This window comes from Pinus tabuliformis, chromosome 5_1 (genome assembly GCF_031772625.1).
Source record: "Pinus tabuliformis cultivar Carrire ecotype Pingquan chromosome 5_1, CPIR1, whole genome shotgun sequence".
NCBI lineage: Eukaryota > Viridiplantae > Streptophyta > Pinopsida > Pinales > Pinaceae > Pinus > Pinus tabuliformis.
Window position 1 is genome coordinate 84,807,543 of NC_142305.1, and position 144,179 is coordinate 84,951,721.

The 144,179-nt window shown below is 39.9% G+C and overlaps 1 pseudogene; it reads left to right on the top strand.

The window, feature by feature from the left end:
- The first annotated feature begins 21,495 nt into the window (after window positions 1-21,495).
- On the top strand, window positions 21,496-80,569 carry LOC149163566 (GTP-binding nuclear protein Ran1B-like; annotated as a pseudogene).
- Window positions 80,570-144,179: the final 63,610 nt, after the last annotated feature.

Genomic DNA, 144,179 nt, shown 5'->3' on the forward strand with positions numbered 1-144,179 from the left:
AGGGAAATCGCTATCGGATATCGGGAAAAGGCAAAGCACATCGTGTATAAGGCATCCCCCATTCCTCTGATGCAATAAAAGGTATCACTATCGGCAATCGGCTGTGGTAATCAATGCATTAACTGTGACACCTTCAAATCCCCCGATGCGATAAGGCGTATCGCAGTCGACGATCGACGATTTCGCAATAGCGTAAGTAAAGTGACCCGAGCCCTACCCCGATTGTGATGCATTAAATCAAGGTGCGTGTTTCTAAGCATATTAAAGATTGGCATGCATTATATCACCTTTGGTGATTGAACGATATTTTGGACTATTATTAAAACCCTCCCTTTCACGTCGCCAATCATCAAATGTGATTAGCCCCCAAAAATCTAAGCCACACTTGAATCAATTATTCACCATATAGACATTATGATGGATATTTAAAAGCTCCCTTACCATGATTGACAGGTGAAGTAGCCAATTAATGAGGCAGTTATGCCGAGATTTTCCACTTAGATTCTATCTGCAGCAATTTCACTATGATCTTTGTTTACTTGCTAATAGATATAACTCTTTCATATTGGCTCATGTTATCTATTTCTTTGTATCATGCTGGTTTCCTTCCTTGTGCAGAATTCCGTCAAAGTATCAAGTTTTAAACAAATGGGAAAGAAACCTAAGAGATCCGCTGCGGCAGCGGCCCCTACAGTAATAGTCCAGCCCACCAGTGACCCAGGACCCAGCAAAAAGGGCCTAATTTCAGACACTACATGTCTCGGCCTTGGAAATACAAGCTGGCAAAGCATCTATAATTTAATTGAGGTAGAAGAACTGAAGGAAGTGTCGGAAGAAGCTATTGCAGGCTCAACTAATAAATCAGACACCTCCCTGAAAGATTTGGCCGACTCATTTTTACACAGGATAGCAGCTCGGGAGAAAATTCTTCCTTAAACTAATGTGGTCAGATGGGTGGTCAAACAAATTCCTGTTTCTAATAGGACGTTTTTCACAGTTGATGGAAGAGTTTTTGGTTCATTTCAGCCTGATGACTTGAGGAAAATGTATCATTTGCCCGAACTTAAAAAGAAATACAACAAAGACTTTTTGGAGAAATTCGCAGTGGAGAATGAGACAGAATCAGCACCGATTAGACAATGGAGATAGAATCCCGCAAAGCACAAAGATGAATCATCGAGTAAGTACTCCGTGGATTCCTTGGCATCTCCCTACTGTTACGCTAGGGCAATGATGTGTAGGATATGGGGAATGCATGATTCAACAAAATTTACTATCGAAATGGTTCCTTTAATGGAAGTGACTGTTAGTAGTTATGTCATGGATTGGGCGAATATATTGTCTGATAAATTAGCCTCTACAATTCTTGATTTTAGATTCAATTCACGCAAAACCACCAGGACTATTCCCCCCTTCTATTATAGTGCTTATGTTATGGATATGCTTTGATTTAATTCTGAGTACCCGATACTTGGGTGGAGGTGGACACCACAGGACCCTAAGCCAATCCACATCTATCATCAGATGTTATGGAAGGCACATTATAAATACCACTTGTATCAAATCTGTAATGGTTTCATGTTGCCTATCTATTATGCCATTTTTGATAAGCCTGCCCCAAGGATTTCCAAGGAGGCAGAAGTTGACTTGACTGCTGTGGGGAATTGGTTCAGAGAAGATAAATTCACATATATAAGGGTGTTTGGTAGTGCCAAAAGACCCCATGTCCTCCCATTGTATGTACTTGATAAACTGTTGGTGCGAGAATTAGCTTACCAAATCACAACCGCTAGAACATCCAAAACTCTGAGGACTTCTAAAAAGCAGCTATGGCCCATATTCCCTTTAAGATGCGGTGTTTATACCATACTTGATTGGAAACCTGCTAAGAAGGAGCCAGAAAAATAAATATGCTCAGTCTTGCGACCATTCCTAACAAGCAATTCGATCCCCGGAAGGTTGCCTATAATGTGCTTGAATAGGCCAAACTTACTAAGTTTGACCATGAAAAAGATGAATTTGACGATCTATTTTCTTCGGTAGAATCATTATCTCAGGTTAAAACATTAGCCAGGATGAAATATAATGATGAAGGACTGGTAGAATTCAATAGGCTCGGGGAACAGAGGTTGAAAACTCTGCCTTTGGACTTATTGAATACTACACCAACAACTAAGTCAAGCGAGCCTGAACAGAAGAGTATTGACGAGCCTCCTGCTACAGAGAAAATTCTCGAAAAGGGAAAAGAGCTAGGGAAAGGAAAAGAGAAGGAAATAGAGCAGGAGAAAGAAAAGAATCGGGCAGTGAAGTTATTGATTTATAGACTCAAATTGATCCCAAACTCCTCAAAGAGTGGCAACAATTTGACTCTATTATAAACAATCCCGAGACTTCACAAGGATTCAGCACACCCCAAGTGACAGTCAGTCAAGAAACAACCACGACTACGGTTCCAAGTGAAGGGACTAGTGGCCTACCGAGTAGCAAAGATGCGGAAATAATTCCCAAAGATCCATCTGATCAGATTTTTTTGCAGATAGAAGACATACCACCATTATATGTCTTTTACAGTCCTAAACACAGGGTTGTGGTGAAAAGACAGGGGAAAAGGAGGATACTTGATCAATCTTCCCTTTTGCTAGATCCAACAGAGATGGCTAATGTGGTGTGGAAGGAGGAATTGAACCCTTTCGATGACCTTACGAAACTCTCCCAGTATGTCGGACCATATTCGACAGCCACCATGGTTAAAGCCTCGGAAGTGAGAAGTCTCCTTAAGGAAAAAGATCAAATGATTGGTTCGTTGCAGTCGCAGGTGTCTGAAGCACAGCGAAAAATAGAACAATTGGAACAACAACTATCAACACAGTGACAGACAAACAACCCATTAAATGAGCAATTGCTCAAAGAAAATAGAGGATAGATTCGAGTGCAGTGCAGAAACAAAAGGAATTGTCCGAAGCATTGTCCAGATTAAAGGCGATGAATGAACAAATGAGCAAGACTAAGGATGAGAAAATCGCTCAACTGCCACAAGAAGTAGAAAAGTTCAGGAGCCTTCCTCAAGTAGCAGAGTTCAGGATAGAAGCTCTACAAATCAATAAGCCATTGATTACACAACTAAAACTGCTATGTCGTAACATTTCTATAGCTAAACCTCTTTGTGAGATTACTACATCAATAGTTGATAAATCATTTGAAGCTAGGCAGAATTTAGAACAGGCCGATGAGACCTTAACTAGTTTTCTTGCTTGGCAAGACTCCAGTGAAGGATAGGCTTCAGATCTGCCCAAAATTCTAGAGTCACACAAAGGCATCCTGTTCCTAGAATGGCAGTCGCAACTAATGAAGGCAGAAAGAGAAACCTCAAGATGTTGGTTATCTACTAGCAATTTAATTGAATTTGTCAAAGAAACTCTTTATCTGTCTAATATGATTTCACAGTGTAATCCAGGTAAATTGACATCGGCCAAATCCTTGGAACAAACATGCAAGCAAGAATTGGAAAAGAATGGAAGACTAATCGCTGGCGTCCAAAGTTTAACCTGGGATGCCTTTTGGTTTTTCTTAATCAAGCCATACGATCAGAGGGCCACACTCAAATGTTTAACTGATGCTATCAGTTGCATGATCCCCAAGATCCAAGATGCCACATATTCAGCTCAACTGAATTCTCGCCTAAGTCGCCCTCTAGAGTTGCAACCGATGCTATATATCTGCCAGCTCAAGCTGAAGGGAGATCATCCGAAACAATGAATCATGCTGCCAACTGAGGACAAGCTGATTTTTAGGAGATATTCATAGCATAGTTGTACCAATTAAATAGCACTTTTATTTTGTAATTAGTTAGCTTAATTAGTATTTATAGGCCCTTTCATGCATTTGGAAAGGGTCCTCAGGTTTTGTATAAACTCAAATCAGTAAGTCACACTATTGTGCTTCTGCTCTATTTTTATGAAGACTGGGCCAGTATTCTGAATTTTGATGAAGAAAGCTTTGATGACATGTGCACTATTGCCTTCTGTGGAAGTGTTTCTAAGTTAAAAGAAGGAATTTGAATGCGGTTGATATCGGGAGTGATTCAAATAACATATGGTACTATTATCTATGCTCTTGCGTCATTTTTTATGTGAATCTGCATTCGTTTAAATTTTGCTATCATTGAATACATGTATTGTTGGGTTGTGTTATATTCTTTCCACATAGTTAATAGGGGGTTTGAAGGGCACCCGTAACCCCACTTTATGGGGTCCGAGGCAGCGCCCCGGAAAATTTTGGCTTTGGACCATATGTTAGGTTGGGCGGACCCACCTATGGTTTTGTGCATGATTTTCGCACATGTTTTTATGACGCGATGGTTTTCGGTCCATGGTATTGGACGCGATGGTTTTCGGTCCATGGTATTGGATGCTTCGGCATGTATAAATATGTATTGTAACATTGAAAGGAACATAATGAAAAATCAAGCTGGTAGTCCCAGTTTTGGGATCTAGGGAAAAATCTCTGTGCATATGTGTTTTATGGGTTATGCTCTCTCATTGTTTATTTTCTTTATTTAAGAATTCGTATGCAGGTAATTTCTGTATAGGGTTAAAACCTACATTTGGTATCAGAGCTATTTTGGCTTCAAGGGGACGCCTTTGTTGCTGAGGGGTTTCGCTCGGGCCTGTGGTAGACCCTGTTCAGTGGGAGATCTGCGAGATCAATTCTGGTGGTGAAAGAAGATGGCGAGCAGTGGAATGATAGAGATTGAGAAGTTCAATGGTCAGAATTTTGAGTTGTGGAAACTCAAGATGGAGGATCTGTTGGTGGATAAAGATCAGTGGATCACGGTAGATCCGGGTACTAAACCATCGGGAGTGACCGATGAAGAATGGAAGAAGTTGGATCGGAAGGCAAAGAGCATAATATGATTGTGTGTCTCGGATTCAGTATTGCTGAATGTATCAGGGGAAGCTACGGCAAAGGCTTTGTGGGTCAAGTTAGGGACTTTGTACCAATCTAAGTCTCTGGTGAATAAACTGTTCCTGTGGAAAAAGCTGTATAACCTGAGGATGAAAGATGGATACTCGGTGACAGAGCATCTGAATGTGTTTAATACTGTGGTAAGTCAGTTATTATCTGTTGATATTAAAATTTCAGATGAAGATAAGTGCATTAGTCTGTTGTGTTCTCTACCAGATTCGTGGGATAGTCTGGTTATTGCAATAGGTAGCAATGCAACTGCTTTGTAGTTTGATGAAATATTCTCAGCCTTGCTGATGGAGGAGATGAGATGGAAAAATATGGACAACCAGAATGGTGATGCCTTGTCTGTACGAGGACGGTCCCAGAACAGAAACAAAAATAAGTCATCGAGTGGGAGATCTAAATCTAGAGGGAGATCTAAATCTCCAGGAAAACCTACAAAGGTGGTGTGCTGGAAATGCGGAAAGGAAGGGAACTTCAGAAGGGATTGTAAATCTAAAGCTCCTGATAAAGGAAAGGGATCTGATGATGCTCCTTCTGCAGAGGTGAAAACCACCTCAAATGAAGGTGGGGATGTGTACTTGGCTTCTTCAAGTACACATGTAGATCATGAGGCATGGTTGATTGACTCAGGTGCATCCTTTCACTTCACTCCCCATAGAGAGTGGTTCTGCGAGTATGAGAAATACGATGGTGGTGATGTCTTCTTAGGAGATGATAGGAAGGCTAGAATCATTGGTCGGGGAAAAGCAAAGTTGAAGTTGCAAGGTGGAAGGGTTAGAACACTTCCGGGTGTTCTACATATTCCTGCATTGACCAGAAATCTAATTTCTGTAAGCAAGTTGGATGATGCAGGTGTAAAGACGGTGTTCGAGAAAGATACCTGCAAGATGGTTCGAGGAGCACTGATATTAATGCGGGGAGTTCGAATTGGAACTCTGTACAAGCTGCAAGGTAGCACTGTTTTTGATGGGTGCAATAGTTCTATGGTTCCTGAAAATGGAGTAGAGAATCTAGTGGTCTCTGGAGAGAAGACCATGTTGTGGCATCAAAGGCTTGGAAATATTGGAGAGAAGGGCCTTCGAATACTTCATGGTAAAGGTATGGTAGAAGGTATGAATAATAGCTCTCTGGATTTTGATTTCTATGAAAATTGTGTATATGGGAAGCAGAATCGGGTGAGTTTCCCCTCTAGTGGTAAGAGGACGAAACAGATATTAGAGCTTGTGCACAGTGATGTGTTTGGACCTGTGAAGGTTCCATCACTGGGTAAGTCTTTGTACTATGTATCATTCATAGATGACTTCTCAAGGAATACATGGATATATTTTCTTAAGAAGAAATCTGAAGTCTTTGACAGGTTTAAAGAATTTAAGGCTCTGGTGGAAAATCAGACAGAGAAGAAGATAAAGGTGCTGAGGACAGATAATGGCGGAGAATGTTGCAGCAAGGAATTTGAAGAATTTTGTAAGAAGTGTGGTATAGCACGGCAGAAGACTACTCCATATACACCTCAGCAAAATGGAGTCGCAGAAAGAATTAACAAGACGTTGATGGAAAGGGCAAGAAGCATGCTCACTGGTGCCGGGTTACGAGAGGAATTCTGGGCAGAGGCGGTGGATACTGCATGTTACCTGATCAACAGATCACCTTCATTAGCGTTGGAGGATAAGACTCCACAAGAAGTATGGACTGGTAAGAAACCCTCTCTTTCACATCTAAGGGTATTTAGATGTGATGCATATGTACATGTTCCAAAGGAGAAACAAACCAAGTTGGATAGTAAATCTGAAAAGTGCATCTTTATTGGGTATAAGGATGGCTTAAAGGGTTATAAGCTTTGGAACCCAGTCACACGAAAGGTTGTGTACAGCCTAGATGTGTTGTTCAGAGAGGTAAAAGATGTTATTCAACATGAAGTCCAACTAAAGGAACCTGAGAAGATAGAGTTTGAGCCAAAGGAGGAAGAATCAGAAGATGAAGAGCCACAAATGTCGGCTGTGAGAAGATCAGTTCGAGAAAGAAGGTAGCCAGAAAGGTATAGTCCATTTGCTTTCAGTTCAAATTTTTCTTTGTCTGTTACTGATAATGATCCCAGAATTGTGAAGGAAGTAGTGGATTCAGAGGATGGAAAACTCTGGAAAGAGGCCATGGTCGATGAAATGGCATCTTTGCACAAAAATGAGGCTTGGTATCTGGTGGAGTTGCCGGCTGGAAGGAAACCCATTGGTAGCAAATGGGTGTTCAAGAAGAAGACAAATGCATAAGGAAAGGTGGAGAAATACAAAGCTCGGTTGGTAGCAAAAGGTTATTCCCAGGTGCCAAGAATTGATTTTGGTGATATTTTTTCTCCTGTTGCCAAGGTAACTTCTATTAGATTACTTTTATCTGTTGTTGCTTCTTTTGATTTTGAGGTAGAACAGATGGATGTGAAGAAAACATTTCTTCACGGGGATTTGGAAGAGGAAATCTACATGAAGCAACCTGAAGGCTTTGCGGTGAAGGGTAAGAAAGAACTAGTATGCAAGTTAAAGAAGTCTCTATATGGGTTAAAACAGTCACCAAGGATGTGGTATCAGAAATTTGATACATTTATACGGGGACTTGGCTTCACCAGAAGCAAAGCAGATCATTGTGTGTATTTTAAATTAATTGGTTACCGTATTATTTATCTGGTCTTGTATGTGGATGATATGTTGCTGGTTGGAAATGACAAAGAAATTTTCCAGGATTTGAAGACCCAATTGTCCTCCAAATTCGACATGAAATATCTTGGTGCTGCAAACTATATTTTGGGCATGGAAATTAAAATAGATCGGTCAAAGAGGAAGCTCTGGTTAAACCAGAGGAAGTATGTCAAGACAATACTCCAGAGGTTTAATATGCAGGATAGTAAACCGGTGAAGGTTCCTATTCCTGTAGGTGTGAGGTTATCTGCTGAACAGTGTCCGAAGACACAAGAAGAGGAAGAGGACATGTCCTGTGTTCCATATTCAAGTGCAGTGGGTAGCCTGATGTATGCAATAGTCTGTACTAGACCAGACATTGCACATGCAGTGGGAGTATTGAGTAGGTTTATGTCAAAACCTGGGAAGGAGCACTGGACAGCAGTGAAGCGGGTTTTCAGGTATTTGCGTGGCACTAGTGATTATGGTTTGTGCTACCAAGGAAGACCAGGATTGGACAAAGTGTTGGATATTCATGGCTTTGTTGATGCAGACTGGGCTGGAGATCTGGATCAGAGAAGATCTACAAGTGGGTATGTGTTTAACCTATTTGGAGGTGCAGTCAGTTGGATGAGTAAGAAACAATCTGTAGTGGCACTATCAACTATAGAGGCAGAATACATGGCAGCCACTCATGCAAGCAAGGAAGCAGTTTGGTTGCAGAGATTGTGTTCAAGTATGGGGTTAGTACATGGAGCTATAAGAATAGACTGTGACAACCAAAGTGAAATTTTCTTGGCAAAGAACCCTGCTTATCATTCAAAGACAAAGCACATGGATGTTCAATATCACTTTGTGAGGGATATGATAGAAGACAAAAAGGTGTTGCTGGTAAAGGTGGACACTTTGAAGAATACTACAGATGCATTGACAAAATCTATGAGCTCTGAGAAGTTCTCTTGGTGTAGAGAAGCAATGGGAATCTCAGGGCTGAAAAAATGACTAAGCTCTCCTGTGGCCCCCTGTGGAAAGAAAACAACAAGGGGAGATTTTTCGGTTGTGTTATGTTCTTTCCATGTAGTTAATAGGGGGTTTGAAGGGCACCCGTAACCCCACTTTATGGGGTCCGGGGCAGCGCCCTGGAAAATTTTGGTTTTGGACTATATGTTAGGTTGGGCGGACCCACCTATGGTTTTGTGCATGATTTTCGCACATGTTTTTTGGACGCGATGGTTTTCGGTCCATGGTATTGGATGCTTCGGCATGTATAAATATGTATTGTAACATTGAAAGGAACATAATGAAAAATCAAGCTGGTAGTCCCGGTCTTGGGATTCAGGGAAAAATCTCTGTGCATATGTGTTTGATGGGTTATGCTCTCGCATTGTTTATTTTCTTTGTTTAAGAATTTTTATGCAGGTAATTTCTGTACAGGGTTAAAACCTACATGTAGAGGATGTGCTCTGAGCAAGTATGCCAAAGCAGCATTTCCTAGATGTAAAAATAGGGCCAAGAGTGTACTATGATAGATACACTCAAATATTTGCGGACCTATGTCCACTAAAGCTCTTAGTGGTGCCGAATACTTCGTCAACTTCATTGATGACCACTCAAGGAAAGCTTGGATATATTTTCTGAAAACCAAGGATGAGGTTTTTTATTGATTCAAAGAGTTCAAATCTCTGGTGGAGAATCTGATAGGGGAGAAAATAAAAGTTTTGTGCTCAGATAATGGTGGAGAATATGTTAATAAGAGCTTCACTAATTTTTGCGCTAAGGAGGGCATAAGAAGAGTGTGGAAAACTACTTACAATCCAGAGCAGAATGGAGTAGCAGAAAGGAAGAACAAGACTATCATGGAAGCAACTAGGGCCATGATATATGATCAGGATATGCCAAAATTCTTGTGGGTAGAAGCATGCAACACAAAATTCTATGTCCATAATAGAACTGCTCATAGAGCATTGGGAAATATTACTTCAGAGAAAGTCTTCACAAGAAAGACTCCTGAAGTCAGCCATTTTAGGATATTTGTGAGTTTAGCATATTTTCGTATACCCGAGGAGAAAAGGAAGAAGTTAGATCAAACTGTAGAGAAAGGATATCTAGTGGGATATAGCGAGAATGCTGAGGCATAAAAAATCTAACTTCCAGGGAGTAGGAGGGTAGTAGTTCGACGAGATGTGAAATTCATAGAAGATAGTGCCTTCAGAAAATCTCAAGAAATGCCTTTTGGGGAGTAGTCAAAATATGAGTCGTTGGTCAAACCACTTCAACCAGCTGAAGCCAAGAATTCTTCCTCAAAACAGGAAGAATCACATGAAGATGAGGTGCTAATAGAAGCACCTGCTACTAGACGAGGAACTAGTAGGGAACCTCGATAGATTCTGTGGGATACATAAGATTTCATTGGTGCACCAAGAAACAATAAAAGGGAGCCAAAACAACTAGATAGATTTCAGGCATTAGTAGCTCAAGATGGGGATCCTTCTAGTTTTTAGGAGGTTTCTCAACATCAAGTTTGGTTGGATGTGATGGTAGTGGAATAAAACTTTATAATGGTGAATGATGTCTGGGAAGTAGTGCCTAGGCCTGAAGACAGATTAGGTAGGTTCGAGATGGATCTACAAGTATAAATACATTGTAGACGATAGTGTGGAAAAATAGAAATCCAGGTTTGTGGCTTAGGGGTATGCTCAGAAGGAAGGAATTGTTTACGAAGAAGCCTTCAGCCCAATAGCCAGGTATACATCTATTAGAACTGTGATACCTCTTGCAACTCGGATGGGATGGGAGATTCATTAAATGGATGTCAAAACGAAGTTCTTGGACGAGGTAATAGAAGAGGAAGTATAAATTGAACAACTAGAAGGCTTTGAGACACATTGGAAGAAGTATCATGTATTCATATTGAAGAAAGCCTTGTATGGGCTCAAACAATCACCTAGAGCGTGGTATGGTCAAATTGATGGCTACTTGCAGAAAATGGGGTTCATCAAGAGAGATCATGATCCCAATCTCGACTATCTAGTTGTAGAATTTGACCCTCTAATACTAGTATTATATGTGGATGATATCTTTCTGATAAGTTCATCCACGCTCATCGAGGAATGGAAGAAGAATCTAGCCACAGAATTTGACATGAAGGATTTTGGATAGATGCATTATTTCCTAGGGTTGAAAGTTTTGCAGCAGAAGGATAAAATCTTTCTTGGACAAGGGATATATGCTACAGAGGTCCTGAAGATATTCAGGATTCAGGACTATAGGTCGATGGCTACTCCAATGATCACCAATTGGAAGAAAATTGATGCATCATAGGACAAATATGTTGATCCCACCTTATACAAGAAATGCATAGGGTCCCAGATGTATCTGGTCGATACTAGGCTGGACATTTGTTACATTGTCAACACCCTCAGCCAGTTCATGGTGGAACCAAAGAGAGATCATTGGGCAGTAGCCAAACATGTTCTCAAAAATTTAAAGGGAATAGACGATTATGGATTCTTGTACACCAGAAGTAAGGATAGCAGATTGAGTGGGTTTACATTATAAAGGAATTTTATCGTAGTCAATTCTCTGCGACCAAATTTCATCTTGGAATTCAAGAGTTACTGCATTTGAGAGAGCACTTGATATATCCATTTTGACACAAATTCAAGAATATGTGATGTATTTTCCCTTTTGGGTCGCCTCCAATAGCTTTAGAAAGTAACCTAGCAAATTGTCGATAAATTCTAGATTTTGCAATAGCCAGTAATCTAAAGGAAAAGAATATAATGTTCTCAACTAAGCCTTCAAGCTATATTTTGCATTTGTCAATTAAAATAAGATCAATTTTCATATACCATAAACGATAAAGGATGGGGTCATTGCTCAATTAAATTGCTTGGTTAGTTTTTTTTGTTACAAAAGGTAGAATTAATGTGTAAATTAATATATTTATAAATATATTTTTTAATATTAATATTAAAATTCTCTATTTATATAGAGAGATTTTTAACCTATAAATAAGATTTCTAACAATCCCATAGCTTATTAATACCACATGCCCAAAAAATAATGACTCATTTCATATCACACTTTTATTTATTGAAGTTATAGTTTAATTAGGCCGATAGGCCTTCCTTTGAGTGAGCTTTTCGTCTACATTTTGTTTCTATGCTTGACAGGTGGCATGCACTTTCAACTACCATATGGCTGACATCTGTCCTGCAATTCATTTCTGTTTCTCCTCTTCTTGTTTTCTTCCACGGCCATTTCTATTCCTCCTGTTTCTGCTTTCTACTTTCCGTGGGCACTCTGCACTCTTCGCATGCAACTTTTTTTTTCCTCATATCGTCTAGGCCTCACCTTCGGTGGTCTCGTCCTCTAATTGGGTGTCTGATGTGCTCTTAATCTTGTTAAATGGTATGCCACAGATGTCCATGGTTCATCGTGCTTGTTTTTAAACCCTTTATTTGTTGGGTTGGATTCTAATAACATTGGTATGTTTATTTTGTGCTTATTTGTTTGGATTTCTCTTATATTTAGGCTCTACCCAGTCAACATGCTCGTTGCCCTAGCTTTAAGCTCATTATTTTTGGCGATGGAGGAACTGGTTTGCTATAAATAGGGTTTATGTTCAGCTTTGTCTGTTTTCTTTTTAAATCGGTTAGATTGACTGTAATATATTTTTTGAATCAGGGAAGACAACCTTCGTGAAGCGTCATCTTACCGGGGATTTTAAGAAGAAATACGAGCGTGAGTACAATATGAGTTTTTTTTATAATTACAAAGCTTCTGTATGTGCTGTCTTCTACAATAAATGGTATTTTGTTTGGAGGTTTTTTCCATTTTTTTGTTCTTGGACACATTTGAATCCCCATCACAATTTATATTGATGTGGTTGGCTTTTAGATTTGATATAAACAGTGTCACTGGGTCACCCCATGGATCGGTGTTGTAAAGGTTTTCAGTCATGTCCCTCTTCATTTCAGGGTTTACTGGGTTGTGTTTTCCAATTTGCGGCCCAACAAAAAATTACAAATATCAGATCCTATTTTTAGTGGTTCTGCAGTTTGATCTACAGTGTCAGGCCAGGGTAACTCCAGAATGAGCAGAAGAAAACTGATCTGTTATTTCATTAGAGAACTATTGTTTATATACAAAAAGGAGACGGAACAGTTCATCTTCTTGATGACTGTTCACGTTCCAGTTTACCCAACCGCCTTCGGATTAGGTGTGAACATTCCCCCCCTTAATCTGAAGGGATGTTGGTGAGTCCAAGCATCGTTCTGAATCTTTCAAGCTTTTCTCTTCCAAGCGCTTTGGTGAAGATGTCTGCAATTTGCTCATTTTGTGGAACAATGACGAAGATGGATTTTTTTGGCCTCAACATGATGTCGGATCAGATGATATTTAGTATTGATGTGCTTAGTACGATCATGGAACTTTGGGTTCTTGGCCAACTTTATTGCAGAGGTGTTATCAATCATGAGTGGAGTTGATTGTACTTGTTTTACTTGCAAATCTTCAAGAATTTTCCTGAGCCACACAATTTCTTTCGTTGCTTCAACTTCTGCCACGTATTCTGCTTCTGTTGTGGAATCTGCTGGAACTGATTGTTTGCGTGATCTCCAGGAGACAGCTCCTGATCCAAGACTCATAGCATATCCTGAAGTAGATACCCCAGTTTCTTTGTCTCCATCGAAGTCTGAATCAGAGTATCCAATCAAGTTGAAGTCGTCCACCTGTGTATACTTGATTCCAAGGTTTTGAGTTCCCTTCAAGTACCTTAGAACTCTTTTTGCAGTAGACCAATGTCCCTCACAAGGCTTTTACATAAACCTGGAGAGGATTCCAACAACAAATGAAATGTCTGGTCTGGTAGTAGTGAGGTAGATGAGACTTCCTACAAGCTGTCTATACTTTGTTGCATCCTCAAATTCCTTTTCTTCAATAGATGTGATCTTCAAGTTTTGTTCCATTGGAGTAGAAAGAGGATTGCACTCTGTCATGCCAAATCTGTTTAACAAGTCTCCAATGTATTTCTTTTGAGAAAGAAATATGGATTTTGAATGTTGGGTTACTTCAATGCCAAGATAGTAATGAACATAGCCCAAATCAGTCATTTCAAAACTTTTTCCTAATTCTTTCTTTATGGATGCAATATAGCTTTCATTGTTCCCTGTCATTAAAAGATCATATACATATACCACAAGATATACAACTGTTTTGCCAACTTTCTTGACAAATAAAGTTGCATCATCAAGATCAAAATGTTTGAAGTTGAGTTTCAGAAGATGCTCAGTTAGTTTTTCATACCAGGCTCGTGGTGCTTGTTTGAGGCCATACAAGGACTTCACAAGTTTGCATACTTTATGTTCATGTCCTTTCACAGCAAATCTTTCAGGCTGGGACATAAAAATATTTTCTTTTAGATCTCCATTCAAGAATGCAGTTTTTACATCCATTTGATGGACTTTCCAACCGTTCTGAGCAGCTAGTGCAAAGAGTGTCCGGATGGTGGCCCATTTTGTTGTGGGGGCAAAAGTTTCCTCATAATCGACCCCTTCCTTCTGTGCAAAACCTTTTGCCACAAGCCTAGCTTTGTGCTTGTCAAGTGAGCCATCAGCTTTGTACTTGTTCTTGTAGATCCACTTGCAGCCAATTGGTTTGGTTCCAAATGGAGGATCAACCAGCTTCCAAGTGCCATTCTTTATGAGGGCATCATACTCCTTCTGCATCGATTCTTTCCATTCATCATGAGAAGCAGCTTCTTTGAAGGAAGTTGGTTCAAAATCTGTAGACAAGTTCAATTCACAATCATAAGTAACATCTATATCAACAGGTGAATTAGAGTCATCTACATCACCTCCATCTTGTCGGTTTGTATTTCTGGTTCCTGTTTTTCCAATTTCATCAGGATGAACACTTTCAAGTGTCTTTGTCAGCCACTTTGGGGGACCTTTCTGAGATGGTCCAGGCTGCTCTGTTGATTGAGTTGGGATTGAATCAAGATTGAGTCTCCCAATTCTATTAATTACATCACTTAAAGGATCATCCGGTGTTGGAGTTTCATGCAAGGGAGATTGTTCTTCAGAAGAAGATTCCACATGTTGATCGAGTATAGGAATCCCCCCTTCAATATGTGGAATCTGATTATCAAACTCTTGAAATGATTTTATTTTTGTGAATCTATCCAAGCGATCAAGTTGCCGCTCAACAACACTGTCAAATTTGGATGATTCAAGAAAAATGACATCTCTAGATACAACAAACTTTTTATTTACTTCATCATAGAGACGGTATGCTTTAGAGGTGTTTGAATATCCCAGGAAGATACACTTACGACTTCTAGCACCAAGTTTGTTTGTATGTACCATTGGTATTAAAGCATAACAGGTGGAACCAAAAATCCTGAGATGTTTTACCGAAGGAACATGTCCATACCACAATTCATAAGGAGTCTTGTTTCTTATAGCACTAGATGGACATCTATTCTTTATATATGCATCACATAGAACAGCATCAGCCCAAAACATTATCTTTACATTTTTGAAGAAAAGCATGGATCGTACCATATTATTGTCATAGTTGCGATCAGTGTAATTTTGACAATGAATAAAATAGCCAGAATTGGTGAAGTATTATAGTTCTTAAAAACTCTAATACATTCCTCTGATCATGATACAATAAGAATAAGCAAAGCTTCTCTTGTTGACATTAGAACCTGTTTGCATAATGTACAAGATAATATTGAGTTTTTGCAGCTGGAGACAAAGCTACAGCAGGAAGAATTACAGGAGTGGAGTCATTGTTCTGAACCTGTTTATGTTCAAAACAATGAAACAGACTCCCATAAAAAGCGAGACAATATTGTTGAATTTCATTCAGATCCAGTGCCCAATAAAGTAGTAGTTGTACATGGAAATGAAAAAACTCAGTCTGCACTTCCCAAGCCCATCATCAGACCTTGGGAACAGCTTGTCCACAATAAGCACAGAACTGGTCTTGAATATGACAAGGACTTGTCCTTTCATATTCCTGACTACTCAAAGCCCATTTAGTTTCAGAGTGTTGGATTCATTCATGACAATTCACTTGCTCCTCATGACAGTTCACCTCTAGCTGTTCTAGATTCTACTCCTCTTCCACAACAACAACAACAGATAATGAAATGCCAACACTGTGACCGAGTTGGCCATTTGAAAGATCACTGTTTTGATCTTCATCCATGTAAGCGCTGTCATAAAACCACCCATTCTTCACACAGATGCTTCAAACGTCCTGCAAGAACAAAGATTCATCTTAGATGGATCGCTTCTTGGCAATGGGCATCAACAGCCAAGAAGATATTCCAATCACATCTCAGAACTTGTTCTAGAGTATTGAACAGTCTTTCAGTTGAGTTTTCTCCATCATCTCACCTTGTATCTAACCGGGGGGAAATGATGGTCATCTACAAGCTTCAAAGTCACATCAAGCGAGCCTGAGCCACAACTTGCCACACCAATTTCAGAGTTGTAGCCAGAGACAAAGATGCCCCTGAGCATGCCTTCAGTTGGTAATCTGGGACACTTCCTCTAGCAGAAGACTTCAGCTTCTTACCAGTTTCGGAACAATTCCAGGAACAAAATTGGGGACACTTCCTCTAGCAGAATACTTCAGCTTCTTGCCAGTTTTGGAAGAGTTCCAGGAATTGCATTAAGCATTCCAGAGTTGTTGGTCATCCTTAAACCATCACAGGTTGAGACTTCTCTTTTTAGGTTGAAGTTCTCCCTTTTATGCGAGGTGAGACCTCCCTTTCATGGTTGAAGGTTTCCCTCTTCAAAACAACATGAGAACTTCCTCTAGCAGAAGACTTCAGCTTCTTGCCAGTTTTGGAAGAGTTCCGGGAACTGCACTAAGCGTTCCAGTGTTAATGGTCATCCTTAAACCACCGCCCTTTATACCAACATTTTAGAGAGCACATTCAGCCTAGTGCTGCCATGCATTTTTGCACATTTTGTATTATAGCTCTCTCCTTGGACTCATACATAACCCTTCGAATTAAGGGGGGAAATGTTGGACACCTAATCCTCAATAGGCAAAGTAGTCCAAGAGACCTTGGGATGTGAAACCCAACGGTCACAACATGTACTATAAATGTAAATCATCTGTTAATAAAAATTGTACTCTCATGTTTTATCCTTCATATTCATTTGTTGCCCATGTGTGTTTAACAAGAATGTCTCAACATGGCACAGAGATCTTTGCAGGTATCTCTTTTGCAGAGGGGTTGGATCTCTAAGTAGAAATGAAGGTTCCTTAATTATGTGGTGGCACAACTACCTGAACCGATTAGCTAAATATCTTTGTGAATTTGAGGGTGTGTGAGAACATTCTTATTGTTCTTTGTGGAAACAAGGTTGATGTGAAGGATAGGCAAGTGAAAGATAAGAAAGTTACTTTTCATAGAAAGAAGAATCTTCAATACTATGAGATATCTGCAAAAAGTAACTACAACTTTGAGAAGCCATTCCTGTACTTGGCAGGGAAGCTCTTAGGGTGAGCCTTTAATCTAGTTTCTGATGCTCCCTAATGTTATATTAAAAAATTTGCATTGATTCTATAATGGGTTATTTTTATAGGGATCCAAACCTTCATTTTGTGGAGTCACCTACTCTTGCTCCTCCTGAGGTTCAGATAGACCTTGCAACCCAATAGCAGTAAGTAGAATGCTATTTTCTTATTATTTTTTGTTAACTTTTATGGAAATAATTTGTTCCATTTGTAAAATATTGAAACTTTGGCTTACAATCTTTTATGTTGTCAGGTACGAGGCAGAACTTGTAGCAGCTGTGGCCCAACCCCTTCCAGATGACGATGATGATGCTTTTGAATAGCTTTGTTAACATGCTTTTGCATATTTAGGGATTGGCGGATTCAATTAGTTTTGTATCATTGGAGTTTGCTCTTGAGTTCCGACATTTAATTCTGATTTGTATTTGGGGCTTAGAATAGTATTATCACATCTCTATATGTGATTTGGGTACTGTGCAAATGTTTTCATCGGTGGAGTTGGCTAAGCTATCTTAGTTCAACTCCATTACAGAGCTATTTTATATGCTAAGATAGTTTTTTTCCGTTAAATACTATTGCACATTTTGTACAAGAACTTTTTGTACTCTTCAAATATTTCAAGAATTCTCAAGTGCCTTTCGTTGTGTACTGTTGGGGGAGATGCTAGTTGCGATGATTGTTGCTTGTAATATATTATGGCTTGTTAAAACTTTCTCTGAAAATTCTAGCTATGTCTGGGGATTTATTAACTCTAAAATTGGTTTATATAGTTGATAATTGTGGCTATCAAGCCTACCTGTGTATTCTTGTGGGTATGTTGTCTATCGAACACATAAAGGTATCGCCATTTCATTAATTGGGCTCTCGATTGATTTCTGCATAAAGAATCACATTGTCTAAATCTTGAATGTAATAATAAGACATTGGAAACATTAACTGGTTTTTCTTCACTATGAAAGGTAATTTGTTGCAAGAAAATGTTTGTTGCACATTTTGACTTTTAGGTAAATCATAAACAGACTTGTTAATTAGGACTAAATTCTTTTTGGTAAATGAAAGCCAGGTTTTACATTTAAGTTGGTGCTAGAAGTTTTTTCAATGAAGAGGACTCGACTGAATTTTATTCTACATATTCTTTTCTTTTTGTAGATTGAGGAATGGGATTTACTTTTTTCGATCAGCTAGACCAAGTAGGAAAGTTTCATAAGTTTTAACATTGCATGCCAAGAAATAATAAATTATGGTCTTACAAATGGTTCAAGGTAAAATTGTTAACCAATTGTTGACTGCATTGTGACTGTTAACTTGTGGGCTTGCATAGCTTATTTTACTGATGCACAGCGCCAAGCACGTATTATTAAGGAACCCACAGCTGCAGCAATAGCTTATGGCTTGGACAATAAGGGTGGAGAGAAAAATATTGTTGTTTTTGATCTTGGCGGTGGCACCTTTGATGTCAGCGTTTTGACTATTGACAACGGAGTTTTTGAGGTTTTAGCTACAAATGGTGATAATATGTCTGATCTGTCTGAACTCTATCTAGCAGTTTCACATTACAAATTTGAATACGTGCACGGTGGTTATCATTGACTTTTTTGGTTGGCTTTTGAGCTTTGGAATACAGAGATGTACACTAAGTGAGGACTTTGACCAAAGGATAATGGAATATTTCATCAAATTGGTCAACAAAAAGCACAGAAAGGATATGAGTAAGGATAGCAGAAATGAAATAAGACATTCAATGTGTTCCTTGTAATATAGATATAAACAAAACATTTAAAGAAAAGTAATTGCACAATGATCAAGTCCCAAAAAAACAAGGTTCTCGACAAACCAATTAACTCTTCTAGAAAAACTCAACAATTCCAGTTTAATAAGGTTTTCGACAAACCAATTAACTCTTCTAGAAAACTTCAACAATTCCAATTTAATAATCCTATCGGCCTCTCTTTGTACCTTTTGGGACAATTGCTAGTAATAGATATTGATGAATTGGACATGGGATGAATTTTCTTCTTATTGCTCAATAATTTTTATGATATATTCTTTAATCGCTTGGATTTACCAACCACCATATTTTATCATTGCATGGTTTTCTTCTGCATTGCATACTGGATACTTGATTAATTTTTATGATATATTCTTTGACAACTAGGATTTACCAACCACCATCTTTATCATTGCATGGTTTTCTTCTGCATAGTAAAGAAAAATAACAAAGCTAGGCCATTGTTTTGAAATTCTTTTATCAATTTAAAAATATTAAAATTATAATCATTACAAACCTATTATAAAAATTATAATCCTTACAAATCCATTATAAAAGTACTAGGAATACTATTTATGAACATTGCATGGTTTTCTTCTGCATGGTAAAGAAAAATAACAAAGCTACGCATATTGTCATACCGAAATGCATATTGCCTGATATGTCTCTTTGGAATTCTAATAAACAATCCCAAATCCCAGCCTCCTTGGTAGGGATTTGGATCTGTGGCGAAATGATCTGTAGCAGCAGGCTGGACAACTATCTCGGGATAGCAGACATATGAAAATGCAAATGCTATGGAAGGCACAACGCGTTTGAGACACACCTACATTTATTCTGATCTTTTTTTTTCTCGGAGGGAAAATCAACATATGGCCGAGGCCAGCAGATATTTACAACATATGGCCGAAGCCAGCAGATTTTTTACAACATATGGCCGAAGCCAGCAAGATTTCAGAACCGAAGCCAGCAGGATTTCAGAATTTTTACGACATATGTCTCTTTGGAACTCTAATAAACAATCCCAAATCCCAGCCTCCTTGGTAGGGATTTGGATCTGTGGCAAAATGATCTGTAGCAGCAGGCTGGACAACTATCTCGGGATAGCAGACATATGAAAATGCAAATGCTATGGAAGGCACAACGCGTTTGAGACACACCTACATTTATTCTGATCTTTTTTTTTCTCAGAGGGAAAATCAACATATGGCCGAGGCCAGTAGATATTTACAACATATGGCCGAAGCCAGCAGATTTTTTATAACATATGGCCGAAGCCAGCAAGATTTCAGAACCGAAGCCACCAGGATTTCAGAATTTTTACAACATAGCCGTTACAAATCGTTCAAAGGCCGAAGCCAGCAGATAACCAAAGCACGAGTCCACATCCACGGCTGCAGGAACCAAAGCGCGGGGTCCACATCCACCGCTGCACGAATCGATCGCGACTGAGGGGAGCGAAAGCCATCCGCCCCACCCGACTTGTCATGCACGTCGCGTGCCTACATTTATTCTGATCTTGCCATACCGAAATGCATATTGCCTGATATGTCTCTTTGGAACGCTAATAAACAATCCCAAATCCCAGCCTCCTTGTTAGGGTTTTGGATCTGTGGCGAAATGATCTGTAGCAGCCGGCTGGACAACTATCTCGGGATAGCAGCCATATGAAAATGCAAATGCTATGGAAGATGTGGCACAATGCATTTGAGACACACCTCCTCACCAATTGAAAATCGATATGGCAAATCCGGCAACCAGAACTTATACTATTACCAACCTCTAACATAATCATTTTATATTTAAACTTCTTAAAAACCATTGATTTTAACTTGTCAACCTGGCAGGGTTAAATAAATTTAACTTAAATACAACCATACCCTTCAAATTTGTTTCCTGCTTACTATAATAAATAACCGCCTGGAGGAACGTATTGCCAGATAACTGGGAAGGATCTGGATCTGTGACGAAATCTACGGCGGCAGACTGGACAACTATCTCGGGATAATAGCCATCTGGAAATACAATGTGTGTGGTAGATGTGGCCGCAACGCATTTGAGAGACATTCTCGCCCAATTGAAAACCGATATGGCAAATTGGGCAACTTGAACTTCACCGATGTGCTCCTCTGAAATGCTTATTCTACGCAACCCCATTACGCTCAACTGCTCCTCCGTTAGTAACTGCAACTCGGTAATTCTGTCTCTGGTTGTGGGAGGCAACTGCTCCACAGTTACAGTTAAATTTGTGTGTCGCAACTGCTCCCCAGCAACTGTATCTATCTGCTCATTTGGCAACTGCTCCTCCGCAACTCTATCTGTGTCTCTAGTTTGTACGAGTTCAAGCCAAGTAGGCACATCGTCATTATTCGCATCTGTTAGATCGTTGTGAGTGACAGTATTATTATCAGTGGGAGGACGAGTTTCAGCTGTTGTGCTACTCCTCCTGCGCCCTTCTACCGATGTTGATCTACTGCTGCTCCCGCTGCGCCGCTCTCCTGATCTTCGTGTTTCGTTTTCCATTTCGAAGATAAAATAAAATGAATGGAGAGTCGTTTGGAGAGTCGTTTGTTAAGTGATGAGATGAGCGATGGAACACGTTATGCATTTTGGAAATGAATAGTTCTTTATTTATAGACTATGAGACTAGCCCCATCTGGCCGACGCCTTCTTCAGTGTACTCGATTACATTGATACTCCAAAGGGAAAGTTTCCCGCAAATCACTAGGTTAAGCAATTAACGCAACTAAAAGTAGCAGGAGCAGTTCAAGCTCGAGAATATCTGTGGAGAAGTTGCCTCACATAACCAGAGACACACCAGCAGATATAGGGTACCTGTGGAGCAGTTGCGAGATAGAACTGCAGTTGTGGAGGAGTTACCTAGCAGTTTGGCACCTCCGGAGGAGTGGCGAAGCATAGTCTCACTTGTGGGGCAATTGAGAGCAGTAAATATTCAGACCGACACTTGGACTAACGTATCAATGAGTAACAGCGGCTTGGGATTAACATTTCAGCAGAGCATATAAGTGATAATAAATTGAATTAATAATAAAATATAATAAAAATTGAATTTTTAATGTTAAATTATGGATAAGTAGAATAAATTTTTGGTAAAGACAAATGAATAAGCAATTAAATGCATAATACTATACCTGTGGTTCTTATAATAAATTGAAATGGAAAGAAAGAGAAAATAAACTATATTTAGTAAAAGATATACTCAATAATAATATTAAACATTGAGTATGAATATTACCACAAGGTATACTCAATAATAATATTAAACTTTGATTATGAATATTACCATAATTGGAGATCATGTTTCTAATAGAGTTCTTCGAAGACTTGTAGTCAGATCATTATTATGTATACATAAATCTTGAAAATGCAAGTTTATGTTAGAAAAGAGTGATATAATAATAATAATAATAATAATGGAAATATTTAATCAAACACTCAAAAAGAGAGCCAAAAGGTAGAGGGAAGAAAGTTTAATAATAATAAAATAATTTTTTCTCAAAAAAAACTCTCTTGAAAATATGAATCACACAAATAAAATGGTTAATAATGGGTTTAAATGGAATGAAAAGATTAATATAATATAATATAATTAATACCATTCTAGATCTATGTTAACTCTTGAACAACCAAGCTTTGAGAAGCATCAAATTTATTTAAGTTTACAAGTCAAAAGATTTGAGTCTCTTAGTACTTGGTAGATCCAAAGTTATAAAGATAGGTTTAGGTTGATTTAATTACTAATTATAATCAATTACATTTACAATTATAATTATTCATTTGTTGGTTTAAGTTCCCCTATAAACAAGCTATATTGCAAATGAATATTATGGGTCAATACCATAGGTGCTCATAAACCTAGAGCACCCAATAAATTTTTTGTTTTTATTATTTTAGTTTGAAATTATTTTTATTTTATTATTTTATTATTTTTATTTATATGATAGGATAGAACATGACATTATAACATCTCTTCCATACTGGGTTCACAGACAACTCTCTCTTTTCTTCAACTTTATTAATGGCTATAGATGATGTTTGTAACTCAAAAAATTTGATTATTTTGGTATTGAATAGATCTAAAACTAAAATGGCTCTAATTAAAAAGTGTAGATTTTAAACAACTAACTAATCTAGCTAAGGACTAAATCTAAAATTAAAATAGCTCTAATTAACTTGTGTATCTTTTAAACAACTAACTAATCGATATGGATTGCGTTTAACGGCCTGATATGTGACAAATCTTTCCATTACTACAACTAACTAATCTTGATATTGAGTAGATCTAAAACTAAAATGGCTCTAATTAACCAGTGTATCATTTAAACAGCTAACTAATCGATATGGATTGGGTTTAACGGCCTGATATGGAGTAAAGAAGGCATCGGCGAGAAGGGATTAGTGTTGTAACTACTGAAATTGTGACTCTAAATAAACAACTCATAGTTTTCAAATTTCAAAACGTGTGTCATCGCTGATCTCATGACGTAACGAAACACGAAGATCAGGAGAATATCTGTTGGAGGAGAATAACTAGAGACACACTAGCCGCTATGGAGCAGTTGCGAGATAGAGCTGCAGTTGCCTAGCAGTTTGGCACCTCCGGAGCAATGGAGAAACATAGTCTCGCTTGTGGAGCAGTTGAGAGACGAAGCCACGTTTTTAGAGCAGTTAATATTCAGAGCCACACTTGAGGAACGTATCAATGAAGAACAGCTGCTTGGCATTAACATTTCAGACGATAATAATAGTATCACTTCAAGTTGCCTAATCTGCAATATCGATTTTGAATTGGGGCAGGAGGACGCTTCTCAACTGCAGGGCGGCCATATCTACCATACCAGCTGCATTTCCACATGGCTGCGATCACAGAGTACTTGTCCAGTTTGCCGCCGCTGATTCCAAATGCCACAGTAGAAATTTGTTTGTACCTATTTAAGTTCTGATAACGGAGAAACGTATTATATTTATTAAAAAGTAGGTAGAGAATCTTTTCAGGTTTAAAAGATATAAATAATCTAATTTGACGTTATTACCTGTGTATTACCGTTTCTCTCTTACTTTAAGTTAGAAATATGATTTCAATTGTTATGGATTGAAAAGAGGATTCAGAAGATAATGCTGATTTCTTACAGTTTTGAAAACAATACTATTATGGAGCAAATATCATGAATAAATTTAGTATAGTTGTTTTATACTTCGTTGATCTCTCACAAGCTGTAAAAGAAACATTTCAAATGGATAAATATAATTTCAATAGCATACTTAGCAAATAGGTTTTCATCAAAAGAAATATTTTAAATCGATAAATATAGTTTTAATAGCACATTTAATAAATAGGTTTTCGCTCAATTGTTGATGGTAGTGAAAATGAAGTGTCACCAAATCGGAAGTCTTGCTAATGATAGTGGAAATGAAGTCTCATTGAATAGGAAGTCTTTTGGGTTCAGATCTTTTGCTATCCCTGAGGGTCTTGGTGAGAAGTTGGACATGATGAACACTTCACAAATAGGAGAACACATATACATGGACTAAGAAATATAAGAAACTCTTTCAATCTAGATAAGACCAAAATTGGTGTAATAAGCAATGATATTCTATAAAAATTGGTTACCAAAAAAAATTCCTACTAGCATAGTGGTAACCATAAAGAGTGAAAATATTAGATAGTTTTCACTTGGGATTTTGCAAAGATTTTCTAAGATCCCCTAGGCATTTCTAGCCTTACTTTTAAGAGTATTTTCCTCTTGGTTCCAATCCTTGTAAACCTGGTTGAAAAAGAGGTGAGTGATGTAAGATGTAGATATTTTTATGTTTTGAAGAAAAGAGGTGAGTGATGTAAGATGTTGATATTTTTATGTTTTGAAAAAAATAGGACATGGTAATTTTTCATAGAATAGACCCTAGTCATCAAGTTGATAGGAAACTAGCCGAGATCCATCTTAACCCCTAATCTATCAAACCCCAAGAGGGATCAAATCACTCGAGGTGCCAAAATATATTTTGTAGGTTTGCACCTCAAGAGATTTGACCCCTCTTCCTTATAGTGACATTTATATATTATATGTTTTTATTTATTTCTCATGATTATATAATTGAAAAAAAGGTCTTTATAAAATTATAAAATGATAACATACTTACATTATGTATAACATCTATTGCCTACATATATTGAGATTTCATATATGTGCAACCATGAAATTCCTTTTTCCCAGCAAAAAGGAGAATATATCTTAGTTCTATTAGTTCATTAAAGTTATGTGCACCTTATTCCTCTTCCTTTAGATGGCATTTATCATACATCGTCATTAAGAAATACCAAGCATGTGTCTTTTTGAATGGTGATTTCTAGGTGAGATTTTGGAAGCTTATGAGGGGCTCTGAGTGAAAATGTCCAATATGGCCATATGTTATATAGCATAATAAGTGATAGAGTGTTCAACATCTTCAAACAAAGAGTGATTCCCAATCATGGAAATGCCCCAAGTGATTATTGAAGGGAGGGATTTGTAATTTTTGATGTGATGGTTATCCAACTAGGATATCAAAGCCACTTCAAGTGAAGTTCCTTCTCAAGAGTAAGGAAGCCCTACTGAGTTTTGGGTTTTTATCCCATATAGCTATAAACAAGGTTTTGTTGGATAAAAGAAGAAACATAAATATTTTTTCCTTTGTTGGGTAGTTTAACTTCCAAATCTTTTCTTCCCACTCACAGGGATCAACATTGATTTCTTGAGTAAGGGCGCTACAGTAGAGTTTGGGGAGTTACCCACCAAAGGGTTTAAGGGACCAAATCAATTTATCCTTTTGATCTAAGAAGGTGACAAAGGAAATTTGATGTGATTTAATATATTTTAACTATTATCACTCCAGGAAACTCTCCGAGGTTGTAAAACAGAGATGCCTGGTAACATATAAATTTTAATATTGTTCTCTAAAATATTGGAATGAAAGATGGTTTGGATCAAGTCAGATAACCATTTCAACTCTATTCACACTCAAGGCATGCATGAACACCCCCAATAACACAAGGCTTTAGACTGCTAATGCTCAATAGTTTGTAGATTTAATGGATAGATGGAGAACACTGACTATGCCAGTAGGTTGCATACATGGACCTATACGAATGGCTAGCTACAGGAAGCAAATGAACTTACTGACTATACCGGCAGATGCGTATATAATTAAACATATAAATGGCTAGCCATAGGTAGCAAAGAAGCTTGCAAATCTAATATATCAAAGCAGAGATAAGATGACAGTTATCTGGCCTCGAACATACAGAAAACCTGAACAAACTGTTCAGGTGCAAGCATAGAACAGAAGAGAAATGGACATTAAACATGTAGCAGCAAAAGAAGCTTGTATTACTAAAGACTACAGATGAGAAGCTTGAGAAACAGGGGAGGAATAATCTCCAAAAGTTGAATGCTCGTTACATCTTGTTTTTAGCTATTTATAGCTTGCTTACAATGGTCCTCAGCCTTTTGAGGCTTCAGGTGTCTTAATCTATCCTTCTGTCTTGTTTAATTGATTGATTCCCTCAATAGGTAGGCATGGATCGGCGGTTTTCCTCTTCTGACAGAGAAATAACCATACTCAGATATTTTGGGTTGCCTGCTGTGATGCATAGGAGCTCCCTCGTGCCAAAGATGCCCCATTAAGTTCGTTAGGATGACTGCTGCACCGGCAGGGCCGTTAATGCTCCATGATTTTATTTGATTTGGGTTGAGGCGTGTAGTGGCCCTTCCCCTTCCCTTTCTGTGTTCTGTTTGCGGCCGCTGTCCCTCCGCCGAATCCTTCTTCTGGTATATAACATAACTGCACGGTTCCTTCAAGGATGGCTTGCCACTTGAACCTGCAATGGAGTGGCTGCCGTTCTTATGAAATCCCTGCACCGGTTCCTTGTTTTTTTAATATTTGAACAATATACATAAAACAACTGCAAAATCATGAAAAATGGCTCTGGCGGATTTGAAGAATATATATATTTTACTTTCGAATCCCATTGGATCTAAAACCCATCATAATCGGCATCTGCCCAGGGCTTCCCTTTATATTTTCTTTATACAAATAAAATACACCAAATACATTGAAAACGATATGGGCGCGGACTTTAAAAAATATGAAATGGAGTGTTGTGCATATATCGGGTCCAACCCATCGGACTGCACCATCATTTGTGTTAAAGCCCCACCCCTTTGAAAGTGCCGATGCGATATCGACGATCACCGCGGACCCAATATTTTATAAAATGGAGTGTTGAAGGGTCATCGGGTCCGGCCCATCGCATCGGCGCATAACATATGTGAAAGGCCCTGTACTCTTTGGCAGCCCCGATAGCGAAATGCCGACGTGATGCGAGCCGTTGATATGTGCACGCGATTAACGGCCCTGATCAAATCGCTAAACCGCAATCGCAATGCCACTGCCGATACCGCCGACCCGCCGATCGCCGATATTGCCGCAGACCCGATATTTTATAAAATGGAGTGTTGAAGGGCCATCGGGTCCGGCCCTGTTGTGGGGAAAAATGCCTATGCAGGACGATCCTATCCACCTAAGGTGTGACAGTTCCTTAGCAACAAACAGAGACAGCTATTCTAGTATTCTTCCTTTATGAATTAAGAATGAAGAGAGATAGATGGACTAACCGGTGTCTTCCGTTTGTCCCTCGATCCGATCTCTCTTCTCTTTGAGGGTTCCCAGCTACTTGCCTTCTCGCTTGCCCAGCTTCAAGAGGTTTCTGCAAGATCACAAGAAGAGAACACTACACAAGACATGGATTCATATTCATAACTAGTTCAGGATTAGAAATAAACTAAACATACTAATGCAATCATACATCAAAGATACATCAGTATATAGGAGAAACCAAGATAGCTTTATTGATGAATAACAAGGTTCAGGAAGAGATACAACCCAGAGGGCTCCAATCCAGCATCTCCTTCCCAGCAAATGGAATTCCTATCTTCACCCCCTTCAAAGCATTAAGCACCCAATGATTCCAATCTCAAACCAACAGCAATTCTTTGCAATAACAAAATTCCCGCCTCTAGATCTCATGGAGGGGAGATCCATATATAGATGTTTGGAGAGAGGATGAGTCAGCTTGAGATCTGACTAGTGTCCTCTCCCTCTGTCAGTCCTTGATTCCACTTGGAGGTTCTTGCTTCCACTTGGAGATTTGGAACCTCTTACTCATCACCAGTCGAATTCCCTGAGGCAAGTGTCATTGAGGAATATTTTGGAAGCTTCCTGGGCTTTGACACCTCGTGGAATGAACTTGCCACATGTCAACTCTCGCTCAGCGCAGGTAGCCAGTGTTGCCTTTGACATTCAGCGCAGGTATCCAGTGTTGGCTTTGACATTCAGCGCAAACAGCTAGTGGAGCCACTGAATTGATCCTGAATTGACTTGTTTTTGAGCAGTTTCTGGTGGAGAACTTCTGTGAATTGCTGTGGTTTTTTAGCCTTGTTCCTCTAGGGGTAGGAACAATATGTTTAGGGACTTTGGATCCCTTAGATTATGGACATTTCATGCTTAATGCTGTAAGGCACAAAAATGTCTATAACAGTTGCCCCCTAAAGTATGAGGCCGTTTATCGGGTGAAATGCTTTATCAGGGGGATCCGAAGTTCATCCAATGCTGGGAGGAGACCTGTAATAAGATACAATACAATACATTATTTTTCATACCGCTTTCATGATCTAGCTGAGGCGGGAATTCCCATGCTCAGCTTTATAAATTCATTTTTCTGTACATAGAACAGACAATCGTCTGATGGTAGACTGATAATTTTGATGAAATTATCATCCTTTGAGTAGGATGATTATCTGTTGCAATGATGTACATGTCAATGTCTTTATCTTTCCTGAATATATATATCGCAGCCCAGATGGATGAAACTAGATCCGGGGTCTTCAAACTCGTTCGATCTTCACTCTAAGTACAAGTCGATCCATGTGAGAATTGTTTTGAAGTCGAACATGGAAAGACGTCGCTTGATTACCGGTCAATGAGGTAAACCGTTAACAAGCGCGAGAGGAATCACCGATAATGATAATGACCCTCAAGGTACTGCAGTACAATTCACGTGGTGTGAATAAAGGACTTGGCGTCGAACACCATGCAAAATATTTCGGTCGAAGGTCATTGATGTATACCTGTCGCCGGAAGTGAGAAACTTGCCATTGAGGCATGCAAGCTTCAAAGTACTGAAGGGGTTGTTCCTAGATCAACTTCTCGGATAATGAGCTGATGTCAACAAGAAGCGATCCGTCAAAGGAGGGCCTTAATGAATCCCACATCAGTGACACGGAACGGAGCTAATGATTTTAATAGAGGTGAAAACGATCTGTGACATATGATTCAGGGTGGCGGTCATGAAAGGATGAAGGATAATGTACGACAGTGGATGGGACACGGTTGACTTTTCTGAACGACTTCTCTTGAACATGTGGCGACACTGATGCGATGGATCGGTAGCATTACCCCAAATATATATGGTATGGCGAGACCATGGATGTGACCGGTGAATGAAACAACCCAACCCGATTGTGGTACGGAGGAAAAGTGTCATGTTCAAGAGCGACTTGCTACCATCAAAGTTTTCTTGAGTTTCTCCCAATTTTTCCCCAGTCATTGCTGACCAGTACCTCTTTATTTTTGTCAAGCTTGAGGAGGATAACATATGCTTGTTCTATAACCTACCCTTCGGGCAAGCCCATCGCTATGTTTTAACGAGCCTAGCGATAGTGAAACTCGTTCTCGTCTAAAGACAAGTTTGTCGCTATTTAATGATTTTAACGAGTCTAACGACAAGGATAACTCGGTCCTTTTCATTTTTAGAGAGTTTGAAAAGGTACATAAAGTTAACTCCAAAAGTCCTTTTTCGATCTAATCCCTTAAGTCCGAAAAAGTATAAAACAATACAGAAGGGATGAGTTTTCTATAGTTTTAACGAGCCGAATAAAACAAGCGCTCGATCTTTTTGTGCAATAATCCCTCAGGTCCAAAAAGATTAAAATATAGAGGAGGGATAGCACTTCCTGTCCCTTTAACGAGCTGGAAGGCCAAGGACTCGGCAATCTTTTCATATTTTACGAGTCAGATGAAAAGAGCTTAAAGAAGACTCGTCTTTTGAGGAACGAGTGATGAAACAGGTTAGCAGCTGATTCCAGGTACAGGTTGGAATTTTCCAATCACGGCAGTGTCACAAGGATGGCTAGTGAAATCACTCTTCGCAGCTGTTCCTCAAAATGGGTAAACAAACATATGGAGGTGAACGATCGGCCAATGGAAAAGTGGAGGTGACGGTGCAAACACGACCAAGGCTTTAATGGCTGATGATATTACATTCACAGTGGTTATTTACCGGGATAGTTCATTTTTTAACGAGCTTAAACGCGGGTGGAAACATTTGCTCGATCTTATGTTTATTTTTTAACGAGCATGAACTATGCGCTAAAACTGCTCGGATCTTGTGTTTATTTTTTAACGAGCATGAACTGTGTGCTAAAACTGCTCGAATCTTGCGTTTATTTTTTAATGAGCATGAACTGTGTGCTAAAACGGCTCGATTACCCAGTCATATGATAAGAATGTCTCATTAAGATTCTATTTTTTATGGAGCTTCATCTTACAAAGCTATGCCCCGCATCCTTTCTTTATGCAAGTTAGGAAACGGCTAACCCAAAAAACAGATAAATAACCGCTCTTTGCTTGCACTCCAAAAGGTTTGCATGCCCCCAGGTATAAAGTACAATTTCAAGGTTACCCCTCAATTTGCAGATAAAACATTTGTTTTACAGGGAGAGGCCTACCTCTTTCAGGCTACCCAAAGATTGTTCTGTTATTCTTTCAACAAAACACTTCTTCGGCGATATCTATTGAAATAGACAAAGGTGAGTGACAACGAGCGCCAAACACATAACTTTGACAAAAGAATCTTATTCCAGAACAACCCCTCTTCCAACCACGGACGGGGTACAGACTAGTCATATTCTTCCGCGGAAACCTACCCTATACCCAAAGTTTTCCTGCCGAAGCAGACCAGGACGCATGCCCCCCAAGCTTCATTGCATTCAACTCGGTGGTTGGAATGAAGGTTTACCTTTGAGACTCGGAAAGGGGATTTGTTTCATTTTTTAATGAGGTTGACACAGTAAAAGAACTATCCTCATGACTCCTTGTTTCATTTTGTAACGAGGTTGACACGAGATTAGAACCGTCCTCGGAGCCCACTGTATTTATAGTATTTCTATTAGGGCGATGATCCACGCTGACAAAATGTTTAGGAATCTTCCGAATCCATTAGATATAGAAGATTTCATATTGTAGGTTTCCACTGTGGCCACTTCCGCCAGATTACTTGCAGGCGGTAGGGCAAAAGTACCCATTAAGGCAGGGTCTTTTAGGAGACCTACTCCAATATTTTGAAGCGAATGATTGCTTCCGTGGATCATTGGAATGCTTCCCGTAACTTGTGAACTGTCGGGGAGGAAAGTTTGTTGGTCGACGACTGTAATTCCTCCTTGAAAGGGAAATGCAATCTTCCTGAAGTAGGTCGACACAACTGCGGCCATGGCATATATCCAGGGCCTTCCCAGTAGGATGTTGTAATCGAGGTTTCCATCAATTACTTCAACATCAATTCCTACTGTTTTGCACCCTAGTTCAACTTACAAGTTACTTAAAATCCCGTATGGAGTGTATGATCGTCCATCAAATGCTTTTAACGTCGTTGACGATCTCGACAAGGGTGGTGAGCCTAAATTATTCCAGCAACTCATCGACATAATACACGTAGATGCCCCCTCATCGATAATTGTTCGATGAACAGTTTTGTTGAGGGCTTTCACTTGAATAAGGAAAGCTAGTTAAGCTGGTAACTGAGGGTCATATCCTTTATGATCAAAGGCCACAAGATTGGAGTCCATTGGGTCAATTTCACCTATTGCTGATAATAAAGCTTGCTCTTGGGAGAGGCAATTTTGCGGTACCTCAAGCGTCGACATAGCGGACGGCGATTGGGCCAGGTCCTCTATTATATTATAATTCTGTGCTATTTTTGCATGAGGATTAAATGTCGACTTGTACCCTACTCCCTTTGGCGACTTTATCATTTGTTCAGGAATGGTGGGTGGCACAACTTTGGTCAAAGTTGTTGTCGAACTACTAGGTTGATCTTTACCTTTGTCGTTCGACAGCTGCGGATTCCCGTAATCTTTGTTCCTTGTCGAAATCAAAGCATCATTTTGTTACTTGGAGATTGACAACATTAGCACTTGCGACGGGGAAGCATTTCCACTATCAACCAGATTTTGACCTGGATTCGGGAACGGATCAGTTAACACAGCTGAGGTTTGCGAACTTTTGAAGAACCTTTTAAGCTCAACTTTATATGGACAATTGGTTGTCCAATGATTCTCGTCACATATAAGACATGGACTTTTTGGTTTCCCTTTCCCAGGAGGGTTTGAAGAAGTTTTTTCAGGGGATGAATCACCCTGTTTCTTCTTCTTCCCTTTGTTTTGTTTCTTCTTGCTTCCTGGTTGATTGGTTTCTTTGCCTTTATCTGCTGATACGGCATTTACTTCCGAAGCAAGAATTTCTTCTTTTGCATTTTGATCTGAAGTCTTACGGGCTTTCTTAGACGAAGCCTTTGTCGATTTCGCGTTTGCCGTGCCAATCACACCATCGCCAGCATGAGAGTCACTATTTGATTTAGGAGGAGGAGGAATTGAGAATTCCGGTCTAGGGGCGTCAGGTATTTTGTCGTAGAGCGTGCTAGACTGAGTGTAGACTAAGTCTAGATATTGTGCACGAGCAATAACATGCTCCTCCGTTACGACTCCCCCCTTGGCCACATCTTCTGTTATGGCAGGAAGTAACGACTTGATAAACCATTCAGCTAATAGCTGATCGGGAATGTATGTTTTCACCATTCTACGACGACGGCGCCACTCATGTATATGATCGGATATATGAGTGGCCGTTGTCTGTTTGAAGTTGGTTAATATTTCCGTTCCCGTTTCATACCTTATCGGTAATTGAAAATGGGTTAAGAAAGTTGTGGCTAGGGAGCTGAAATTGTCGAAAGAGGCTCTAGGTAATTCAATATACCATCTTGCTGCTGGACCCGTTAACGTCCTCTGGAAAAGGCGAAGCCTTATCGAATCATCGTTTAGGGTGTTTGATGAGCACCACAGATGAAAAGTCATCACGTGATTCGATGGGTCTTCACCCGGATTTCCATTAAATTTAGGAATGTCCGATGGAAGTTTGTGGGGAATCGTTGGCCACCAAGGGGCATAAGCGATTGGATCGTTTGTTAACCGGTGTAAATCGGGTAACTCTAAAGTTGCCACGAATGGTAACTGTTGATTCAGGTTAGGTGAAGCATACCCAGGGTACGATGGAATTACCTGAGCAGTGGGCCTTTGCATACCAGCATAATGTAATTGATGTTGGTATGACTGATACGGTTGGTGGACTTGACCACTCTAAAGCGGTTGGTTTTGACCGTTTTGAATATACGGTTGTCCACTGTTCGCAAAGATCTACTGCTCAGAACCTTGGTACACTTGCTGGAATTGTGGTTGTTGGTATTGCACCAACCACGGTTGTGAAGCCATGTTCTGTTGTGCTATACTAACCGTTGGACCAAGGTGTGGGGTAATTGTACCCGTTTGGACCTGTGTCGCCCCACCAGTACGCGATTGTGGTTGAGTCACAGAGTCAAGGGGCTGTTGCATTATAACCTGAGAAATCTGAGGTTGACATACAATAGGCAAAGTTTGAACTTGCGACACTGTCAGAATAGACGGTGTGGTCGGGATGTTCGACATAGGTACACACTGTTGCATGGAATATACAACCCTTGGTTGTTGAGGTAGCATAGGTACCCAACCACTTGATGTAACTCCAGTATAACCTGAACACTGTTGTGAACTCCCGTATGGATATCCTCCCGGAGGGGGTAACGAAAGGGCATACTACCCCCCATACGGTAGCAATCCGGAACTCAAGGGGATAGATTGTCCTTGGGGACTGGATTGCCCAAATTGACCTCCAAATGGATCAATCTGGTGAGTTTCAACATAAGAGTTGCCGGATATTATTCCGGAGGAACAAACTGGAACAGACCACACTGTCGAAATAGTCCCTGGGTGGACTCCTTCTAGCGGTTGTGAGCTAGTTGGGACAGATGGTATGCCGGCAAACATTGTCGGAGTAACGGCAGGGGGTTCTACTGTTGCTGTGTCATTCGACACAGTCCTAGATGTTGACGGTTGTTCAGACATTTTGAGTCTATCCAAGAGATTGCCTAGCGATTCTACAGGAACTTCCACTTGTGGTAGACTAACTTCTGATGTCGAAGGAAATAGAGTGACCCCGACTCCAAAATGTGTTGGAGTACTTGCTTGCGGATCTTCTACAATTTCCTCTATTGCAATCAAACCAGGTGGAAGGGGAAGACCGTCAGGTCCGTAAAATATTTCTGGTGCCGAAGAAGGGGTTGAATCAACAGCGACAGATGTTTGTAAAACAAGACTCTCTGAACCGGTTACAGATGGAACTGGTTCAGTAACACAAGTGTTTGTTCTCAGACTAGGATCAGTATCACCGTCCCTCTGTGACTGTTGAACTTATTCTGTAGAGGTAGGGTTTCCAGAAATGTTTGGAGTAACCGGAATCTCACATGTTGTTGGAACACTTGTTCTAACTTTGATAGGAGATTTAGAACCGGTTAAACGAGTTCGCTTTGTCTGTACTGTTTTCGATTCCGGAGACAAATACGGTTGACTCGTAAGCCTCCGCAAACGACGGGGTTTCAATTGACTTTCTTCCACGATTGCAGATTACTCGATCAACCAAAATACAAAAGGGGAAAATGTGTTTCCGAATTAAATGAATTTTTTAGACGCTTTTAGACACAACTTGCTTTTTCACTTTTAAAGAGTCAAGAAAAAGCTAAAGATGACCCTAGTCTCCTTCGATGTTTTAACGAGCCCGAAGTGACAAATGCTCAGATGGACTTTTTCTGTTATAGAGTCTGAAAAAGGCCAAAAGGAACTGCTCTGGAGTTCGAGGCAGAGGGTGTGCCAAACTTTTCGCAAAACCGCAGAATACTTTTTAGGGTACGGGCGGTCGATCTTCCTGAATGCTGTGTTCAGTGCATTGCGATCAGTAGGGCGGCCGACACGGCTTCCTAAGGATAAATGTTTTATGCCTATAGGGGTCTCCCAATATATACGCTACGGTACGTGGGAGCACAATCCGTACTGGCGCTATCGTCCCTCAGGAGGAATCACCCACCATCCATGAGATCGACAGTCACCAGGCTTTATGACGCCGGAACACGTCTCTAGCCTAGACCTCTATGTTGTGCGTTATGTTGCAAAGCGTTGTTAAGTTCATTCAATTTATTTTAGGTTGATCTTTTTAGAAGTTTGCCTTTTGAGGTTCACCACGAGATGTATGATACAATTCCTAAATGCAGTCTAAAGATGATAAGCAAGCTTTATATCTTTTCAACTTTGAAAATCCTAGCTACTAAGGGAAAAGAAAGACACCATCTTTTCTCAAAGAGCAATCAGCACACTCTAATGCACTTTTCCTAAATCAAACATGCAAATTATCAAGATGCAAATGCACAATGCAGGTGTTTGTTTTCCGCTTTCTTAGTATTGATGCCTACAAAGAAAGCTTTTTGTACAACTTTGAATTCGCTTTTAAATGACAAATACAAACAAGTTTGCTTTTTCGAAATCAGAGAGGGTAGAAGAGATTACAACACTTAACGATTTCTGAAATGAATACTTGTTTCGACACTTAAAAGAGACAAACTCAAACCAATAAGCAAAAGTAAATGTATAATCAACTGCAAACAGCCAATGAACTCTCTCCTAAGATCACAATCAACAGATTTGAATCAAGGGCTACAGGATGACTATTTCACTCTTGCAAAGGAAAACTGTAAATGACGCCACAAACACATAAAAACACTCACAGTCTTTTTGTACAAAAGGAGGCGGAATTTAAGCAGAGAAAAGGAGTTATCAGACTGGTACCTATGCTGGTTACAGGCTGCAAAAATCAGAGATCTAAACAAGGCAAAACAGAGCAGAGAACCCTAGCTGCACAAGGCCAAACTGGTTCAGCGCAACCTCAACACAGGGGTTTTGACATTCAGCGCAGGTAGCCTTCACGGGACCCGCGTTGAAATGCAGAACCTCTTCACAGCTGTCGCCCTGAAGGAGAAACGAGAGTTTCTCACTGGGTTCTGGGTCACAGATTGCTATTTAATCTACTGTTTCATGCCAAATCAAAGCAACAAGCAAGGTACAATCAAAGGGATGCTTTGAGGGAGTACTAAGATTTATCACAAAGGATCATCAAATCATTTGTGAGTCCACTGTTCAGATCATAGACAAGTCCAGTGATTGGATCAAAGCAGCAACTGTCTACTTTGCATCTGGGAATAGCAAATGCAGTTCGATTGTTGCTGTCAAGTCTATGAAACAAACAATGATAGAGACACAAATAAAATGACTAAACAAATTTCCCCAGTGGAGTCACCAATTTGTTGTGGGGAAAAATGCCTATGCAGGACGATCCTATCCACCTAAGGTGTGACAGTGTGTCAGGCGGAAAGAGTCGATTGTGCGGACACAACCAACCTCCCTAGGAGCCTAAGACTCTCTAGTGACAAACAAGACAAACAAGAGCAATCCTTCTCTAAACATGCATTTACTATACGGGAAATCAAGTGTTTAGATCCTACCTGTAATCCAACGCTGTTGTAGCAGTCCAGCTCCGCTGATGCAGATGAGCTCCTCCTTCAATTTGAAACCTGCATACACTAACAATCAAACGATTAAATAGCACTTGATAATCTCATAGAATAAAACATATTTAACACATAGACCAAGGAGTACATGAAACAACTCATAAATAACAAGTTATTGAGAAGAATGGACTCATTTGCATTAATAGGTAACAAAAGGAACAAATACAACCTGAGCCTTGGTGTTGTGCAAGTCCCTCCCAGGGTCCATCAAGAGTTCTCCTTTACTTTGACAAAGCTCACCCACTTCCAAATAGAACAAGCAAAGATGGCAATCTCTCCTCACAAGCTTCTAAATGGGAGTCCTAATTCCTGCAGCATTTACCCTTAGAAATGTATAGCTTTCAACCCCTTCTCCTTCTGGCCCAATGCCTGTATTTATAGTGCTCAAGAGGAAGTTAATCAGGTCCACCATCAATGGGATAATCCCCTCTTTGGATGGGATAGCTCCCTTATTGATGGGATAAGTTCCTCTTTGGTAGGAGTGCATGAACCATCTGGAGGCGCTCAATACACGTCGAACAACCTTCTAGAATGCTCTAGAAATGACCACAAGTGACTTTTTAAAGATGAAACTTGCGCATTTTAACCTTTTCAGGGGGACGCACCTGCCCCTTTACATACAGAGCGTCCAAAGACGCAGCTTTTGTGAACATTGGGTGCATCCCCGTAGGTAAGGTTGAGAGAACCTGCGTCCCCAGAGATAAATACATTTAGAAAGACTTTCTCTCTTTTTGGAGTTTGACATGGAGAGCAGAGGCATAAGACTTGCCTAAGAGGGTAGCATGACTGTTGATAGAGCCATCTTAACTGTGAATAGTCATGGTGACATTTTTTAGTGTAACAGATTGCCCCCTAAAGTGCGAAGCCTGAAATAGATTAGGGTTTTATATTATCTAGGAAGGGTGAAGCGCTTTATCATTTCAAGGATTATCTCGTGGAGAGCCTGGTCAGAACCTGCAATTTTCAACACAAAATACATGTATAAGATTATATCATCACTGAGGTAGGCATTCCCATACTCAGATTAAAACTTTAACTAACAGACTAACTACTCTGATACAGGAATGATCTTGCAGTACATCATAATCATAGACTTTTGTAGACACAGTATGGGCGCAACCATCTGTTTATGATTAGTCTACTTAGATAATGAATACAAAACTCCTCGCAGCCTGGATGGTGGAAACTAGATCCAGGGTCTTCATTTCCACTTCTCGAATTGGTACGATTCTAGCCATGCGAATAAATGAGTTGATGTCGAACATGGTAGAAACCACTTGATTACCAGTCGATGATGTAAACTGTTAACAAGCATGAGAGAGACCACCAGTAATGTCAATGGTTCTCAAAGTACCCAGTACAATCCATGAGATGTGAATGAATGAGTTGATGTCGAACATTTCACAGAATCCTTTGATCGAAAGTCAATGATGTAAACTGACGTCAAAGGCGAGAAACCTGCCATTGATGCATGCAGACTTCAAGGTACTGACGATTTCTAAGTCATCTCTCTAGATAATGTGCTGATGTCGATAGAAAGCGACCTGTGGCAGGAAAGCCTGCAACACGAAATCATTGTTCAAGTTGAAGAAATTTTGCTGTAAGGACTGACTCAGGGATGGTCAAATGGATGACAAGTATTTTGCAGATGAAAGTTTTGCTTGCAGACCTCTTGAACACATAACGACACGACAGATGGCATGGTGATGAATAACTCAAAGTTAATCCCTGGAACCTGGCTGAAGACTTTCAAAGTGGTTTGATCAACTGTGAGGTAAAGGATTTCCCAACCCAGGTGAATGAAAAGTGTCATGTTCAAGAGTGGTAATAAAGTTTCTTCTGAGACAAAAGGTAACAAATAGGCTCATTCTTCTCTCTTTTCCCCCACCATTTCTGGCAAGTACCTCTTTATTTTTAACAAGCTTGAGGAGGATAACATATGCTTGATTATAAGCTCATCCTTCGGATGAGTCCAACCTAGTTTTGATTCGAACCCTAGGAAGTAGTGGTTCGTTCCTGTTTGTAATTGAACAGGTCCTTTACTGTGAAATGTTTAACGAGTCTAGTATAGGAGAAACTCGGCGTTTTTCAATTTTAGAGAGTCTGAAAAACTTAAGAAGACTCCAAGTTGAACTTTTTCGTAGATTTGTGTCCCTCAAGCCCGAAAAAGTATAAAATAATACCTGGGGGAACCGCTTGATCTTGCGACCAAGGAGTACTTTCATAATTAGTGTCACTGACCTGAAAAGTAAAAAGCGATCAAGGACACGTCGTTTTATTTCCGTATCGATTTTGAAACGACAAAAACCCGGCAATCTTTTCCTGATTCTACGGTCAGAAAAGAGCTATAAGGGGACCGTCTTTTAATTCCGTTTTAACGAGTGTAAAAGAAACGCTCGGCAATCTTTTCATTTTTTAGGAGTCAGAAAAGGGCTTAAAAGATGACTCTGATATTTTGGTTCGTGAAAAATGACAATTTTCCCTCTAAGTCCCTTTGTCCTGCACAAAAACAACACATTACTCATACCTGTTTAAGATAGGCAAAAATACATCGAAAAACATCCTTCCATGGTGAAAAATGAACAAATTCATCCAAAAAACCTATAAAAAGACTTTTTACCATGTCATTTTTACCATTTTACTGTTGAGGTTGAAAAAAGGGCTTTTGGCAAGAAACTTCCCGTGGTTGCTGCGGAAAATCCGACCGTCGGAATCGAACGCCGTCTCTTCCAGGTATTTTACAACATCCAACTCTTCAATTTCATCCGATTAAAATTGTATTTTAGGTTTTAGTTTTGTTTTTTGGGGGGGTTTAGGTTTCAAAATGCCCTCTGCGGTGGACGCAGGTGCCCTTCGGGTGACCTGCGTCCCCCGAATTTTTCCTATACAGGAAAATGGTCGGGGGACGCAGCCCACCTTCAGGCCAGCTGCGTCCGGACGCCCTGTGTTCTAAACGCGGGGTGCGTCCTCCGTGGAACGCGGAATTTGAAACCCCAATCCTCACAAACAACCATTCAAATTTCCCCAAATTAATTCTAATCATTGTTTCTTGGTGTGTAGGGCACTCACCATGTTGGATTGGAGAGAAAGAGAGCACGAGGACGTTGATTTAGCTGCAATTGAACATCAACCTTCCATTGATGCCCTAAAAGCATGCGGGCTATATAAATACTAGGCCATACCTGGCATGAGGGCTCAGGTGAGATTCTTAGAATGGCTGGTTGAGAGATGGAACGTTCCAGAGCAATGCTTTTACATAGGAGGGCACCAGCTCGAGATAGAGCCCTTTGATGTATACTTTCTCACTGGCTTGCCGAATAGAGGTGAGCAACTCAATCTAGCCGGGACTAGGCCGGGTGGCCAATCCCTTGTTAGTCTCCGGGAAGATTGGTGCACACCCAATGCACACCATTCGAAAGGCGTGGAAATCAAACACATCTCTCTGCGTGAACTCAAAGTTATAGCTTTCACGGTTACCAGAATTTGCGGCGCAGCCGCTTTACACATTGCTTCCGGGTCCCAAATGCGGATGGCAATTGACTGTTACCAAGGCACCATTTTCAACTGGTGTGATGCTGTGTCGGCTAATATGAAGAGCCAACTGACTAAGGCAAAGAACGAACGACTGAAAACTTTTGGATATGGGCCTTTAGTCGTGAGCTTTGCCTTAGAGAGAGTTCCAATGCTGATCCCTCAGCAACTCACTGTTGATATCTTGGGTCCTCGGGAGCCAAAGCTGGTACGATGGGTTGCGGTGATGGCCCGGCATCCTGACGAGGGCGCGGCAGTTGTTCGATTCTCTGATAGTTATTTTCACTGGTTAGAGGACCAGGTTTTTTCGATCCAGGACTTTCCGTATGCCGGAGTAGATTTTCGAGGTGATCCGGACATGGTTCTTCCACAGGGAGAACAATGGGATGACAGAGGTACTTTATTTTTCACAAGTTTTTAAATTATGTATTTTTTTTTTGTTTTTTATATATCGTCTCAAAACTGACAGTAAAAATTTTCAAAATGCAGATGTTGGTCCACAGCGCCCAGCCAACCTCCGGCCTTTTGAGAGGAGACATCCAGTGCACCGGTACAGGCCCCACAGGACGCGGCTGCAGAGGTACTAGCTGAGTTGGAGCATGATCTAGAGCGTCTGACGGCGGATATGCCTGAGACTACCATGGATGATATTCCTATCAGGCTTCAGCGCTATGTAGTCGCAGTCCCTGGACCGTTTAGGAGATTTTTGCGTAAGGTAGCCCGTGCAGTGGTGTCGTATAGGGAGCACCACCAGTGATTGGCTAGTCACTTTGTAGACACATGTGACATTTTTGACTTTTTGTACTTTATCATTTTTGCCGATCATAAGGTGTTTTTCAACCTATGATCGAAGACGATGTATATTTTTTGACACACTCCTATCTATATATATCACTATTACCGGCTTATCTTGTTTAACATATGTGATGAAATGTTTTTAAATTTACTTGCATGATTATCGTAAATGTCTGTCCAACATTCGAGAAGCAATTGCATCTGCTAATGTATTTAAAGACCTTGGAATATGCTGATATTCAATGTAATCAAATTCACGTTCCAAGAGACGCACTCTCAAAAACAACCTTAATAACACAGGATTTCTAATGGCATAAACTCTATTAAGCTGTAATACAACAAGTTCAGAATCTAACCTCACTATCAAACGTCGAATTCCAAATGAAATAGATTCGGATAATAATTCAACCACTGCACTGTATTCTGCAATGTTGTTCGTTGTTTGACCGAGGCTTACCCCATGCATAGAAACTAACTCGTCAGAGGGTGAATAGATAACCCAAGCTGCGGAAGAGATATTCCGTGTACTACGACAAGCACCATCAGCAAATCCAATGTATGTTTGGAGAGGCGTCGACATCTGCAATATCAAGAGTAAAACCAAGATAAGCCAGAATAACGACGAAAAACACACTCTCTAAGCTAAGCACACTGACTAACTAACAAACATACTAGCTAGAAAGAAAACCTAACCTAACTAAAAATTCTCCATACCCACCATTTAAGCATAATACCTCTTTAGGTAAAGTCCATTTCTGGGTTTACCCAAAGAGTCCCCATCAAAATCTACCAGCTCATAAGCCCCTTTTGCTAGCTTTCGCTTTACAATATAGGGTCCATGCCACATAGGAACGAATTTTCCAGCACCTAGCTTATCGTTAGCTTGATCATATAATAGCACTAGGTCTCCCTCCGAAAAACTTCGAGGGGTCACATTTCTATCATACTGAGCTTTCATTCGCTTCGCGTGAGTCTCGATTGCCAATGTAGCGTCACGTCGAGTCTCATCTAATTTAGCTAAGTACAATAAACGTTTCTCCTCTTCGGAAGTAGCTGGGAGTAATTCGACAGCCATTTGAAGTGATGGGATTTCGCATTCAATGGGTAACACAGCTTCCAAGCCATAAACTAGCTGGAAAGGAGTGAACCCTGTTGAAGTTTTCACTGAGGTTCGGTATGCCCATAGCGCCGAAAATAACATGTTGTGCCAATTCGACCGATGAATACCAATGGTTCGTCGGATCATGATAACCAGAACTTTGTTGATAGACTCAACCAAACCGTTGGCTTGCGGATAATAAGGAGTAGAGCTATCGTGGCGCAAACCAAGCTGGCTTGTAAGCTCAGTCATCATGATGTTTCGAAAATGGCTCCCATGGTCAGTAATGATTGCTTGTGGGACACCAAACCTAGTTATAATATGATTGAATACGAAAACTGCAGCTGTTTTGCCGCTTGCGTCGAATGTAGGCATCGCCTCGGCCCATTTAGTGAAATAATCAACCGCGAGGATGATATACGCATGCCCCCCGGCCGAGTGAGGGTTACAAGTAATAAAATCGATACCCCATTTGGCGAATGGACCAACGGCAATTATAGGGTGGAGAGGAGCAGGTGGTGCGCGCATCTTGCGATCAAACACTTGACAGTTGTGGCACTTCCGGACTGCAATGATACAATCTTTAAACATAGACGGCCAGAAATAGCCAGCGCGCAACACCTTCTGAGCTGTGGCATACCCAGACATATGACCGCCACATGCTCCAGAGTGACAATCATTCAAAACCTTCTCAGCCTCTTCGTGAGTTAAACAACGTCGAAAAACTAAGTCTGCCCCCCGGCGATAAAGTGTATCTCCAATAATTTTGTATTGCTGGGATTGAAACCGAATTTTTCGACGTTCCGCTTTGAAGCTTCAGGCCGAAAGGTTTGGGTTTGGAGATAGATGATTATATCCCCGTACCACGGATCTAAAGTACTGATAAGAAACAAAGATTCGTCCGCAATGGACTCCTCTGCCACAGTCTCTGTGTCAGCACACGGGAAATCACACATCAATTCCGCAAAAACTAAGGATTTCTTAGACTTGGACTTCTCGAACTCCAAGTCGAACTCTTGCAGGATAACGATCCATTTAGAGTACTTGCCCCCTAGCAGTTGTTTTGTCAAAATATAAATCATAGGGTTGCAATCCGAAATAACTGTAGTTTTACGGAGAAGAATGTAGTGACGAAAACGCTGGACAGCTTGAACGGCTGCCAGGGCCAATTTCTCCACATGCGAATATTTTAGCTCAGTGGGATTTAAGGTCCTACTAAGATAATATATCACATGTTCCGCTCCGAATTCATCTTCTTGAACTAACACCATTCCAATGGTGGAATGCGAAGCTGCGAGGTATAAGAAGTAGTCCTGGTTGTAGTTGGGAGGATGCAACAACGGTGCATGGGTCAACGCGTGTTTAAGTGCATCAAAAGATTGTTGGGCAATCTCGTCCCAAAAGAATTGAGCGTTCTGTTTCAACAACCGTGTAAAACCTTTAGTGACCTCGGCGTAGTTTGGGATGAATCGGCGTAAAAAGTTCGCTTTCCCTTGCAAACTTTGGAGTTGGCGCAAACTCGAAGGAGGAGGCAATTTGATGATAGCTTCGACCTTCGAGGGATCGACGCGAATGCCGGCTTTTGAAACAACAAATCCCAGCAATCGACCTGTTTCTATACAGAAAACACACTTGTGGGGATTCAACCGAATTCGATAATGCCTACACCTCATAAAGATTGCTCGTAGGTGGACAAGGTGATCAGCTCGATGTAAAGAATGAGCAGGCAAATCATCGAGGTACGGTTGCACAATGTGCTTGATGTCATGAAATGCGTAAGACATCGCCCGTTGAAAAGTGGCCCCGGCATTCTTAAGCCCAAAAGGTAATTTGCAATAAGCAAATGTCCCCCATGGACAAATGAATGCCGTTTTTGGTTGGTCGGCAGGTAGAATATTGATTTGATTATAGCCCGAAAAACCATCCATAAAGGAAAACATTTCACTTCCGGCACAATCATCAATAATTTGATCGATATAAGGCGTAGGATAGTTGTCTTTTGGACAAGCTCGATTTATATCCCTATAGTCGATACAGATTCTTATTGTTCCTTGTTTCTTGTTGACCGGAACAATATTCGATACCCAATCCGTTAACGGGATCGGATAAATGAAACCTGCTTTCAACAGCTTTTCGACTTCTGCTTTAATCGCAGCCGCTTTTCGAGGGTGAATCTGACGCAACCGTTGCCGGACGGGTTTAGCATCCGGGTAGGTTTTTATTTCATGAACAACAATGGCAGGATCGATTCCTGGCATTTCCTCGTAAGACCAGGCAAACACATCGCGGAATTCTTGGAATAGGGCCTTGTAAGTTTGGATTTCATCTTCTGTACATGCGGCACCTATATGAATGTTCTCCTCAATTCCGGGCTTCACTGAAATATCAATGGGAATAGTACGAGAAATATTCCCTAAATTCAACTCTGAATCAGAATGTTTCGTTGGATCCTGAGCGTCTTTGACATATTCAGCGGTAAAGATAGATGAAAAATCATTTTCAAATGCATCATCCTTAGGTAAAAACGAAGATCTGTGATGGAGATCCTCCCATGGTAGATCGTCTACACTTAGGATTTCGCGAAGTTGTTCGTCAGATGACACGACTTCGGGAAACGCTATCCGTTCTAAGGTTGAGGTGAAAAGTGATTCTTCACTGACCACATTCATTTGGTCGATTTCGGTTGAACGCGAGTCGGTAAAAGACATGACAGCTTCATAAGCAATTTCATATGGACTCAAAGGCATAGCATCACCGAATGAGTCTATCTCAGATTCAGATGGGACAATCCAAGGATCATCATAAATAATGTTTTCTGATGTAATCATATGAATTGTTGCAAATGAAGGTTCTACGCTGAGTGGAGGGAGAGGAAAAGTTCCCAGTAAACCGGAATCCTTAACTAAACCTACACCAACGTCCCTATAAGGGATTGTCGTCTTACCGACATGCTGGATACTCTCTGAAGAGGCTGGGTCGGATGAAAAGTATGTCAGCTGATCAATAGTCACGATCTTACCGTTATGTGGAAACTTAATTACTCTGAAGACCGATGAAACGACCGCCGTCATAGCATATGACCAACTTCGACCCAAAAGAAGGTTGTAGTCTAGAGGGGCATCAACCACTTCCACATCCAGACTAACGGTTTTACCTTCTACCCCTATAGGCAATTCCTGTAGAATACCAAACGGACGGAACCCACGGCCATCAAAGGCCTTAAGGATGGTGGGGGATTGGTTCAACGAAGGAGAACCAAGAGATCTCCAACATTGAATCGACATAATACACGTAGAAGCTCCCTCATCAATCACAGTCCGATGAATAGGCCTGTTTTTGACTATCACTGGAATTTGGAAAGCCATTTGATGGGGGAGACGTGGTGTACTATTTTCTAGATCGAAGATTATCAGGTTCGGGTCCTGAACATCAACAGCTCCGATAGCCGACAAAAGTAATTTTCGTTGTGCTGGGCATGATTGCAGCACTTCTAACGCCGACATTGCTGAGGGTGAAACAGCTAAGTCCTCAACAATGTTGTAATTCTGGGCTGCTCTCGCATGTGGATTGAAAGCAGACCTTCGAAGTACACCCTTGGCGGGCGGTTTAATTACTAAGTCCGGGTTAGGTTTTTCGATCTGTAGTGGATCGGAACCAGGAGCTGAGGTTGATGGGTTAGATGAGAAGATTCTGCTTCCTTACCATCAACAGGATTCTTACTACCATAATCTTGCGATCGAGTCGCAATCCTCACATGAGACATCATCAAAATGGGTTCTTCACTGGCATTCGAGGAAGAACCTATCATCTTATTCTCCTGCTCCGGAAATGGATTTTTTAACACAGCAGGAGTGGGAGAACCTTTGACTATTTTCACAACCTCGGCCCGATGAGGGCAATCTCTCGTAAAATGATCCTCTTCACAAATAAGACAAGGATATCGAGGTTTGCGTTTTTCGTCATTGGTTTCCGACTTTTCAGTTTTCTCCTTCGGAGCCTTGTCTGCTTTAGCCTTCTTCTTTCCTTTCTTCTTTCCACCGTTTTTTGATTTGGCCGTAGATGACTCTACAGCGTGAATATCGGCGGTAAGTTCAGGAGAAGACTCTCCTGTCGGGGAATCGGGCAAAGTGATAATAGGAGTAGTTGAAGCCTTGGAAGACTTCTTCTTGCTCTTTGTATTCACGATACCAATCATACCATCAGCGGCATGAGATCCCGAAGGAGCAGCAGCGATTTGATTCGACTTTGGAAGATCCGGAATCTTCTCGTGTAACGTACCCGACTGAGTATAAACTAAGTCAAGGTATTGCGCCTGAGCAATGACTTGCTCCTCAGTAACTACTCCGGCCTTAGCTACATCTTCAGTAATCTTCGGTAATAATGATTTAACAAACCATTCAGCTAAGATTTGGTCCGGGATAAAAACTTTCACTAGCCTTCTTCGACGTCTCCACTCATGAATGTGATCAGAAATATACGTGGACGTCGATTGTTTTAGTGAAGTTAATAACTCCGTGCCGTTATCGTATCTGACCGGCAACTGAAAGTGAGTTAAGAACGAGGTAGCTAACTGGCTAAAATTGTAAAAAGAGGCCCGTGGTAACTCAATGTACCACTTGGCCGCGAGACCAATGAGTGTACGCTGGAAAAGACGTAAGCGGATCGAATCATCCGAGATAGAATTTGAAGCACACCAGAGGTGGTAAGTCATCACGTGATTGGACGGATCCTCTCCAGACTTACCTTCGAACTTGGGTATATCGCTGGGCAACTTATTTGGCATTGGCGGCCAGAACTGAAGATATTGAATTGGATCGTTCGTTAGGCGCGTCAAGTCTGGTAAATCCAAAGTTGCGATAAACGGTAACTGCCGGTTAGGATCTCTAAAACTCTGGGTCACAATACCAGTCCCAGGAGGAGGATATCCAGGATAACTAGGAACAGGAGTCGCATTTGGGATATTATATCCTCCTGGAAAACCAGGATTAACCGGACCGTACTGGGGTTGTTGAGGTTGTTGATAAGTGTACCCAGGATACGGTTGATACTGGTAAACCGGTTGTTGGACAGCTTGCCCATGTTGGTACTGTCCCTGGTACGGAGGTTGAACAAATTGAGGTTGAGTAGTGACAACCGTACTTATACCAGGCTGACCTACAGGCATCTGGACCGTGGTTTGAATCGTAGATCCAGACAACGGTAAAGATGTCTGAGGCGTGGTTACAGGGACAGTAGAAACTGGAGCCGTCGATACTCCAGAAGTAAGTATGGTAGATGTGGCGGTAGTTGCAGCAGCCGTTTGAGATGGAGTACTAGGTGCAATTGGCGGCTGAGTAACTACCGAAGTTACAGAAGTTTGAACATTTGACTGGACAGGTTGCGGTTGCTGGGGTGGACCAGAAACTACGGGTTGTCCAGCTTGAGGTACCGACTGTATACTTGGCTGCAACACCTGTTGACCCTGTGATGGATCCCACACTAACATTCCAGGGTATTGACCCGTAACAGGTTGAGGATACTGAGATCCATAACCGGATTGAGGATAGGATTGATAATTGTAAGGTGCAGTTCCCATACCTTGACCATATGATTGACCTTGAGGTGGTTGATAACCTTGACCTGAGTATTGACCTTGAGGTTGATAACCTTGAGGTAAATACAGATACTGGGGTTGACCTTGACCTTGAGGTTGGTACCCTTGAGGTTGATACCCTTGGGGTTGCCATCCTTGAGGTTGCCATCCTTGAGGTTGATATTGATACTGAGGTTGACCCTGGGGTACATATTGAGGCTGGGGTTGACCTTGAGGTATGTATTGCACCATAGGCACGTACTGACCTTGAGGTTTCCCCCCAGACACAAATGATGTACCTTGAGGTTGCCCCCCAGGTGTTAACTGAGGCTGCCCCCCAGGCGGTAATTGGCCACCTTGAGGTTGGGAAACGGGAACTGAACCTGACATCATGTAAATGTCTCCTACACCCAATGGTATATTACCACTGTTTCCAACTAATAACCCATGATCAACGGGTTGAGGAGATGCCCCCGCAAAGGTACCAGAAAGAGATTGATACCCAGTGGGAACAGAAGGACCGCCGTGTAAGAAAGATTCAGGACTTTGAGTAAACACGGACGACTGACCAGACATATTTACAGGAGTATGAATACCTCCAGGTGGAAAAGGAGTACGAGGTGTAGAAAAACCTAGCCCAAAGTTGTCTAAATAATTGGTTAACGAAAGGTACCAAGTAGTACTTCTAGGAGGACTGTAAAAGATAGATTCACGCTCCCTTAGATCAATAGTAAGTTGATCTTCAAGGTTAGAGACGCCTATTTCTTCCTCTGGAGCAAGTTCTTCAATAGCAATCAAACCAGTAGGAAGATTTTCGGTGATAATTCTTTCTATTCTCGGTGAATCAGGAACACTAGAAGTCGGAGTAATAGGTTCGGATATTTATGGTTCTTCGCCTGTATCACTAGCAGACGAAAAACTACCAACAAGCTCAGAAACTGTAACAGCTTCGGGATTATAACCTGTCTCTAAGCCTTGGTAATCTGAATGGACTACCAAGGAAGATTCTCCTTCTTCAGGTGAACCTACTCTACTGCCACTAGGAGGAGTTACAAGGACCTTTAAACCTTCTAGATTACCTGGGTCGTCTCGAGGAGGCGATCCCCTAAGCCTACGGGATCTTCTCAACAATTCGGCCACAGAAACAACTTCAGGAGACTGGCCCCGAAGTCTACGGGACTGTCTCGGTAATTCCGCCACAGCTAAAAACTTTTAACTACTACACACGAAAACAAAATAAAAATTCAAATCAAACCACCTAAAGTCTCTAAAGAACCAAACAAATTTGAATCACACGCCTAAAGAATCTAGGGCGTCAAACCAAGCACAAACAGTAGCCTTCCAGACCGAAAGCGCTAGTTGGTGATGAAGCCCAACATCGCTGGATTCAGTACAGAAGTGGCGGGTGGAACAGTTACCCCGGCAACCTGCTTAATGAATAGACTGGACCAAGTTCCTCCACTTTAACCGTCTCGAGTGAAGTGAACCCCCCAGAAAATCCAAGTGAGTCTAGCCGACGTCTGCTCCAGGTACAGTGGGACCTTCCCTCCACCGTCACCTCGGTAGAATCCTAAAGATAATGGTCACTAAGGTTACCAACCACAACAAATGCACCTGGGGGAACAGTCTAAACTCCGACAGCACGCAAGGGCAGAGTAGCAAGCTCAATCCCCTTGCCGGCTCCTTGACAATAATCCAAGGTTTACCGACAAGTGACCCCTGGCTCCTCGACAATGGTTAATCCGAGGTTTACCGTTTGTAATACGTGCGTGTCTGGCGTCGTTCCCAACGAGGGGGGATTGATCCCCTCACTGGTTCGGACACGAGCTCGTGCTTCTCCTTTAAGAGGAGCTTTCCCAGAGTACAAGTGAGACAATTGGATTTATTCTATCACAAGATAAGCTACTTGTTTGGTTTTGTTGTCTTGGAGAGTTAATTACTCACCTACTCCAAGACACTAGCCTGATCTAAATTGGTGTTTCAGAGCCCTAGTAAATAAAAGTTACTACGTCGATTTTACTTTAAGCGTTAATTTTATGGTTTTTCTTAAAGACAAAAGGTAGCGGAAGTGAAACCAATGGTGTGTAGACTCGACTCAAACCACTACAAAGATGCACCTAAGATGATTTACGCTACTTTCCTTTTTCAATGAAATTCTTAACTAAGAGAGTTGAGAGAATGCAAATTTTATAGAAAACCACTTTCTTAGAAAAGACAATCAAAGAAACAATTCTCTTTATCTTTTCAAGCATACAAACATGACCACTCCTTACGTGCACGAAAAAACTCTTTTTCTTTCAAAACTTTTCAAAGCTACTTGAAACAAAACTTTTCAAAGGAGATGTTTTTGTATTTTCTCTTTTTAATTAAGCATATAAACCTATCTTAACAAAAAACAATCTCAAAAGCTATAAAATCTATGAAAACTGGACTCACAAGCAAATCAAAAGGGAAATTACTCTAAGCAAAACTAACAAGGCAAAAGCTCACAAAGATGATTCTAGGTTGTTTTACTTGACCAAAATCAAATCAAGGACCAGCTAATGCAGAATCAAAAGACTAGTCAAAACAAAACTCAAATCTTTTTGTTCTTTTTGTAAAATGGAATTCAAGACTTAAACAACAAGCACTTCGAAATTTGCCCAAAGAGACAACTCAATGGTAAGCTGCTCACACAGGTAGACTTTATGACAGGTCTGACTTCTTAGAATGCTGACAAAACCAGAGAGATCTAAGGCTTGACAACTTCTACCGCCAAAGTCACTACAAGACCTACTCAAAAATCAAACCCTAGGGCTTACACTTCGATGAAATCCACTAAAACACTCAATGCTATCGAAACAAGTTCAGGTGAAGATCTTTGACAAGGGACTAAAGAATCTGGGCAGTAAAAACTAAGAAAAAGCAAAATCTAAGAGCAAAAATGCAAAAAATGGAATTTTCTCAAATTTTAGCAGGGGACGCAGGCGACCCGTTAGAACAGGTGCGGGCCCGCTCTGTGCACACAGCGACAGTGCGTCCAGGGACGCACTGTGCAACACTCAGAGGGTGCGTCCTACTGAAAAACTCAAGAAAAACCAAAATGAAACTAATCCTAAGCTAACCCACCCAAAGACAAAGTCACAGAGCCAAAACCAGAAAAATAAACCAATTTTCTCAGAGCAAAGTTCACACAAAGGAAAAGACTTTTCACATCAATGGAGTCCCCAGCGGAGTCGCCAATTTGTCAGGCGGAAAGAGTCGATTGTGCGGACACAACCAACCTCCCTAGGAGCCTAAGACTCTCTAGTGACAAACAAGACAAACAAGATCAATCCTTCTCTAAACATGCATTTACTATACGGGAAATCAAGTGTTTAGATCCTACCTGTAATCCAACGCTATTGTAGCAGTCCAGCTCCGCTGATCCGGATGAGCTCCTCCTTCAATTTGAAACCTGCATACACTAACAATCAAACGATTAAATAGCACTTGATAATCTCATAGAATAAAACATATTTAACACATAGACCAAGGAGTACATGAAACAACTCATAAATAACAAGTTATTGAGAAGAATGGACTCATTTGCATTAATAGGTAACAAAAGGAACAAATACAACCTGAGCCTTGGTGTTGTGCAAGTCCCTCCCAGGGTCCATCAAGAGTTCTCCTTTACTTTGACAAAGCTCACCCACTTCCAAATAGAACAAGCAAAGATGGCAATCTCTCCTCACAAGCTTCTAAATGGGAGTCCTAATTCCTGCAGCATTTACCCTTAGAAATGTATAGCTTTCAACCCCTTCTCCTTCTGGCCCAATGCCTGTATTTATGGTGCTCAAGAGGAAGTTAATCAGGTCCACCATCAATGGGATAATCCCCTCTTTGGATGGGATAGCTCCCTTATTGATGGGATAAGTTCCTCTTTGGTAGGAGTGCATGAACCATCTGGAGGCGCTCAATACGTCGAACAACCTTCTAGAATGCTCTAGAAATGACCACAAGTGACTTTTTAAAGATGAAACTTGCGCATTTTAACCTCTTCAGGGGGACACACCTGCCCCTTTACATACAGAGCGTCCAAAGACGCAGATTTTGTGAACATTGGGTGCGTCCCCGCAGGTAAGGTTGAGAGAACCTGCGTCCCCAGAGATAAATACATTTAGAAAGACTTTCTCTCTTTTTGGAGTTTGACATGGAGAGCAGAGGCATAAGACTTGCCTAAGAGGGTAGCATGACTGTTGATAGAGCCATCTTAACTGTGAATAGTCATGGTGACATTTTTTAGTGTAACGCAGTGCCTTAGCAACAAACAGAGACAGCTATTCTAGTATTCTTCCTTTATGAATTAAGAATGAAGAGAGATAGATGGACTAACCGGTGTCTTCCGTTTGTCCCTCGATCCGGTCTCTCTTCTCTTTGAGGGTTCCCAGCTACTTGCCTTCTCGCTCGCCCAGCTTCAAGAGGTTTCTGCAAGATCACAAGAAGTGAACACTACACAAGACATGGATTCATATTCATAACTAGTTCAGGATTAGAAATAAACTAAACATACTAATGCAATCATACATCAAAGATACATCAGTATATAGGAGAAACCAAGATAGCTTTATTGATGAATAACAAGGTTCAGGAAGAGATACAACCCAGAGGGCTCCAATCTAGCATCTCCTTCCCAGCAAATGGAATTCCTATCATCACCCCCTTCAAAGCATTAAGCACCCAATGATTCCAATCTCAAACCAACAACAATTCTTTGCAATAACAAAATTCCCGCCTCTAGATCTCATGGAGGAGATATCCATATATAGATGTTTGGAGAGAGGATGAGTCAGCTTGAGATCTGACTAGTGTCCTCTCCCTCTGTCATTCCTTGATTCCACTTGGAGGTTCTTGCTTCCACTTGGAGATTTGGAACCTCTTACTCATCACCAGTCGAATTCCCTGAGGCAAGTGTCATTGAGGAAGATTTTGGAAGCTTCCTGGGCTTTGACACCTCGTGGAATGAACTTGCCACATGTCAACTCTCGCTCAGCGCAGGTAGCCAGTGTTGCCTTTGACATTCATCGCAGGTATCCAGTGTTGGCTTTGACATTCAGTGCAAATAGCTAGGGGAGCCACTGAATTGATCCTGAATTGACTTGTTTTTGAGCAGTTTCTGGTGGAGAACTTATGTGAATTGTTGTAGTTTGTTAGCCTTGTTCCTCTAGGGGTAGGAACAATATGTTTAGGGACTTTGGATCCCTTAGATTATGGACATTTCATGCTTAATGCTGTAAGGCACAAAAATGTCTATAACAGGCCCATCGCATCGACGCATACATATGTGAAGGCCCTGTACTCTTTGGCAGCCCCGATAGCGAAATGTCGATGTGATGCGAGCCGTTGATCTGTGCACGCGATTAACGGCCCTGATCAAATCGCTAGACCGCAATCGCAATGCCACTGCTGATACCGCCGACCCGCCGATCGCCGATATTGCCGCGGACCCGATATTTTATAAAATGGAGTGTTGAAGGGCCATCGGGTCCGGCCCATCGCATCGGCGCATAACTTATGTTAAAGCCTGCCCCTCGTAATCGCCGATAGCGAAATGCCGACGCGATCTGGACCGTTGACCGGCCAGATCCAACGGCTGATATGATTTCGGACCCTTAAGCCTGCAACTTTGGTTTTTATGTGATTTTTTGGGTATTTTCACCTTCCGATAGTGTAATTCTGCCCTCCAAAGGGCTTCCCAATTACAACCTCTTTAATCTGTGGGTAGCTTTTTTCATGTCTTGATGATTTAAACAGCAAACATGGAATTTGGGTATGACTATAAGCATATTTGCAGCCTTTGAGAGCTTTTTGAATCTATTTTTAATCCATTTGCATAGCAAAGCTAACACTGGCTCCTTCTGGGGATGAGATCCTCCCTGTGAGGTCTCAAGAACTGCAGATCAATGCCTTTCCTGTAGAAAACAAATTAGCCAAAATTTCCTAGTGTTCCATTGGGCATGGAGTCTACTTTGCTTATACTGAAAATGAAAAAATAAAATATTTACAGTTTTAAGGCCTAAAGACCTTAAATCACATAGCTTTTCAAAAACCGCCCATTAATTGGGCCATCAAAAACTAGTTCTCCCTCCATACTTTTCAGTATGAAGGTATTGTTCCCTTGAATCTGTGAAATGATGAAAGGGCCCATCCAGAGAGCATCAAATTTCCCATGATTGCCTTTCTTTTCTTTAAATGCATCCCATTTCATAACCAAATCCCCAACCTGCAAGTTGTCTCTCTTTGCCTTCTTGTCAAAGACTTCCTTGATCCTCTGCTGATGTGCTATAGCTTTTTCAATCAGCTACTCTCTGATCTGATATAATTCTGTTAAATCAGTGATTCTATTGGCCATAACATCTTCTTCATTCTGCACTGTTTGGAGCAAATTTGCCATAGGAAGAGTAAGCTGAATTGGAAAAATAGCATCAGTACCATATACCAGCTTGAAAGGAGAGCAGCCTGTAGATCTTTTGATGGTCACTCTGTCTGCCCATAGTGCATATTTGAGCTTTGCATCCCAATTCTTCTTATTATCTTCTAACAGCTTCTTAATAATCCTGATCAGACTTTTGTTAGAGGATTTTGCTAGACCATTCCCTTGGGGGTAATAGGAGGTGGAATGAACAAGCTTAATGCCCATTGAATCACACATTTCCACCAACTCTTTTGCCTTGAAGGCTGCTGCATTATCTGTTATAAGCTTATGTGGGCAACCAAATCTGCTGAAAATGTTTTCTGATAAAAATTTCATTACCACATTATGATCAGCCTTCCTTGTTGGGATTGCTTCAATCCATTTTGTAAAATAATCAGTGGCAACTAATATCCACTGTGCTGGCCACTGGAGTACGGGTTGATTTCACCAACGAAATCCAAGCCCCACTGCTGAAAAGGTCCTTTTGCAATTATTGGCTTTAGGGGCAAGCATTTTAACTGCTGCTTTCCTTCAAATCTCTGGCACCTGTCACAAGATTTAACAAAAGAAAATGCATAAGAAAATAAAGATGGCCAATAGTACCCAGCTCTGAGAATCTTTTGGGCTGTAGTTCTCCAATAATGATGTCCTCCACACATGTTGTTATGGAACTGCTGCATAACTTCTATTGATTGTTCTTTGTCTAGACATCTTAAAAGCACTCCAGATGGATCCTTCCAATAAAGCGAGCTATCATTGATGCAATATTTCATTGCCTTGAGCTTTAACGTTCTCCCTTGACTTTGAGAAAATTATGAAGGAACTTCTAACTCTAAAAGGAATTTAATTATTGCAGCATACCAATTACATGAAGCTAGGTTCTCGGCCACCGACTGCCCTCTCTGCGATTCAGTTGTTTCATGCTCTTTCACTAGACCATTTCCTTCTACATTGAACAAGAAATCGACATCCAAAGATTTGCAATTTTCTTTAGCCAGAGGCGGTGGATACTGCATGTTACCTGATGTTGAAGCCTTGAAAATCGGGTCGACAACAAGGGGGATACCCACCCGGTCCGGACCTTGGTTGGCAGCTCCTTATCCGTTTGGTATAGCGGGTCTGACTGGGGATAATGGGACCAGTTTCCCAATCTAAGGGGTGTGTGTGTGTGTAGAGTTGGATGATGCTGATCTAGGAGAATTTTAAGCTAATTTAATTCAAACTTCTAAACTAACTCTATGCTATTGTAATCTAATGAGAAACAACACATCTAATCTACGCTAACCCGGGGTGTATTTCTTCTATTATGCGAACTAAAGAGATTTCGAACAATAACTGGTAATAAAGATCATTCAGCTATCATAAGAATAGAAATCAATTAAGATAAACCATTCTGCGTAAGAAGTTAAACAAAACAGTTATGAACAGCATATCGCATAATAAGTTATTCATATATCAAGCACAAATAAATGACTCCACCGTACAAAAGTGCCAAATGGTAACCCACACATTCATGCATTAACATATAAACAACTGAAAACTGCATATCACTTTAAGAATATAAGCAGAAATTGGTCAAGAGATAAAAGTACCATTTATGACTGGTTTCACTCATAAGCTTCAAGCAATAACGATTTACCTCTACTTGTTCTAACATCTACTAAGAGTACAAAAGTGCAACATCAGTAGCAGACATTAAATGCAAACATTAATAAATCTCGATCCATCCATTCATCAAAACCTCCTCTGAGGGTGCAGAAGTGCATGTTCCGAGGACAAGTTTTTGACAAATTTCTGGACCCTTCTCTAAATGCATGAGAAGGGTTAAAATACTACTTCCTAATTCTAATAATAGTATTATTACAAAATTTAGGATGCGGTTTTCAAATGACTGTCCTTTTTCTAATCTAGTTAAAAGAAAAAACAACATTCTAAGTAAGGCTACTTCTGAACTTGGTCCTTAAAGTTGCAAGTGTTCAGCATGGGCTTGAGGAGAGTCGGCTGACTGATTTTGGCACTGAGCTGGGCTGCGAAAACAACATCTACAAGAGCTGGCGCTACTTTTTCGGCCGCGTTTGTGATGCATTTCACCGTCATCCATTGGCTGTGCGGCTTGACCAAGTATGTCCAGTAACATTCCCAATTCAACCTGGCTAATGCTTGGATTGCTCTCCCCTTTGCCTACGCTTTCTGCTTCCATTCTGCTTCCAGTTGTAACTTATTTGGTAGGTACCCCGGGGTGGTCTCTGCGATTAAATTGGCCCTGTGTAAATTCTCATTTACACAGTCGATAAGAATGCTTGCCTGTGTAGCCGCTGTCTCCGCTGCTCGCTCCGCCTGCCTGATTTGATCGTCCCATTTATTAAAGAGCAATTCTTTATGATTTTCGTTTATCCTGGGTGCACCTGCTCTTTTCCCTTCATCATCATCCTGCCAAGTTAAGTATTCCGTCACCCTTCTGTCACTCTGATCATAGTCACTCCGCAAGTCTACCACTTGATTGGTGATTTTATCGCTCAGCTCGCAATAGTGACTCCACTGTGATATTTTACGTCCCAACTCTTCCTATTGCTGCAGTAGTTGCTCATTTAAGCCAATAGTTTCTGAAATAAATTCTGCCATCTTAGGCTCATCTTTATGCATTTCTTGTAAGGTCTGCAATTGTTTTTCTTTCTCGTCTAGACTTCTTTGATAGCCTATCTGCATCTGTTGAAAGTCTTCCTGCAGCTTCTCGAGCTGTTTGGAAGCTTCAATGTTAGCATTGGCTTGTTGTAACTGTTGTTGTAGTAGCTGTATCTGATCTTCTTGTTCTTTCAATAGTTGTTGAACTTCCGATGCTTTAACAATAGTTGTAGAAGCATATGCTCCTGCGATCTGAGACAGCTTAGTGAGGTTTTCAATCAGGTTATTGTTGGGGTCTTTCCATAAGACGTCCAAATGTTCAGCATCTTGTGACAGTGTATTTTCTAGTTTACTTTTCTTCCTCTGCCTCCTTACAACTGCTTTGTGTTGGGGACTATAGAATACATCCAGTGGGGGAATTTCTTCTACATTAAGTAGAAGCTCAGAAGGTGGAGCGATAAGAATGTGCTACGTTTCTGTGACACTGCTGACTATGGTTGGAATCACTTCTTGCACTACCTATGTATTTTTCACAGGTGTATTCGGGGCTTGCCCTTCAATATTGATCAATTCATTGAAGGTTTCCCATTCTTTGTCCAGTTCTGTTGTGACGAGTGGTGCTTCGATGACAGGAGGGGGGACATTTCTTGGCGGGGAGGCGATAACTTGCTGTTGAGACATTGCACTTGACTGAGCTATATCTTTAATTGTTTCTTCATTTTTTCCCTGGTCGTATCCAGACTCTTTAGGATGCTCAGGCACTCCTTGCGCAGCGTTGGATTTAGATCTGGAAGTGCTAGAGTTTTCGCTGAGGCTAATGCTTGGAGTTGGTTCTCTAGCAGGCAGTCGCAGTTTCTCTAGAGGAATACTAGCCAGCCTTCTTTCCCTGTATAACATGAATCTTTGGAGGTCATTTGGAGACAACCTCGACCAAGCTTCCCGCAAAATTTCTTAGAGCGAACTTTTACTATGAAACAGATCATCAAAAAAATCTTTCTTTCCAGAGAAAACTTTTATTTTGACGTTCCTTGTGAACTATTGGGCAACATCATTTGGGTCAAATGGCCTTGCTGGGAATTTAAATAATTGAAGACACGTCACATTCTCCACTTCGCCGAAAGCGTGTCCTACATTGAACAATGAGAAGGCCCCACAAGCTACAGGAAATTGAGGCCATATGGCCTTCTTCTTGTCCTTTAGGTCTTTGGTCTGGCCGCCTTCTGAACAGGTTTGATAAGCAATTTCCCGAGCCAAAAGTTTATCAGGGATATATAGAGGTAGGACATGTGGAGGTACAGTGCTTCCAAAAACTCTAATATAAGTAAACCATTCTTCCCCGAACCATCTCGCGATGGGGATGATGTCGATTTGTGCCTCGGAAGAGCACCTCGGGGGGTCTTTATCATACATTATTCTGTACAAGGGCAAAATAAGCCCGTGGAAAATCTGGTAAAAGTGAGGGACGAACTGAGAATCCCATAACACCTTATGATAAACATGGATAGGCAATGGGTCCTGGGTAGTCCATTTCCAACCCATAACAGGGAATTTAGACACAAGATAAACAGAATCCATAACATATGCAGACAGATAAAAAGGAGGATAGATCCTTTGAGACAAGGATCTTTTAGACCGGTAATTGATAACAACCGTGTATAGATTATCAGAAAGGATTTTGGCCCAATCTATAATATCGGCGTTTTTGGCAGCATCAATTAATGGTAGCCATTCGGATGAAAACTTGTTGATATTCGGCATCCCAAATAACCTACAAAGCATGGCCGCAACAAAACAATATGGAGAGGTGAGGGAACCAGTGCTGTACATGCCGTTTTTGTCCTTTTTGAGTGGCTCCTCTTTTCTAGACCAATCTTTGGTGGTCTCTGATAGGTCTGGGTTCTCTGCCGCGAATTTCTTAATGAATTGTGCGTTATAGGTCGCTTGCGGTTCAGGAAGATGATACATAAGCTTCAAATATTGCGCAACAAATGATCCGATGAGCCCATGTCCTTGAACTTTGAATTGTCTGTTGTTCATGTCTGCATCATCCAGTATCCACTTGATCATATCTGTATATGGTATAATTTTGGGTCTTGCCGCTATCCTATGAATAAATGAACATGCTAGGTCCTCTAAGGACGCCTCAGAAGAGAATTGTGAGCCTGCAGCAGCAACAACCTTCATTATTCTAGGATTTTCCTCTTCTAGCAGCCTGTACATGCTTTCCCATGTTGATATCCCAGCGTCTCTGTTACAGGCTGTGTCTGTATACAAAGGCGCCATCTCCTTCGTCTTTTCCTTCGCTTCGGAGCTTTGAGCTTTATTTTTCTTTCCCATTTCTTCCTGCGTTTGTGCTTGAATCGTCTTAGCTCTTCGTTCCTGCAGATTACGAGTGAAATGGAAATGACTGATCCAGAAAGGTGATGGGAGAGTTTTAAATGCGACAGATGTATAAAATATGCCACCTTACGTGAAGTAAATCTCTACAAAGGCACGCGTCTTTAATTCATTTAATAACTGACAACTAATTCATTTACTATCATTAAAGGCGCATGATTTCGAGTCAGATTATGGTAAGTGGCTTTTCTTTGAATGGCGTGCCCGAAGGATTCATAATGAAGTGATTCATGATTTGCTTACGTAACCTCGCATATCGTGTGATCGCAAATCGCACCATCGCAAATCGCAAGGGTGCAATATCGCAGCAATCGCAACATCGCAGATCGTAGAAGTTTGATGTTTGCCAAATCTTACCGGTTCATTTCTGCGATATGCGATCTTGCGATCGACGTTATCGCAGATCGGTGAATTTTTAAGTTTTTCTTTATGAGTATTACTTTGTTGCGATGCGATGTTATTCTTAACACGAGGATCTTGCGCATACTGGTATTTAAAGAGAAATGGAGGTATTTCGTATCTTTTTGCAAGGCGACTTTAAAGATTTTCTCCTTATCATAGACTTAGGTTTAAAATATTCAAAAGACTTACCTAAGCCCATGATGGTAACCTTATTTTGAGGAAAGGAAACTCTTGTTTTTCCTAAAAAAATTAACTAAGGGTCCCCATTCATTTAGTATTTTGGTCAACACTTAAATGAACAAAGGGGGGGTGTTGCTGGCCACAACAATTGGCGATTCACTTGGGAGAACCAGTTATCTCTGATCTTCTATTGACGCTTTCAAACTCCTGAAATTTTTTTTTCTCAGAGAACTTAAACTTTATTATAAAAAGATAAAGCATATCATACTTCAAACTGTCAATGATGTTTTGTTTCAACCTCTTTCTATTTTAATTACTTGCATCCTCAGCTTGTCCTTGCATTTACATCAGCCATTACTTGGTCTTGTAAAACATAAAATAAAGTTTCCCCTGTGTAGCAGCCTTTTTAAATATGCTCCTTCGTCGCAAGTAGAGCCTCTGCGGCCAGCAGGCGTCCATGGCTCGACAGGGTTACCTATTACCCAGTAATGATCCTTTATCCTGCTTAAGGTTATTTACAACTTTTTCAGAGAAAAACCCATTTTGACACTTTTTGCTTTTTATTCTCTAAAGAATAATGTCTTGGTTTGGTGGAAAAATTATGACACAGTCATTCACTTGATTTACACTTTTTCTGAACAAGTTGGCTCGTGATGAGACCCCTTGTCTTTTGATTGCAACAATCTTGAGTCGTTGCCCTGTTTTGGTGGACAGTATTGGCAAAGTCAGCAAGTTGTAATATCTGTGATCATGATAAGCCGGCTCATGATGAGACCTCTTATTCTTTGAGATATAGTGTTTCTTTTCGGATTGTTCCTCTGAATGCTGCGATTTCCTTTAGCAGGGAGGAAGTCAAATTTTCTTTCCTTAAGAAAGTTCTGGACGACAATGATAGAGTTGTTTGGAAATGGTTGTTTCTACAGAGAATCTTTATTTCATTATTGATACCTTTCATTGTACTGACATAAAACAATTCCTTCACCAAGATAGCTTTCTTCAAATTTCTTGGAGTTGAAACTAGCATCATATCTGGGTTAAAGTTCTATTGATAATAAAGATTAAGTTTTCAAAAGATTTGCTGTTCATAGAAGCAGAAGTTCAAAATCTTTGATAGAGAAAAGGTGTCTTTAGTAAATGTCAAATGCTGTTAACCATAACAAATCTTATTATGGAGACAAATATTTAACTATTATGAGAGGTAGACATTTTCTAGGGTTATGTTCAGAATAGGGATAATCCCTTCTCTTATTTTGCCTATCAATTATTAAAAGTAAATCTAATAACCTAGCTAAATTACTCCTACTCCTATTCTAACTATATACAGAAAATTAGCTAGGTGAAATGATATTTCCAATGGAACCATCTCTTCATTTTTATTCCTAGCCGTTTGTAACTTCCAAACATCAATATTAAGAACGAAATTTTCCTTGGACTGTTAATGTTGGCTGTGGAATAAGAATGCATGACTTCAGTTGGAATTCTGTCTAGTATTTCTTTCTCATGAAAATTTCTTTCCAACTGGATACCTATTGGATCATAAAAATTAGGATGAACTTCTGTTATGGATTGATGATCTCGTAATAGGAAGGATGATAAGCCAGGTTGTGAATATGATTTTTTAATTTCAATGGCTTGTAACCTACTGTTCGTTAAAGCTGAGCTTTTAGCGATTTCGTTTAAAAGGAAAGTTTCCATATATAAATCACTAAATAGTTCGATGCAAAATAGATGGAAATTCCCGGAAAGATCTTTATCAATTGGCGCGAATTGCCAATAAGTTTCGAAAGGTACTTTCCTTGGTTGATGGTGTTTTGGATGCCAAAGAAGTTTCTTAAGAAAGTCTGACATTGATTGATCTCGGAATTGAGAAAGTTCTATACTTCCTTGACATAGCTTAGCTTTCCAAAATGGTGGCACATCTTTCGAATGTTCTTTGATAAGATGCTCAACATGCCACAATAATCTATCAAAAGTCTGAAAATTTAAAACAAAATCCGATTTTGTACAAAATGAGTGCAAGTGAGAAAGAAAGGAATGATTACCTGTACAAATAGTGTTACAACACAACTGGGATTTACTTGTAATATCTTGCTTCTCACAAGAACTGGCCAGAATTATGGGATCCGAGCAACTTCGAATTTCGTCTTGTGAATCAGAAGACAAGTTATGATTGTGAACAGGCATGGAGGTTTCCTCATGATATGAATCATAGATCGGGGTATTGTCTTGGATAGTAAAATCATGCAAATGATCTTTTACTTTGAAATGAGGATTGACTGATATGACTTCTGAATTAGGATAACTCTCATTATCTGAGCATAGTTGGGTTACTTGGGGTAACCCAACAACATCTTCGTTTTCAAAGTAGCTATCATAAATGATTTTACAGGTTTCCCTAGATTTCTCTTTTTCTTCATATATTTTCAGACAAGGAAGGTCAAGTGGTTCTTGTTTGAAAATGGCCAAAGGCTGTTCTATAGCTGTCTCTAGATCTTGAAAACCTAATGATGGCTCGTTTGAATAATCCTCTGTATTTTTTGAGATATCTTTAATATTGAGAGGGGAGAAATTATCATCACTAAAAACATCAGGATAAAGAGAAAAATGCGATTCTGGAACAATGCATTTGAAAACATCATGAAAAAATCTTTTTTCATCAGATTCATCATAGACATCGGGCTTTAGATCATACCTTTGTGTACTGATACTTTTTGAAAGAGAAATAGTTTGCTGTTCTAACCTTGGGAACTGCATTTGTTGACTTGCAATGATATTATCTGACCTTGTATCAAAGTGATCTCCTGGTTCCAAGGTAGGCTTCCCTCCAGCATTCTCTCTTTTGTCTTCTTGCATTAGAGCATGCATGACTCCCAGGCTCTGTGGACTTTCTTCATCATGGCTGATTTGTATATTCAACTTGGAATCCTCATTCATAGTAGAAGAAAATGAGACAAAGGTTGAACTAATTTCTGCTTGATCAGCTATAGGAGGCAGGGGATACTCAGCATAATCTGAAGATTCTTCATCCATGAGTTCATTTTCAAGATCATACTTTAGACAATTAAGATGAAATCGCATATTAAAATCCCTAACAGATTCATCTTGTTTCCGTAGATAATCAATTTCATCATATACCTGGTCATAGTCATAACAATCAAATTCAAAAATGAAAGTCTTGACGAATTGGTCCCAGCTGTGAATTGATGCAACTGGGAGGGTTCTGCACCATTTTCTAGCTTCCGCCGTGAATGTAAGAGTAAAAATCCTGCACAAAACGCCTTCATCAATTCTCTGAATATCAGAACTTGAAACTTTTTGAATAAATTGAAGGGCATGATTAAAAGCAGAAGAATTATTCTTACCATTGAATTTTACCTGAGACAAGAGTCTTACCACTTCTGGTGGAGTGTTGGAAGAGGTAGGAACATGGATGCAACTCCAAATAGGAATTTTACGAGCAACCATTCTGATTCAAATTTTTCAATTGAAAATCGTTCCAACAAACACTATGTTCAGGCCCTCCTTCTAGCGCCAAATATGTTGAAGCCCCGAAAATCGGGTCGACAACAAGGGGGATACCCACCCAGCCCGGAACTTGGTTGACAGCTCCTTATCCGTTTGGTATAGCAGGTCCGACTGGGGATAATGGGACCAGTTTCCCAATCTAAGGGGTGTGTGTGTGTGTAGAGTTGGATGATGCTGATCTAGGAGAATTTTAAGCTAATTTAATTCAAACTTCTAAACTAACTCTATGCTATTGTAATCTAATGAGAAACAACACATCTAATCTACGCTAACCCGGGGTGTATTTCTTCTATTATGCGATCTAAAGAGATTTCGAACAATAACTGGTAATAAAGATCATTCAGCTATCATAAGAATAGAAATCAATTAAGATAAACCATTCTACGTAAGAAGTTAAACAAAACAGTTGTGAACAGCATATCACATAATAAGTTATTCATATATCAAGCACAAATAAATGACTCCACCGTACAAAAGTGCCAAATGGTAACCCACACATTCATGCATTAACATATAAACAACTGAAAACTACATATCACTTTAAGAATATAAGAAGAAATTGGTCAAGAGATAAAAGTACCATTTATGACTGGTTTCACTCATAAGCTTCAAGAAATAACGATTTACCTCTACTTGTTCTAACATCTACTAAGAGTACAAAAGTGCAACATCAGTAGCAGACATTAAATGCAAACATTAATAAATCTCGATCCATCCATTCATCAAAACCTTCTCTGAGGGTGCAGAAGTGCATGTTCCGAGGACAAGTTTTTGACAAATTTCTGGACCCTTCTCTATATGCATGAGAAGGGTTAAAATACTACCTAATTCTAATAATAGTATTATTACAAAATTTAGGATGCAGTTTTCAAATGACCGTCCTTTTTCTAATCTAGTTAAAAGAAAAAACAACATTCTAAGTAAGGGTACTTCTGAACTTGGTCCTTAAAGTTGTAAGTGTTCAACATGGGCTTGAGGAGAGTTGGCTGACTGATTTCGGCGCTGAGTTGGGCTGCGAAAACAACATCTACGAGAGCTGGCGCTACTTTTTCGGCCGCGTTTGTGATGCATTTCACCGTCATCCATTGGCTGTGCGGATTGACCAAGTACGTCCAGTAACATTCCCAATTCAACCTGGCTAATGCTTGGATTTCTCTCCCCTTTGCCTGCGCTTTCTGCTTCCATTCTGCTTCTAGTTGTAACTTATTTGGTAGGTATCCCGGGGTGGTCTCTGCGATTAAATTGGCACTGTGTAAATTCTCATTTACACAGTCGATAAGAATGCTTGCCTGTGTAGCCGCTGCCTCCGCTGCTTGCTCCGCCTGCCTGATTTGATCGTCCCATTTATTAAAGAGCACTTCTTTATGATTTTCGTTTATCCTGGGTGCACCTGCTCTTTTCCCTTCATCATCATCCTGCCAAGTTAAGTATTTCGTCACCCTTCTGTCACTCTGATCATAGTCACTCCGCAAGTCTACCAATTGATTGGTGATTTTATCGCTCAGCTCGCAATAGTGACTCCACTGTGATATTTTACGTCCCAACTCTTCCTGTTGCTGCAGTAGTTGATCATTTAAGCCAATAGTTTCTGAAATAAATTCTGCCAGCTTAGGCTCATCTTTATGCATTTCTTGTAAGGTCTGCAATTATTTTCCTTTCTCGTCTAGACTTCTTTGATAGCCTATTTTCATATGTTGAAAGTCTTCCTGTAGCTTCTCGAGCTGTTTGGAAGCTTCAATGTTAGCATTTGCTTGTTGCAACTGTTGTTGTAGCAGTTGTCTCTGATCTTCTTGTTCTTTCAATAGTTGCTGAACTTCCGATGCTTTAACAATAGTTGCAGAAGCATATGCTCCTGCGATCTAAGACAGCTTAGTGAGGTTTTCAGTCGGGTTATTGTTGGGGTCTTTCCATAAGACGTCCAAATGTTCAGCGTCTTGTGACAGTTTATTTTCGAGTTTTCTTTTCTTCCTCTGTCTCCTTACAACTGCTTTGTGTTGGGGACTATAGAATACATCCAGTGGGGGAATTTCTTCTACATTAAGTAGAAGCTCAGAAGGTGGAGCGATAGGAATGTGCTCCGTTTCTGTGACACTGTTGACTATGGTTGGAATCACTTCTTGCACTACCTGTGTATTGTTCACAGGTGTTTTCGGGGCTTGCCCTTCAATATTGATCAATTCATTGAAGATTTCTCATTCTTTGTCTAGTTCTATTGTGATGAGTGGTGCTTCGATGACAGGAGGGGGGACATTTCTTGGCGGGGAGGCGATAACTTGCTGTTGAGACATTGCACTTGACTGAGCTGTATCTTTAGTTGTTTCTTTGTTTTCTCCCTGGTCGTATCCCGACTCTTTAGGATGCTCAGGCACTCCTTGCGCAGCGTTGGATTTAGATCTGGAAGTGCTAGAGTTTTCGCTGAGGCTAATGCTTGGAGTTGGTTCTCTAGCAGGCAGTTGCAGTTTCTCTAGAGGAATACTGGCCAGCCTTCTTTCCCTGTATAACATGAATCTTTGGAGGTCATCTGGAGACAACCTCGACCGAGCTTCCCGCAAAATTTCTTGGAGCGAACTTTTACTCTGAAACAGATCATCAAACAAATCTTTCTTTCCAGAGAACACTTTTATTTTGACGTTCGTTGTGAACTCTTGGGCAACATCATTTGGGTCAAATGGCCTTGCTGGGAATTTAAATAATTGAAGACACGTCACATTCTCCACTTTGCTGAAAGCGTGTCCTACATCGAACAATGAGAAGGCCCCACAAGCTACAGGAAATTGAGGCCATATGGCCTTCTTCTTGACCTTTAGGTCTTTGGTCAGGCCGCCTTCTGAACAGGTTTGATAAGCAATTTCCCGAGCCAAAAGTTTATCAGGGATATATAGAGGTAGGACATGTGGAGGTACAGTGCTTCCAAAAACTCTAATATAAGTAAACCATTCTTCCCTGAACCATCTCGCGATGGGGATGATGTCAATTTGTGCCTCGGGAGAGCACCTCGGGGGGTCTTTATCATACATTATTCTGTACAAGGGCAAAATAAGCCCGTGGAAAATCTGGTAAAAGTGAGGGACGAACTGAGAATCCCATAACACCTTATGATAAACATGGATAGGCAATGGGTCCTGGGTAGTCCATTTCCAACCCATAACAGGGAATTTAGACACAAGACAAACAGAATCTATAACATATGCAGACAGATAAAAAGGAGGATAGATCCTTTGAGACAAGGATCTTTTAGACCGGTAATTGATAACAGCCGTGTATAGATTATTAGAAAGGATTTTGGCCCAATCTATAATATCGGCGTTTGTGGCAGAATCACGGCATCCCAAATAACCTACAAAGCATGGCCGCAGCAAGACAATATGGAGAGGTGAGGGAACCAGTGCTGTACATACCATTTTTGTCCTTTTTGAGCGGCTCCTCTTTTCTAGACCAATCTTTGGTGGTCTCTGATAGGTCTGGGTTCTCTGCCGCGAATTTCTTAACGAATTGTGCGTTATAGGTCGCTTGCGGTTCAGGAAGATGATACATAAGCTTCAAGTCTTGCACAGCAAACGATCCGATGAGCCTGTGTCCTTGAACTTTGAATTGTCTGTTGTTCATGTCTGCATCATCCAGTATCCACTTGATCATATCAGTATATGGTAGAATTTTGGGTCTTGCCGCTATCCTGTGAAGAAATGAACATGCTAGGTCCTCTAAGGACGCCTCAGAAGAGTGTTGTGAGCCTGCAGCAGCAACAACCTTCATTATTCTAGGATTTTCCTCTTCTAGCAGCCTGTACATGCTTTTCCATGTTGATATCCCAGCGTCTCTATTACAGGCTGTGTCTGTATACAAAGGCGCCATCTCCTTCGTCTTTTCCTTCGCTTTGGAGCTTTGAGCTTTATTTTTCTTTCCCATTTCTTCCTGCGTTTGTGTTTGAATCGTCTTAGCTCTTCGTTCCTGCAGATTACGAGTGAAATGGAAATGACTGATCCAGAAAGGTGATGGGAGAGTTTTAAATGCAACAGATGTATCAAATATGCCACCTTACGTGAAGTAAATCTCTACAAAGGCACGCGTCTTTAATTCATTTAATAACTGACAACTAATTCATTTACTATCATTAAAAGTGCATGATTTCGAGTCAGATTATGGTAAGTGGCTTTTCTTTGAATGGCGTGCCCGAAGGATTCGTAATGAAGTGATTCATGATTTGCTTACGTAACCTCGCATATCGTGCGATCACAAATCGCACCATCGCAAATCGCAAGGGTGCAATATCGCAGAAATCGCAACATCGCAGATCGCAGAAGTTTGATGTTTGCCAAATCTTACCGGTTCATTTCTGCGATATGCGATCTTGCGATCGGCGTTATTGCAGATCGGTGAATTTTTAAGTTTTTCTTTATGAGTATTACTTTGTTGCGACGCGATGTTATTCTTAACACGAGGATCTTGCACATACTGGTATTTAAAGAGAAATGGAGGTATTTCGTATCTTTTTGCAAGGCGACTTTAAAGATTTTCTCCTTATCATAGACTTAGGTTTAAAATATTCAAAAGACTTACCTAAGCCCATGATGGTAACCTTATTTTGAGTAAAGGAAACTCTTATTTTTCCTAAAAAAATTAACTAAGGGTCCCCATTCGTTTAGTATTTTGGTCAACACTTAAATGAAAAAAGGGGGGGTGTTGCTGGCCACAACACCTGATCAACAGATCACCTTCATCAGCGTTGGAGGATAATACTCCACAAGAAGTATGGACTGGTAAGAAACCCTCTCTTTCACATCTAAGGGTATTTGGATGTGATGCATATGTACATGTTCCAAAGGAGAAACAAACCAAGTTGGACAGTAAATCTGAAAAGTGCATCTTTATTGGGTATAAGGATGGTTTAAAGGGTTATAAGCTTTGGAACCCAGTCACACGGAAGGTTGTTTACAGCCGAGATGTGTTGTTCAGAGAGGTAAAAGATGTTATTCAACATGAATTCCAACCAAAGGAACCTGAGAAGATAGAGTTTGAGCCAAAGGAGGAAGAATCAGACTCTGCAGCAGAGGAGGAATCAGAAGATGAAGTGCCACAAACTCCGGCTGTGAGAAGATCAGTTCGAGAAAGAAGGCAGCCAGAAAGGTATAGTCCATCTGCTTTCAGTTCAAATTTTGCTTTGTCTGTTACTGATAATGATCCCAGAACTGTGAAGGAAGAAGTGGATTCAGAGGATGGAAAGCTCTGGAAAGAGGCCATGGTCGATGAAATGGCATCGTTGCACAAAAATGAGGCTTGGGATCTGGTGGAGTTGCTGGCTGGAAGGAAACCCATTGGCAGCAAATGGGTGTTCAAGAAGAAGACAAATGCAGAAGGAAAGGTGGATAAATACAAAGCTCGGTTGGTAGCAAAAAGTTATTCCCAGGTGCCGGGAATTGATTTTGGTGATATTTTTTCTCTTGTTGCCAAGGTAACTTCTATTAGATTACTTTTATCTGTTGTTGCTGCTTTTGATTTTGAGGTAGAACAGATGGATGTGAAGACAACATTTCTTCACGGGGATTTGGAAGAGGAAATCTACATGAAGCAACCTGAAGGCTTTGTGGTGAAGGGTAAGAAAGAACTGGTATGCAAGTTAAAGAAGTCTCTGTATGGGTTAAAACAGTCACCAAGGATGTGGTATCAGAAATTTGATACATTTATACAGGGACTTGGCTTCACCAGAAGCAAAGCAGATCATTGTGTGTATTTTAAATTAATTGGTGACCGTATTATTTATCTGGTCTTGTATGTGGATGATATGTTGCTGGTTGGAAATGACAAAGAAATTATCCAGGATTTGAAGATCCAATTGTCCTCCAAATTCGACATGAAAGATCTTGGTGCTGCAAACTATATTTTGGGCATGGAAATTAAAAGAGATCGGTCAAAGAGGAAGCTCTGGTTAAACCAGAGGAAGTATGTCGAGACAATACTCCAGAGGTTTAATATGCAGGATAGTAAACCGGTGAAGGTTCCTATTCCTGTAGGTGTGAGGTTATCTACTGAACAGTGTCCCAAGACACAAGAAGAGGAAGAGGACATGTCCCGTGTTCCATATGGAAGTGCAGTGGGTAGCCTGATGTATGCAATGGTCTGTACTAGACCAGACATTGCACATGCAGTGGGAGTATTGAGCAGGTTTATGTCAAAACCTGGGAAGGAGCACTGGACAGCAGTGAAGCGGGTTTTCAGGTATTTGCGTGGCACTAGTGACTATGGTTTGTGCTACCAAGGAAGACCATGATTAGACAGAGTGTTGTATATTCATGGCTTTGTTGATGCAGACTGGGCTGGAGATCTGGATCAGAGAAGATCTACAAGTGGGTATGTGTTTAACCTATTTGGAGGTGCAGTTAGTTGGATGAGTAAGAAACAATCTGTAGTAGCACTATCAACTACAGAGGCAGAATACATGGCAGCCACTCATGCAAGCAAGGAAGCAGTTTGGTTGCAGAGATTGTGTTCAAGTATGGGGTTAGTACAGGGAGCTATAAGAATATACTGTGACAGCCAATGTGCAATTTTCTTGGCAAAGAACCCTGCTTATCATTGAAAGACAAAGCACATGGATGTTCAATATCACTTTGTGAGGGATATGATAGAAGATAGAAAGGTGTTGCTGGTAAAGGTGGACACTTTGAAGAATACTGCAGATGCATTGACAAAATCTGTGAGCCCTGAGAAATTCTCTTGGTGTAGAGAAGCAATGGGAATCTCAGGGCTGAAAAATGACTAAGCTCTCCTGTGGCCCCCTGTGGAAAGAAAACAACAAGTCGGAGATTGGTTGGTTGTGTTATATTCTTTCCACATAGTTAATAGGGGGTTTGAAGGGCACCCGTAACCCCACTTTATGGGGTCCGGGGCAGCGCGGACCCACCTATGGTTTTCGCACATGTTTTCTGGACGCGATGGTTTTCGGTCCATGGTATTGGATGCTTCGGCATGTATAAATATGTATTGTAACATTGAAAGGAACATAATGAAAAATCAAGCTGGTAGTCCCGATTTTGGGATCCAGGGAAAAATCTCTGTGCATATGTGTTTTATGGGTTATGCTCTCGCATTGTTTATTTTCTTTGTTTAAAAATTCGTATGCAAGTAATTTCTGTACAGGGTTAAAACCTACATGTAGAGGATGTGTTCTGAGCAAGTATGCCAAAGCAGCATTTCCTAAATAAGTAAAAACAGGGCCAAGAGTGTACTATGATAGATACACTCAAATATTTGCGGACCTATGTCCACTAAAGCTCTTAGTGGTGCCAAATACTTCGTCAACTTCATTGATGACCACTCAAGGAAAGCTTGGATATATTTTCTGAAAGCCAAGGATGAGGTTTTTTATTGATTCAAAGAGTTCAAATCTCTGGTGGAGAATCTGATAGGGGAGAAAATAAAATTTTTGTGCTCAGATAATGGTGGAGAATATGTTAATAAGAGCTTCACTAATTTTTGCGCTAAGGAGGGCATCAGAAGAGTGTGGAAAACTACTTACAATCCAGAGCAGAATGGAGTAGCAGAAAGGAAGAACAAGACTATCATGGAAGCAGCTAGGGCCATGATATATGATCAGGATATGCCAAAATTCTTGTGGGTAGAAGCATGCAACACAAAATTCTATGTCCATAATAGAATTGCTCATAGAGCATTGGGAAATATTACTTCAGAGAAAGTCTTCACAAGAAAGATTCCTGAAGTCAGCCATTTTAGGATATTTGTGAGTTTAGCATATTTTCGTATACCCGAGGAGAAAAGGAAGAAGTTAGATCAAACTGTAGAGAAAGGATATCTAGTGGGATATAGCGAGAATGCTAAGGCATAAAAAATTTAACTTCCAAGGAGTAGAAAGGTAGTAGTTCGACGAGATGTGAAATTCATGGAAGATAGTGCCTTCAGAAAATCTCAAGAAATGCCTTTTGGGGAGTAGTCCAAATATGAGTCGTTGGTCAAACCACTTCAACCAGCTGAAGCCAAGAAATCTTCCTCAAAACAGGAAGAATGACATGAAGATGAGGAGCTAATAGAAGCACCTGCTACTAGACGAAGAACTAGTAGGGAACTTCGGCAGATTCTGTGGGATACAGAAGATTTCATTGGTGCACCAAGAAACAATAAAAGGGAGCCAAAACAACTAGATAGATTTCAGGCATTAGTGGCTCAAGATGGGGATCCTTCTAGTTTTTAGGAGGTTTCTCAACATCAAGTTTGGTTGGATGTGATGGTAGTGGAATAAAACTTTATAATGGTGAATGATGTCTGGGAAGTCGTGCCTAGGCCTGAAGACAGATTAGGTAGGTTCGAGATGGATCTACAAGTATAAATACGTTGTAGATGATAGTGTGGAAAAATAGAAATCCAGGTTTGTGGCTAAGGGGTATGCTCAGAAGGAAGGAATTTTTTACAAAGAAACCTTCAGCCCAGTAGCCAGGTATACATCTATTAGAACCGTGATACCTCTTGCAACTCAGATGGGATGGGAGATTCATTAAATGGATGTCAAAACGAAGTTCTTGGACAAGGTAATAGAAGAGGAAGTATACATTGAACAACTAGAAGGCTTTGAGACACATTGGAAGAAGTATCATGTATTCATATTGAAGAAAGCCTTGTATGGGCTCAAACAAGCACCTAGAGCGTGGTATGGTCAAATTGATGGCTACTTGCAGAAAATGGGGTTCATCAAGAGAGATCATGATCCCAATCTCGACTGTCTAGTTGTAGAAGTTGACCCTCTAATACTAGTATTATATGTGGATGATCTCTTTCTGATAAGTTCATCCAGGCTCATCGAGGAATGGAAGAAGAATCTAGCCACAGAATTTGACATGAAGGATTTTGGACAGATGCATTATTTCCTAGGGTTGAAAGTTTTGCAGCAGAAGGATAAAATCTTTCTTGGACAAGGGATATATGCTACAGAGGTCCTGAAGATATTCAAGATGCAGGACTATAGGTCGATGGCTACTCCAATGATCACCAATTGGAAGAAAATTGATGCATCATAGGACAAATATGTTGATCCCACCTTATACAGGAAATGCATAGGGTCCCAGATGTATCTGGTCGATACCAGGCTGGACATTTGTTACATTGTCAACACCCTCAGCCAGTTCATGGTGGAACCAAAGAGAGATCATTGGGCAGTAGCCAAACATGTCCTCAAAAATTTAAAGGGAACAGTCAATTATGGATTCTTGTACACCAGAAGTAAGGATAGCAGATTGAGTGGGTTTACATTATAAAGGAATTTTCTCGTAGTCAATTCTCTGCGACCAGATTTCATCTTGGAATTCAAGAGTTACCGCATTTGGGAGAGCACTTGATATATCCATTTTGACACAAATTCAAGAATATGTGATGTATTTTCCCTTTTGGGTCGCCTCCAATAGCTTTAGAAAGTAACCTAGCAAATTGTCGATAAATTCTAGATTTTGCAGTAGCCAGTAATCTAAAGGAAAAGAATATAACGTTCTCAACTAAGCCTTCAAGCTATCTTTTGCATTTTTCAATTAAAATAAGATCAATCTTCATATACCATAAATGATAAAGGATGGGATCATTGCTCAATTAAATTGCTCGGTTAGTTGTTTTTGTTACAAAAGGTAGAATTAATGTGTAAATTAATATATTTATAAATATATTTTTTAATATTAATATTAAAATTCTCTATTTATATAGAGAGATTTTTAACCTATAAATAAGATTTCTAACAATCCCATAGCTTATTAATACCACATGCCCAAAAAATAATGACTCATTTCATATCACACTTTTATTTATTGAAGTTATAGTTTAATTAGGCCGATAGGCCTTCCTTTGAGTGAGCTTTTCGTCTACATTTTGTTTCTATGCTTGACAAGTGGCATGCACTTTCAACTACCATATGGCTGACATCTGTCGTGCAATTCATTTCTGTTTCTCCTCTTCAGCTTTCTGCTCTTCTTGTTTTCTTCCACGACCATTTCTATTCCTCCTGTTTCTGCTTTCTACTTTCCGTGGGCACTCTACACTCTTCGCATGCAACTTTTTTTTCCTCATATCGTCTAGGCCTCACCTTCGGTGGTCTCGTCCTCTAATTGGGTGTCTGATGTGCTCTTAATCTTGTTAAATGGTATGCCACAGATCTCCATGGTTCATCGTGCTTGTTTTTAAACCCTTTATTTGTTGGGTTGGATTCTAATAACATTGGTATGTTTATTTTGTGCTTATTTGTTTGGCTTTCTCTTATATTTAGGCTCTACACAGTCAACATGCTCGTTGCCCTAGCTTTAAGCTCATTATTGTTGGCGATGGAGGAACTGGTTTGCTATAAATAGGGTTTATGTTCAACTTTGTCTGTTTTCTTTTTAAATCGGTTAGATTGACTGTAATATATTTTTTGAATCAGGGAAGACAACCTTTGTGAAGCATCATCTTACAGGGGATTTTAAGAAGAAATACGAGCGTGAGTACAATATGATTTGTTTTTATAATTACAAAGCTTCTGTATGTGCTGTCTTCTACAATAAATGGTATTTTGTTTGGAGGTTTTTTTCCATTTTTTTGGTTCTTGGACACATTTGAATCCCCATCACAATTTATATTGATGTGGTTGGCTTTTAGATTTGATATAAACAGTGTCACTAGGTCACCCCATGGATCGGTGTTGTAAAGGTTTTCAGTCATGTCCCTCTTCGTTTCAGGGTTTACTGGGTTGTGTTTTCCAATTTGCGGCCCAACAAAAAATTACAAATATCAGATCCTATTTTTAGTGGTTCTGCAATTTGATCTACAGTCTCTACCATAAATGTGCCCATGGACAAAACTTCAAATATGATATTCTTCATCAGCAGGTAGATCTTTGGTTGTGTAAATTAGAAAGATAATATAATGCCTTAAGCCTTAAGGAAAATCTTGCCATTTCCCCTTTCTTTCTCTTTACCTTCTTACAATCAGTTTTCCGATTAAATCACTCTAGGAGATTCAACCACCATTAATTGCATATACTTATTTTTTTGGGATTCTAGTGACTAAATCTTTTCCTTGATATGAAGAATCTTAATCATGCCTTGTCATAATTCTCTTTGTTGGATCCTTTGGTAGAGGAGCGGTCTCTTGGGACTTTACGAAAGTAGTGTTTTTTGTCATCCTCTGCAGGTGTAGTAGACACCTATTGATTGGAGCATTGTACATTTGAGCTTTTGGGGTGCCTTTTCAACTTTTTGCTTAAAAAGGTCCTACATGGATTTAAACTTGGATTGATCACAAGAGAACTTTTGACTTATCAATTCTATTTTCCCGTGTTGATATGTATGTAGTGTGGGCTCAGTAGCAACACCTTTTAACCTCAATATCAATGACAATGGAGCAACTATGAGCCATTTTTTGGTTCCTTCTTATCAACACTCTATTTTAATCATTTATGTCTCTTTATTTTGAATTTTAATTTAATTTAATTTTGAATTTATAGACAGACTGTGCTATTGATTATTTTGATCAATACTGGTTTGCTTTTCCTATTTCTGTTGGCATTTTCCTCATTGAATTGGCGAGGGTTTTGTATTTTTCCACTTATATTTATTTGAATTTTAATTTAGTTTAATTTTGAATTTATAGATAGACTGTGTTATTCGTTGTTTTGATCAATACTGGTTTGCTTTTCCTATTTCTTTTGGCATTTTCCTGATTGAATTGGCGAGAGTTTCGTATTTTTCCACTTCTATTTATTTGCTTCCTTCTTATTTACTAATTGGGATTTTGTTTGTTGCAGTGTTCATGGGAAATGTGTAATTATCATGTTTGATGTTACTGCACTATTAACTTACAAGAATATTTGGACACCTAATCCTCAATGGGTTAGTGTGGAAGCCGAATAAACAAAGTAGTCCAAGAGACCTTGGGATGTGAAACCCAACGGTCACAACATGTACTATAAATGTAAATCATTTGTTAATAAAAATTGTACTCTCATGTTTTATCCTTCATATTCATTTGCTACCCATGTGTGTTTAACATGGTATCATAGCGGGCGATTGTTGGTCCTGCTCTAATCTGGTCTTACTCCAATTTGAGCCACTAGTTTTGTGGCCTCCACCTAGGTATGCATGTTCTAAATTTCAGTCTTGCCATTCTGATCTTATCCTAATTCTCTGTTATATTCTCTGCACATTTAATGCCCTCTGCTATTTTTTCAAGAATCTACTACACTAACACTCCCTCATGAAATACATTGGTCCTAATTCGAACAACATTTTGTATTCTGACCTCTTGCATGAGAATCGATACTAGACTCTGCCTTGAAGAGTGATTGGTCAAATATCTGCGCACTGACTTGTAAACAAATGTTTTATATGCCCAGTGTATTTGCTACGGTTTATCTGAATTTTCCTGGAATCTCCTCAGCGCTGTCCTCGATAGTTTCATATTGATTTTGTGGCATCTCTCATGTCAGTTCTACCCTTTCTACTGCTTGTAATAACTTGAGCATTTTATTTTTCAATGTGCGCCTACTCATCAGAACTATCATGTTAGTTCTGCCCTTTCTGTTGCTTGTAAGGACCTGAGCATTTTACTCTTCACTGTGCACCTACTCTAATGCTCTGAAATCTGCCTGAAAACCTTGGCGCCCCTTAGAATTGTATTTTTAGTATGTTGTCCCTTTGCATGCACTTTTATGTCTTGTCAGATAACAATTCCTAAAATCTTTGAAGCTTGTGTCTGGTGGGTGTGATAACACAGCTTAGCCTCTGGCTACCTTCTCGCTGTGGAATTGAATATGCTTAATTTTTTGTAATGAATTGAGCCACCACATTCGTAACAACTGCATGAATGGGCCGCGGCCATCCACCAGGCTTTAGATGAGGTCGTTTGCACTGATTTGTCAGGATTACAAGAATGATTTTCTCCACGGCACCCTGTCCAAGTCAATGACCTTGCGACAGGTGTGAGGAAGCTTAAGGTTAGCTAGTATTTGTGTCTCTGGCTTTCAATCCATGTGATACAATAATCAAGTTCAGATCACTGCTATCGATATCGCAGTTGTTCCTAATCCTGTTCATGTCGATATCCCTCCATAAAGATTCCAGAAATCTTGAGACATGGTCAAAGACATTGGCAATGGATTCACCCTCTGGAAATTGGTAGAAAAAGCGGCCAAATCATTCTCTGGTCTGCTTAATGATCTTCATCCGCTCCTCTTCTTGAAAATTTCCGAAGTCCTATTCTCTGAGATGAACATTTGCTAGAAGATTCAGAGATATTCATCTGCTCCTCTTTTTGAAAATTTGCCAAATTCCTGTTCTCTGAGACGAACATTCGCCAGAAGATTCAGAGCCTCGCAATCAAACTTATGACTTCACATTTAGGGTGCACTCTGTCGATATAAACAAGAACTCGAAAACCCAACGTCTCAAGATTGAATCCTCAGAATGTCACAGGCATTTTATATCTAGGAGGCCGAGTTACCTTCTCTATTTGTTGGAGGTTTATTTGTTAAAGTGGGCCAAGTTCCTCCATTTTGAAGTTGGTCAAGTTCCTTGTTTAAACTGGGCCACGTTTCCATTACCTTTCAGCTGAGCATGCTCCCTTCTGTTGGTCGTGGAATTCCTCTTCAAGCTGGACAGGTTCAGTATTAAGTGGGAACATATTTACTTTCAAAGATTAATTCCCTGAGGTACATGCAGAAGGGACACTTATTATCTACTCAAGGCAATGTTCAGTGAGCCATTATAGACTTAAAAAAAAGGAAAAAAAGAGAGGGTTGAGTCATCATTAAATTCGTGGGCTATCTATTCCCTGTACGTGGAAGGAGTCTATTTTCTGAGGTTGATTGCTATCTAAAGAGCATGAGCTAGGAATTCGAAGGCATACTGTATTTTTCATACAAGGTTGATCTCACTGTGAAGAAATCAAGTTTTGAGACGGGTTTTTCTGTGCATGGCTTGATGGAAAAATTCCCTTGTACATGGTTCGATGGTGTGTGCAATGTCCAAATTGAGGGTGTAAGGGTCTTAATCCACTAAAACATGCCACCACATATGAATGCTTGCTGAAATTCTGAATAAATTCTATGTACGTTGTCGCTTTCAAAGACTAGACGCCTGTAGTGTGATTCTTGGAGATCAAATACTTCACTGGTATAAGAATTGTTGCTATCATTCTGTAACGAGTGACGCAACTATGCATTTAATTCCTGAAGCAATAATCTTCTTTAACGAATTTATTATTTTCTGGGAAAGTCAATTTGCTTAATCCAGAGACAACATTCGATTATAGTTGGACATTGAATTAATATTGTTAGAGATCGTTGGGATTTCACAAATCTAGGTGTGAATTCCTCTGCTAATTTCAGAAAGGTTGGGTTGCTGGATGTGCATCTTCAACCATGGTTGTAGTAGGCATTGTAAAGCAGAGATGAGGAGGTTGTGCTTATCAGTCTTTCCCAAGTGTATGCGCTGCATATGATGCATTCAAGGAGGTTGCTTATGGTATGACAGTGTATGGTGTGAAAATGGTTTTAAATGCATCCCTTCCCGATGAAGAAATTGAAGCGTGAGAGGTTTTGAATCCAAAGTTCAAAGAATTGTTCCTTTTTTAGGTTTTATATATTAAGAAATTTGCCTCTTAAAATCCCGTGGTTGCTCCTCATTCTGGCATATGTGTTGGTCATTTTTCTTATCGATTCATGCTCCTTATATGGCGTTGATTACTTTATGTTATTTCAAATGTGTTGAAATATGAAGCTTATATAACCAAACACAACTGAAATCAAGAGCCATCACTATTTTTTATGACAATTGCAATCTGTTGAAAAATCCAATTGTATTGACATATTGCGAGTGAGTGTTGATTTTTCTCTACAAGTTCATAGTTGCGATCAGTGTAATTTTGACAATGAATAAAATAGCCAGAATTGGTGAAGTATTGGAGTTCTTAAAAACTCTGATACATTCCTCTGATCATGATACAGTAAGAATAAGCAAAGCTTCTCTTGTTGACATTAGAACCTGTTTGCATAATGTACAAGATAATATTGAGTTTTTGCAGCTGGAGACAAAGCTACAGCAGGAAGAATTACAGGAGTGGAGTCATTGTTCTGAACCTATTTCTGTTCAAAACAATGAAACAGACTCCCATAAACAGCGAGACAATATTGTTGAAGTTCATTCAGATCCAGTGCCCAATAAAGTAGCAGTTGTACATGCAAATGAAAAAACTCAGTCTGCACTTCCCAAGCCCATCATCAGACCTTGGGAACAGCTTGTCCACAATAAGCATAGAACTGGTCTTGGATATGACAAGGACTTGTCCTTTCATATTCCTAACTACTCAAAGCCCATTTAGTTTCAGAGTGTTGGATTCATTCATGACAATTCACTTGCTCCTCATGACAGTTCACCTCTAGCTGTTCCAGATTCTACTCCTCTTCCACAACAACAACAACAGATAATGAAATGCCAACACTGTGACTGAGTTGGCCATTTGAAAGATCACTGTTTTGATCTTCATCCATGTAAGCACTGTCATAAAACCACCCATTCTTCACACAGATGCTTCAAACGTCCTACAAGAACAAAGATTCATCTTGGATGGATCGCTTCTTGGCAATGGGCATCAACAGCCAAGAAGATATTCCAATCACATCTCAGAACTTGTTCTAGAGTATTGAACAGTCTTGCAGTTGAGTTTTCTCCATCATCTCACCTTGTATCTAACCGGGGGGAAATGATGGTCATCTACAAGCTTCAAAGTCACATCAAGCGAGCCTGAGCCACAACTTGTCATACCAATTTCAGAGTTGTAGCCAGAGACAAAGATGCCCCTGAGCATGCCTTCAGTTGGTAATCTGGGACACTTCCTCTAGCAGAAGATTTCAGCTTCTTACCAGTTTCGGAAGAATTCCAGGAACAAAATTGGGGACACTTCCTCTAGCAGAAGACTTCAGCTTCTTGCCAGTTTTGGAAGAGTTCCAGGAATTGCATTAAGCATTCCAGAGTTGTTGGTCATCCTTAAACCATCATAGGTTGAGACTTCCCTTTTTAGGTTGAAGTTCTCCCTTTTATGCGAGGTGAGACCTCCCTTTCATGGTTGAAGGTTTCCCTCTTCAAAACAATAGGAGAACTTCCTCTAGCAGAAGACTTCAGCTTCTTGCCAGTTTTGGAAGAGTTCCGGGAATTGCACTAAGCGTTCTAGTGTTGGTGGTCATCCTTAAACCACCGCCATTTATACCAACATTTTAGAGAGCACATTCAACCTAGTGCTGCCATGCATTTTTGCACATTTTGTATTACAGCTCTCTCCTTGGACTCATACATAACCCTTCGAATTAAGGGGGGGAATGTTGGAAACCTAATCCTCAATGGGTTAGTGTGGAAGCTGAATAGACAAAGTAGTCCAAGAGACCTTGGGATGTGAAACCCAACGGTCACAACATGTACTATAAATGTAAATCATTTGTTAATAAAAATTGTACTCTCATGTTTTATCCTTCATATTCATTTGTTGCCCATGTGTGTTTAACAAGAATGTCCCAACATGGCACAAAGATCTTTGCAGGTATCTCTTTTGCAGAGGGGTTGGATCTCTAAGTAGAAATGAAGGTTCCTTAATTGTGTGGTGGCACAACTACCTGAACTGATTAGCTAAATATCTTTGTGAATTTCAGGGTGTGTGAGAACATTCCTATTGTTCTTTGTGGAAACAAGGTTGATGTGAAGAATAGGCAAGTGAAAGATAAGAAAGTTACTTTTCATAGAAAGAAGAATCTTCAATACTATGAGATATCTGCAAAAAGTAACTACAACTTTGAGAAGCCATTCCTGTACTTGGCACGGAAGCTCTCAGGGTGAGCCTTTAATCTAGTTTCTGATGCTCCCTAATATAAATGTTATATTAAAAAATTTGCATTGATTCTATAATGGGTTATTTTTATAAGGATCCAAACCTTCATTTTGTGGAGTCACCTACTCTTGCTCCTCCTGAGGTTCAGATAGACCTTGTAACCCAATAGCAGTAAGTATAATGTTATTTTCTTATTATTTTTTGTTAACTTTTATGGAAATAATTTCTTCCATTTGTAAAATATTGAAACTTTGGCTTACAATCTTTTATGTTGTCAGGTACGAGGCAGAACTTGTAGCAGCTACGGCCCAACCCCTTCCAGATGACAATGATGATGCTTTTGAATAGCTTTGTTAACATGCTTTTGCATATTTAGGGATTGGCGGATTCAATTAGTTTTGTATCGTTGGAGTTTGCTCTTGAGTTCCGACATTTAATTCTGATTTGTATTTGGGGCTTAGAATAGTATTATCACATCTCTATATGTGATTTGGGTACTGTGCAAATGTTTTCATCGGTGGAGTTGGCTAAGCTATCTTAGTTCAACTCCATTACAGAGCTATTTTTATATCCTAAGACAGTTTTTTCCGTTATATACTATTGCACATTTTGTACAAGAACTTTTTGTACTCTTCAAATATTTCAAGAATTCTCAAGTGCCTTTCGTTGTGTACTGTTGGGGCAAATGTTAGTTGCGATGATTGTTGCTTGTAATATATTATGGCTTGTTAAAACTTTCTCTGAAAATTCTAGCTATGTCTCGAGATTTATTAACTCTAAAATTGGTTTATATAGTTGATAATTGTGGCTATCAAGCCTACCTGCGTATTCTTGTGGGTATGTTGTCTATCGAACACATAAAGGTATCGACATTTCATTAATTGGGCTCTCGATTGATTTCTGCATAAAGAATCACATTGTCTAAATCTTGAATGTAATAATAAGACATTGGAAACATTAACTGGTTTTTCTTCACTATGAAAGGTAATTTGTTGCAAGAAAATGTTTGTTGCACATTTTGACTTTTAGGTAAATCATAAACAGACTTGTTAATTAGGACTAAATTCTTTTTGGTAAATGAAAGCCAGGTTTTACATTTAAGTTGGTGCTAGAATTTTTTTCAATGAAGAGGACTCGACTGAATTTTATTCTACATATTCTTTTCTTTTTGTAGAATGAGGAATGGGATTTACTTTTTTCGATCAGCTAGACCAAGCAGGAAAGTTTCATAAGTTTTAACATTGCATGCCAAGAAATAATAAATTATGGTCTTACAAATGGTTCAAGGTAATATTGTTAACCAATTTTTGACTGCATTGTGACTGTTAACTTGTGGGCTTGCATAGCTTATTTTACTGATGCACAACGCCAAGCAATGAAGCATGCTGCTGTTATTGCTGGCTTGAATGTAGCACATATTATCAAGGAACCCACAGCTGCAGCAATAGCTTATGGCTTGGACAAGAAGGGTGGAGAGAAAAATATTGTTGTTTTTGATCTTGGCGGTGGCACCTTTGATGTCAGCATTTTGACTATTGACAACGGAGTTTTTGAGGTTTTAGCTACAAATGGTGATAATCTGTCTGAACTCTGTCTAGCAGTTTTACATTACAAATTTGAATACGTGCACGGTGGTTATCATTGACTTTTTTGGTTAGCTTTTGAGCTTTGGAATACGGAGATGTACACTAAGTGAGGACTTTGACCAAAGGATAATGGAATATTTCATCAAATTGATCAACAAAAAGCACAGAAAGGATATGAGTAAGGATAGCAGAAATGAAATAAGACATTCAATGTGTTCCTTGTAATATAGATATAAACAAAACATTTAAAGAAAAGTAATTGCACAATGATCCAGTCCAAAAAAACAAGGTTCTCGACAAACCAATTAACTCTTCTAGAAAAACTCAACAATTCCAGTTTAATAAGGTTTTCGACAAACCAATTAACTCTTCTAGAAAACTTCAACAATTCCAATTTAATAATCCTATCGGCCTCTCTTTGTACCTTTTGGGACAATTGCTAGTAATAGATATTGATGAATTAGACATGGGATGAATTTTCTTCTTATTGCTCAATAATTTTTATGATATATTCTTTACTCGGTGGGATTTACCAACCACCATATTTTATCATTGCATGGTTTTCTTTTGCATTGCATATTGGATACTTGATTAATTTTTATGATATATTCTTTGACAACTAGGATTTACCAACCACCATCTTTATCATTGCATGGTTTTCTTCTGCATAGTAAAGAAAAATAACAAAGCTAGGCCATTGTTTTGAAATTCTTTTATCAATTTAAAAATATTAAAATTATAATCATTACAAACCTATTATAATCCTTACAAATCCATTATAAAAGTACTAGGAATACTATTTATGAACATTGCATGGTTTTCTTCTGCATGGTAAAGAAAAATAACAAAGCTACGCATATTGTCATACCGAAATGCATATTGCCTGATATGTCTATTTGGAACTCTAATAAACAATCCCAAATCCCAGCCTCCTTGGTAGGGATTTGGATCTGTGGCGAAATGATCTGTAGCAGCAGGCTGGACAACTATCTCGGGATAGCAGACATATGAAAATGCAAATGCTATGGAAGATGTGGCACAACGCGTTTGAGACACACCTACATTTATTCTGATCTTGCCATACCGAAATGCATATTGCCTGATATGTCTCTTTGGAACTCTAATAAACAATCCCAAATCCCAGCCTCCTTGGTAGGGATTTGGATCTGTGGCGAAATGATCTGTAGCAGCAGGCTGGACAACTATCTCGGGATAGCAGACATATGAAAATGCAAATGCTACGGAAGATGTGGCACAACGCGTTTGAGACACACCTACATTTATTCTGATCTTGCCATACCGAAATGCATATTGCCTGATATGTCTCTTTGGAACTCTAATAAACAATCCCAAATCCCAGCCTCCTCGGTAGGGATTTAGATCTGTGGCGAAATGATCTGTAGCAGCAGGCTAGACAACTATCTCGGGATAGCAGACATATGAAAATGCAAATGCTATGGAAGATGTGGCACAACACGTTTGAGACACACCTACATTTATTCTGATATTGCCATACCGAAATGCATATTGCCTGATATGTCTCTTTGGAACGCTAATAAACAATCCCAAATCCCAGCCTCCTTGGTAGGGTTTTGGATATGTGGCGAAATGATAATAAACAATCCCAAATCCCAGCCTCCTTGGTAGGGTTTTGGATATGTGGCGAAATGATCTGTAGCAGCCGGCTCGATAACTATCTCGGGATAGCAGCCATATGAAAATGCAAATGCTATGGAAGATGTGGCACAACGCATTTGAGACACACCTCCTCACCAATTGAAAATCGATATGGCAAATCCGGCAACTAGAACTTATACTATTACCAACCTCTAACATAATCATTTTATATTTAAACTTCTTAAAAACCATTGATTTTAACTTGTCAACCTGGCAGGGTTAAATAAATTTAACTTAAATACAACCATACCCTTCAAATTTGGTTCCTGCTTACTATAATAAATAACCGCCTGCAGGAACGTATTGCCAGATAACTGGGAAGGATCTGGATCTGTGACGAAATCTACGGCGGCAGACTGGACAACTATCTCGGGATAATAGCCATCTAGAAATACAATGTGTGTGGTAGATGTGGCCGCAACGCATTTGAGAGACATTCTCGCCCAATTGAAAACTGATATGGCAAATTGGGCAACTTGAACTTATACTATTACTATCGCCCAGGGTTGGAATTTGACAGGCATTTTGCCTGTCAGAGGCCATTTCGCCCGTAAAATACGTTGAACTTTTTTAAATGACCGTCAGGCATGACGTGTTTGGAAGGATGCAGAACGTATTTTTGACGGCTAAGGTTTTTCTGAAAACGTTATTAAAATCTTATCCAAAGTCTATACCTTTGAACAAAGTGTTACTATAACACTTTATTTTGAAATCCGGACAATGGGCTTGCAGTGTAATTTTGAAATCCGAACAATTTGCTTGCAGTGTAATTTTATCTTCATAATTATAGGATTTCCTGGTTATTCTAGTCTTGCGTTTTAACTATAATATTTGTAGAGTTGTATAATTGTTGAAGCTATGTGAATTTGCGGTTATGACCATAATATTTGTAGAGTTGTATAGTTGTTGAAGTTGTGTCAATTTGTGAATAAGGGTTTTTGCAGAGTTGTATAGTTGTTGAAGTTGTGTCAATTTGTGAATAAGGGTTTTTGTAGAGTTGTATAGTTGTTTAAGTTGTGTCAATTTGTGAATAAGGGTTTGAAAATTGGTTATAGAAAAAAAACTAGTTGCTTTCTGATGATTATTTTGAAGGATTGAAAAAATGAGAGGACGATAAGGGCAGTTTGCTCGACTTTATTTTACATAAATGTGTGGCTGAAATTAAAAGTCGTGTGCGCCATAAGCTCCATGATTATGGCTTCGACAATACTTGCTGAAATATATTATTCATGACCATCCAGCTCAGAGATAGGTTATTATTAACTATTTTTTTGGATTGGAATTAAGCATAATATGTTTTAAAGAAATTGTAGATTTATGTGGGTTAAATTATTTTTTAAATGTGTAAATTAATTCAGTGTATTTAAAACTCTCTTTAACTTTAAAGCATTAAAAATTTGATAATTTTTTTTTTTAAACTTAGTGTTTTCTTTATGATGTTTTAATTAAAAATATGAGAACGATAAAGGCAGTTTCCTCAGCTTTATTTTACACAAATGTGTGGCTGAAATTACAATTCGTGTGGACCATAAGCTCCGTGATTGTGGCTTCGACCATACTTGCTGAAATATATTATTATGACCATCCAGCTCAGAGTTGTGGTTATTATTAACTATATATTTTATTTGTATTGGAATTAAGTAGGGTATGTTTTAAAGAAATTGTGGATTTATGTGGATTAAATCACTTTTTTTAAATGTATAATTCAATTCTGTATGTTTAAAACTCTCTTCAACTCTAAACCATTAAAATTTGACAAATGCAATTTTTTAAAAAATTTAGTGTTTTCTTTATGATGTTTTAGTTAAAAATATACTTGAAATATATTTAGTAAAATTAGTGAATTGCTCTCTATAATATTTTAATATTTTTTGTTTATTTTTTTAACATAGTGGGAAAAATGATTATAATTCAGTTGTGAAATTCACATTGGGGACAATCATCACTGATAGCTATTCATAATGCAGGTTGACTCATCATGGCCTTGGAATTACCTAATGCAGGTGGACTTATCATGGTTATTCAAGAAAAACCATACCCTAGAATTACCTTACTAGTAGTTTGAGTTTGGATTTCACTCTTACCAAATGTCCCTGAGCCTTGGGCTATTAACCTATTTCCTTACATTCCATGAAATCAAACTCTTAGCCAAACAAAAGCAATTTTAAGACATACTATAGAACTAAAAAGAAAATCGTCAACAATTCTGATTTATAAATACAATTCTTTTATAAAATTTGTAAAAAATGAGTATATATTTAACTATTACTGTGGGTTATGTTTACTCTATCCATCACCAACAAGGTGTGTTACTTAAACACATACTTGTAGTATGTTAAGTAGGTTAAGCATTCAAGTAAACCAAAATCTAATTTATTATTTTTACAACTTGACCATCAGAATGAAATGAATCTAAAACATCACTAGAAACTATTTATTAATTTATTAAAATTAATAAATGTAGTAATGGTGTTGAAGAACTGAATTGTAAACATAATAATTTTGGCAAAACCGTCTAGAAATGACTTTTGTTTGGCTGTTTTATGCTTTAGGAATTATTACAAAAAGAAACTATAAACTTATAATAACAATTTTACATATTTTTATTCCCAGGCTTCACATTCTTAGCTTTTCTCTATTATCTTTTGTCCCATTAATATTACAAGCTTTCAATTTTCCATGGGTAAATATATTTAGGCCCCTTTTTCACCTTTGAATAATTTGCTTTCTTGTTGATGCAGCTTGAGGTGCATATGAGTGGACCATGCCAATTGAAGAGAGTTCCTGAGTGAATTTGAATATGCACACACATAGAAAGAAAAACATATTTTTATTAACCTATAGCCTAAGGATACACAAACACGGAAAATGGATCTAAGACCATTGAACAAAGGTTATTACCTAGTCTACTTAAATATATATCTAGAACACTAAGTGATCAATAAGCATCTAGTCTAATAGAGACTCTATATCAAATAATTTCATTCATATATATATATATATATATATATATATATATATATATATATATATATATATGTATGTATGTATGTGCACGCCCACAACACAACAAATTTGGCTTGGTTTGAAATGTTTTTGTTCATGATGAGGTCTCATCAGATGCTCGATCTTAGTATTATTGAATTCCCATAGGTGTCACCTAGGAGGGACAAGGGGAAGAAAACATATATATTTCATACTCCTTAAAAAGAATGTTGTTCAATAACTCACAATTCTTTTAGTTGATCACGGTAAGTTGGATTAGAATCCTAGTCAAAATAGTTTCCTTGAAATCCAATGAATATGTATATATCTCTTATGCAAACATCATTAAAATTCTCACTTGAATGAAACAAACAATCAGTCCATGAGTGTGTTAGTGCATCATCAAACCTACGTAGATAAAAGAACAAAACCTCTTCCTTGTCATAATAAATTTGGACCACAATCTTTCTTGTAGCCACTTGCTCTCCCTGAGTGTATTGGCCACCCAACTTTATTGGATTGTTTGGGTGAGAGGCTTGTCACAGTGTCACCGACTCACCACTCACTTACGAAGGTTATCTTATGTCACAATGTCGCCCGTGGAATAGTGGAAGTGTCAGTTCGAATACAATTTGCACCAGATATCGAGTGTCTCAACATATCACTCAAAAGCTTTGAATGATATGGCTTATGAAGAATGACATACTGCCACTTATGAAATACTAAAACACTTTTAATACATTGTACTTTCTTGACTACAAACTCTCCGGGGTGGACCCCCACATTGATTCCATGTGATTACAATAGTGGAGAGGATGTAGAGGATAGTCCATCTTATAATTTTACTTTGTTGGTCATCTTATATATCCCATAAGATCTCCTTAGTAATATCTCATATATACAGATGCTATGGCATGTCTGAGCCAAGGACATTTGATTTCAGAGTTATGGAGATTTTATTGTGAGTGTTCCATACAATTTCAAACCAAAATTGAGAATTCAATAAGTCATTTATGTGTTATGGTCATTTTGGTTTTTTTTTTATTATGATAGATATGTGTTTTTAATGAAACATTTATTAGTGAAGGGTTAATTTATCATCAAAACATCACTCTTGAAGGGCAAAATTTTAAGCATAACGTTTCTTGAAAGGCATAATAAATACCTAAAACGTAAAAAAAAAATTGTATGATGAGTAAAAAGGAATCCAAATTCCAACCCTGCTATCACCGATATGCTCCTCTGAAATGCTTATTCTACGCAACCCCATTACGCTCAACTGCTCCTCCGTTAGTAACTGCAACTCGGTAGTTCTGTCTCTGGTTGTGGGAGGCAACTGCTCCACAGTTACAGTTAAAGTTGTGTGTCGCAACTGCTCCCCAGCAACTGTATCTATCTGCTCATTTGGCAACTGCTCCTCCGCAACTCTATCTGTGTCTCTAGTTTGTACGAATTCAAGCCAAGTAGGCACATCGTCATTATTCGCATCTGCTAGATCGTTGTGAGTGACAGTATTATTATCAGCGGGAGGAGGAGTTTCAGCTGTTGTGCTACTCCTCCTGCGCCCTTCTACCGATGTTGATCTACTGCTGCTCCCGCTGCGCCGCTCTCCTGATCTTCGTGTTTCGTTTTCCATTTCGAAGCTAAAATAAAATGAATGGAGAGTCGTTTGTTAAGTGATGAGATGAGCGATGGAACACGTTATGCATTTTGGAAATGAATAGTTCTTTATTTATAGACTATGAGACTAGCCCCATCTGGCCGACGCCTTCTTCAGTGTACTCGATTACATTGATACTCCAAAGGGAAAGTTTCTCGGAAATCACTAGGTTAAGCAATTAACGCAACTAAAAGTAGCAGTAGCAGTTCAAGCTCGAGAATATCTGTGGAGAAGTTGCCTCACATAACCAGAGACACACCAGCCGCTATGGAGCAGTTGGCAGATATAGGGTACCTGTGGAGCAGTTGCGAGATAGAGCTGCAGTTGTGGAGGAGTTACCTAGCAGTTTGGCACCTCCGGAGGAGTGGCGAAGCATAGTCTCACTTGTGGGGCAATTGAGAGCAGTAAATATTCAGACCGACACTTGGACTAACGTATCAATGAGTAACAGCGGCGTGGGATTAACATTTCAGCAGAGCATATAAGTGATAATAAATTGAATTAATAATAAAATATAATAAAAATTGAATTCTTAAGTAGCATAAATTTTTAGTAAAAGAAAAATGAATAAGCAATTGAATGCATAATACCATACCTGTGGCTCTTATAATAATTTGAAATGGAAAGAAAGAGAAAATAAACTATATTTAATAAAAGATATACTCAATAATAATATTAAACATTGAATATGAATATTACCACAAGGTATACTCAATAATAATATTAAACTTTGATTATAATATTACCACAATTGGAGATCATGTTTCTAATAGAGATGAATATTACCACAAGGTATACTCAATAATAATATTAAACTTTGATTATAATATTACCACAATTGGAGATCATGTTTCTAATAGAGTTCTTCGAAGACTTGTAGTCAGATCATTATTATGTATACATAAATCTTGAAAATGCAAGTTTAAGTTGGAAAAGAGTGATATAATAATAATAATGGAAATATTTAATCAAACACTCAAAAAGAGAGCGTAGAGGGAAGAGAGTTTAAAATAATTTTTTCCAAAAAAAAATCTCTTGAAAATATGAATCACATAAATAAAATGGTTAATAATGGGTTTAAATGGAATGAAAAAAATTAATATAATATAATATAATTAATACCATTCTAGATCTATGTTAACTCTTGAACAACCAAGCTTTGAGAAGCATCAAATTTATTTAAGTTTACAAGTCAAAAGATTTGAGTCTCTTAGTACTTGGTAGATCCAAAGTTATAAAGATAGGTTTAGGTTGATTTAATTACTAATTATAATCAATTACATTTACAATTATAACTATTTATTTGTTGATTTAAGTTCCCCTATAAACAAGCTATATTGTAAATGAATATTATGGGTCAATACCATGGGTGCTCATAAACCTAGAGCACCCAATAAATTTTTTATTTTTATTATTTTAGTTTGAAATTATTTTTATTTTATTATTTTATTATTTTTATTTATATGATAAGATAGAACATGACATTATAACATCTCTTCCATACTGGATTCACAGACAACTCTCTCTTTTCTTCAACTTTATTTTATTAATAGCTATAGATGATGTTTGTAACTCAAAAAATTTGATTATTTTGGTATTGAATAGATCTAAAACTAAAATGGCTCGTGTAGATTTTAAACAACTAACTAATCTCGCTACGGACTAAATCTAAAATTAAAATAGCTCTAATTAACTTGTGTATCTTTTAAAGAACTAACTAATCGATATGGATTGCGTTTAACGGCCTGATATGTGACAAATCTTTCCATTACTACAACTAACTAATCTTGATATTAAGTAGATCTAAAACTAAAATGGCTCTAATTAATCAGTGTATCTTTTAAACAGCTAACTAATCGATATGGATTGGGTTTAACGGCCTGATATGGAGTAAAGAAGGCATCGACGAGAAGGGATTAGTGTTGTAACTACTGAAATTGTGACTCTAAATAAACAACTCATAGTTTTCAAATTTCAAAACGTGTGTCATCGCTGATCTCATGACGTAACGAAACACGAAGATTAGGAGAATATCTGTTGGAGGAGAATAACTAGAGACACACTAGCCGCTATGGAGCAGTTGCGAGATAGAGCTGCAGTTGCCTAGCAGTTTGGCACCTCCGGAGCAGTGGCGAAACATAGTCTCGCTTGCGGAGCAGTTGAGAGACGGAGCCACGTTTTTAGAGCAGTTAATATTCAGAGCCACACTTGAGGAACGTATCAATGAAGAACAGCTGCTTGGCATTAACATTTCAGACGATAATAATAGTATCACTTCAAGTTGCCTAATCTGCAATATCGATTTTGAATTGGGGGAGGAGGACGCTTCTCAACTGCAGGGCGGCCATATCTACCATACCAGCTGCATTTCCACATGGCTGCGATCACAGAGTACTTGTCCAGTTTGCCGCCGCTGATTCCAAATGCCACAGTAGAAATTTGTTTGTACCTATTTAAGTTCTGATAACGGAGAAACGTATTATATTTATTAAAAAGTTGGTAGAGAATCTTTTCAGGTTTAAAAGATATAAATAATCTAATTTGACGTTATTACCTGTGTATTACCGTTTCTCTCTTGCTTTAAGTTAGAAATATGATTTCAATTGTTATGGATTGAAAAGAGGATTCAGAAGATAATGCTGATTTCTTTACAGTTTTGAAAACAATACTATTATGGAGCAAATATCATGAATAAATTTATTATAGTTGTTTTATACTTCGTTGATCTCTCACAAGCTGTAAAAGAAACATTTCAAATGGATAAATATAATTTCAATAGCATACTTAGCAAATAGGTTTTCATCAAAAGAAATATTTTAAATCTATAAATATAGTTTTAATAGCACATTTAATAAATAGGTTTTCGCTCAATTGCTGATGGTAGTGGAAATGAAGTGTCACCAAATCGGAAGTCTTGCTAATCATAGTGGAAATGAAGTCTTATTGAATAGGAAGTCTTTTGGGTTCAAATCTTTTGCTATCGATAGTGGAAATGAAGTCTTATTGAATAGGAAGTCTTTTGGGTTCAAATCTTTTGCTATCCCCGAGGGTCTTGGTGAGAAGTTGGACATGATGAACACTTCACAAATAGGAGAACACATATACATGGACTAAGAAAGATAAGAAACTCTTTCAATCTAGATATGACCAAAATTGGTGTAATAAGCAATGATATTCTATAAAAATTGGTTACCAAAAAAAATTCCAACTAGCATAGTGGTAACCATAAAGAGTGAAAATATTAGATAGTTTTCACTTGGGATTTTGCAAAGATTTTCTAAGATCCCCTAGGCATTTCTAGCCTTACTTTTAAGAGTATTTTCCTCTTGGTTCCAATCCTTGTAAACCTGGTTGAAAAAGAGGTGAGTGATGTAAGATGTAGATATTTTTATGTTTGGAAGAAAAGAGGTGAGTGATGTAAGATGTTGATATTTTTATGTTTTGAAAAAAATAGGACATGGTAATTTTTCATAGAATAGACACTAGTCATCAAGTTGATAGGAAACTAGCCGAGATCCATCTTAACCCCTAATCTATCAAACCCCAAGAGGGATCAAATCACTCGAGGTGCCAAAATATATTTTGTAGGTTTGCACCTCAAGAGATTTGACCCCTCTTCCTTATAGTGACATTTATATATTATATGTTTTTATTTATTTCTCATGATTATATAATTGAAGAAAAGGTCTTTATAAAATTATAAAATGATAACATACTTACATTATGTATAACATCTATTGCCTACATATATTGAGATTTCATATATGTGCAACCATGAAATTCCTTTTTCCCAGCAAAAAAAAGAGTATATCTTAGTTCTATTAGTTCATTAAAGTTATGTGCACCTTATTCCTCTTCCTTTAGATGGCATTTATCATACATCGTCATTAAGAAATACCAAGCATGTGTCTTTTTGAATGGTGATTTCTAGGTGAGATTTTGGAAGCTTATGAGGGTCTCTGAGTGAAAATGTCCAATATGGCCATATGTTATATAGCATAATAAGTGATAGAGTGTTCAACATCTTCAAACAAAGAGTGATTCCCAATCATCGAAATGCCCCAAGTGATTATTGAAGGGAGGGATTTGTAATTTTTGATGTGATGGTTATCCAACTAGGATATCAAAGCCACTTCAAGTGAAGTTCCTTCTCAAGAGTAAGGAAGCCCTACTGAGTTTTGGGTGTTTATCCCATATAGCTATAAACAAGGTTTTGTTGGATAAAAGAAGAAACATAAATATTTTTTCCTTTGTTGGGTAGTGTAACTTCCAAATCCTTTCTTCCCACTCACGGGGATCAACATTGATTTCTTGAGTAAGGGCGCTATAGTAGAGTTTGGGGAGTTACCCACCAAAGGGTTTAAGGGACCAAATCAATTTATCCTTTTGATATAAGAAGGTGACAAAGGAAATTTGATGTGATTTTATATATTTTAACTGTTATCACTCCAGGAAATTCTCCGAGGTTGTAAATCAGAGATGCCTGGTAACATATAAATTTTAATATTGTTCTCTGAAATATTGGAATGAAAGATGGTTTGGATCAAGTCGGATAACCATTTCAGCTCTATTCACACTCAAGGCATGCATGAACACCCCCAATAACACAAGGCTTTAGACTGCTAATGCTCAATAGTTTGTATATTTAATGGATAGATGGAGAACACTGACTATGCTAGCAGGTTGCATACATGGACCTATACGAATGGCTAGCTACAGGCAGCAAATGAACTTACTGGCTATACCGGCAGATGCGTATATAATTACACATATAAATGGCTAGCCATAGGCAGCAAAGAAGCTTGCAAATGTAATATATCAAAGCAGAGATAAGATGACAGTTATCTGGCCTCGAACACACAGAAAACCTGAACAAATTGTTCAGGTGCAAGCATAGAACAGAAGAGAAATGGACATTAAACATGTAGCAGCAAAAGAAGCTTGTATTACTAAAGACTACAGATGAGAAGCTTGAGAAACAGGGGAGGAATAATCTCCAAAAGTTGAACGCTTGTTACATCTTGTTTTCATCTATTTATAGCTTGTTTACAATGGTCCTCAGCCTTTTGAGGCTTCAGGTGTCTTAATCTATCCTTCTGTCTTGTTTAACTGATTGATTCCCTCAATAGATAGGCATGGCTCGGCGGTTTTCCTCTTCTGACAGAGAAATAACCATACTCAGATATTTTGGGTGGCTTGCTGTGATGCATAGGAGCTCCCTCGTGCCAAAGATGCCCCATTAAGTTCGTTAGGCTGCTGCACTGGCAGGGCCGTTAATGCTCCATGATTTTATTTGATTTGGGTTGAGGAGTGTAGTGGCCCTTCCCCTTCCCTTTCTGTGTTCTATTTGTCGGCCGCTGTCCCTCCGCCGAATCCTTCTTCTGGTATATAACATAACTGCACGGTTCCTTCAAGGATGGCTTGCCGCTTGAACCTGCAATGGAGTGGCTGCCGTTCTTATGAAATCCCTACATCGGTTCCTTGTTTTTTTAATATTTGAACAATATACATAAAACAACTGCAAAATAAAGAAAAATGGCTCTGGCGGATTTGAAGAATATATATATTTTACTTTCAAATCCCATCGGATCCAAAACCCATCATAATCGGCATCTGCCCAGGGCTTCCCTTTATATTTTCTTTATACAAAGAAAATACACCAAATACATTGAAAACGATATGGGCGCGGACTTTAAAAAATATGAAATGGAGTGTTGTGCATATATCGGGTCCGGCCCATCGGCCTGCACCATCATTTGTGTTAAAGCCCCACCCCTTTGAAAGTGCCGATGCGATATCGACGATCACCACGGACCCGATATTTTATAAAATGGAGTGTTGAAGGGTCATCGGGTCCGGCCCATCACATCGGCACATAACATATGTGAAAGGCCCTGTACTCTTTGGCAGCCCCGATAGCGAAATGCCGACGTGATGCGAGCCGTTGATCTGTGCACGCGATTAATGGCCCTGATCAAATCGCTAGACCGCAATCGCAATGCCACTGCCGATACCGCCGACCCGCCGATCGCCGATATTGCCGCGGACCCGATATTTTATAAAATGGAGTGTTGAAGGGCCATCGGGTCCGACCCATCGCATCGACGCATAACATATGTGAAGGCCCTGTACTCTTTGGCAGCCCCGATAGCGAAATGCTGACGTGATGCGAGCCGTTGATCTGTGCACGCGATTAACAGCCCTGATCAAATCGCTAGACCGCAATCGCAATGCCATTGCCGATACCGCCGACCCGCCGATCGCCGATATTGCCGCGGACCCGATATTTATAAAATGGAGTGTTGAAGGGCCATCGGGTCCGGCGCATCTCATCGGCGCATAACTTATGTTAAAGCCTGCCCCTTGTAATCGCCGATAGCGAAATTCCGACGCGATCTGGACCATTGACCGGCCAGATCCAACGGCTGATATGATTTCAGACCCTTAAGCCTGCAACTTTGGTTTTTATGTGATTTTTTGGGTATTTTCACCTTCCAATAGTGTAATTCTGCCCTCCAAAGGGCTTCCCTCTTGCAACCTCTTTGATCGGTGGGTAGCTTTTGTCATGTCTTGATAATTTGAACAACAAACATGGATTTTGGGTATGACTATAAGCATATTTGCAGCCTTTGAGAGCTTTTTGAATCTATTTTTAATCCATTTGCATAGCAAAGCTAACACTGGCTCCTTCTGGGGATGAGATCCTCCCTGTGAGGTCTCAAGAACTGCAGATCAATGCCTTTCCTGTAGAAAACAAATTAGCCAAAATTTCCTAGTGTTCCATTGGGCATGGAGTCTACTTTGCTTATACTAAAACTGAAAAAATAAAATATTTACAGTTTTAAGGCCTAAAGACCTTAAATCACATAGCTTTTCAAAAACCGCCCATTAATTGGGCCATCAAAAACTGGTTCTCCCTCCATACTTTTCAGTATGAAGGTATTGTTCCCTTGAATCTGTGAAATGATGAAAGGGCCCGTCCAGAGAGCATCAAATTTCCCATGATTGCCTTTCTTTTCTTTAAATGCATCCCATTTCATAACCAAATCCCCAACCTGCAAGTTGTCTCTCTTTGCCTTCTTGTCAAAGACTTCCTTGATCCTCTGCTGATGTGCTGTAGCTTTTTCAATCAGCTGCTCTCTGATCTGATATAATTCTGTTAAATCAGTGATTCTATTGGCCATAACATCTTCTTCATTCTGCGCTGTTTGGAGCAAATTTGCCACAGGAAGAGTAAGCTGAATTGGAAAAATAGCATCAGTACCATATACCAGCTTGAAAGGAGAGCAGCCTGTAGATCTTTTGATGGTCACTCTGTCTGCCCATAGTGCATATTTAAGCTTTGCATCCCAATTCTTCTTATTATCTTCTAACAGCTTCTTAATAATCCTGATCAGACTTTTGTTAGAGGATTCTGCTAGACCATTCCCTTGGGGGTAATAGGAGGTGGAATGAACAAGCTTAATGCCCATTGAATCACACATTTCCACCAACTCTTTTGCCTTGAAGGATGCTGCATTATCTGTTGTAAGCTTATGTGGGCAACCAAATCTGCTAAAAATGTTTTCTGATAAAAATTTCATTACCACATTATGCTCAGCCTTCCTTGTTGGGATTGCTTCAATCCATTTTGTAAAATAATCAGTGGCAACTAATATCCACCTGTGCTAGCCACTGGAGTGCGGGTTGATTTCACCAACGAAATCCAAGCCCCACTGCTGAAAAGGTCCTTTTGCAATTATTGGCTTTAGGGGCAGGGATTTTAACTGCTGCTTTCCTTCAAATATCTCGCACCTGTCACAAGATTTAAAAAAAGCAAATGCATCAGAAAATAAAGATGGCCAATAGTACCCAGCTCTGAGAATCTTTTGGGCTGTAGTTCTCCAATAATGATGTCCTCCACACATGCTGTTATGGAACTGTTGCATAACTTTTATTGACTATTCTTTGTCCAGACATCTTAAAAGCACTCCAGATGGATCCTTCCAATAAAGTGAGCTATCATTGATGCAATATTTCATTGCCTTGAGCTTTAACGTTCTCGCTTGACTTTGAGAAAATTATGAAGGAACTTCTAACTCTAAAAGGAATTTAATTATTGCAGCATACCAATTACATGAAGCTAGGTTCTCGGCCACCGACTGCCCTCTCTGCGATTCAGCTGTTTCATGCTCTTTCATTAGACCATTTCCTTCTACATTGAACAAGAAATCGACGTCCAAAGATTTGCAATTTTCTTTAGCCAGCAGTTTGGCAAGCCCCTGACCTCTTACCAGCTTGGTAAGCTTCAGCTCTATGTTGAATTCTATCATTTTTGCAATCCATTTCGCTCTTTTTCCATCAACATCATGTTGCGTTAAGACATCCTTTATTGCAGCAGAAGGCACATATGCAACTATTTTGGAATGCAAGATGTATACTCTGAAAGCTTTCAAAGATTTGATAAGAGCGTATGCTTGTTTCTCAATAATATCATACCTCAGCTCAGCATCCCTTAAGGTTTTACTGAAAAATGCCACCGGATGCTCTGAGCCTTCTTCATTTGCTTGCAATAAGACTGCTGCAAGGGTGTCATCAGAGGAAAAAGAAAATATGCGGAACTCCTTGCTATAATCTGGACTGACTAAAGTGGGGGCCTCCATAATTGCCCTTTTAATGGACTCAAATGACTTTCTCGCTACACCATTCCACTTGATCTCTGACCCCTTCTTCAACATAGAGGTAATATGCTTCACAAGTTCTGCAAAATTTGGGATAAATCTCCTTACAAAATTAATCTTGCCTAGAAAAGACTGGATGTCCTTCTTCGATCTCGAGACAGACAAGGTTTGTATCGCTTTTACTCTTTCTGGGTCAATTCGGACACCTGCAGCAGAAACAATATGTCCCAACAACTTGCCTTCTTCTAACGCAAACTGTGACTTCTTAGGATTTACTGAAATCCCAAACCTTCTGCACTTCAAAAACACTTTCTTCAAATGTTGCACATGGTCTTGATGGCTACTGGAGTATACTGTTATATCATCCAGGTAGATAAGGACAAATTTATCCTTTTCTCCCACAAATGCTATATCCATAGCTCTCTGAAAGGTGGCTCCAGCATTCATCAACCCAAAAGGCATCTTGGAATACATAAAGGTACCCCAAGGAGTGGTGAATGCAGTCTTCTCTTGATCATCCCGATGCACAGCAACCTGATTATAACCTGAAAAACCATCTATAAAAGACATTACTTTGGCACCTGAGACTTGCTGCAACAAATGCTCCATTTTTGGTAGAGGATAATTATCCTTTTTGGAACATTTATTTAGATTCCTGAAATCAACACATAGTCTGATTTCTCCACTCTTCTTCCTCACAACAACTAGATTGGCCACCCATTTAAAATATCTGAGAGGCACTATGATCTTAGCAGCCAACAACTTTTTAATTTCTTTCTCAACCAGAGGAAGGAGCATAGGATTCATTGGTCTCAACTTCTGTTTGAAAGGAATAGTGTCTTTCTCAAGCGGAATTTTATGTTGAATTATATTTTCATCATATGTCTTCAGATCGCTGTACTCCCAAGCGAACACATCAGCAAATTGCCTCATTAATTTGCAGTATTCAGCACTCTGGTCAGCAGATAGATTGGTGGACAGATTTATGAATTTGCGGTGGCCTGGACCTCCTATATCATGTTTGCAAACTGCAGTTTGATCTTCTTTTTGGGCAGCTTTGTAAGGCACATCATTGTGATCAAACAATCTCTCAAGAGGAATTAGACCCTTAGGAATATGGTTGCTAGGGAGTTGGACTATGCTATTCTTGCCAATCTTATTTCTAAGCTTGGACTTGGGATCTTCTAACAAAGCATCATTATTTTGGTCAATTTGCATTTCAGAAAACTCATCAATGACTTGAAGAAACCTATTTAGCTCATCATCATCATCAAAAACCCTCCAATGGTGGACATTATCAGGCACGGAGGGTCTATACTTCATTTGTACCTCATAAACTAGTTTGGGAGGTGATGGAGGTATAAACAAACTAGCTGAGACAGCAAGGGAGTCGACAAGCTGATTTTGGGCTCTAGGAATATATGAAATGCAGAAAAATTCAAAGAACTCTTTGGTTCTCCATACCTCATCTCTGTACGCTTTTAGCCTTGGGTGCTTTGCTTGGAATGTTTTGTTCACTTGCTGAATTATCAGATCAGCATCTCCGAATACCTTCAGCTTCTTTATTCCTCTGTCTTTGGTGGCATGAAGGCCCAACAGCAGTGCTTCATATTCTGCTATGTTGTTTGTCACCTGAAAAACCAGCTTTAGAGACAATTGAATTGTTTCTTGTTGTGGAGACACTAGCACCACCCCTGCTCCTGCAGTCTCCTTGGTACATGCTCCATCAAAGAACATCTCCCAAATCTGACCTCCTGTATTATGCTCAGCCTGAGCTGTTGGTTTCCTGATCTGCAATGCAGCCTTCTGAGATTCTTCTATTTGGAGAATGCAAGCTCCAAAATCAGTGTCCACTACATATATGGGATGGTTTGTAGGATTCTTCTCATCGCTAATGATATATGCCAGTTGTGCTTCTCTATATAACCTCCTGCTCTCTCCTCCGAACACTGGGACAGTTGCATAAGATAAATCGTTCTGCAATGTTCCACCTAGTCTCTTAATCCACCCTCTGGACAACAGCATGCCAAACTTAGGAGGGACATCTGCCACCACAATATCCATTATCATGCTCTTCATGGGTAGCTGGGTTAGGGAAATGGCTAAATCTTTAATCAATCCCAGACATTTCACCTTCCTTGAATCAAACGAGAATAGGTCATGATATGGTCTAGTGATGTCAAGGCCTAACTCTTCCATGATGGTTTTAGGCATTAGATTGTGACTGGCACCTGTATCTAGGAGGCAGTTGTGGAGAATTTTGTCATTAATGGTCAAGGAGACATAAAAAGATGGGGAATTATCCTTGGCAGGTTCAGTCATTGGGCTTAGCACAACTGTAGGCCTATCGTCTTACAAATTGACAAAGTCAGTGGAGGTTCGTGTGATCTTCAGCTCGAGAGCCTCAAGGATAGGATTTCTAAACATCTCACTCTTTACCAGTTCTGTCAGAGGCACATATATTTTTAACTTCTGAAGTTCTGATTCGAAGCTAAAAGAGAGAGGTAGCTTGTCAGGACTTTTTACCTCTTGAACTGGTGCTTTGAGGGTGACTGGATCAGCTGCTGGTCTTCTTTGTATGCTATTCTGGGTCTCTGTTTGGACGGCAACTTTTTGGGCAGGATTCTCCTTGATATTATTTGCATTTGACCTTAGATTATATCTTTTCTGCTCCCCCGTTTGCAGAACAGCCCCTCTGTCCCACCTTTGACTGTCTTGCTCCTGCAGCAAAGACTCTTCGTATGCAGCCAATGTCAAAAAGGCATCACTTCCTTTATCTTCCATACAGAGAATTTCATCCTCATCTTCAATCTGTTCCTCCTCCATGAGCACATTCTGGAAAGGAGCCTTAACCTTTTGATCTTCATTAGTTTCTTTACCCCTCTGAATGGTTTGTGATTGTTCGTTGGCTCTTCTGAATGGATTCGGATTTCTTGGTGCAAATGTGCCTGGGAGCCTTGTCTTCCCAGGGTTCTGCTCAATCTCCAGCTTAGAAATTTTAGCAGACAGTGACTCGATCATTCTAGTCATTTTATCAAGTCTGGTATCTGAGGATGAAGCAGAAGAAGCCTCGCCTCTCAGCCTCCTTCTATCAGCATGACTTTTGAGCATTTCTGCAGCCATAATGTTAGATTCGACTTCTAGTGCCGCATCTTGCATTTCAGCTAGGGTGGCACATCTTCTTTCTCTCAACAACAAACAAAACTCAGAGTCAAAGGCACTGGTGTAGGCAAGTTTGGCAGAGGTGGGGGTAGGCTTTACCTCAGCTGGTATCTTACTATACATACGGTTGAATATTTTATTAAAATCACACAAGGATTCCCCATTTTCCCTCTTCAGGTTTCCAAACTCTGTATGATAGTATAGCAAGTCCTTTTTATCTCCCCAGTGTTTTAGGAACGTATCATCTAAAGCTTTGATATCTGCTATAGATCTTGGGGCTTGTTCTCTAAACCATTTCCTAGCCTCCCCATCTAGACTTTGGACAAAGACTCTCATCCACACATCATCTTCACTAATATCCAGATTATTAGCATAGCTATAAAATGACTCAAGGTGTTCTTCAGCAGTGACACCTTCAGTCCCAGTGAACTTGGGCATATACTTCTGATATTCTCCAGTGGGCATAGCATTCAAGGGAGTGGGCAATATTAAAGGTCCATACCTGGCGGCTATGATTCTTTCCATTTTGGTGGGTGCTTGTGGTCCTGCCATGTTTGGAATTTGTGGAAGGACACTAGCAGATGGGGCAGTAGGAAATAATGTAATGGATGGCAGAGATATTGGGATGTTTTGGACAGTATGGGAAGCTTTCTTTGGACTGATTCAAAGGGGAACTAAATGGAAAAGGAGCTTTATGAATCTCTGCAGGTACTTCTTCATTAGCAATACTAGGCTTTAAATCTTCAAACTGCGTATCCTCAACTAAGAACTTCTCATGCAGAGACAAATAAGATTTCTGGGGCTTACCTGATGTTGATGCTCCCTTCTGTGATGTTTTCTTTGGGTTAACAATCTTCTCAGGGTCCGGCACTTGGACAACTGGAGACTTCTGCGGATTTCTTCTAGTATGCCTCACAAACTGAGCCAGAACTTCAAATTGGAGTCGCCAAAGGATGGCCTTCCTCTAGTGGAGTCGCCAGACAGATGATTACAACCAACATCTATGTTCAAACCTTGTCTGTCATCAAAGCTTGAAGCTGTGTCGTCTCCCAGGGAAGTTGAGCTTCGATTCTCTTCTCCTCGGAAACGGCGCCAATTATGTTATCACTCCAGGAAACTCTCCGAGGTTGTAAATCAGAGATGCCTGGTAACATATAAATCTTAATATTTTTCTCTGAAATATTGGAATGAAAGATGGTTTGGATCAAGTCGGATAACCATTTCAACTCTATTCACACTCAAGGCATGCATGAACACCCCCAATAACACAAGGCTTTAGACTGCTAATGCTCAATAGTTTGTAGATTTAATGGATATATGGAGAACACTGACTATGCCAGTAGGTTGCATACATGGACCTATACGAATGGCTAGCTACAGGCAGCAAATGAACTTACTGACTATACTTGCAGATGCGTATATAATTACACATATAAATGGCTAGCCATAGGCAGCAAAGAAGCTTGCAAATCTAATATATCAAAGCAGAGATAAGATGACAGTTATCTGGCCTCGAACACACAGAAAACCTGAACAAACTGTTCAGGTGCAAGCATAGAACAGAAGAGAAATGGACATTAAACATGTAGCAGCAAAAGAAGCTTGTATTACTAAAGACTACAGATGAGAAGCTTGAGAAAACAGGGGAGGAATAATCTCCAAAAGTTGAACCCTTGTTACATCTTGTTTTCAGCTATTTATAGCTTGTTTACAATGGTCCTCAGCCTTTTGAGGCTTCAGGTGCCTTAATCTATCCTTCTATCTTGTTTAACTGATTGATTCCCTCAATAGGTAGGCATGGCTTGGCGGTTTTCCTCTTCTGACAGAGAAATAACCATACTCAGATATTTTGGGTGGCCTGTTGTGATGCATAGGAGCTCCCTCGTGCCAAAGATGCCCCATTAAGTTCGTTAGGATGACTGCTGCACTGGCAGGGTCGTTAATGCTCCATGATTTTATTTGATTTGGGTTGAGGCATGTAGTGGCCCTTCCCCTTCCCTTTCTGGGTTCTGTTTGTCGGCCGCTGTCCCTCCACCGAATCCTTCTTCTGGTATATAACATAACTGCACAGTTCCTTCAAGGATGGCTTGCCGCTTGAACCTGCAATGGAGTGGCTGCCGTTCTTATGAAATCCCTGCACCCATCCCTTGTTTTTTTAATATTTGAACAATATACATAAAACAACTGCAAAATCATGAAAAATGGCTCTGGCGGATTTGAAGAATATATATATTTTACTTTCGAATCCCATCGGATCCAAAACCCATCATAATCAGCATCTGCCCAGGGTTTCCCTTTATATTTTCTTTATACAAAGAAAATACACCAAATACATTGAAAACGATATGGGTGCGGACTTTAAAAAATATGAAATAGAGTGTTGTGCATATATCTGGTCCGGCCCATCGGCCTGCACCATCATTTGTGTTAAAGCCCCGCCCCTTTGAAAGTGCCGATGTGATATCAGCGATCACCGTGGACCCGATATTTTATAAAATGGAGTGTTGAAGGGTCATCGGGTCCGGCCCATCGCATCGGCGCATAACATATGTGAAAGGCCCTGTACTCTTTGGCAACCCCGATAGCGAAATACCGACGTGATGCGAGTCGTTGATCTGTGCACGCGATTAATGGCCCTAATCAAATCGCTAGACCGCAATCGCAATGCCACTGCCGATACCACCGACTCGCCGATCGCCGATATTGCCGCGGACCCGATATTTTATAAAATGGAGTGTTGAAGGGCCATCAGGTCCGGCCCACCACATCAACGCATAACATATGTGAAGGCCTTGTACTCTTTGGCAGCCCCAATAGTAAAATGCCGACGTGATGCGAGCCGTTGATCTGTGCACGCGATTAACAGCCCTGATCAAATCGCTAGACCGCAATCACAATGCCACTGCCGATAGCGCCGACCCGCCGATCGCCGATATTGCCGCAGACCCAATATTTTATAAAATGGAGTGTTGAAGGGCCATCGGGTCCGTCCCATTGCATCGGCGCATAACTTATGTTAAAGCCTGCCCCTCGTAATCGCCGATAGCGAAATGCCGACGCGATCTGGTCCGTTGACTGGCCAGATCCAACGGCTGATATGATTTCGGACCCTTAAGCCTGCAACTTTGGTTTTTATGTGATTTTTTGGGTATTTTCACCTTCCGATAGTGTAATTCTGCCCTCCAAAGGGCTTCCCTCTTGCAACCTCTTTGATCGGTGGGTATCTTTTGTCATGTCTTGATGATTTGAACAGCAAACATGGATTTTGGGCATGACTATAAGCATATTTGCAGCCTTTGAGAGCTTTTTGAATCTATTTTTAATCCATTTGCATAGAAAAGCTAACATTAACCACACTAGGTCTTGGTATTCTTGAAACCTAAGTTCTTTCCAAGAGAAATAGTGAGTTTGTCTTATGATGGTATCTCTTTGCGAGATATAATTGGGGAAGTGTTGAAATTTCTAAGTATTACCCATTAGAAATTTTATCTGTATTATCTGGTTTATTTCTCATACTTGTTACGAACAAGTTATTTAAACATATAAATACTGAAATAAACACAATACATTCTCAACCATCTACAAATTAACAACTAAAAAAAATAGCAAACACACAAGTGACACCATTATCTTTGGACAACTCGTCCCCGGAAAAACCCAACTTGGGAAAACCGATGCAACAATTCTTAGGGTTATTTTATTATGCAATCTTTTTTAGTAAAACTGGGTGCTAAACTAGCTCACCTGACAGAGAAAATAATTCGGCAGTAATACCTCTCTATTTAGGAGCAGATATTTAGAAAGTCTGCCCCACGAAACCCTCTCCAGCACAATCTGAAGCCTTACGTCAGCCCACCTGGCCTCTGCGTCAGCCCAAAACCCTTTGCATTAGCCCTTTGAGGCACTGTGAAACGTCTACAACCCTCTGTGTCACTCATGCATCTTCTGCATGGACGACGCAGGCCCTTCTGGCCTCTGCGCAGTCCCTTCTGCCTCGGCATGGCTCCCTCTAGCCTCGTCTTATACTTTTCCTTTTGGTCCTTCAATGGTGGAGATTACATCTCTAATTAATGATTAAGATGAGAATTGGCTTGATCCACGTCTTTTAGAACCTTCTAACCCAATCTTATATTAATACACGTTAATATTTTATTTTTCATAAGTTTAGACATAGGAACTCCATTAAAAATATCAATTATTTTAATATCTCTTAAACCATGTAGAATCTATCCAAACCATTTTTGGGTCTTGGTAATCTCATGTGCTTTAGCTTGTCCACCAATTTTCATGGCTAGAGCACATCCAATGCTACCCCAAATCAACACTTCCTCTTAGCAAGGATTGTGCTCTAGTAATACTCCACACTGAGCATCACTCTGATTATATGACACTGGTACCTATGCTGATGCTAGGCCTCCCCACCCAACATCCTCTATACTGTTGCATCCTGTATTGTTGCCTATGGCCCTGACACTATTGCATCTGTACGACAGCGCCCTCTGCATCCGTGTTGCTACTGGTCTTTTCTCCCAACACTGTAACCCCCTCTCATCATGCTGTATCGTGCTACTTCCAACTGCTATTTCACTACAAATCAGTTACTGAGAAGTAACTGATCCAGCCAACTACTCACATCCTTGTCAGGCTAGAAACACTCTCAATGTTGAAGCTCTCTCTACTGCTATCTCGTGCTCCCTCTACTGCCTCTACGCTACTGTAAAAACTCCCTACCTCTCGCACCATTGCAAACCCTTTTGTGCCATCCTACACTGTTGCAACCTATTATGTTCCTCTCGCACTGCTGCAACCCTCTCTCCGCTTCCTAGGACTACTACACTATAGCACTCTCTATTGCTTCATCTGCATCCGTTTCTACCAACATCTTCCATCCTGCTACTTCTCACTTTAGGGCTCCTGTAGCTAGGTATAATCCAAAATTTTATGTACCTCAAGGATCCTACTCCTCATCACCCGTAGTCTCCCTGACCATAGCTCAATGTTTCCCAACCTCTTCTCTAGAGGTACATGAGCACTCATGGCACAATCGTCATCCTCCCCTACCTCCTTTTCTGCCTTTGCTAGCACTGCCTTAGAGTCATATGCCTCTCCATTATTCTTCTTCCTTGGACACTGGTTCGAATTATGACCCAATTCCCCATAGTTGAAGCACTTTATTTTGGAGAGGTCCCTTTTCTTCCTCTTCTCTTGCTTTCCCGCAGATGCTAGAGCTACATCCTCTTCGTCCTATTTCTTGATCCAGACTCCTTTGTTGCTAGTTCACGTCTTGGACAGTCATCTAATCTCTTCTTGGCCAAGCGTTTCCCACAATTATTCCCAATTTGGAAGATTTGCCCTACCCAGAACACTCTGGAAAAATGTCTCCCACTCCTTGGAGACTGCATTTAGGGCGGTCCTCACCATCAACTCCTGATCTGGCATGGCCCCTATGGAATTCAGTTGGTCTCGGATCTCCTTCAATCTATCGAGGAAGTGATCTATCTAGTCCCCCTTCTGCATCTGGTATGACCGCAACTGATTCTCTAGTAACATCTTCCTCTGCACAGAAGTATGATGGTATAATGTCTTCAAGGTGTCCCACATTTCCTTTGTCGTCCCCTTCTCGAAAATATGTTGGACCACATCATCCTTGACCCCATCAAGGATTATGAATTTCTCCTTGGCCATTGCTTCCTCGTACTTCTCATTGTCAACTAAGTCAACTGGGATAGCCATTGTTCTCAAGGTGAAGGCCTTGATGTGATGTCTATCTAGAATGGACAAGATCCTAGCCTTCTAGATGACAAAGTTGTATGCCCCGCCCAACCTCTCCTGATCCCTCAATCCATTCATGGCCATCTCTCTGCTCTTCCTTTCGACACCCCGATTCTCTACTTACCTCTGGAAGTTCTCTCTTCGACTCCCTCTGAGTCTCTACTTCCCATCTGGAAGTTCTCTGCTAGACTCCCTCTGAATCTCGATTTCCCTCCTGGAAATCTGCCTGCCAACCATCGAGTCACACCTCTCTAATCTCCTTTGCACCTGCAACACTGATCTAGATTTCTTGGCTAGAAATACGCCTAGGTAGCGACTCCCTCTACCTTGGTTTTTCCCTGTTATGTACTGTTCTGTCTCGGCAACAACAACACCCCACCATCTTCACTCCCCGCAATCTGCCCACAACTTCCTATGCCCCGACAACTAAAGGACTAAACCTCTAGACTCTGCACAATCCCGACACTAGTTTAAAGGCTTCCCTAGCCAATTGTGCCAACCGTCCTGGTCTCTGCGTGGCTCTTCGTGAGCCTTTTGTGCCCTCCTTAGCCTCTACACTGGGCTCTCTCTGGCCTGAACTGATGACCTAGTCCCTCTACATCAACCCTTCTCTACCGCTATCTGCAAGGAACAAATTTTGTCACTCAGGACAGTTGTTTTTGCTACAAATTTTACTTCAGTTGGTGCCTTCAACTCTCCTGTGATCTGCAACGCTTTGATACCACGTTGAAATTTCTAAGTATTACCCGTTAGAAATTTTATCTATATTCTCTAGTTTATTTCTCCTACTTGTTAATTACGAACAAGTTATTTAAACATATAAATACTAAAATAAACACAATACAGTCTCAACTATCTATAGATCAACAACTAAAAGAAATAGCAAACACACAAGTGACACGTTAATCTTGGACAACTCGTCCCCAGAAAAACCCAACTTGGGAAAATCGGTGCAACAATTCTAAGGGTTATTTTATTATGCAGTCTTTCTGAGTACAACTAGGTGCCAAACTCACTCACCCGACAAAGAAAATTATCCGGCAGTAATACCTCTATTCAAAATCAGATATTTGGAAATTCTGCCCCACGAAACCCTCTCCAGCACAATCTGAAGCCCAACGTCGTCCCACTTGGCCTTTGCGTTATCCTAAAACCATATGCATCAGCCCGAAGAGGCACTACACAACCTCTACGACCCTCTGAGTCACTCTTGCAACCTCTACATGGATGACGCAAGCCCTTCTGGCCTCTATGCAGTCCCTTCTAACTCTATGTGGCTCCCTCTGGCTCAACATCTGCCTCTCTCTACTTCTGCGTTGGTCCCTTGACATTGTCTCTGCCTCTCTATCTCATACTCACTACCCCTCATTGTAACTAATCACTGATTCGATTTCTCTTAGTAAACCCCGCTCTAGAAAATGGAATGACTAATCACTCTGGGGTATTCTCCAACTAACCCTCAAGCCTCCTCTTATACTTTTCCTGTTGGTCCTTCAAAGGTGGAGATTACACCTCTAATCAACAGCTAAGATTATAATTGGCTTGATCCATGTCTTTTAAAACCTTCTAACCCATTTTTATATTAATACCCATTAATATTTTATTTTTCCTAAGTTTAGACTTAGGTACTCCATTAAAAATATTAATTATTTTAATATCTCCTAAACTGGGTAGAACCTATCTAAACTATTTCTGGGTCTTAGAGATCTCATGTGCTTTAGCCTCTCCACCAATTTTTGTGGCTAGAGCACATTTGATGCTACCCCAAATCAACAGGTAGAACCCCCTACTTATTAAGTTCAGGTCACAAAGTAGGTTCTCAACTATTAGATCTTTTGAGAAGAGATATATGTTTTTAGCCCCTAACCTCCAATACCCTATTGGGTATGTGTTACATTCTTTACTCAAATAGCTCCATGCATAATTAGTTACACTAGACGCATGCAAGGAGGTCACAAAGAGGGTGAATCCTTTGACAAAATTAATGGGTGGTCTTTTGCATATGTTTTTGGTATTCAAGCACACATTTTTTCCTTTTGTCAGTTTTATGGAATGGCATTTCAACTCACGGTTTTCTATTTTTTAATTTAGGAATTAAGGTTTTAATATAATTCAAGTTAATGGAATAGGAATTTTGGATTCCGCAAAATCATACATATTGTATTGTAAAGGTTGAAGTTTATTGATGATAAAAATTAGAAGTGCGGCTCTAAACAGCGTGTTGGTTTTCTTATTTATGATTCCAAGATAAATCTTTATGTAATATGTGAATTTCATTGTTTTATTTTTATTTTTATTAATAAGCTTTGTATGCATTACATTATAGTCTAAGGTTTTAAACTTACATTTGGTATTAGAGCGATTATTATCTTCAAGGAGACACCTTTGTAGTTAAGGATCTAGTTATCTTAGCTCTATAATAAGCCTTATTTTAATGGGAGTTTTGTATTGGTGATTCTTATGATGGAAAATAATGGTGTAAATTTTGAAAACAATTATTGAGAAATTTAAAGGGGAAATTTTTGTGCTACAAAATCTCTAGATGGAAGATATTTTAGTACACAGATTAGTCAATTGATGTGGATCTAGACAGTGCAGATATGGGGATGCCGATAGTAGACTAGACAAAGTTGAATTAGAAAGTGAAGAGCACAAGATAGTTGTGTTTTTCATATTTAGTGTTGTTAAATGTTTCAAGAGAAGATTTATCCAAAAGATTATGGAATAATTTAAGGGATAAGTCTGTAGTAAACAAACTTTTTCCATGAATGAAGTTGTACAACTTAAGGATGGATGATGGAAAGGAGTTGAATGACTTCAATACTATGGTAAGTTAGTTATTGTTTATTGATATTAATAATTTCTAATTAAAATAAGTGTATCAATTATTATGCTCTTTACCAGACTCATTAGAGAGTTTGGTTATATCCATAGGTAGTAATGCAACTAATTTAGGTTTCAATGGTGTGGTTTCATCCCTATCGTCAGAGGATATGAGGAGGGAAAACATGGAAATTCAAAGTACAAATATCTTCGTTATAAGAGGACATTTACAAGATAAAAATAAGAATAATTCCTCAAATGGGAGATCTAAATCTAAAGGTAGACCTAAATTTGCAACAAATTTTGTAAACAAATGTTGGAAATGTAGAAAAAAAGGGAATTTAAGGAAGAATTGTAAATCCAAAAGCATTTATAGAGGGAAGGAATTTGTGTTAGGTCCCTATAATACTAGTGTAGCCTCTGTGTTATTGTTGTGCCCCATAGAAGAGGTGAGGGTCATCGCTAGGATTAACAACTTTCATCATTGGAAATTTAGAGAAGCCTTAGAGATCGAAAAAAGGTCCGTCAATCTGAACAGAGATGATGGTTGGAGTATTAGCAGGTGTTGGATCCCTGCTCTTTCTTCCTAGGATTTTTTGTGTTTTCCTGTTATCTTCTTATTCTTTCCTTATTATTATTATTATTTATTTATTTATTTACTTATTTTTATTATTTTTATTATTTATCTATGAGAATTCTAATTCTTATTAATAGTATCTTCATAAATTTATTTCTTATTATACTTTTTATTATTTATTTATCTATTAGAATACTAATTCTTATTAATATTATCTCCATAATAATATATTTTCTCAGTTAATACTTCTATAAAAAAAATGGAAAGAGCGATGGAAGGACAGCGACTGCGACAGAAAAAGGTTAAGGGTTCCTGCTAGTGCTCTGGGGTACTGCTGCAGACCATAACCTGACCCGCAACTACCCTAAGGTTTACCTCGGCATTCACTCGACCCCTAACAATCTCGGTTTACCTTTCCGCTAGAGGGTTTTTTGGTCTATGCTTCGTCGTTCTTATGTGTTTGGCTTCCTCAGCTATCACATGCGACTTAACTAAGCGTTTTTACCTGTTACCATTTACCTCACACCAACTTACTGCTCCCCGTCGTTTACATTGTGATTCCGTTTCTGCTCCACCTTTGTTGGTGTCATTTCCCGTCGGCCAGCTTGTTCGAGGCAGTTACCCTCGTTCTCGGTGCAGCTGTCATTATGGACCTTGATGTTGTGGATTATTCGGATGAACTGCTAGAGGAAGGTTACATCTAGCAGTCCATATATGCCACCTCTGAAGGTATGTTAAGATTTAGTGAAGGGTTTACTGGCAATTTAGAAGTTTACCGTCATTTCTCTGGACCTGCTAATTCTACTACTGTACTGCTGGACGAGCGTCCTGTTTGGTCAACCTTGTCATCGCTTCCGCCATCCCCGACTACACTAGGGTTTATTGCGGGTTGTATAAACCCTTCCCTGGATTTGGAAGCCCCTATATCGGACCTGTCACCCCATCTAGCCGAGCTATCCACTGAAGTACCCTCTGTTGAGCCCCCAAGCATCAGACTTAATCCCTCCTCCTCTTCTGCTCCCCCCTCGGGTTGTTTTTCCTTTGTTCCTCCGCTCTCGAAGGCCATACCTGAAATACCTATAAACCCTAACCCTCTGACTGAGGGCCTTGACACAGCAAGGGTTTCAGAGCATCCCCACATCTCAGCAACCACACCCTAGAAAAGGCAGAAATTCTTTAAGACTAAGGTAGACGACGTGATCTTAAAGCTTGAGGAGGACATTTAGTGGGGAGATACTATGGACTATGCAGATATGGTTTTGGTTGGCAGAATCAGAGGCTAGAACTACTTAGCAGCTCATTTGAATACCTGGGCAATTGAGATTTGGGGACACCACCTAGCGGACATCCCCTTTGTTCAAACATTTGTGAGGGGATGGTATGCGTTGAGATTTGCTAGGGCAGACCATATGAACTGGGTCCTTTCCTCCTTTTGGCACTTTGAACATGCTCCTGTGTTATTAAAACGTTGGATGCCACTTTTTGACCTAGAGATGAGGAAATTGGTGTTGGACCTATTTGGATCAGGCTACCTGGCCTTCCATTACAGTATTCGTCCGAGGACATTTTTAAAAGGATTGGGAACTCGCTAGGTACCTACATCGAGTATGATAAATCCTATCAGACTACGAGCATGATGGCATATGCGAGGATATTGGTTCATCTGGATACTAGAGGTGGACTGCAAGAGCACATCACAATTCAATGGAGATCTTCCTCATGAAAACAACTGTTAGATTATGAAGGCATTCCATATCATTGTAGAAGATGCCATAAGGTGGGACATCTATTCAGGAATTTCCCACTCAATCGAAAGAACAAAAAGATTTCTCAGGAAATGGATATGGATCCCCCTGTGGATCAGCCTCAATAGCTTGTTGTAGTAGATCATATAGAGGAGAAACTAAAGACATCCGGGGATACAGTTGACGCACCTATTGTTGGAATGCAGAGAAAGTGTGGAAAGGCACCTATCCAGCCTTCCTCTCCTCCAATGACGCGATCTAGGGCTGCCCAGGGTGAAGTCTTCTCATCGGGGAGTGCAACTCAAGGGCAGACTTCCTATCAAAGGAGGCAGTGCTCAGGCGGGATGGTGATTGGTTAATTCAGGAAGAAATTGATGGAGTATTCTATTGGCACTATCATAGACCCTTCATCGATTTGCATGCTCAACAAGGGCCATGAACTTATCATGGATTTTTGAACAATTGTATATAATTATGTTTTATTTTCTTTTTTATGTTGCACATGAACATACAGTACAGTTTATCAATTTCCCTGTGAAGAGACATTTTCCATTTTTGGATGTTTACAGTTATCATTCTCTTTGTCAAGAGACAGTCACCATCTTTGGGATGTTTTTATACCGCTCCCCGAGGAGCCCAGTTTTCTCTTTTTCGTATCATTTTTGTATCACTCGTTTGACGAGCTATCTAGCCACAAACTGCATATGCTACAACATCTACAAAATGTAATTTCTTATTATTAATGGAAAGTACGACTTTTTTCCAAGGGAAAAAAATACTTCTATAAAATCGTTTTTTATTATAATACAAACATAGTTTAATTTAATAATATTAATATTAATTATTATCAAAATGAGATTATTCTATTGATTTTATTTATTATATAAATAATATTTTAACTTAATTCAAAAATAATATTAATTATTAATTAAAATTCTTTTTAAATTCTTGGTCAAAACTTAATTAGTTATTTCAGCCTTTTAGTCAAAATAGTTGTTATTTTCTAATGGCTAGTTAGCTGCTCTCATCATCTATTTATTCCATTGCCTAGATTTGATTCCTCATCTTGTCCTAAAGATGAACCACACTAGTTGGTTCGAAACACGTCGACAGGATTTTATGTTATGTGATTTTTACCGAAAATGTTGTTTCAATTAATATGGATCACAAAAGTCTAAATTCTACAATCCCACTAATGCTATTATTGTGTCCCACATAAACCATTATTTTTATTGTTTGTCCTTAAATTATTATTGTTACGTTGGGTCAAGATAGTTACAGCGCACAAACTAAAATCGTAGCGCTAGAACATTCAACCTCTAAACACCTTTGAGCATAAAGTTTTAAGGGAAAAATCCTTTTTAGAGTCTTTAAACTAAGGCGACTATTTGTATGTAGAGGATCTCACAAAGAAAAGGAAAATTGGCGACGAGAAAGAAGGAAATTATCTCACTGTGTGAATTCACAACAAGTTGGGATGAAATCACAACGTTGAGAAGGAAAAACGCAACGAAATGCAAAAAAGTAGCTACGAAAATTTTGTTCTTTTGCAAGCTCTAGACAGTTTGCATTGGATTTTAAATGAAATCTCAAAGTTCTATCATGACTAAAAAACAAAAGGAAAACTGAATTTTCACCTGTGAGAGTATTTGGGTCGTCGAGCTACAAGAAATTGAACCATGTATGGATTTGCAACACCCCTACCTCCCTTTTGCAGAGAAAGAACCGAACCTTTTGAGCTTTCTGATGCTGATAAAGAAAAGTTGAGCGCTAAGAGATAATAATGTAGGTTCAAATAATCACTTTCAATGGCTTGGAGCAAAGGTGATCGTTCTAATTATGATTTAAGGAGAAACATCACGAAACTACAATGTTTTTCTTGGACTCGTAGTGCATTGGGAATTTAAATAATTGTCCTTTGACTGTTTTCGTTTGATGACCTAACATGTTTTCCTTTTAAACTAACAACCAAAATGACGTAAGGATGCCTATTGGTCACGATCAATTCATGATTTCTTTGATGAAGATATTATTACCAAACTAAGGTGGCCTACTAAGTCTTGTTGATTTAGGGTAGCATCGGATGTGCTCTAGCCATGAAAATTGGTGGAGAGGTTAAAGCACATGAGATCTCACAGACCTAGAAATCGTTTTGGAAAGTTCCATCCAGATGAAGAGTTATTAAAATAATTAATATTTTTAATGAGTTCCTAAGTCTGAACATAGGAAAATTAAATATTAATGGGTATTAATAAAGATAAGGATGAGAAGCTTCTAAGATATGAAGATCAAGTCTATTCTAATCTCAGTCGTTGATTAGGGACTTAATCTCAACAGTTGATTCATCAACAGGAAAAGTATAAGAGAAGGCTTGAGGGTGAGTTGTACATATACTAAGGGAGACCAATCAGTTCAATTTTTGGAGCGGGGTTTGCTAAGAAATTCAAACTAGAGGTCTAGATTGCATCAAGAGGTAGCAAGTACATAATAGAGAGGCAGGAACTGTGCCAGAGGACTAATGCAGAGTTCAAAGAGGTAGGAACAAAGCTACTTAGGAAGACACAAAGGTCGCTGGACTGCAAAGTCACTAAAGGGCCTGCATGGGTGATGCCGAGAGCCCAAGTGCTGACGCAATGAGGTAGATGCTGACGCAAAGGGTCTAGGAGATGCACAGAGGCTAGATGGACAAACTTTGAGCCTAAGGGAGGCATCAGAGGATTTTTCTCTATTGGGTGATCCAATTTGGCATCCTAGTTGTACTCGAGAAAAGCTTAATAATAAAATCCTCCTCTACTGCATCGGTTTTCCCGCATTAGGTTTTTTCTGGGGAAATTGTCCAAAAATGTTTGTGTTGATGTGTTTGATTATTGTATTATGGTGTGATATCTATAGTAGAATTTATTTTAATATTTACTAAAGGGTTTTCGTAAATAACTTATTTGAAAATAAGTAGGTAAAATAAATCAGTTGTTGCAATAATAGAATTTTCACATGGTATCAGAGGAAGTAATCAGAGACAGGAAGGGAGAATCAATTATGGGTTGAGATCATGATGCAGAGGAATTTACGTCAAGAGACTCGCATAGATTTTTCAGGAAATTGCATAAGAGACAGTAATTTCGATTTCTCTATGCTCGCTTCCAGATTGGAAGAAGAAGTTGCTTATGTGGCAATCTTTGCATCATCAGAGGTATGTTACATAGAAAGTGGAGCCTACTGGCATATGACAAGAATCTGAGAATTTTTCTCAGATTATCAGGACGAAAGGATGAATTTTCATATCACCATGGGGAATAAGGCAAAGTGTACTCCAGTAGGGAAGGGTACCATATTTTTTCAAACAGAAATGAGAAAGCGGTTCTGTGCTACCAATGTGCTGCATGTGCCAAGACTGGGGATGAACTTACTTTCCATATCGCAACTTCGAGGAAAGGGCTATGATGTTTTCTTCATTAAGAAGAAAGTATATGTCAAACACCTGAATTAGAAAAAGAAAGTATAGATTGGAATCAAAAGTAATAGGTTGTATAGGTTACAACTAGAATCACCAATGGCACTGATAGGCAGTAGTGGAGACAAGGATTTGAATGAAATATGGCACATAAGAATGGTACATTTGCACCATGGGTCTCTGATAATTCAAAGGAAAACTGTAACAGGAGTTCCAGATCTTAGTACAGACCAAGATGATGTATGTAGTGTTGGGTTGTGTTATATTCTTTCCACGTAGTTAATAGGGGGTTTGAAGGGCACCCGTAACCCCACTTTATGGGGTCCGAGGTAGCGCCCCGGAAAATTTTGGTTTTGGACCATATGTTAGGTTGGGCAGACCCACCTATGGTTTTGTGCATGATTTTCGCACATGTTTTTTGGACGCGATGGTTTTTGGTCCATGGTATTGGATGCTTCGGCATGTATAAATATGTATTGTAACATTGAAAGGAACATAATGAAAAATCAAGCTGGTAGTCCCGGTTTTTGGATCCAGGGAAAAATCTCTGTGCATATGTGTTTTATGGGTTATGCTCTCGCATTATTTATTTTCTTTGTTTAAGAATTCGTATGCAGGTAATTTCTGTACAAGGTTAAACCTACATTTGGTATCAGAGCTGTTTTGGCTTCAAGGGGACGCCTTTGTTGCTGAGGGGTTTCGCTCGGGCCTGTGGTAGACCCTGTTCTATGGGAGATCTGCGAGATCGATTCTGGTGGTGAAAGAAGATGGCGAGCAGTGGAAAGATAGAGATTGAGAAGTTCAATGGTCAGAATTTTGAGTTGTGGAAACTCAAGATGGGGGATCTGTTGGTGGATAAAGATCAGTGGATCGCGGTAGATCTGGGTACTAAACCATCGGGAGTGACCGATGAAGAATGGAAGAAATTGGATCAGAAGGCAAAGAGCACAATACGATTGTGTGTCTCGGATTCAGTATTGTTGAATGTATCAGGGGAAGCTACGGCAAAGGCTTTGTGGGTCAAGTTAGGGACTTTGTACCAATCTAAGTCTCTGGTGAATAAACTGTTCCTGCGGAAAAAGCTGTATAACCTGAGGATGAAATATGGAGACTCGGTGACAGAGCATTTGAATGCGTTTAATACTGTGTTAAGTCAGTTATTATCTGTTGATATTAAAATCTCAGATGAAGATAAGTGCATCAATCTGTTGTGTTCTCTACCAGATTCGTGGGATAGTCTAGTTATTGCAATAGCTAGCAATGCAACTGCTTTGCAGTTTGATGAAATAGTCTCAGCCTTGCTGACGGAGGAGATGAGACAGAAAAATATGGACAACCAGAATGGTGATGCCTTGCCTGTACGAGGACGGTCCCAGAACAGAAACTAAAATAAGTCATCGAGTGGGAGATCTAAATCTAGAGGGAGATCTAAATCTCCAGGAAAACCTACAAAGGTGGTGTGCTGGAAATGCGAAAAGGAAGGGCACTTCAGAAGGGATTGTAAATCTAAAGCTCCTGATAAAGGAAAGGGATCTGATGATGCTCCTTCTGCAGAGGTGAAAACCACCTCAGATGAAGGTGGGGATGTGTACTTGGCTTCTTCAAGTACACATGTAGATCATGAGGCATGGTTGATTAACTCAAGTGCATCCTTTCACTTCACTCCCCATAGAGAGTGGTTCTGCGAGTATGAGAAATATGATGGTGGTGATGTCTTCTTAGGAGATGATAGGAAGGCTAGAATCATTGGTCGGGGAAAAGTAAAGTTGAAGTTGCAAGGTGGAAGGGTTAGAACACTTCCGGGTGTTCTACATATTCCTGCATTGGCCAGAAATCTGATTTCTGTAAGCAAGTTGGATGATGCAGGTGTAAAGACGGTGTTCGAGAAAGATACCTGCAAGATGGTTCGAGGAGCACTAATATTAATGCGGGGAGTTCGGATTGGAACTCTGTACAAGCTGCAAGGTAGCACTGTTGTTGATGGGTGCAATAGTTCTATGGTTCTTGAAAATGGAGTAGAGAATCTAGTGGTCTCTGGAGAGAAGACCATGTTGTGGCAACAAAGGCTTGGACATATTGGAGAGAAGGACCTTCAAATACTTCATGGTAAAGGTATGGTAGAAGGTATGAATAATAGCTCTCTGGATTTTGATTTCTGTGAAAATTGTGTATATGGGAAGCAGAATCGGGTGAGTTTCCCCTCTGGTGGTAAGAGGACAAAACAAATATTAGAGCTTGTGCACAGTGATGTGTTTGGACATGTGAAGGTTCCATCACTGGGTAAGTCTCTGTACTATGTATCACTCATAGATGACTTCTCAAGGAATACATGGATATATTTTCTTAAGAAGAAATCTGAAGTCTTTGACAGGTTTAAAGAATTTAAGGCTCTGGTGGAAAATCAGACAGAGAAGAAGATAAAGGTGTTGAGGACAGATAATGGTGGAGAATTTTGCAGCAAGGAATTTGAAGAATTTTGTAAGAAGTGTGGTATAGCACGGAAAAAGACTACTCCATATACACCTCAGCAAAATGGAGTCGCAGAAAGAATGAACAAGATGTTGATGGAAAGGGCAAGAAGCATGCTCAGTGGTGCCGGGTTAGGACAGGAATTCTGGGCAGAGGCGGTGGATACTGCATGTTACCTGATCAACAGATCACCTTCATCAGCGTTGGAGGATAAGACTCCACAAGAAGTATGGACTGGTAAGAAACCCTCTCTTTCACATCTAAGGGTATTTGGATGTGATGCATATGTACATGTTCCAAAGGAGAAACGAACCAAGTTGGATAGTAAATCTGAAAAGTGCATCTTTATTGGGTATAAGGATGGTTTAAAGGGTTATAAGCTTTGGAACCCAGTCACACGGAAGGTTGTGTACAGCCGAGATGTGTTGTTCAGAGAGGTAAAATATGTTATTCAACAAGAAGTCCAACCAAAGGAACCTGAGAAGATAGAGTTTGAGCCAAAGGAGGAAGAATCAGACTGTGCAGCAGAGGAGGAATCAGAAGATGAAGAGCCACAAACTCCGGCTGTGAGAAGATCAGTTCGAGAAAGAAGGCAGCCAGAAAGGTATAGTCCATGTGCTTTCAGTTCAAATTTTGCTTTGTCTGTTACTGATAATGATCCCAGAATTGTGAAGGAAGCAGTGGATTCAGAGGATGGAAAACTCTGGAAAGAGGCCATGGTCGATGAAATGGCATCTTTGCACAAAAATGAGGCTTGGGATCTGGTGGAGTTGCCGGCTGGAAGGAAACCCATTGGCAGCAAATGGGTGTTCAAGAAGAAGACAAATGCAGAAGGAAAGGTGGAGAAATACAAAGCTCAGTTGGTAGCAAAAGGTTATTCCCAGGTGCGGGGAATTGATTTTGGTGATATTTTTTCTCCTGTTTCCAAGGTAACTTCTATTATATTACTTTTATCTGTTGCTGCTGCTTTTGATTTTTAGGTAGAACAGATGGATGTGAAGACATCATTTCTTCACGGGGATTTGGAAGAGGAAATCTACATGAAGCAACCTGAAGGCTTTGCGGTGAAGGGTAAGAAAGAACTGGTATGCAAGTTAAAGAAGTCTCTATATGGGTTAAAACAGTCACCAAGGATGTGGTATCAAAAATTTGATACATTTATATGGGGACTTGGCTTCACCAGAAGCAAAGCAAATCATTGTGTGTATTTTAAATTAATTGGTGACCGTATTATTTATCTGGTCTTGTATGTGGATGATATGTTGCTGATTGGAAATGACAAAGAAATTATCCAGGATTTGAAGACCCAATTGTCCTCCAAATTCGACATGAAAGATCTTGGTGCTGCAAACTATATTTTGGGCATGGAAATTAAAAGAGATCGGTCAAAGAGGAAGCTCTGGTTAAACCAGAGGAAGTATGTCGAGACAATACTCCAAAGGTTTAATATGCAGGATAGTAAACAGGTGAAGGTTCCTATTCTTGTAGGTGTGAGGTTATCTGCTGAACAGTGTCCCAAGACACAAGAAGAGGAAGAGGACATGTCCCATGTTCCATATGCAAGTGCAGTGGGTAGCCTAATGTATGAAATGGTCTGTACTAGACCAGACATTGCACATGCAGTGGGAGTATTGAGCAGGTTTATTTCAAAACCTGGGAAGGAGCACTGGACAGCAGTGAAGCGGGTTTTCAGGTATTTGCGTGGCACTAGTGATTATGGTTTGTGCTACCAAGGAAGACCAGGATTGGACAGAGTGTTGGATATTCATGGCTTTGTTGATGCAGACTAGGCTGGAGATCTGGATCAGAGAAGATCTACAAGTGGGTATGTGTTTAACCTATTTGGAGGTGCAGTCAGTTGGATGAGTAAGAAACAATCTGTAGTGGCACTATCAACTACAGAGGCAGAATACATGGCAGCCACTCATGCAAGCAAGGAAGCAGTTTGGCTGTAGAGATTGTGTTCAAGTATGGGGTTAGTACAGGGAGCTATAAGAATAGACTGTGATAGCCAAAGTGAAATTTTCTTGGCAAATAACCCTGCTTATCATTCAAAGACAAAGCACATGGATGTTCAATATCACTTTGTGAGGGATATGATAGAAGACAGAAAGGTGTTGCTGGTAAAGGTGGACACTTTGAAGAATACTACATATGCATTGACAAAATCTGTGAGCTCTGAGAAGTTCTCTTGGTGTGGAGAAGCAATGGGAATCTCAGGGCTGAAAAAATGAGTAAGCTCTCCTGTGGCCCCCTGTGGAAAGAAAACAGCAAGTGGGAGATTGTTGGGTTGTGTTATATTCTTTCCACATAGTTAATAGGGGGTCTGAAGGGCACCCGTAACCCCACTTTATGGGGTCCGGGGCAGCGCCCCGGAATATTTTGGTTTTGGACCATATGTTAGGTTGGGCGGACCCACCTATGGTTTTGTGCATGATTTTTAGACGCGATGGTTTTCGGTCCATGGTATTGGATGCAATGGTTTTCGGTCCATGGTATTGGATGCTTCGGCATGTATAAATATGTATTGTAACATTGAAAGGAACATAATGAAAAATCAAGCTAGTAGTCCCGGTTTTGGGATCCAGGGAAAAATCTCTCTGCATATGTGTTTTATGGGTTATGCTCTCGCATTGTTTATTTTCTTTGTTTAAGAATTCGTATGCAGGTAATTTTTGTATAGGGTTAAAGCCTACATGTATGTGTTTTAAAAACAATCCTTGTACTTTTTACTATTGAATTTCTAAGGACTGTTATTCTTTCAATCATATCTATGTCCGTGATATATATGAGGAACAGTGTAATAATGTTTTCTTGATTGCTTTGTTCAACTATTTGGGCTTAGTAATTATCGTATGAAGAAATATCTTTGTTTACCAACAAGAGTCATCTATATGCCTGTTTGTGGATGAAGACCATCAAAAGTTACGCTAAAAGCAGCAATTTCCCGGGAAAGATAGTTGTTTATAATTTTACTTTTAGATTAAATCATTCATCCATTATCATTAGATATTAGAGAATTAATCATTTATCCATCCTATATACCAATTATTGGGAAATTGGTCCCATTATATCTAGTCGGAGCCACCACACCAAATGGAAAAGGAGCTGCCTTTAAGGTCCGGACCGGGTGGTTATCCCCGATGTTGATGCAACGATTTTCGAGGCATAAACATTTTTGGTGCTAGAAGGAGGGCATGAACTGTGAATGGCGAGAAAACCTAAACCTATAACCCATTCTGAGAGTAAATCTCCCTCCACCTCACCTTGTACCTCCCGTTTGCATGCTGGAACTCCAGTATTCAAGCAAGAAGAAGAGGAATCAACTACCACTGCTCAAACTCACCATACTTCAGAACGATTAAGTCCTGAGTCCCCTGAAGTTCATTCTCTCATCCATAAACTTCAAGGCTTTTCGATTTCACAATAGAAATCTGAGGTATCTCAAGGCAGTGAGACTTCACAATTCGATCTACCTCACCCTCTCACCAGACTTCAGAGCGGAAAGCTCGGTATCGAACCTACCGAGTTGCATTTACCTAAAAGGAAAAGGAAAAAAAAAATACTAAAAGATCTGACAGTGAAACATTCTCATCAACATCTTCCATCTCATCTTCCCTAGTGCGAAGTCAGCCATCCACTCCTTCATTACATATTGTTGTTCAACAAGGATCAGGAACTTCAACATCCAAACCTATACAATCCTCAATATCAACTCCTTCCCAAACATCTAGAATATCATCAAAAATATCATCCACTACTGGTTTTTCAATGGCTCAGAATCCATGGAATAGTCCTGGTGCGGTCACCATGCCTGCACCATTACACCCATTGCCTGATTTTCCTAAAAAATGGTTACTGGTTATTCTATGGACTACAATAATATCGAAGATATGAAGAAGAATAAGGCGAATATTACTATGTTTGAACTTAGCAAACTCAAACATCAGCAGAAATTACTTCTTAAGGAGTTAAATGTCGTTCCTTCTTCACCTCTTCCTAATGCTGTATTGTCCAAAGATGCTAATGATTTAGGCCAACCACCTTCTGGTAGAGTGGAAGCTACTGATGCAGTCTTAATTGGGGATAGATCAAATTCTCATACTTCTCCTTTCCTCTTAACCTATGAGATCTATAATAGAAACCTACACAACTCTTTGATTGACTCAGGGGCTTCCTCTAATAGAATGCCAGCTTCAGTTTGTTCGAAACTGAACATCGAACCCCAAAATTATGCAATTCATATTGTACAGTTGGATAGAACTAAGGTCCAGGTTTTAGGAGAAATCAACTCAGTAACTATCAGGTTATCAGTTGATCCTAGAGTGGTTCAAAGAATTGATATTTTGATCGCCGATATACCTGAGTTCTATGGATTGAATTTAAGTAGAGATTGGTCTGAAAAACTACATGGTTATATTTCCACCGATTGGTCTCATATGTGGTTACCTTATAAAGGAAAACCAAATCAGATCAAGATTGATCGGGAGAAACACATGACCCATACAGTTACCGAGTTTGAACAAGAAAACCAACCAATATCATTCAATAACAATATTTTGGGGAATTATTCATCTGAATCATTCTTTGGAAATTTCTGTTACACTAAAAAATTTCACCATGACTGTTTACAGTTAGTATGGCTCAATCAATAGTCATGCTACCCTCTTAGGCAAGTCTTATGCCTCTGCTATCCATCTCAAACTCAAAGAAGGGAGAAAGTCTTGTAAAAAATGTGTTTATCTCTGGGGACGCAGGTTCTCTCAAGCCTTACCTGCGGGGACGCTCACAATGTTCACAAAGGCTGCGTCCTTGGACGCTCTGTATATTAAGGGACAGGTGCGTCCTTCTGTAAAAGGCAAAATGCGCAAGTTTCATCTTAAAAAAGTTACTTGTGGTTACTTCTAGAACTTTCTAGAGGTCAGTTTGATGAAATGGATGCGCCTCCAGTTGGTTCATGTATCCCTATTAAGGAGGAACTTATCCCATCAATAAGGGAGCTATCCCACCCAAAGAGGGGGATTATCCCATTGATGGTGGACCTGAATAACCTCTTTACAGCACTATAAATAAAGGCATTGAGCCAGAGGGAGAAGAGGTTGAAGCTATACATTTTCTTTGGGTAAATGCTGCAGGAATTAGGACTCCCATTTAGAACCTTGTGAGGAGAGATTGTCTTTGCTTGATTCTACTTGGAAGTGGGTGAGCTTTGTCAAAGTAGAGGAAAACCCTTGATGGAACCTGGGAGGAACTTGCACAACACCAAGGCCAGGTTGTAAGAGTTTCTTTGTTTCGTTATTAATACAAACTGGTTCATTTTTCTCAATAGCTTGTGTTAATGAGTTATTTCATGTGTTCCTTGGTCTGCATGTTGAATATATGTTTTATTATATGAGATGCAAGTGCTTGGTAATTGTTTGATTGTTTGTGGTTGCAGGAATTGATGTGAAGGAGGAGCTCATCCGGATCGGCAAGGACGGACTACAACAACAGTGTTTTGGAATAAGGTAAGCCTAAACACTTGTAGTTTTCATGTTTTAAAAGGTGTATTTAGAGAAAGATCGTTCCATTTTGTCTTGTTTGTCGCTAGAGAGTTTAGACTCCTAGGGAGGTCAGTTGTGTCCGCACAAACGACTTTTTCCGCCACGACAAATTGGCGACTCCACTGGGGATGCCATTAATGTGAAAGTCTTTTCGTTTGTGTGAACTTTGCTCTGAGAAAATCATTTTTATTTTCTGGTTTTTGACTGTGAGAATTAGTATTTGGGTGGCTTAGCTTTAGATTTAGTTAGATTTGGTTTTTCTTAACTTTTCCAGAAGGACGCACCCTCTGAGTACTGCACAGTGCGTCTTTGGACGCGTTGTTGCCGTTTGCACAGAGCGGGCCCGCGCCTGTTCTAACGGGTTACCTGCGTCTTCCTGTAAAAATTTAGGAAAACTCCATTTTTGCTTTAATTGCTTTTAGATTTTGTTTTTTCTTAGTGTTTTCTGCCCAGATCCTTTAGTACCCTGTCAAAAATTTTCACCTGAACTTGTTTTGTGAGCTTTGAGTGTTTTAGTGGATTTCAACGAAGTTTAGGCCTAGGGTTTGATTTTTTGAATAGGTCCTGTAGTGACTTTGACGGTAGAAAGTTGTCCAGCCTTAGATCTCTCTGGTTTGTCAGCCTTCTTAGAAGTCGGGCCTGTCGTAAAGTCTCCTTGTGTGAGCAGCTTGCCATTTAAGTTGTCTTTTGGGTCAAATTTCGAATTACTTGTTTATAAAGTGTTGATTTCCATTTTACAAAAGAACAAAAAGATTAGAGTTTTGTTTTGACTAGTTTTTGGTTCTGCAATAAGCTAGTCCTTGATTTGATTATGATCAAGTAAAACACCTTAGAATAATCATTGTTGGCTTTGCCTCATTAGGTTTAATTAGGGTAATTTCCTTTTGATTTGTTTTTTTTGAGTGAATTTTCATAAATTTCATAGTTTGCAATTGATTTTTATTAAAATAGATTTATGTTTTTCGTTAAATAAGAAAAATACAAAAACATCTCCTTTTAAAAGTTTTGTTTCAAGTAGCATTTAAAGTTTTTGGAAGAAAAAGAGTTTTTTCGTGCAAGTAAAGAGCGGTCATGTTTTTATGCTTGGAAAAGACAAACGAATGGTTTCTTTGATTGTCTTTAATTAAGAAGTTGCTTTTATAAAAATTGCATTCTCTCAACTTTTTAGTTAAGCAATTCATCGAAAAAGTAAAGTAGTGGGTAAATCATCCTAGGTGCATTTTGGAGTGGTTTCGAGTCGAGTCAACACACCACTGGTTTCACTTCCATCACCTTTTGACTTAAGAAACAACCTTAAAAGTAACGCTTAAATTAAAATCAATCTAGTAATTTTTATTTTTCTAGGGCTCTGAAACACCAACATAGCTTAGGCTAGGGTCTTGGAGTAGGTGAGTACTTAACTCTCCAAGACTACAAAACCAAACAGATAGTTTATCTTGAGTAGAATAAATCCAATTGTTTCAATTGCACTCTGGGAAAGCTCCTCTTAAAGGAGAAGCACGAGCTCGTGTCCGAACCAGTGAGGGGATCACTCCCCCCTCGTTGGGAACGACGCCAGACAGTACGTATTACAAACGGTAAACCTCGGATTAACCATTGTCGAGGAGCCAGGGGTCACTTATCGGTAAACCTTGGATTACTGTCAAGGAGCCGGTAAGGGGATTGAGCTTGTTACTCTGCCCTTGCGTCCTGTCGGAGTTTAGACTGTTCCCCCAGGTGTAATTGTTGTGATTGGTAACTTTAGTGACCATAATCTTTAGGGTTCTACCGAGGTGACGGTGGAGGGAAGGTCCCACTGTACCTGGAGCAGACGTCGGTTATACTCACTTGGATTTTCCGGGGGGTTCACTTCACTTCGAGACGGTTAAAGTGGAGGAACTTGTGCCGGTCTATTCATTAAGCAGGTTGCCGGGGTAACTGTTCCACCCGCCATTTCTGTACTGAATCCTGCGAGGTTGGGCCTAATCACCAACTAGCGCTTTTGGTCCGGAAGACTACTGTTTGTGTTTGGTTTGACGCTCTAGATTCTTTAGGCGTGTGCTTCAAATTTGTTTGCTTCTTTAGAAGACTTTAGGTGGTTTGATTTGAAATTTTTACTTTGTTTTCGTGTGTTGTAGTTAAAAATCTTTAATTGTGGCGGAATTACCGAGACAGTCCCGTCGACTTCGGGGCAAGTCTCCTGAGATTGTTACCGGAATAGATTTGTTAAGAAAACTCCGTAAATCGCGGGGTGAATCTCCTGAAGACATTCCGGGTCAGTACGAAGGGTTAAAGGTCCTTGTAACTCCTCCTAGTGACAGTAGAGTAGGTTCACCTGAAGAAGGAGAATCTTCCTTGGTAGTCCATCCAGATTACCAAAGTTTAGAGACAGGTTATAATCCCGAAGCTGTTTCAGTTTCTGAGCTTGTTGGTAGTTTTTCGTCTGCTAGTGATACAGGCGAAGAACCAGAAATATCTGAACCTGTTACTCCAACTTCTAGTGTTCCAGATTCACCAAGAATAGAAAGAATTATCACCGAAAATCTACCTTCTGGTTTGATTGCTATAGAAGAACTTGCTCCAGAAGAGGATATAGGTGTCTCTCACCTTGAAGGTCAACTTACTATTGATCTAAGGGAGCGTGAATCCATCTTTTACAGTCCTCCTAGAAGTACTTCTTGGTACCTTGCGTTAACCAATTTTTTAGACAACTCAGTAGGTTTTTCTACACCTCGTACTCCTTTTCCACCTGGAGGTATTCATACTCCTGTAAATATGTCTGGTCAGTCGTCCGTGTTTACTCAAAGTCCTGAATCTTTTTTACACGGCGGTCCTTCTGTTCCCACTGGGTATCAGTCACTTTCTGGTACCTTTGCGGGGGCATCTCCTCAACCCGTTGATCATGGGTTATTTGCTGGAAACAGTGGTAATATACCATTGGGTGTAGGAGACATTTACATGATGTCAGGTTCAGTTCCCGTTTCCCAACCTCAAGGTGGCCAATTACCGCCTGGGGGGCAACCGCAGTTAATGCCTGGGGGGCAACCTCAAGGTACACAAATCGTGTCTGGGGGGCAACCTCAAAGTCAGTATGTACCTATGGTGCAATACGTGCCTCAAGGTCAACCTCAGCCTCAATATGTACCCCAAGGTCAACCTCAGTATCAATATCAACCTCAAGGATGGCAACCCCAAGGATGGCAACCTCAAGGGTATCAACCCCAAGGTTATCAACCTCAAGGGTACCAACCTCAAGGTCAAGGTCAACCCCAGTATCAGTATTTACCTCAAGGTTATCAACCTCAAGGTCAATACTCAAGTCAAGGTTATCAACCGCCTCAAGGTCAGTCATATGTTCCAAGTATGGGAACTGCACCTTACAATTATCAATCCTACCCTCAATCTGGTTATGGATCTCAGTATCCTCAACCTGTTACGGGTCAATACCCTGGAATGTTAGTGTGGGATCCATCACAGGGTCAACAGGTGTTGCAGCCAAGTGTACAGATGGTTCCTCAAGCTGGACAACCCGTAGTTTCTGGTCCAACCCAGCAACCGCAACCTGTCCAGCCAAATGTTCAAACTTCTGTAACTTCGGTAGTTACTCAGCCGTCAATTGCACCTAGTACTCCATCTCAAACGGCTGCTGCAACTACCGCTACATCTACCATACTTACTTCTGGAGTATCGACGGCTCCAGTTTCTACTGTCCCTGTTACCACACCTCAGACATCTTTACCGTTGTCTGGATCTACGATTCAAACCACGGTCCAGATGCCTGTAGGTCAGCCTGGTATAAGTACGGTTGTCACTACTCAACCTCAATTTGTTCAACCTCCGTACCAGGGACAGTACCAACATGGGCAAGCTGTCCAACAACCGGTTTACCAGTATCAACCGTATCCTGGGTACACTTATCAACAACCTCAACAACCCCAGTACGGTCCGGTTAATCCTGGTTTTCCAGGAGGATATAATATCCCAAATGCGACTCCTGTTCCTAGTTATCCTGGATATCCTCCTCCTGGGGCTGGTATTGTGACCCAGAGTTTTAGAGATCCTAACCGGCAGTTACCGTTTATTGCAACTTTGGATTTACCCGACTTGACGCGCCTAACGAACGATCCAATTCAATATCTTCAGTTCTGGCCGCCAATGCCAAATAAGTTGCCCAGCGACATACCCAAGTTCGAAGGTAAGTCTGGAGAGGATCCGTCCAATCATGTGATGACTTACCACCTCTGGTGTGCTTCGAATTCTATCTCGGATGATTCGATCCGCTTACGTCTTTTCCAGCGTACACTCATTGGTCTCGCGGCCAAGTGGTACATTGAGTTACCACGGGCCTCTTTTTACAACTTTAGCCAGTTAGCTACCTCGTTCTTAACTCACTTTCAGTTGCCGGTCAGATACGATAACGGCACGGAGTTATTAACTTCACTAAAACAATCGACGTCCACGTACATTTCTGATCACATCCATGAGTGGAGACGTCGTAGGAGGTTAGTGAAAGTTTTTATCCCGGACCAAATCTTAGCTGAATGGTTTGTCAAATCATTATTACCGAAGATTACTGAAGATGTAGCTAAGGCCGGAGTAGTTACTGAGGAGCAAGTCATTGCTCAGGCACAATACCTTGACTTAGTTTACACTCAGTCGGGTACGTTACACGAGAAGATTCCGGATCTTCCAAAGTCGAATCAAATCGCTGCTGCTCCTTCGGGATCTCATGCCGCTGATGGTATGATTGGTATCGTGACTACGAAGAGCAAGAAGAAGTCTTCCAAGGCTTCAAATACTCCAATTATCACTTTGCCTGATTCTCCGACAGGAGAGTCTTCTCCTCCTGAACTTACCGCCGACATTCATGCTGTAGAGTCATCTACGGCCAAATCAAAAAACGGTGGAAAGAAGAAAGGAAAGAAGAAGGCTAAAGCAGACAAGGCTCCAAAGGAGAAAACTGAAAAGTCGGAAACCAATGACGAAAAACGCAAACCTCGATATCCTTGTCTTATTTGTGAAGAGGATCATTTTACGAGAGATTGCCCTCATCGGGCCGAGGTTGTAAAAATAGTCAAAGGTTCTCCCACTCCTGCTGTGTTAAAGAATCCATTTCCAGAGCAGGAGAATAAGATGATAGGTTCTTCTTCGAATGCCAGGGAAGAACCCATTTTGATGATGTCTCATGTGAGGATTGCGACTCGATCGCAAGATTATGGTAGTAAGGCTCCTGTTGATGGTAAGGAAGCAGAATCTTCTCACTCTAACCCATCAACCTCAGCTCCTGGTTCCGATCCACTACAGATCGAAAAACCTAACCCAGACTTAGTGATTAAGCCGCCCGCCAAGGGTGTACTTCGAAGGTCTGCTTTCAATCCACATGCGAGAGCAGCCCAGAATTACAACATTGTTGAGGACTTAGCTGTTTCACCTTCAGCAATGTCGGCACTCGAAGTGCTGCAATCATGCCCAGCACAACGGAAATTGCTTTTGTCGGCTATCGGAGCTGTCGATGTTCAGGACCCGAACCTAATGATCTTTGATCTAGAAAATAGTACGCCACGTCTCCCCCATCAAATGGCTTTCCAAATTCCAGTGATAGTCAAAAACAGGCCTATTCATCGGACTGTGATTGATGAGGGAGCTTCTACGTGTATTATGTCGATTCAATGTTGGAGATCGCTTGGTTCTCCTTCGTTGAACCAATCCCCCACCATCCTTAAGGCCTTTGATGGCCGTGGGTTCCGTCCGTTTGGTATTCTACAAGAATTGCCTATAGGGGTAGAAGGTAAAACCGTTAGTCTGGATGTGGAAGTGGTTGATGCCCCTCTAGACTACAACCTTCTTTTGGGTCGAAGTTGGTCATATGCTATGACAGCGGTCGTTTCATCGGTCTTCAGAGTAATTAAGTTTCCACATAACGGTAAGATCGTGACTATTGATCAGCTGACATACTTTTCATCCGACCCAGCCTCTTCAGAGAGTATCCAGCATGTCGGTAAGACGACAATCCCTTATAGGGACGTTGGTGTAGGTTTAGTTAAGGATTCCGGTTTACTGGGAACTTTTCCTCTCCCTCCACTCAACGTAGACCCTTCATTTGCAACAATTCATATGATTACATCAGAAAACATTATTTATGATGATCCTTGGATTGTCCCATCTGACTCTGAGATAGACTCATTCGGTGATGCTATGCCTTTGAGTCCATATGAAATTGCTTATGAAGCTGTCATGTCTTTTACCGACTCGCATTCAACCGAAATCGACCAAATGAATGTGGTCAGTGAAGAATCACTTTTCACCTCAACCTTAGAACGGATAGCGTTTCCCGAAGTCGTGTCATCTGACGAACAACTTCGCGAAATCCTAAGTGTAGATGATCTACCATGGGAGGATCTCCATCACAGATCTTCGTTTTTACCTAAGGATGATGCATTTGAAAATGATTTTTCATCTATCTTTACCGCTGAATATGTCAAAGACGCTCAGGATCCAACGAAACATTCTGATTCAGAGTTGAATTTAGGGAATATTTCTCGTACTATTCCCATTGATATTTCAGTGAAGCCCGGAATCGAGGAAAACATTCATATAGGTGCCGCATGTACAGAAGATGAAATCCAAACTTACAAGGCCCTATTCCAAGAATTCCGCGACGTGTTTGCCTGGTCTTACGAGGAAATGCCGGGAATTGATCCTGCCATTGTTGTTCATGAAATAAAGACCTACCCGGATGCTAAACCCGTCCGGCAACGGTTGCGTCAGATTCACCCTCGAAAAGCGGCTGCGATTAAAGCAGAAGTCGAAAAGCTGTTGAAAGCAGGTTTCATTTATCCGATCCCGTTAACGGATTGGGTATCGAATATTGTTCCGGTCAACAAGAAACAAGGAACAATAAGAATCTGTATCGACTATAGGGATATAAATCGAGCTTGTCCAAAAGACAACTATCCTACGCCTTATATCGATCAAATTATTGATGATTGTGCCGGAAGTGAAATGTTTTCCTTCATGGATGGTTTTCGGGCTATAATCAAATCAATATTCTACCTGCCGACCAACCAAAAACGGCATTCATTTGTCCATGGGGGACATTTGCTTATTGCAAGTTACCTTTTGGGCTTAAGAATGCCGGGGCCACTTTTCAACGGGCGATGTCTTATGCATTTCATGACATCAAGCACATTGTGCAACCCTATCTCGATGATTTGCCTGCTCATTCTTTACATCGAGCTGATCACCTTGTCCACCTACGAGCAATCTTTATGAGGTGTAGGCATTATCGAATTCGGTTGAATCCCCACAAGTGTGTTTTCTGTATAGAAACAGGTCGATTGCTGGGATTTGTTGTTTCAAAAACCGGCATTCGCGTCGATCCCTCGAAAGTCGAGGCTATCATCAAATTGCCTCCTCCTTCGAGTTTGCGCCAACTCCAAAGTTTGCAAGGGAAAGCGAACTTTTTACGCCGATTCATCCCAAACTACGCCGAGGTCACTAAAGGTTTTACACGGTTGTTGAAACAGAACGCACAATTCTTTTGGGACGAGATTGCCCAACAATCTTTTGATGCACTTAAACACGCGTTGACCCATGCACCGTTGTTGCATCCTCCCAACTACAACCAGGACTACTTCTTATACCTCGCAGCTTCGCATTCCACCATTGGAATGGTGTTAGTTCAAGAAGATGAATTCGGAGCAGAACATGTGATATATTATCTTAGTAGGACCTTAAATCCCACTGAGTTAAAATATTCGCATGTGGAGAAATTGGCCCTGGCAGCCGTTCAAGCTGTCCAGCGTTTTCGTCACTACATTCTTCTCCGTAAAACTACAGTTATTTCGGATTGCAACCCTATGATTTATATTTTGACAAAACAACTGCTAGGGGGCAAGTACTCTAAATGGATTGTCATCCTGCAAGAGTTCGACTTGGAGTTCGAGAAGTCCAAGTCTAAGAAATCCTTAGTTTTTGCGGAATTGATGTGTGATTTCCCGAGTGCTGACACAGAGACTGTGGCAGAGGAGTCCATTGCGGACGAATCTTTGTTTCTTATCAGTACTTTAGATCCGTGGTACGGGGATATAATCATCTATCTCCAAACCCAAACCTTTCGGCCTGAAGCTTCCAAAGAAAAACGTCGAAAAATTCGGTTTCAATCCCAGCAATACAAAATTATTGGAGATACACTTTATCGCCGGGGGCAGACTTAGTTTTTCGACGTTGTTTAACTCACGAAGAGGCTGAGAGAGTTTTGAATGATTGTCACTCTGGAGCATGTGGCGGTCATATGTCTGGGTATGCCACAGCTCAGAAGGTGTTGCGCGCTGGCTATTTCTGGCCGTCTATGTTTAAGATTGTATCATTGCCGTCAGGAAATGCCACAACTGTCAAGTGTTTGATCGCAAGATGCGCGCTCCACCTGCTCCTCTCCACCCTATAATTGCCGCTGGTCCATTCGCCAAATGGGGTATCGACTTTATTACTTGTAACCCTCACTCGGCCGGGGGGCATGCGTATATCATCCTCGCGGTTGATTATTTTACTAAATGGGCCGAGGCGATGCCTACATTCGACGCAAGCGGCAAGACAGCTGCAGTTTTCGTATTCAATCATATCATAACTAGGTTTGGTGTCCCACAAGCAATCATTACTGACCATGGGAGCCATTTTCGAAACGTCATGATGACTGAGCTTACAAGCCAGCTTGGTTTGCGCCACGATAGCTCTACTCCTTATTATCCGCAAGCCAACGGTTTGGTTGAGTCTATCAACAAAGTTCTAGTCATCATGATTCGACGGATCATTGGTATCCATCGAACGAATTGGCACAACATGTTATTTTCGGCGCTATGGGCATATCGAACCTCAGTGAAAAATTCAACAGGGTTCACTCCTTTCCAGCTAGTTTATGGCTTGGAAGCTGTGTTACCCATTGAATGCGAAATCCCATCACTTCAAATGGCTGTCGAATTACTTCCAGCTACTTCCGAAGAGGAGAAACGGTTATTGTACTTGGCTAAATTAGATGAGACTCGACGTGACGCTACATTAGCTATCGAGACTCACGCGAAACGAATGAAAGCTCAGTATGATAAAAATGTAACCCCTCGAAGTTTTTCGGAAGGAGACCTAGTACTATTATATGATCAAGCTAACGATAAGCTAGGTGCCGGAAAATTCGTTCCCATGTGGCATGGGCCCTACATTGTAAAGCGAAAGCTAGCAAAAGGGGCTTATGAGCTAGTTGACTTTGATGGGGACTCTTTGGGTAAACCCAGAAATGGACTTTACCTAAAGAGGTATTATGCTTAAATGATGGGTATGGAGAAATTTTTAGATAGGTTAGATTTTCTTTCTAGCTAGCAAGTGTGTTAGTTTAGTCAGTGTGCTTAGCTTAGAGAGTGTGGTTTTTCGTCGTTATTCTGGCTTATCTTGGTTTTACTCTTGATATTGCAGATGTCGACGCCTCTCCAAACATACATTGGATTTGCTGATGGTGCTTGTCGTAGTACACGGAATATCTCTTCCGCAGCTTGGGTTATCTATTCGCCCTCTGACGAGTTAGTTTCTATGCATGGGGTAAGCCTCGGTCAAACAACGAACAACATTGCAGAATACAGTGCAGTGATTGAATTATTATCCGAATCTATTTCATTTGGAATTCGACGTTTGATAGTGAGGTTAGATTCTGAACTTGTTGTATTACAGCTTAATAGAGTTTATGCCATTAGAAATCCTGTGTTATTAAGGTTGTTTTTGAGAGTGCGTCTCTTGGAACGTGAATTTGATTACATTGAATATCAACATATTCCAAGGTCTTTGAATACATTAGCAGATGCAATTGCTTCTCGAATGTTGGACAGACATTTACGATAATCATGCAAGTAAATTTAAAAACATTTCATCACATATGTTAAACAAGATAAGCCGGTAATAGTGATATATATAGATAGAAGTGTGTCAAAAAATATATACATCGTCTTCGATCATAGGTTGAAAACACCTTATGATCGGCAAAATGATAGTACAAAAAGTCAAAATGTCACATGTGACTACAAAAGTGACTAGTCAATCACTGGTGGTGCTCTCTGTATGACACCACTGCGCGGGCTACCTTACGCAAAAATCTCCTAAACGGTCCAGGGACCGCGACTACGAAGCGCTGAAGCCTGATAGGAATGTCGTCCATAGTAGTCTCAGGTATATCTGCCGTGAGACGCTCTAGATCATGCTCCAACTCAGCTAGTACTTCTGCAGCCGCGTCCTGTGGGGCCGGTACCGGTGCAGCTGGATGTAGTCTATCAAAAGGCCGGAGGTTGGCTGGACGCTGTGGACCAACATCTGCATTTTGAAAATTTTACTGTTAGTTTTGAGACGATATATATGAAAAATAAAAAAAATACATAATTAGAAAACTTGTGAAAAATAAAGTACCTCTGTCATCCCATTGTTCTCCCGGTGGAAGAACCATGTCCGGATCACCTCTAAAATCCACTCCGGCATACGGAAAGTCCTGTATCGAAAAAACTGGTCCTCTAACCAGTGAAAGTAACTATCTGAGAATCGAACCACCGCCGTGCCCTCGTCAGGATGCCGGGCCATCACCGCAACCCATCGTATCAGCTTTGGCTCCCGAGGACCCAAGATATCAACAGTGAGTTGCTGAGGGATCAGCATTGGAACTCTCTCCAAGGCAAAGCTCACGACTAGAGGCCCATATCCAAAAGTCTTTAGTCGTCCGTTCTTTGCCTTGGTCAGTTGGCTCTTCATATGAGCCGACACAGCTTCACACCAGTTGAAAATGGTGCCTTGGTAACAGTCAATTGCCATCCGCATTTGGGATCCGGAAGCAATGTGTAAAGCGGCCGCGCCGCAAATTCTGGTAACCGTGAACGCTATGACTTTGAGTTCACGCAGAGTGATGTGTTTTATCTCTATGCCTTTCGAATGGTGAGCCCCAGGTGTGCACCACTCGTCGCGGAGACTATCAAGGGATTGGCCACCCGGCCTAGTCCCCGCAAGACTGAGTTGCTCGCCTCTGTTCGGCAAGCCAGTGAGAAAGTATACATCCGAGGGCTCTATCTCGAGCTGGTGCCCTCCTATGTAAAAGCATTGTTCTTGAACGTTCCATCGCTCAACCAGCCATTCCAAGAATCTTACCTGGCCCCTCATGCCCGGTATGGTCCAGTATTTGTATAACCCGCATGCTCTTAGGGCATCCAGGGAAGGTTGATGATTTATTGCAGCTTCATCATCCTCTACATGCTCTCTTTCTCTCCAATCTAACATGGTTAATGCCCTGCACACCAGAAATAGTCATTAGAAATTGATTTGGGAATTTTTAGATAGTTATTTGAGGGGTTGGGGTTTTGAAATGCGCGTTTCACGGAAGACGCACCCCGCCTTTACAGCACAGGGCGCCCGGACGCGGCTGGCCTGAAGGCGGACTGCGTCTTCCGACCATTTTCCTATATAGGAAAAAGTCGGGGGACGCGGGTCACCCGAAGGGCACCCGCGTCCGCCGAGAGGCGCATTCCAAAACCAAAACCCCCCAAAAAATGAAACTAAGACCTAAAAATTAATTCTAAACGGATAGAAATGCAGAGTAGGATGTGTAAAATACCTGGATAAGACGGCGTTCGATTCCGACGGTCGGATTTTCCGCAGCGACCACGGGAAGTTTCTTGTCAAAAGCTCCTTTTTCAACCTCAACAGTCAAACGGTAAAAATGACATGGTAAAAGGTCTTTTTATAGGTTTTTTGGATGAATTAGTTCATTTTTTACCATGAAAAGATGTTTTTCGATGTATTTTTGCCTATTTTAAACAGGTATGAGTAATGTGTTGCTTTTGTGCAGGACAAAGGGATTTCGAGGGAAATTGTCATTTTTCACAAACAAAAATATCAGAGTCATCTTTTAAGCCCTTTTCTGACTCCTAAAACATGAAAAGATTGCCGAGCGTTTCTTTTACACTCGTTAAAACGGAATTAAAAGACGGTCCCCTTTTAGCTCTTTTCTGACCGCAAAATCAGGAAAAGATTGCCGGGTTTTTGTCGTTTCAAACTCGATAAGGAAATAAAACGACGTGTCCTTGATCGCTTTTTACTTTTCAGGTCAACGACACTATTATGAAAGTACTCCTTGGTCGCAAGATCAAGCGGTTCCCCCAGGTATTATTTTATACTTTTTCGGGCTTGAGGGACACAAATGTACGAAAAAGTTCAACGTGGAGTCTCCTTTAGTTTTTTCAGACTCTCTAAAATTGAAAAACGCCGAGTTTCTCCTATACTGGGCTCGTTAAACTTTTACAGTAGAGGACCTGTTCAATTACAAACAGGAACGAACCACTCCTTCCTAGGGTTCGAATTTAAACTAGGTTGGACTCGTCCGAAGGATGAGCTTATAATCAAGCATATGTTATCCTCCTCAAGCTTGTTAAAAATAAAGAGGTACTTGCCAGAAATGGTGGGGGAAAAGAGAGAAGAATGAACCTATTTGTCACCTTTTGTCTCAAAAGAAACTTTATTACCACTCTTGAACACGACACTTTTCATTCACCTGGGTTGGGAAATCTTTTACCTCACAGTTGATCAAACCACTTTGAAAGTCTTTAACCGGGTTCCGGGGATTAACTTTGAGTTATTCGTCACCAAGCCATCTGTCGTGTCGTTATGTGTTCAAGAGGTCTGCAAGCAAAACTTTCATCTGCAAAATACTTGTCATCCATTTGACCATCCCTGAGTCAGTCCTTACAGCAACATTTCTTCAACTTGAACAATGATTTCGTGTTGCGGGCTTGCCTGCAACGGGTCGCTTTCTATCGACATCGACACATTATCTAGAAAGATGACTTAGGAATCGACAGTACCTTGAAGTCTGCATGCATCAATGGCAGGTTTCTCGCCTTTGACGTCAGTTTACATCATTGACTTTCGATCAAAGGATTCCGTGAAGTGTTCGACATCAAAACATCTATTCACATTTCACGGGTTGTGCTTGGTACTTTGAGAACCATTGACATTACTGGTGGTCTCTCTCACGCTTGTTAACAGTTTACATCATCGACTGGTAATCAAGTGGTTTCTAACATGTTCGACATCAAATCATTTAATCACATGGCTAGAATCGTACCAATTCGGGAAGTAGAAGTGAAGACCCTGGATCTAGTTTCTACCATCCAGGCTGCGAGGAGTTTTGTATTCATTATCTATGTAGACTAATCATAAACAGATGGCTGCGTCCATACTGTGTCTACAAAAGTCTATTAAAATGATGTACTGCAAGATCATTCCTGTATCAGAGTAGTTAGTCCATTAGTTAAAGTTTTGAATCTGAGTATGGGAATGCCTACCTCAGTGATGATATAATCTTATACATGTATTTTGTGTTGAAAATTGCAGGTTCCAACCAGGTCATCCACAAGACAATCCTTGAAATGATAAAGCGCTTCACCCTTCCTAGAATTACAAAACCCTAATCTATTCCAGGCTTCGCACTTTAGGGGGCAATCTGTTACACTAAAAAATGTCACCATGACTGTTTACAGTTAGTATGGCTCAATCAACAGTCATGCTACCCTCTTAGGCAAGTCATATGCCTCTGCTATCCATCTCAAACTCAAAGAAGAGAGAAAGTCTTGTAAAAAATATGTTTATCTCTGGGGACGCAGGTTCTCTCAAGCCTTACCTGCGGGGACGCTCACAATGTTCACAAAGGCTACGTCCTTGGACGCTCTGTATGTTAAGGGACAGGTGCGTCCTTCTGTAAAAGGCAAAATGCGCAAGTTTCATCTTAAAAAAGTTACTTGTGGTTACTTCTAGAACTTTCTAGAGGTCGGTTTGATGAAATGGATGCGCCTCCAGTTGGTTCATGTATCCCTATTAAGGAGGAACTTATCCCATCAATAAGGGAGCTATCCCACCCAAAGAGGGGGATTATCCCATTGATGGTGGACCTGAATAACCTCTTTACAGCACTATAAATAAAGGCATTGAGCCAAAGGGAGAAGAGGTTGAAGCTATACATTTTCTTTGGGTAAATGCTGCAGGAATTAGGACTCCCATTTAGAACCTTGTGAGGAGAGATTGTCTTTGCTTGATTCTACTTGGAAGTGGGTGAGCTTTGTCAAAGTAGAGGAAAACCCTTGATGGACCCTGGGAGGAACTTGCACAACACCAAGGCCAGGTTGTAAGAGTTTCTTTGTTTCGTTATTAATACAAACTGGTTCATTTTTCTCAATAGCTTGTGTTAATGAGTTATTTCATGTGTTCCTTGGTCTGCATGTTGAATATATGTTTTATTATATGAGATGCAAGTGCTTGGTAATTGTTTGATTGTTTGTGGTTGCAGGAATTGATGTGAAGGAGGAGCTCATCCGGATCGGCAAGGACGGACTACAACAACAACGTTTTGGAATAAGGTAAGCCTAAACACTTGTAGTTTTCATGTTTTAAAAGGTGTATTTAGAGAAAGATCGTTCCATTTTGTCTTGTTTGTCGCTAGAGAGTTTAGACTCCTAGGGAGGTCAGTTGTGTCCGCACAAACGACTTTTTCCGCCACGACAATTTCACTACCCAATCATCTCCTTTCCCAGTTAATAATTTCACATCTCGGATCGAAATTGTTTCACAAACAGATAGCTCAAGATGTGTTAATGTTGCTGAGGAAACTGTAAATAAAATTGTTGATAATTCTTTATTTTGGTCACTATATTTTGACGGGTCTAAATCTAGTGGAGGTTCAGGAGCAGGATGCATTTTAGTTAGTCCTCAGGGAGAAAAAACTATGTTATCATGCACATTGGAATTTGAATGCACAAACAACACAACTAAATATGAGGCCCTAGTTCAAGGACTCTACAAAGCAATTGGCCTCAAGGTTCAATATCTGAAAGTGTTTGGTGATTCAGAAATTGTTATTAAACAGGTTATAAATTCAATTCATTTCCTTTCTGGTCATCTTAAACACTATCAGTCTCTGGTACAGGAACTCATCTCTCAATTTTTAGCATTCAATATTTCCCCCATCCCTAGGTCCCAGAATGCAGCAGCAGACCTGCTAGCTAATGTTGCTTCCAGACTCCTACCATCTGAAGATTACATCCCGGATAGATTTTCAGTAAAGTTAATTTTTAGACCATCAATTCCCAATAATGTCACCAATTAGAGAGTGTTCAATCATGATGAAGACATTTTAAACTTCTTGACTTCTGACAAGTCTTACTATGACCAAATCATTGATGAAAGTGATCATGATCTTTAGATGAAAGAAAAACAAGAGGAAAACTCAATACCAAAACCAATGGTCAAGCTTGAAGATCTTTATGATATTAAAGACAGGTTTAAATGGGTAACCAATTCAAAACTCCAGAGTTCCACTTTAAGATTTGAATTGATAAACCTAGGTACTGAGGAGAACCCTCAGAACATCAATTTGGGACTAGGACTTTCTTTGGAAGAAAGAACATAATTCATTAGGCTGTTAACAAACAACAAATATGTCTTCGCTTGGAAATATGATGATTTGAAAACATACGATGCATCAATCATTCAACATACCATTCCAATGCTTTCTGAACAAAAACCAGTGCAACATAAGTTAAGAAAGATTCATCCTAACCTAGAGATTCAAATAAAGGCTGAATTAAATAAAATCTTGAAGGCTAAGATAATTTTTCCTATGAGACATTCAAACTGGGTCCCCAATATGGTGCCTGTTAGAAAGAAAAATGGCGATATCAGGATTTGCATTGATTTCAGAAATCTTAATAAGGCAAGCCAAAAGGATAACTTCCATTTACCTACTATGGAGCAGACATTACATTCGGTAGCTGGTTCAGAAGTAATGTCATTTTTAGACGGTTTTTCAAGATATAACCAAATTCTAGTTCATCCTCATGACAGGCTTAAAACTACCTTCAGAACTAAGTGGGGAACTTATGCCTACCAAAAAATGCCTTTTGGACTCATTAATGCAGGAGCTACATTTCAAAGAGCCATGGACATAGCGTTCAAAGGATTGCTCAATAAATTAGTAGTCGTCTATTTAGATGATATTACTGTATTTTCCAAGAAAAGGTCTAATCATTTACATGATTTAAAACAAATCTTTGAACGTTGTAGAAAGTATGGTATCTCTCTTAATCCAAAGAAGTCCTTTTTTGCCCTTAACCAAGGAAAACTTTTAGGCTTCATTGTTTCAAAAGATGGTATCTTTATTGATCCAGACAAAATTAAAGAGATTTCTGAAATTCCATTCCCTCATAATAAAAAATTCATGCAGTCATTTTTGGGTCAAATTAACTTTGTTAAAAGGTTTGTTCCAGATTTTTCCCAGATAATTTTACCATTGAAAATGATGATTAAGAAAATTTCGGTGTTTAAATGGGGATCTTCAGAAAAGGAGGCATTTGATTCCATTAAACAATCAATAATTAATGCCCCTGCTTTAAGCACTCCCAATTTTTCTAATCATTTCATATTATATACCCTCGCATCCGCTTCATCATATGCAACAGTGTTGACTCAAATTAATGATCAAAACTTAGAAGCACCCATTTCGTTTTACAGCTCAAATCTTCAAGGTGCTAAACTAAATTATTCAGAAGTTGAAAAACAAGCCTTTGCTGTGTACAAATCCATAAAACACTACAGGCCCTTCCTCTTAAAATCTCATACAAAAGTTACAGTTCCTTTTTCAGCAGTAAGACAATTACTAGTTCAAAGGGAATTAGGAGAAAAGAGAGTGAATTGGGTCACAGTGTTACAAGAATATGACTTGGAAATCAAGCCCGCAAATATTGTCAAAGGCCAAGGTTTTTGTAGGTTGTTAGCAGGAGCATCCAACATTCAAGAACCTGAAAGTATAGAGGATACTGAAGAAATCAATCAGATAAGTACCACAGGTCCTAAATCACAATATACAGATATGATTTTCTATTTAAAAAATGGGTACGCTCCTTCCAACCTCTCCTATAATAAAAAAATGTGCCATTAGATTGAAAGCAAAAAACTTCACAATTGTAGATGATGTATTGTTTAAGCAAAATTATGCTTCAATTTTATTAAGATGCTTAGAAAAACCTGAAGCACAAAAAGTTTTGCAGGAACTTCACGATGGACCAGTAGGAGGACGTTTTGGAGTTGACACCACAGCTCACAAAATCATTCATGTTGGGTATTATTGGCCCACCTTGTTCAGAGATACTCATGAATATGTAAGGAAATGCCAAATTTGTCAAACATCCAGTGGAAGACAAAGAAAGCCAGCTTTCCGTTTACAACCAGTCAACATTGAGCAAACTTTTGAGCAACGGGGATTAGACATCATTGGAGAAATCACTCCACATTCATCCAAACAACATAAGTATATCCTTACTGCCATTGATTACTTTACTAAGTGGGTTGAAGAAATTCCTTTAAAGACAACCAAATTTGAGGAAATTATGGAATTCATAGACCAATTCATTATTACTAGGTTCAGTGTCCCGAACGCTCTTTTTTTTTATAATGCATCTTATTTCTCTGGAAATTCTATGTTTGAGTTCACTATCAAAAGAGGATTTAAATTGAGGTATTCTTCAAATTACTATCCCCAGGGAAATGGTTTGGCAGAATCCACCAATAAAAATCTTATTAGAATTATTAAGCGAACTATTGAACAGAATCATAAAAACTGGCATAAATATTTGATATTTGCACTATGGGCTGATAGAATATCTCAAAAAGCCTCTATAGGCACTTCTCCATTCAATCTAGTGTATGGAAAGGAAGTTCTCATACCAGCTAACTTAGTGCTTCAATCCTTAGCTTTAGTGCAGTTTATTGAAGAAAGTCCCTCATCTTCTATTCAATTAAGACACGATCAAATTTGAAACTAGAAGAAGAAAGGGAAAAAGGCAGAATTATACATGCAAAACATCAGCAAATTATCAAGTCATCTTTTGATACAACTTCAACCAGTTCAAAACAATTACAAATTGGTGATCTAGTTTTGAAATGGGACAAAGCCTATGAGGATAAAGGAAAACACACAAAGTTCCAGAAAATGTGGCTCGGACCATTTCAAATCAATGAGAAGATAGGCCCTTCTACTTTCATACTACAAGATCTATCAGGAAAGAGATATTCTCTTCATGTTAACGGCCTTATCTTGAAAAATTCTCCAATTGAGAAGGTAACCCCTTCTCCCTTTGTAAATATTCAATTTTCAGCTAAATTTTTGTACATAGCTTAGATTTTTAGGATTTTGGAAAAATAAAGTTAGCCTTCCATTGGTCTTTACTATATTGAAAAAGTTTCTCAAAAGAAACAGTTATGATATTTGCTTTTGAAATGGAAGCCTTAAACGAAAGGAAGATTTCTAGGAAATTAGGTATATTTAGATTCTGAAACCCCATTTTATTTTTTTAAACTCTTCTCAAAGATTAGAAGTAATGTAAACCATTTTAATGTTTTTAAGCAGCCTAAAAACGATTATCCATACAAAACAGATACTGATTCAATCTTAGCATCTTCAACTCTTATCCTGTCATCCATCTTCTCTTAAGGAGAAAATTGTTCATCCCATTCATCAAGGGTTATAATTACTCAGAGTGTAATTCTAAAATATATTTGAGGTAAAAGATAAGAGGTCTTATTACAAACCTGCTTACCATGATCATAGGGAAATAATTCAACTGACATTACCAATACTGCATATCAAAACAGGGTAATGGCTTGTTATAGACATTTTTGTGCCTTACAGCTCTAAGCATGAAATGTCCATAAACCAAGTTCTCCTAAGTCCCTAAAAGTGTTGTTCTAACTCCTAAAGGAACAAGGTCAACAAATTACAGCTTCTCCCAGAAGTTCTCCACCAGAAACTACTCAGAATAAGTCAAAACAGGATCATTTCAGCTGCTCCACTAGCCAAGTGCGTTGCATAGCACCTAATTCCACTAGCTAGGTGCGTTGCAACGCACCTAAATGCACTACCAGGGTGCATTAAGCAGGAAATGACAAGTGGCAGTGTCATTCCACGAGGTGGAGAGCCAATGGAAGCTTCCAGAATCTTCTCCAATGACACTTGCCTCACTGAATTCGACCAAGGATGAGTAAGAGGCTTTCAGTCTCCAAGTGGAAGCAAGAACTGACAGAGAGAAGCCACTAATCAAATCATGAGCTGACTCATCCTCCTTGCATACATCTATATATGGATCCCTCATCCCAGAGATCCAGGGGGCTGGAATTTTGCACATTGTAAGGAATTGTTGTTGGTTTTGAGATAGATATCAGAGAATTGGGTGATCTATGCTTTGTTGGGGGTGAAGAAGGGACTTCTTTGCTGGGAGGTTGATGCTGGGTCAGGAATCATCGGTTGTAACTCCTCCTGGATCTTCTTGAATATCAATAAAACTATTTGAGTTTCTTCTCCATGCTTGTGTTTCATTGATGCTTGTTACATTTGTATGGTTAACTTAAATCTGATCCTAAGTTATTTATGAATATAAACCCATGTTTTTGTATAGTTTCCTTCTTCCGTGATCTTACAGGTACTTGGTGAAGCTGGGCAAGTAAGGGAGCAGGTAGCTGGAAGCTGTCAAAGAGGAGAGAGATTGGATCGAAGGACTAGTGCAAGACACATGTTGGTTCATCCTATTCCTCTTTGTTTATAGTTCATAAAGAAGAATACAAAAGTAGTTTTCTTTGTTTGTTTCTAAGGTAGCTGTCACACCTTAGTGGGATAGAGTAGTTCTAAATAGACACTTTTCCCGATAACAAAATGGTGACTCCGCTGGGGATCGTGTCTAGTTAGTTTGTTTGTGTTTCTCTTGTTGTTTGTTTCATAAACTTAGAAGTAGCAATCGAACTACATTTGCCATTAACAAATGCAAAGTAGACATTTGCTGCTTCAATCCATTCACTGGATCTGTTTATGATTTGAACAACTGATTCATAAACTAACTGATTGCCCTTGTGATAGCTCTTAGACCCCCCCTTAGATCTACCTCTGATTGTGCATTACTGATTGCTTTTACTCGGCCAAAAACCAAAGATTAAACTGCAAACCGTGACCCAGAACCCGGATAGAATTCTCGTTTCTGCCCTAGCGCAGGCTCTGTGAAGAGGTTCTGCATTTCAACGCACTTCCCGAGAGGGCTACCTGCACTGCAATGCAGTCTCTCTGTGTAACAGGTGCACTGATCAGCCTAGCCTTGTGCAGCTGAGGTTCTTTGCTTCATTATTTCCAGTTTTGTCTCTGATTTTTGCAGCCTGTGATTAGTATTTGACTGGTTCAAACCCCTTTTCCTTACTGATATTCCGCCTCAGTTGTACAAAAGAACTGTAGATGTTTTTATGTGTTTGTTGAGTCGTTTACAGTTTTCCATTGCAAAACTAGAATAGTCATACTGTCGTCCTTTGATTTAGATATGTCGCAAGTGTCGACTTTGATCATAGGAGAAAGTTTATTTGCTGTTGATAGTCGATTATGCTTTTACTTTTGCCTTTGGTTTGAATTTGTGACTTTCTAGTGTCGAAACGAGTATTTATTTCAAAATCATAAAGTGTCGTAATCATCTCTACCTTTTGATTTCGAAAAGAAGCTTGTTTGTGTTTGTCGCTTAAAAGCAAATTCAGATTTGTACATCAAATTTCTTTTTAGGCATCAATATTAAGAAAGTGAAAAACAAATACATGCATGTGCATTTGCATATTGACAGTCTGTTTGGCTTGATTTAGGAAAAGTGCATTTACAGTGTGCTCTTTGCTCTTTGCGAAAAGATTGTGTCTTTCTTTTCCCCTAATAGCTAGGATTTTCATTGCTGAAAAGATATAAAAGTTTGTTTATCATCTTTAGATTGCATTTTAGGAATTACATCTACATCGCGTGGTGAACCCAAAAGGCAAACTTCATAAGAAAGATCAACTTAAAATAAATACAATGAACCTAACAACGCTTTGGAACTTAACGCACAACATTTAGAGGTCTAGGCTAGAGACGTATTCCGGCGTCGTAAAGGCTGGTAAATGTTGTCCTCACTAATGGTTGGGTGATTCCTCCACTTTGAAACGATAAGTGCCAGTACGGACTTGTGCTCCCACGTACCATCGAGTATATATTGGGAGACCCCTATAGGCTTAAATCCTTTATCCATAGGAAGCCGTGTCGGCCGCCCTACTGATCGCAATGCACCGAACACAGCATTCAGGAAGATTGACTGCCGTACCGTAAAAAGTATTCTGCAGTTTTGCGATTGGTTTGGTACTCCCTCTACCTAGACCTCCAAAGCAGTCCCTTTCGTTCCTTTTCAGACTCCTTAACGGAAAAGGTCCATCTGAGCACTTGTCACTTCAGGCTCATTAAAAGTCAAAGGAGACTAGAGTCATCTTTTGTTTTTTCTTGACTCTTAAAAACTGAAAAAACAAGTTGTGTCAAAGCGTGTTAAAATTTATTTTAAACGGAATATTCATACCCTTTTCCTACGTTGATCTTGGGTTGAGAAAATGGAGCCTACCAACCAAGGAATTCCCCTTGGTGGAAATCCTAGTCCCTTCTCCTCTTGGGGAGATGTTGGTGCGCCCCATATGGCCACATTGTCACTTCCAGGACTGACAATTGGCTTGCCAGTATGGCTCTTCTCAACCAATGTCGTTCAGAACACCACCATTCCTGAACAACCGAATCAGCAATTAGACGAGTCCAGAGTTTCCCACCAGCCTTCTACTTCCTCTAATTCTTCCTCTCCTCCTTCCTCTTCGCTTAATGGAACTGGTAAAGCTAAAAGCCATGTTCCTAAGGAGAAGAAGGAAAAGAAGAAAAAGAGAAGAAGAAGAAGGAGCCAAAGGCAAATGGCAGAAAACGAGTGTCGTCTAACGAAAAT